Consider the following 117,141-nt stretch of genomic DNA (forward strand, 5'->3'; position numbering starts at 1 on the left):
GGCCCAACACTTGGGCAATCTTCCCCCCCCCACCTTTCCTGGGTGCATTAGTAGGGAGCCAGGAAGGAAGTGGGGCAGCCAGAACTCAACTGGTGCCCATATTGGATACTGAAGCAGCAGACAGCAACTTAACCCATTATACCACAACACCAGCCTCTCTGAGTAATCTTTCCCAGAGTGGGAATGTGTATCTTCAATAATGTCCCTGATTCACGCCTCTACCACCATCATTCAGTTCTAAATGGAATTCTTGCTGTCTGTCCATTGCTGAGTACCTAGAGGCTCCACAGCCTGGTGGGGGTTAGTCACTGTATGGTTTTATACACTCAGTGAGCAAACAGTTGGCCAGCAACTATGAGGTCTATGTGGGGAAGACAATAGGGCACTTGACCTCATTTAATGTAAATGGCCTACCCAGGTTTGCCATCACTTCCACACCATAATTTCTGATGAACTTGGCCAAGTGGTCCTCTTGGCCAGGTCTGTACTGCCCTGCTGCAGCTCAGTGCTGCCAGAGGGCTTCAGATGTCTCCTGGTTCCCAACTAGGTATTGCCTGGTGTGAACAGGCAGGCAGCTAGTTAAGCCTAAGTGAGCCGGAATGCTTGTAACTCTGCAATATTGCATTACCTCTTTACCTGTCATTCAAAAACATCCACCATCCCAGGTTGCCCTTGTGTCTCATCCCACCATGATCAGCATGAACTCCAGTGGAAGTGCCCAGATGTCTTCATGCATGCTATGGCACTACCCCCACCTCATAAAAGAGGCTGGGAATGTAAGAGAGCCCTCTTTTTGCTCCTGACCACAATGGTAGTGCTATTCAGTCTTTCCTCTCTCTCTCTCTCTCTCTTTGGGAAACCCTCTGTCCCACCTCATGATCAGCATTTATTTCTCTGTGTGGACTGGCCCACACTCAGGCATGAATGTATGTTTTGTCTCCCACTGTTAAATCCTGTTCCTACCTGTGTGTGTTATGATGTCTCTGCATAGAATTCTTGTCTCTTTGTAAGGCAAGATCCTGAGGTGAAAATTAAGGTACTCATACCCACATCATTGCGATGATGGGCAGAGAAGAGGGGAGAAAGTCCTTGAGTGGGAAAGTAAGCCATCTTCTTCCTCACTGGTCATGGCTGGCTCCAGGATGCTCTGCTAAGGAAGTTCCTCTGCACTTACATTTCTCAGACACCCCTCTGTCCAGCCACAGGTCACTTACACACTCACTTCTTCATACCAATGCTTGCCACTCTGACAAGATTAAAGCCCTCGATCTTGTATCCCTGTAATCGGCCATCAGATCTGTGGGCACATGCAAGATTCATCTTCTGTACTTCTTTGAATTGCAAAGTTAAGCAAAGGGTTCTAGTCAGATCTCCACCTGACAGTGTTCTCAACATGCAGATCCTGGCATCTGACCCAACTTGTTTGTTTTCCTCCCACAGTAGCCAGAGGCAGGTTACCAGGCCTCCTAATTTAGGGATGTTCAGCGTCCTAAAGAGGTGATGAGGGCCCACTTTCCTTTTCCTGAGATAAGGAAGAAATGGCTGACAGCCCAGGCACTGTTCCAGTTGCTTTTAGAAATAACTGTTTAGCTTAGTGAGTCACTTTGCCCTAGGCTGTAAAACCCAGTAAGGGCTATTTTCTGGGTTCCCTCACTTCAGTGCAAGTGGGACATATGCAAATATGTATGGGATTCAGGCAGTAATAAAAATGCAGCCCAGGATGTTGTGGGCTGAAGTAGTGCCCATGGCACAGTGAACTGGCTTTGCGTCTAGTGTTGTTTCTGACTTCTGGCTGCTTCTCTGCCTCAAGAAGGAGGGAGCTTTAATGCCTTTTGTTTTCAGTCACAATTCTAGATGGACAGGAAAACTGCACTGGATGTGTTGCTTTGTGTATACATTCAATCCGAAACTTATAGAGTCCTCTCTTATAAATGTTTCCGTACTTTATCATGTTAAAGAACAAATGAATGTAGTACTTTTGGGAATTTCAGAATATAATGTTGGGACTTCCTAAATATATTTAACATTCTACCCCAAATTTTATCACAGACAGAAAAATGCAGAATCATGCAGCCTCAGAAAGATGCCAATTCCCAAACACTATGGGGACAACAGCTTGTTATAAGGCATGAGATTTTTTAGATGACCTTAACTTATTCTTCACAACTAACATATGAACTAGGTAGGCTAAATGGAAGCCTTGATTTCATGGAAAAGAAAATTATTATTAAAGAGATTAACATACAATAAAGAATAATGGGCTGGGTTCTGACTCAATAGACATTGTTCAGTGAGCCAGTCACTTTACTCCCATAGTCAAGTGGAGATAGTGTATGGAGATAACTGATGTGGGCATGAGCATATTACTCTTACTCTAGGTCTTGCCTAACAGAGATAAGAATTCGAAGCAGAAGCATCATAGGAACAGTATACACCATATCATAATTATATTCCTGGCTTCATCAGACTGTTTTCGGGATTGAGGCAATAATGTACATGAAGCGCTTAGTGCACTGTCTGTTCAGTAGTGAGTGCTCAGTAATTTGATCTACTGCAGAATCAAAAGAGGCAAAAAAGAATGGCAATATTGAGGAAAAACAGTTGATTTAAATAAAAAGTTTTGGTTTCCATCGAGCCATGGTTTAAGAAAAGTAGAACTAAGCATAAAATTTTAAATGAAGATTATTTGAGTAGGTTTATCAAATGTGCACGCCCCCCAAAAATGAGACTGCAAGTTTTAAGTGATATTTATAATATTATCATTGCAAATGAAAGCTTATCTTAAAACTTAAAAAAAATGTACTAGGCAAATACTTGGAAATACAGCACCCTGACCTTTGACTAATATTCTTGAAAAGTAAAAGCTCTGTAGTACAGAGATCCCATGCACCTCTTGCCTGCACACATTCACTCCACCCTCCCATCTGCATCTTGAGCACAATGCTACATTTGTTATCATTGGGTACCAGCACATCATTACCTCTGGCAGTTCATCTATTATTTTAGGGTTCTCTCTTAGTCCATCTCAAAAGAACTGCGCATCCAGGGAATTTATGTCAATACAGCCTTATTTTTTGCAATATGAACTGAATAAAAATGTGATATCTAAAAGATTTTTTTAAGATTAGGAAACCAAAAAAAAACAAAAAAACAAAAAAACAACAAAAAAAAAAAACCACAAAAGTCAGAAGCAGCCAAATCAGGACTCTAAGGAGGATGCCCAATGAGTCTCCATCAAAATTCTCACAGAATTGCCCTTGCCTGATGAGAAGAATGAGCAGGAGAATTATGACATAGAAGACTTCTCTGTTGAGACTTTCTCAAGCATTTTACTGCTGAAGCTTTGGCTAACTCTCTCAAAAACACTGTCCTAACAAGGATATGTTCTTCTTTGGTCAGAAAGTCAACAAGCAAGATGTCTCGAGTATTCGAACAAAACTATTGGCATGACTTCTACTCTAGACCAGTCTGCTTCCACTATGAATGAATCGCTTCTAATTCTTGGTAGCCATTGCTTTGATTGTGCTTTATCTTCAGGATAATACTGAGAAAGCCGTCCATATTTTATCTTCTGAAACCATTCTTAGATGAAATGCCTCAGGGCTGGCGCCGCAGCTCAACAGGCTAATCCTACGCCTTGCGGCGCCGGCACACCAAGTTCTAGTCCCTGTCGGGGCACCGGATTCTGTCCCGGTTGCCCCTCTTCCAGGCCAGCTCTCTGCTGTGGCCAGGGAGTGCAGTGGAGGATGGCCCAAGTACTTGGGCCCTATACCCCATGGGAGACCAAGATAAGTACCTGGCTCCTGCCTTCAGATCAGCGCAGTGCGCTGGCTGCGGCGGCCATTGGAGGGTGAACCAACGGCAAAGGAAGACCTTTCTCTCTGTCTCTCTCTCTCACTGTCCACTCTGCCTGTTAAAAAAAAAAAAAAAAAAAAAAGAAGAAGAAGGAAAGAAAAAAATGCCTCAGGACCTTGATTCTTGTTGGTTTCACTGAATGCATTGCTCTTGTCTGCCCTGATCTGAGCACAGCAGTTTTGCCACCCACTGAGCAGAAGTGTGCTCCACTTCATTTTTTCAGTCAGAATTATGTAAGCTGAAACCGTTGCATTATCTAAGGTTTTGGCTGTTGTTCCTGCTATTAACCATTGGCCCTTTTCAATTAGAGCATGAACAAGATTATTTTTTCCTTATAAATTGATGTGGATGGTCTGATGCTGCAGGGTTCATCTTTAACACTGTCTTATCTCTTCTTAAAGTAACTCATCCATTTGTAAACTGCTGATTTATCTGGAATGTTTTCCCCATAAGCTTCTTGCAAAGTTTTCAGTGATTCATCAAGCCTCATCATCAATTTGCTGTTTTATTCTTTCTTCTGTTAATGGAAGAATTCATGTTGCTATGATAAGGGCTCTTAGTGCCTCAAACTAGTTGTTGCACAGACATATTATAGCAAATTAGTAAAGGTTTAATTTTGGTGCAAAAATTTTTTGCAATCCACAGATAGTTTTTTTTTTTCATTTTCCATTAACTTTTGAAATATCTCTATTTCATTTTTTAAAAATGTATTTATTTGAGAGGCAGAGTTACAGGCAGAGAGAAGGAGAGACAGAGAGAGAGGTCTTCCATCTGCTGGTTCTTTCCCCAAATGGTCACAACAGTTAGGGTTAGGTGATCTGAAGCCAGGACTCAGGAGCTTCTTCTAGGTCTCCCATGTTTGTGCAGGGGCCCAAGCACTTGAGCCATCTTCCACTGTCTTCCCAGGCCACTTGCAGAGAACTGGATTAGAAGTGGAGCAGCTGAAACTTGAACTGGCAGCCATATAGGATGCTGGTGCTGCAGGCGGAGTCTTAACTTATTATGCCACAGCGCTGGGTCTCATTATTTCATTTTTAGAGCTGCTAATATAAATGGCATTGTGTTTTTAATTTCAAGTTATACTTGTGCATTGTTAGTATATAGGAAAGTCATTAACTTTTGTGTATTGTATTCTACAATCTTGCTATAAGGGCTTATTATAGTAGTTTCTTATATAGTAGTTTCTTTTGAATTTTCCATGTAGATATTCATACCATAAGCAGATAAAACCATTTTATTTCTTTCTTCCTAATTGGTGTACCTTTTATTTCCATGTTGCATTAGCTAGGACTTCCATTATGATGGTGAAAAAAGTGATGAGAAACAATAACTTTTCCTTGTTTCTGATCTCAGAAGAAAAGCTTCTAGTTTCTCATTATTAACTATGATGTTAGTTATGTTGTTTTATTGAGTTCTTTATCATGTTGAAGAAATTTCCTTCTAGTCCTAGTTTTCTGGGAGGTTTTTTTTTTGTTGTTTTTTTTTTTGTTTGTTTGTTTTTTTCAGGCAGAGTTAGACAGTGAGAGAGAGAGAGACAGAGAGAAAGGTCTTCCTTTTCTGTTGGTTCACCCCCCAAATGGCCGCTATGGCTGGTGCACTGTGGCTGGTGCATTGCGCCGATCAGAAGCCAGGAGCCAGGTGCCTCCTCCTGGTCTCCCACGCGGGTACAGGGCCCAAGGACCTGGGCCATCCTCCCCTGCACTCCCGAGCCACAGCAGAGATCTGAACTGGAAGAGGAGCAACCGGGACAAAATCCAGTGCCCCAACTGGGACTAGAACCCGGGGTTCTGGCGCCGCAGGTGGAGGATTTGCCAAGTGAGCCGGCCTTTTGGGAGTTTTTAACTATGAATGGATGGTAGACTTTGTGAAATGCCCTTTTAATACATATTGCTACCATTATGTAGTTTTTCTCCTTTAGCCTGTTGGTGTGACGGATTACATTAATGGATTTTCAAATATTGAACCAGCTTTGCATGCCTCAGACAAATCCTACTTGGTCATAGTATATAATTCTTTTCGTACATTGTCTGACTTGATTTGTTGAGAATTTTTGACTATGTGGACATCAGAGGTAGTGTCCATCAGAAATATTGATCTATAGTTTGCATTTAATGTCTTCTGTACTTTTGGCATTAGAGGAATGCTGGCCTCATAGAATGAGTTAGGAAGTGTTACCTCTGCTTTTATCTTCTGAAATGGTAGACTATTGATGTAGTTTCTTCTGTAAAGAAATTAAATGTTTGATAGAATTAACCAGTGTACTCATCTTGGTCTGGTGCTTTCTAGTTTGGAACATTATTATTGACTTAACTTCTTTAATTAAAATTAGCCTGTTCAAATTCTTCCTTCTTATGTGATTGTCTTTTTCAAGGAACTTCACCAAACTTATTAAATTTGTATGTGTAGATTTTTCATAGTATTCTCTTATTATTTCCTTAATGTCTTGGGATCCCTAGTGATGTTCCCTCTATTATCTTCTATTAGTAACTTGTGTCTTTTCTATTTTTTTTAAGTTACCTGGACAGAGACATATTAATTTCATTCATCTTTCCAAGAAACTAATTTTTTGTTTTATTTATTTTATGTTGACTTTCTGCCTTTGATTTTGCTTTTTTTAAAAAAAGATTTATTTATTTATTTATTTTAAATTTAGAATTATAGAGAAAGGGAGAGTCATATATATAGAGAGATTTTTCCATCTGCTGGTTCACTCTCCAGATGGCTGCAACAGCCAGCTAGGCCAGGAGCTTCATTCAGATCTCCCATGTGATTGCAGGGTCCCAAATATTTGGACCATCCTCTAATGTTTTTGCAGGCACATAAGCAAGGAGATGGATTGGAAGTGGAGCAGCCTAGACACGAACCAGCCCCAATATGGGATGCCAGCATCACAGGTGGAGTCTTAAACCATTATGCAACAAGGCTGGCCCCTGATTTTTATTCTAATATAGCATCTATTATTTATTTTCCTATGCTTACTTTTGATTTGATTTGCTCTTTTTTCTAGTTTGTCATGTGGGAGCAGATTTTTTTTTTTTTTTTTTTTTTTTTTTTTTTTTTTTTTTTTTACAGGCAGAGTGGACAGTGAGAGAGAGAGACAGAGAGAAAGGTCTTCCGCTGTGGCCGGCGCACCGCGCTGATCCGAAGGCAGGAGCCAGGTGCTTCTCCTGGTCTCCCATGGGGTGCAGGGCCCAAGGACTTGGGCCATCCTCCACTGCCCTCCCGGGCCACAGCAGAGAGCTGGCCTGGAAGAGGGGCAACCGGAACAGAATCCGGCGCCCCGACAGGGACTAGAACTTGGTGTGCCGGCGCCGCAGGTGGAAGATTAGCCTATTGAGCTGCGGCGCCAGCCATAGATTATTGATTTCTACATCTTTCTTCTTTTCTAATGTATGCACTAAATGATATAAATTTCATCCAAGCACTGATTTTTTAAAGATTTATTTATTTATTTGAAAGGCAGAGTTACAGAGAGGCAGAGGCAGAGGCAGAGAGAGGTCTTCCATCTGCTGGTTCACTCCCCAGATGGCTGCAACAGCTAGAGCAGGGCCAGTCTGAAGCCAGGAACCAGGAGCTTCTTCCCAATCTCCCATGTGACTGCAGAGGCCCAAGAACTAGGGCCATCTTTTGCTGCCTTCCCAGGTGAATTAGCAGGGAGTGCTAATTGGATTGGAAGTGGAGCAGCCGGGACTTGAACCAGTGCCCATATGGGATGCCAGTGCTGCAGGCAGCAGTTCTACCCACTATGCCACAGCGCTGGCCCTCCAAGCACTGATTTTATTGCATCCTACACATTTTGATGTCATATTTTTATTTTCATTTTGTGAAAAGCATATTTAATCTTCTCTTGGAATTTTTTTAATCTCCAAATGTTTTAGGATGTTTCTTTATTCCTGTTATTTATGTCTAGCTTAATTCCATTGTGGTCTGAAAAAAGGCATCGTGTGATTTTTTTTTTCTTTTTATATTTGTTAAGATGTGTTGTATGGCTAACAATGTAATGTGATCTGTCTTGGTGAACATTCCATGTAAATGTAAGAAGAATTTGTATGGCACTATTGTTGGATGAAGTAGTAAGATGCTGCTTATATGCAGTTGATTGATGGTGTCATTGAGTTCAACTGTGTTCTTACTGATTTGCTTCCTGCAGGATCTGTCTGTTAACTTACTCTAAGGGATTGTTGATGTCTCCAACTACCATAGTGGATCCAATTTTTCTTTGCATTACTATCTATTTCACATTTTAACAGTCTGGTGTTAGCCACATATACATTAAGAATTTTTTTATATTTCTTACAGGAATTGAGCTTACCATTATGTAATGCACCTTTTTATTCCTGATAACTTTCCTTGCTCAGAAATCTCTGTCTGAAATGAGTGTAGCTACTCCTGCTTTCTTTTATTAGTTTAGCATGGTATATCTTTACCTACCTCTTAACTTTTAACTATACTATAGTATAGTTCTGGTTTATTTGTTTATTATATTTATTGTTATTTAAATTTTTAAAAATACTTGAGAGGCAAACAGAATGAGAGCAAGAAAGAGAGAGCGCTCTCATCTTTAATGTCCACATGGTTATTTTGGAGTATACTCTTTCTACTATTTAACAAAGTTTGCTATAAAACGTTCACCCACCTCCTTCCAGGCGCCTTAGCAGGAAGTTGCATCAGAAGTGAAACAACCAGGACTTGAGCCAGGCACTGCGGTTTGGGACGCTAATATCACAGGCAGCAGCTTACTGTGTTGTGCCGCTGTGTCACACTGGCCCCTCAAGAATCTTTCTTTATCGTTGATTTTCTACAGTTTGAATCTGATAGGCTTAGATGTGAATTTTTTGAGTTTTCTTTTTTTTTCATTTGTCCTGGTTGGTGTTCTCTGAGCTTCCTGGATCTGTAGTTTCGTGTCTGAGATTAATATGGAGAAATTCTCAGTCACTGTTGCTTCAAATATTTCTTTAGTTTTTTCTCTCTTACTTTTCCTCCTAGTATTCCTATTAAGCATACACTATACCATTTGTGGTTGACCCATAGTTCTTGGACATTGTGTGTGTTTTCAGTCTTTTTTTTTCTCTTTATTTTTTTGGTTTGATGTATTCTGATGATATATTCTCAAACTCAGACTTTTTTGCTCAGTTGTGTCCAGTCTATTATTGAGCCCACCAAAATCATCCTTCATTTCTGTTACAGTAGTTTTTCACCTGTAAGCAACATTAAATTGGGTTAATTACTTTTTTATTTTTATTTATTTATTTTTTGACAGGCAGAGTGGACAGTGAGAGAGAGAGACAGAGAGAAAGGTTTTCCTTTTGCCATTGGTTCACCCTCCAATGGCCGCTGCGGCTGGCGCGCTGTGGCCGGCTCATCACGCTGATCCAAAGCCAGGAGCCAGGTGCTTCTTCTGGTCTCCCATGGGGTGCAAGGCCCAAGCACTTGGGCCATCCTCCACTGCATTCTTGGGCCACAGCAGAGAGCTGGACTGGAAGAGGGGCAACTGGGACAGAATCCGGCAACCTGACCAGGACTAGAACTCTGTGTGCCAGCGCTACAGGCGGAGGATTAGCCTATTGAGCTGCGGCGCCAGCCAAATTGGGTTAATTACTTGAGATTGATATGAATTACATAGATAAAGTATAAGCAACACAGAAGACTGAAACATTACCACTATATATAAACTCATTCTATACAGATATACACTCATGTATATGTTCACACATTGTATTTAGTGTACATATACTAAAAATATACTAGTGAATGTGTATACATATGTATGTATGCATAAGGTATGCTATGTATGTGTTTGACTGACTGATGTGACTACTTCAATGATAAAATTTTCTCTAAGAAAAAGACATAATAAACCAAGTCAAAAGAAAAATGATGGTTTGGGAGAAAGTAGTAGTAATAGTTCTGATAAAATAGAGATAATATTTCTGGTATACAGAAATCCTGCAAACTGATATTTGGGAAAGACAAAAGACTCAGTTTTTTTTTTTTTTAAATGGGCAACATTGTGTGAACAGCTAAGCAACAGGAAATGAAAAAACTCACATATATATAAAAGTATGTTTATCTTCACTAGTAGTTAGGAAAGTGAAAATCAAATCAATGAAATACTAGTTTTACACCCATCAGATTGGCAAAAGTAAAGATAAATGCTGATGACAACTTGGAAACAGGAACTTAGGAACACTGCTGGTAAGTGTGTGAGTTGATACAGTGTTTGGAGAAAATAACCTTCATAAAATTATCTGATCAAAATGAAAAGTACACATAGCCTTTAACACAGGGATCCCATTTTGGAGTTGCATTACATTTTCTGATGAATCATTATCATGAACTAATTTTCATATAATTCCTAGAAATGTATTGCTTATTCAGATGCTTTTCAGCGGCTTTTGTGATTACTAAAAATAAATAAATAAAATATAAGGTGGTTGATAAATCCTAAGTAAGAAATGAATTCTGTAAGCCTGAATAATTGTGATCCAATCCAGGGTGTGAGAGGCTGGGAGGGGGTTGGGGGGAGTTCTGTGGTGGGAAGAGAATTGATGACATCAGTTGACTACATACTGTTTCTCTAAAACCAAAATAGAGTGGATTAAAAGCAGTCATCAGTGACTGTTTTGAAAGTTGAATAGAGGCTAGTAAATCAAATCTTCTATATTGGATTCCTAAAAACAGTGTTCTGTGGAAACCTATAGAGAATATTAAAACAATATATTGCATTAGAGAGAAAAAATATAGGGAAATCCATCATCCCAGCTGTTCCCTGTCAAAAGCAAATACCATCTGGAATAAAGGCAATCTCAGGACCCAGAGATAGTGCGGGATCCCTGAATCAAACCTTTAAGATAATCCATTATTATTAGTGGGATGACACCAGATCCACAAGGTTCATTCTTGCAAAACTGCACTTTACCATGCCCTAAGGTTTCAGACTGATAAGAAGGCAAGAATTCAGTTTTGAACATTCACACAATTATGACTATATGATAGAAAATATTGAGTTTCTGGGTGATTTCTGTGGATAACAATGATATGATTTGTGTGTTTATTTGGGTAAGCAAATCTAGCTCAGAGTAAAACATCTAATTAATTAAATGATGAGTAATGTAACTGAACTATGTTCCATGGGAAAGTAAGCTTTAAAAAATAATTACAATTCAATTTCTCAGTACTGGCGGATCCCATATAACCTGTATGTAAAAAGCATAAAAGAGTTAACACATAAAAGAGTTACAACACAATCACACACATACACACATGCATGTGGCTGTTTTATAATGAAGAGACAAGAAGTTTTGGCTGTAGCCTTGACAGCAGAATGTTATTTGATGACAGTAAATAGTAAAAATGGCTTTAGAGAAAAAAGAACTTCTTGGGAAGGAGAGTTCCCTAAGCATCAACCTGGAACATAGCTTTCCTTTCTAAACCCGAGTCGTCCATGAGCCTCCTCCCTCTGAAGAAGAGATGGAGAATCACAGGTGATAGAGTTGGGGAACACTTGAGAGCCACTTTGCAAAGGCTCTAGCTCAGGGGGAGACAGGTCTGCAGCATTTCCTGCTACAGAGTGTGTTGCATAACAGACATTTATAAAATCTGTGAGGAAACTCTTTAAAGTTTATAAGTTCTGAACAATTTTGAGTAGAAACCAAGAATGCTCTTTAATGAAAATAGCAGCCCTGATCGAAGCAGTACTTTGAGACCGTGTGTGTGGACCACAGAGGAGCACCAATGCTATCTTTCAGATCATTCATTTCAGTGATTCCTTCTGGGGTTCCAAAGCGGAACAACATTCCTGCCCACTGACCCAAGGCTGCTTTCATCTGAGAACAGTCAAACCCTTCCACGGAGCAATTTAAAGGCTTGGACCAGGCATTGTACTGCTAAGGAAGCAGCCCATAGGTGTGACCACACAGTTGTTCAGTTCTGACTTTTGCAGGTCTGAGCAGGCATGATTTGAAATGTTGGGATGTCCAGGAAGGGATAAGAACTGCTTTTATAAAACTAGTACTCAAACAGTACTTTATGTATCTGTGTGGGTGCAAACTGTTGAAATCTTTACATAGTATATACTAAGTTAATCTTCTGTATATAAAGATAATTGAAAATGAATCTTGATGAAGAATGGGATGGGAGAGGGAGTGGGTGATGGGATGATTGTGGATGGGAGGGAGGTTATGGGGGGAAAAGTTGCTATAATCCAAAAGTTGTACTTTGGAAATTTATATTTATTAAATAAACGTTAAAAAAAAAAAACTGCCTTCAATATGGATGCATGCTGTTCACTGCCTAACTCCAGGGGACACCATTCACGTCCATGACTGCATGACTGGTATTCGGGGATTGAAGCAAGTCTCTTTTGGAGAAAGGGACACATTTGCAAATTATGGAGGTGTTAGGAAAATGATTCCCTTCCATATAGATCAAATTAAGCAATAACTACAGAAGGTAATGCTCTAATCCCCATTTTACAGCAGAGAAAACAGAGGCACGGATAGGTACCAGGAAGAACTAGTCTCTGAATGTTTGTCTTCCCCTTCTTTGTCCCCACAGAATTCTGGTGCCATAAAGTAATATCTTATTTTTCGTATTTTATCCTTCCTTCCTAATGTTATCTGACTTACATTGCAATTCTGGCCTCTAGCTGCTTTCCAAGATTAATAAATAATTATCTGATTTTTAAAGTCTCTATATAAGTGTAAATGTGTGATAATTGGAGTTTTAAATTGATTTAACTACTTCTATTTTTTCTTCCCCCTCCAGTTTTTTCCTTTTACTTTTTCTATAAATTAATCAATGAACTTAAGAACCAGAAATTTAGGTAGGTAGGTAGGCAGATAGTTAGATAGAAAGAAACAGATAGGTATTTGTTATGGACTTAATTCTGTTCCCCAAAATTTCGTATGTTGGAGTTCTAATCCCTGCAGTGATTTGGAGATACAGCCTGTATGAGAGTGATTAAGGTTAAATGAGGTCATAAGGCTGTAGCTGTATGCCAGTAGGGCTGTATTCTTATAAAAAGAGGAAAAGACAGCACTCAGAAAGGAGACGCCATGAGAGGACACAGCAAAAGGCTGCCTTCTGCAAGCCAGGAAGACAGCCCTCACCAGAAACCAACACCGATGGCACCTTGATTCTGGACTTCTTGCCTCTGGAACTGTGAGAAAATGAATTTCTGTTGTTTAAGTCACCCAGCATGTGGCATTTTGTTATAGTGGCACCAGAAGATGGATGCAAGTGTCTAGAATATTACTATTCTAAACAGTGTGGGTAGGAGATACTAAGCTGTGAACACTGCAACAGAATTACTGGAATGAAGTTTAAAAAAAAAAATGAACACAAATACCATCAAGTTCTTGCCTTGCCTTTTCCTGTATGTGTGAACCTGTTACTTCACTGCTATGAGGCTGAGCTCCCTCATCTATAAAACACTACAGTCTTTCTAAAGGTCCTCACAGCCGGGGAATTCTGATTATAAACATACAAGCAAATGTCAGTGGGTATAAATTACTACATACCACCCATTATTATTTTTTCTTACAGAGAATTGCAGGTGTAACACATTAAAAAAAGTTGAAGCTCCACATAATAACAAGGAAATTCATGTAAATATAAGAGTTCATTCTTTCTCTGTATTCTTGGGATGTGTGTCAGTGTGCTAGAGAGTATGAGAAACCACTTTATAAATAGGGCTCTTCTCTGAGGAGTGTTAATTTTGCAAAGATTTTGGTGGAAGAAAATATGGACATGCATAAACTTAAAATCTGCATACAATTTTAAGTTAAAACATGATGTTCTCAGGAAATTCTATCTTCTAGTGGAATCCTTTCTCATTCATACAGATCCTGTCTACTACCTCTTCTATCTACTTTCTCTGCCATTAGGGGTATTTTAATGGAAAACTTTGCAAAGTACTGCAACAGATAAATCCTACTAAATGGAAAATAAACTAATTTGGATAGGACTTCAAATATATTCACAAGTAAATCTGTATGCACAAATGTATTGATAGAAAAAAATTATTCCCTAACCATACCTCTATCCCCAGACAGGCAAATGTCAAAGGCCTGAAGTTAATCCAAAGGAGGGCAGTACAGGGGCTTTGGTTAACTCAGGGAAAATGAATTTAACTCGAATCATAACTCTTTTCAGGAAGGGCAAGGCAGGGTCATCAGTGGTCTTTAAGGAACAAGTTTACATTTTCCTCTTTGGTTTTCTTTTGGTCTTGCAAGACTGTCAAACAGGACTTTCTCTCCGTTAGCCGAATGCAAAGGTCTGGAGCTGAGCCAGTTAGCTCTCTGTGACTATGGAAAGGAAGGAAGCAGACACTGAGAACAGCAGGAGGCTGTTCATTCTGCAGAGAGGGGAACCGAGGGGGAAGCCAGGAGTCTCTCCTTTATCATGTCTGTCTGCCCCGGGGTCCTGGAGCACTTCCGCTCCCTGTCCTTTAGAGCTTTTCCTTTGATTTCGTGAGCTATCCCAAATCCTTCCAAGAAGTGTTTTCATGCTTCAGGCAGGCAGGCAGTAGTTTTCATTGCTTGCTGCCAAAAGGCTATGGTACAGGCTTCTGGGGCCAGCTTCATGTATGAAAATCGTCACTTTTTATTTGAGGAAATGAACTACTGTACTTGCAGGAAGTTAGCCATATGGTGATTTTATTTTGCATTATCATTTGCTTAGGTGTCATTATAACACACAAATTAGTTTTAAAATGACAAAAAAACCCACACATCTTACTATTTTTCCTTTCTATGTATCTTCCCTACCTAACTTCTTTAAATCTTCATTGCATTCTCAAAAACAAAAACACAATCTAAAAATACACTTTAAAAAGATGGCCTAGTATATATAAACACAAAGTATATTTCTGCTTACAAGACTATGAAAAATGCTCTCTAAACAGTAAACAAAGCTCATGCTTAATCTATTTCATAATCTTCATCATCATCATCTATGTTGATTCTGATGCTGGAGGGGTCTTCAGCTTTCGATTTCTTTTTGCTCTCTTGGCTTTTCTCAGCCTGCTGTAAATGATGCTCACACTGCCTCATGATTTTCTTAGAAGACATCCAGCTCTCCCCTTGTCGTTCAGCTGGGGCCGCACACTGCCCACCCCTCACATCTGTGCCCTTGGCCTTCAGCATCTCCCTTGCTCTTAGGAGACTGCAGGTACAATTCCAGGGGTTTCCATCCAGGTACAGGTGCCTGAGGCGAGGCAGCCCCTCCAAGGCTTTGAGGTCTAAGGCAGAGATCTTATTGTTCCTCAGGTTTAGCACCTGAAGCTGCTTGAGGTCCTTGAGGCCCCGCTCAGCAATATCCCGGATGGCGTTGCCTTTTAGATCCAGCCTGGCTAAGGTCCCTGGGAGCCTGCAATGCAAGCGATGGCTCGTGAGAGGAAGCCCTGATTGTCACGCCACACCTGCCAAGCTAAAGCACTGAACAGCACTCAGCTTTCTCTATAGTTCTGTTTTTCTTGAGCTACAAAACATACTTTACTTTCCAACCCTCTGCTTTTTCTGATTCCTGTTCATAAAACTCACTTTTTTCTTTCTTATGCAATGAGATCATTCAAACAAACACTACATTTCCAATTTTTAAGTTTGCAAAGGCTGTGAATCAGGAAAGTATTATTCTTTAGGATTATAAAAGGTAATAAAAAATAAAGAGATGTTTAATGTATCAAATTCGAACAGTCTTACTGTGAGTGTGGTAAGAACTGTTGGTGAGAGTGTAAATTGTTACCATTTTGGAAATGATTTAGTAACATGGCAAATTTAAATAATGTCATGTCTTTTAATGGAGGAAATTACAGGAAAAGTTAATAGATATTTGTTTACAAATATGTCACATTGACTTGCCTGTGCACGCTCTAAGCAGTGGCCAAGAATCAGGACCAAGGACCACATGAGGGCTACCTACAGGAGCTTTACGAATTTGACAAGGAAAGGTACAGCAATGTCATGGAAGCAGAGCTCAGATGTGGCCTTACTACCCCGAGAGATGACAAAGAGGTGGTAGAAACTGCCCTAACAGGACATGAGGACAGCAATGGCTGTAGCAACTAGCAGGAGATGACTCAAGTGTTTGGGGCCCTGCCACCCACCAGGCAGACCCAGAGGAACCTCCTGGCTCCAGTTTGTCCTCGTCTTGGCCATTACAATCCTTTGAGGAATGCACCAACAGATGGAAGCTCTGTTTCCCCCTCTCTCTGTAACCCTTTCAAATAAATAAATCTTAAAAATAAAAAAGTCAATCTTAAATTACATTTATAACAAAATTTATAGGAGACTAATATCCAATAACTTGGAAATTATTAAATAATAGACTATTTTGGCTTTATAAAAATAAAAATATGGGGCCAGCACTGTGGCATAGTGGGTTAAGCATCTGCCTGCAGTGCCAGTATCCCATATGGGCTCCGGTTGGTGTACCAACTATGCCACTTCAGATCTGGCTCCCTGCTGATGGTTTGGGAAAGCAGTAATATATGGCCCACGTGCTTGAACTCCTGCACACATGTAGGAGACCAGGAAGAAGCTCCTGGATCCCAGCTTCTGATCTGCCCAGCTCTGGCCATTGTGGCCATTTAGGGAGCGTATCAGCGGATAGAAGACCTCTCTCTACGTCTCTCCCTTCCTCCCTCTCTGTAACTCTGCCTCTCAAGTAAACAAATAAATATTTTAAAAAGTAAAAATAAAATACAAATCCTAAGAAAAAGCTTTTATATGATTTAAAAATCTATAAGCTATAAAAGATTTATAATTCAACTATATTAAAAACTTTTAAAAGTTGTGTTTGGCAAGATACTTATGCAAAGTCAAAATACGAATAACAAACTGAGTGGTGAGTATCTGTGCCTTTAATCTCTCTAATACAGAAAGAACACTCAAAAATTGGTAAGAAAAGATTTTTGCAGAAAAACATGAATGGAAGTTGATAGAGAAAGAAAAATAAAGGGCCCTCCAGTCTTCAACCTTATTCAGAATAGATAAATAAAAATTAAAACCACAGAGATGCCATTATCACCTGTCCAATAGTTCAAAATCCTAAGTCAAACAAATCTAATTAATCAAATGTTTATGTTGATAACATAGCCAAGCAGAGAAAAGAAAAAGTGTTCTAGAACTTTGAGCATCCTCAGTGGATATATTTAAGCATTCGACTCTAAGGACCAAAGGATCCTGAAATTTATCTCAGTATGTTTATTGTTAGCACTAAGGTTAGTGATGAAATTTGGAAACTTTTAAATAGATAATATGATACAAAAGAAATAAGTGAGAAAAAAGTACAACTATAAAAGAAAAAAAGAAAAACCCTTTCTGTTGTTAAATATGAATCGGAAATGTCAGTGTGAATTCATAGTTTTCAAAAACATTGATATTTTAGTAGTCTTTACTAAAAGAACCTAGAAGCAATATTGTATTATTGTGTCAAAGCTACTACAAAAACAAGAGCACATCAGTGCATACATCTTAGTTTTTAAATTCCGATCTCCACTCAAAAAACCAGGGCTTCTTGGAGGAATTGCTGATTCCATGTCTGCATGAGAAAAAACTAAGCATGCTTGAGCCAGATGCAATGAAATGTTCAAAGACTAATCAAGATGAGTATTAAGAGAACAGAAAATAACAAGTATTGGCAAGAATGTGCAGTAATTGGAAGCCTGTATACTACTGGTAGAAAAGTGAAATAATACAGCTGCTGTGGAAAACAGTGTGATGCTTTCTGAAAAAAATAAAAATAGAATCCCCTGCAACCCAGCAGCTCCACTTTGGGATATATACCCAAAACGACTGAAAACAGGTTCTTGAAGACATACGTGTCCTCCCATGTTCTCAGCAGCATTCTTCACAGGAACTAATGGCTGGAACCAGCCCAAGGTCCATTGATTGACAAATACAAAAACAATGTGCTACATGCAAATGATAGAATATTATTCAGCCTCAAAAAAGGAAATTATGATACATGCTATAGCATACATGAACCTTGAGGACATTATAATGTGCTATGTGAAAGAAGCCAGTCACAAAAAGATGAATACTGTGTGATTCTACCTATGAAATATCTGAAATATTATCGAAATAGTCTACTTTATGGAAGCAGAAATGTAGAATGGTGGTTGCCCATACTGAAATCTATCTTTTAAATGGTTAAGATGGAAAAGTTTGTTATGTGTATTTTACCACAATTAAAAAACAAAACAATGGAATCTTATGACAGCAGCTAGCTTCAAGGGCTTCTACTAGCTAAATGTGGGGCAATATTAGTATCAAAGGATACAACTGGGGGCCGGTGTTACGGCAGAGTGGGTTAAGCCACTGCCTCCAATGCTGGCAACCCATACAGGCACTGGAGGATGGCCTGAGTGCTTGAGCCCCTGCTACCCAAGCATGGGAGAAGTGAGTGAGTTCCAGGCTTCTGGCTTTGGCCTGGCCCAATCCTAGGCCATTGTGCTATCTGGAAAGTGAACTGGTGGATACAAGGTTTCCATCTCTCTCTCTAACTCTGTATTTCGAATAAAATAAATTAATCTTTTTATTAAAAATATAATTGTAAATTATAATAACACAGAGAATAAATTAACACCCACGGGTCCATAGAAGTACTGGGAAAGAAACAAGAGGAAAAAGAGAAAGAAGGAAAAAACAAAATAAAAATGAAAAAACTTCTATAGTGTTAAATGGAAAAAATAAAATACAAAATTGAATGATCCCAAATAGGTAAAAACAAATTATATGCCTATGTATAGATAAGGGCTCTGGGTCAACACATATGAGTGACTTTTATTTTTTAGCATATTAAGTTTTTTAAAAAAGATTTGTTTATTTATTTGAAAGGCAGAGTTAGAGAGTCAGAGGCAGAGAGAGAAAGAAAGAGAGAGAGGTCTTCCATCTGTTGGTTCACTCCTCAAATGGCCAAAATGGCCGGAGCTGGGCCTATCTGAAGCTAGGAGTCTGGAGTTTCTTCCAGGTCTCCCAGGTAGCTGCAGGGTCGAAAGGACCTGCCAGGACTCGAACCAGCACCCATATGGGACGCTGGCAGTATAGGAGGCGGCTTTGCAGGCTACGCCACAGCACCAGCCCCCTGCATACTAACTTTTTCACTTTGAACAGTTATTGTTTTAGAATCAGGGAGAAAACAAAATTTGTTTTTAAATAACGTGGTTATCAAGTTGAAAAACAGCATGCCAGTGCCTGTTGATTAAAAGATGCAAAAGAATCACTACAATTATTATATGTTAATCCAAAATTGAAAACAAAAAAAGCAAAGCAAACTTGATATTTTCACTGGCTCTTTCCCTGCAAAAATACAAAAGAATCACAATGGGGAACTTGAAAATCTTTCCGTTACAAGCCACTTTGTAGTAAGTGCTTTTCTTTCCATGACGTATGAGAACTTGGAAAGAGGGAAAGAAGCTCCTTACACTGAAATAGCAATGAGTGCTCCTCTCACATGGTGTGAACACACAGGAATACAATCATGCATCTCAGGAGCCAGTGACACTTCCTAGAGCAGTCCCAGTAACGTGACCACTGTGTAAAATGCAGAGAGCAAGCAGCTGCAACTCTATTTCATGACAATTTATTTCTCTTGTTATAGTATCATTCTTATATGAATTTCATTTCAAAAACTTAGTGTTTAGCCGGCGCCGTGGCTCAATAGGCTAATCCTCCACCTTGCGGCGCCGGCACACCGGGTTCTAGTCCCGGTTGGGGCGCCGGATTCTGTCCCGGTTGCCCCTCTTCCAGGCCAGCTCTCTGCTATGGCCAGGGAGTGCAGTGGAGGATGGCCCAGGTGCTTGGGCCCTGCACCCCATGGGAGACCAGGAAAAGCACCTGGATCCTGGCTCCTGCCAGGATCAGCGCGGTGCGCCGGCTGCAGCGGCGGCCATTGGAGGGTGAACCAACGGCAAAGGAAGACCTTTCTCTCCCTGTCTCTCTCTCTCACTGTCCACTCTGCCTGTCAAAAAAAAAAAAAAAAAAAAAAAAAACTTAGTGTTTTATGTTATAGGAATATAGCCTATATTTTGCCCCTCTGGTTTTTTAAACTAAATCAGTCATTTTATATTTGTATTCATATCCTACACTGTATACTACCTAAATATACATAAGTATCTGTGTTTCTTGAGTATTTTAAAGCCATCATTATTTAAAGTGTCTTCTCTGTAGATTCAATAAAATTTGCCTAAAATAGCAAATTAGTTTGCTAGGGAAAATTGCTTCATATATTTTCGCAGTTCAATAGTTAAATTCAATTTTAAGTTAGCCTCCAAGAAAATGTAATTTTGCTCATAAGCCAGCTTTATATAAGGCAAATCTCTAAAAAAATACAGAAAATTTATGTGTAGTTTTGTGTCCCTGCCCCAAGGAAAGAGAATTGTGTGACAGTGAGCAAGACTGCACCCCCATTGCAGAGGGCAATGGAGCCTAATGGGGAAAGACACGAAAGAGTAATCCAGAGGGCCCAAAAGCCCCTACGTGTTAACAACTGCATTCTGACTCAGGCCATTCTATTTACAGTATGCAGCTGTAGGAAAGTTTGTTTTAAAATGTTGATTTATTGATTTTCATTTTATTTGAAAGATAGAGACAGAGAGAAAAAGATGTTCAATCCACTGGTTTATTCCCCAAATGCCTGCTCATACTAGACCAGGCTGAAGTCAGGAGCCAGAAACTCCATCTGGGTGTCCCACATGGGTAAAAAGGACCCAAGTACTTAACTAATGTGCTGCCTTCCAAAGTGCAAATTAGCAGGAAGCACTAGCTAGGACTGGAACCCTAGGACTGGAACCCAGGCATTACAAATGGGATGTCCCAGTGGCATAGAAACTGCTGAGGCAAATGCCTGTCTCAGCTTTAGGTAAGTTACTCTGGTTCTTAAAGCTTCTGATTTTCTACCCTATAGACGAAAGTCCTCACCACACAAAAGTCACATAACAATGGTTGAATAATGAAAATGGAGGCCAGTGCTGTGGCGCATTGGGTTAAAGCCCTGGCCTGAAGCGCTCGCATCCCATATGGATGCCGGTTTGAGGCCTGATGACTCCACTTCCGATCCAGCTCTCTGCTATGGCCTGGGAAAGCAGTGGAAGACAGTCCTGGTCCTTGGGCCCCTGTGCCTGTGTGGGAGACCTGGAAGAAGCTCCTGGCTTCTGACTTCACATGAGCTCACCTCTGGCCATTGTAGCCATTTGGGGAGTGAACCAGAGGATAGAAGACCTCTCTGTCTCTGTCTCTCTTTGTAACTCTGTCTTTCAAATAAATCAAAATAAATCTTTAAAAAAATGAAAAATGAGCAAGCCAAATTTTCTTAAAAGGAAAAAGATTTATTTATTTATTTGAAAGACAGAGTTCCACAGAGAAAGAGAAGCAGAGAGAAGAGAGAGTTCTTCCATTCACTGGTTCACTCCCTAGTTGGCCACAACAGCTGGAGCTGCACTGATCCAAAGCCAGGAGCCAGGAACTTCTTCCTGTTCTCCCATGTGGGTGCAGGGGCCCAAGGACTTGGGCCATCTTCTACTACTTTCCCAGGCCATAGCAGAGAACAGGATTGGAAGTGGAGCAGCTGGTACTCAAAACCGGTGCCCATATGGGATGCTGGCACTGCAGTTGGCAGCTTCACCCACTGTGCCACAGCACTGGCCCCCCATTTTTTTAAAACAAATAAAATTATTCAGTTATCTTCTGTGTATCCAAAAATTGTCCCTATACATAGGTTTACTGTTTTTTGTCTTTTAAAAAATGTTTATTTATTTTCATCTCTTTGAAAGAGAGACAGAGAAAGACAGAGAGAGAAATTTCCAACCCTTAATTCACTCTCCAAATGCTCACAAGAGCCAGGTCTGAGTTAGGCCAAATACAGAAACTAGAACTCCATTGGGGTCTCTCATGGAGTGGCAGGGGCCTAAGCACTTGAGCCATCATTTTCTGTCTTCCAGTATGTATTAGCAGGAAGCTGGATCAAAAGTGGAGTGACGGGGCTGGCACTGTGGTATAGCAGGTAAATCCCCTGCCTGTAGTGCCAGTATTCCATATGGGCACCAGTTCGAGTCCCAGTTGCACCACTTCTGATACAGCTCTCTGCTATGGCATGGGAAAGCAGGGCCCAAGTGCTTGGGCCCTTGCATTTGCATGGGAGACCTGGAAAATTCCAGGCTCCTGGCTTCAGATTAGCCCAGCTCCAGCTGTTGCCACCATTTGGGGAGTGAACCAGCAGATGGAAGACCTTTCTCTCTCTCTCCTTCTCTCTTTCTCTTTCTCTCTGTCTCTCTGTAACTCTGCCTTTCAAATAAATAAATGTTTAAAAAAAAAAAAAGTGGGGGCCGAGGCTGTGGTGCAGCAGGTTAATGCCCTGGCCTGAAGCGCCAGCATCCCATATAAGCACTGGTTCTAGTCCCGACTGCTCCTCTTCCCATCCAGCTCTTTGCTATGGCCTGGGAAAGCAGTAGAGGATGGCCCAAGTACTTAGGCCCCTGCACCCACATGGGAGACCTGGAAGAGGCTCCTGGCTCCTGGCTTCGGATCGGCAACAGCTCTGGCCGTTGTGGCCATCTAGGGAGTGATCCAACGGATGGAAGACCTCTCTCTCTGTCTCTACCTCTCACTGTAACTCTTTCAAATGGATAAAATAAATCTTTAAAAAAAAAAAAAGTGCAGTGGTTGGGACTTGAACTGGCACTCAGTTATGTCATGCAGGCATCCCAAGCTGTGGCTTAATCTGCTATGCTGCAATGCCTGCACCTTTGATAGATTTTGTTTCTATCAAAATTCTAATCAAAATGACATTATAAGAGAATACACTAATTATCCTGGTTTGTGATCTTTTGACAGTCACTCATTACTTTGATAAAATTTGTCATTACAACTTTGATTTATGTAAAAAGATAGCTCTGCTCTGAAGACAAATGTGTTTCTAGAAACGTTATCATTTGTTCTTTTCAGTGTGGTTATTGCTACTTATCACAGAAAAGGGCATAGCACATGTTGCCAGTAGATGGCACTTGCATATAAGGTAAAATGCTCAGTGACTATGTCAGGCTGTAGAGAGCTATTCTGGATTTGAATTGTCCAGCAAACGGATGAAGAAGAGATAATCTAACTTACCTCACTGAACTGAAGATGAGTGAAATATGGAGGCCTACCTGTTGGGTGTTCTACGTTCTCAGTCATATAGTTATTGTCGACCCCAGAGTAGATCTCAAAGACAGAATCATGCAGTGGCTAAATGGTCTTGTTCTCTAGCAGGGGTGGGCATCGTCTGGCCAGTGGGCTGAAATCATTGGGTCTGGCCTTGCCAAGGCAACCAAAGGCAAGACGCGAAATTCAGTAAATCTATAGCAGGCTAATTTTTAAGTTAACTATTTTGTATGGCCAGCAAATGATATTATAAATATTCAAATGGCCCTTGGCAGAAAAGAGGTTCCCCACCCCAATACAGTTAAACCACTGTGTTTCAGTCCTGACACACTTACTGACAATGTGACTTTGACCATCTTTCTTATTACTACTAAATCTTAATACCTGAATCTTTAAAGTAATAGGTAAAAGGGCTGGCGGTGTGACACAATGGATAAAACCTATGACACTGGTATCCCATATGGCAACTGTTTGTGTCCCGGCTGCTCCACTTTTTTTTTTTTTTTAAGATTTATTTTATTTATTTGAAAGAGAGAGTTACAGAGACAGGTAGAGACAGAGAGATGTCTTCCATCCGCTGGTTCACTCCTCAAGTGGCAGCAACGGCGGGAGCTGAGCTGATCAGAAGCCAGGAGCCAGGAGCTTCTTCAGGGTCTCCCACATGGGTGCAGGAGGTCAAGTACTTGAGCCATCCTCTGCTGCTTTTCCTGGTATGTTAATAGGGAGCTAGTTCTGAAGAGGAGCAGCTGGGACAGAAACTGGCACTCATATGGGATGCCAGCGCTGCAGGCTGGGGCTTTAACCTGCTGTGACACAGCGCCAGCCCCTACCCGACTTCTGATCCAGCTCCCTGCTAATGGCCTGGAAAAACAGCAGAAGATGGCCCAAGTTTTTGGGCTCCTGCCACCCCCATAGGAGACCTGGAAGAAGCTCCTGGCTCTTGGCTTTGGCCTGGCCCAGCCCCAGATGTTGCAGCTAACTGGGGAGTGAAGAACAGATGGATGATTCTCTCTCTCTCTCTCTAACTTTCAAATAAACAAATTAATTTTAAAAAATAAAATAATAGATAAAACAATGTATCTACCTTCACACGATTGTTGTTTTGAGGACTAAGGAATTATGAATATAAGTTCATTGTTGACTTTAGCAAGCAGGTAGTAAAATGTTATGTATTAGTTTTCTGTCTTGACTAGTGTATTGTGGCAAATGATGTAGGTATTTTAATATGTGTTCTGGGACCATATACCATTATCTTCTTGATAAAATGTAGTGTGGAATGGGGTAGGCAGAAGAAGGATTCCTGGAAATACTATTTGTGGTAGGAGCAGGTGGCTTTTACAGTTTATTTATAGAAAATGGAATTTTGCAAATAAAAAGAACAGATCTGTTTAAACCTCATAAATCAAAATTTAAAATTCAAATAGAAAGAACAGGTATTGTTTTAATTCTTTATGGAAGTTAAAGCACATAGGACCTTTTCTAGATCATTCTCACCTTCCAATGCAAAGAAAAGCTGCAAAGAGGGGATGGTTATGGGCGTATTTATTTATTTATTTATTTTTAAAGATTTATTTTATTTATTTGAAAGACAGAGTTACAGAGAGAGGTAGAGACAGAGAGAGAGGTCTTCCATCCACTGGTTCACTCCCCACATGGCTGCAAGGCCGGAGCTGCACCCATCCGAAGCCAGGAGCCAGGAGCTTCTTCTGGGCCTCCTATGTGGGTGTGGGGGAAGTGGAGCAGCTGGGATTCGAACCGGTGCCCATATGGGATGCCGGTGCTTCAGGCCAGGGCTTTAACCTGTTGTGCCACAGTGCTGGCCCCAGTAGGCATATTTAAAACTCACAAGAGGAGTGGGCATTTGACCTAGCAGTTTAGATGCCTGCATCCCACATTGGAGTACTTGGATTTGAGTCCTTACTCTGACTCCTGACTTTCGCTTCCTGCTGAAGCAGACCCCAGGAGGAAGAATGATAGCCTCAAGTAATTGGGCTCTCGTGTTTCAGGCTCCTGGTTTGGGCCACTGGACATCTGGGAGTGAACCAGCAGATGGGAACACTATCTGTTTTTCTCTATCTCTGTCTGTCTCTGACTCTCTGCTTCTCAAACAAATAAATTGATTTAAAAAAATTTACTGATGCTTCAGCCCAACCATGAAGCATCTGATTTTACTGGTTTGATGTGAGGCTTCAGTACTAGTACTCTTTTTCCTACTTCTCCAGATAATTCTAACATGAAGTCAGATTTGAGAACTATGGTTAGCTCATGCTTGTGATTCCATTTTATACTCCATTGGGTAAATGCATTATGTTCTCTGTGGTCACTTATAAAAGCACAGATACTCAGTAGGAGTAAATAATTAACTCATTTTCCAGTCACTAAACTTAGCAGAATTCCTTAACCAAGTGCTTCCTAAAAGATACCCAAGTACAAAAATCCACTAGGTCCACAGTTTTGCCCATGGCTGTCATCACCAGCTATCATGTCCTCATGTGACACAGACATTCCTAGCCTGTTTTATGAGTTTTTATGTATTTCATACACTATTTTTTTCCTTGGTGTAGGGATACTCAGTAATAGAAGATAAGGTCTGAAACATATGTAGTAAAGAAATTATTTAAAAATAGCAAGTAACAGAGTCCTGAAATCCTGCAGGCATGTTCTTGCCTGAGGGCCTTGTACTGGCTGTTCTCCTGTCTAGTACACTTTTCTCTCCTAATAGCTTCATGGCTAATTCCCTAACCTCCTTCAAGTCTTTACTCAAAGTTTACCTTTTGGTGAGGGTCACTATGCTTACTCCATTTGAAATTGAAACCAGTCACTCCACCCTCTATACTCCTACCTCGTTATCATGCCCATTTTGGTTATAGCACCTAACACAGCCTAAATAGTGAACACTTCAATTATATATTCAGTTTATTGTCTACTTTCTCCTGCTAGAATTTAAGCTGTATAAAATAGGAAGTTCCATCTCTTATTACATTAATGTAGCCCAAGTGCCAGTGAAGTTCCTGGCACAAGGGAAGTACTCAAAACATATTTGTTGAATTAAGTTCATGGTATGTCCATGCTTATGCACAAAAACAAATTGATTAATTTCAAATTAACTTCAATATGTATTCAAAAATTCTAATTTCAGTTGGAAAAATCACTTTTTGATGTTTTATTTTGGGTACAGTAATTATATTACATAAAACATCTATTTTTCAACTAGGAAAAAAAATTAACATACATACATATCAGCAGTAATTTTCCCTTTCTCCTTGATAAAAAAACTATACTAACAATGTAATTAGATACATAAATTGCTTTAGGATTCTCCAGAATCCAGAACTTAGTATATTAATTATGAGAAATTTGATAATGATAAAGACAGGGCAAAAAGTTTTTTTTCAATAAAGTGCTTAAAGGAAAAAGGATCCACTCATATAATAAACAACAGTGTCTTTTTAAAGAGAATAATAGTGCTGCATTCTTCTCTTCATTTAATTTATCTACTTTAAAATGTAGAACATGAAATAAAATGTAATCAATAGGATCAATTAATGTAAACATTACATTAATTTAGGTTATGAATAGTTAGGGTGAATATTTTATTTATCTACTTTAAAATGTAGAACATGAAATAAAGTATAATCAACAGGATCAATTAATATAAACATTACATTAGTTAGAGACTTAATAGGGTGAACAAGTACAGTGGATTGAGCACAGGGAGGATACATAGAAAGAGAAACTGGGGCTGGCACTGTGGTGTAGCGGGTAAAGCTAACACCTGCAGTGCCAGAATCCCATATAGGCGCCAGTTCAAGACTTGGCACTCCTCTTCTGATCCAGCTCTATGCTGTGGCCTGGGAAAGCAGCAGAGGATGGCCCAAGTCCTTGGGCTCCTGTACTGGCATGGGAGACCCGGAAGAATCTCCTGGCTCCTGGCTTCAGATAGGCACAGCTCCAGCCTTTGCATCCAATTGGGTAGTGAACCAGTAGATGGAAGACCTCTCTCTCTCTCTCTCTCTCTAACTCTTTTAAGTAAAATAAATAAATCTTTAAAAGAAAAAAGAAAGAGAAATTGTTGTTGTGAGGTGTGTGTGTGTGTGTGTGTGTGTAGGGAGTGGGGAGAGAAACTGAAGAGATAACCAAAAACAGAAGGGGAGACAGACACGGATGGACTTGCCCACTCATACAGACAGACATACAGAGAAGTAAGCAAAGCCAGCTTAAACCCTTCAAAGATGGCAGCACTGAGGCAATGTGAGGCTCCCCCAATGAATAGTAATTCAAAGTAAATATAATACTACATTACAAAATTTTATTTTTCCCCTTAACAACTAACATTTCAATGCTTTTAAAATATATATTACTATATTTCCTCCCTCTTTTTTTCTCTGGTGTCCTTGTTTTGTTAGTGGCTAGTCTGCCTGTTGGTTATCCAGGCCATATACATAGAAACTGAGACCCACTTTTTAAAATATCTTCTATTCTGTTTGTTCGTATAGATACCACCTGTTGGTGTCTTGCCTCCCATAGACAACATAAATTAAGTGAATGCAGGATTCAGTGTGAGGGCTGCAAATTCAAAATCTCTATTTAAAACTTCTTTCCCTAAACCCTTGTATAATTTTGATCAGATAATTGATGTTTGTCTGAAGTTTCTTGCCTGTATAATGTGAATTGTTCCAAACTTTAGAAAAACCTTGTAGTAGTCACAATAAATAACACTCACTCACCGTAGAGGTATGGACAACAGCAGGTTCTGCTCCAGGGCTAGGTTGGAGAGCTGAGAACATCCCTGAAGGGCTCCAGCTTCGAACAAGCTGACAATGTTGTTGTCCAGAAACAAATGTTTCAAGTCTCGCAGGTCCTGGAAGTCTTGAGCTGTGACTCTCTGAATCAGGTTATTGCTGCAGTCAAGTTTTTGTAACCTTGCTGGTAGCTTGAGGGGCAACATTTGAAGCTGGTTTTGGGACAACTCGAGAGTAGTTAAATTGGAGAGGATCTGTGCCCCATCCATGGAAGACAGTAAGTTTTCTGAGAGGTAAAGATGGGAAAGGTTCTCCAAGTGTTTCAAATCCCGAAATCTTACTACTTTGAGCTGGTTTCTTTCCATCTTTAAAGATAGCAAGGATTTGGGTAGGTTAACAGGAATTCTAGTGAGAAAGTTACCACTGAAACTGACATACTGCAAAGACTGCAGGGAAGTAAAGAAGTTGCTTGGGATGAGGTGTAGCTTATTGTTCTCCATGCTCACATGTTGCAGGTTGGGCAGTGGCAGGGGTCCAGCCACAGACTCCACATGGTTACCATCCACCGACAAGCTCTGCAAGCTGAGGAGGGAGGAGAACATGCCAGGGGAGAGGCAGGATAGCAGGTTGTTTTTAAGTTCAAGGATTCTTAATTTTTTCAGCCCTTCAAAATCTGACCCAAGTAGGATGGTTATGGAATTATCATTTAGTTTTAACACTTCAAGGGTGGCTGGGAGGGCAGTGGGGACCTTTATTAACCTATTTTTCCAGAGTTCTAAGGTCTTCAGTGTATTCAGATTTTTGAATGTACCATTTTCTACAGACTCTGTTCCACTGGCCAGCAAAATAAAGTCTTCTAGAGCCAACATCCCAGTGAAGTTCGATAGCTACAAAAGTGAGGGAAAGTGAGAGAGAAAAACAAATAGTTAAAATTGTGAAAAAATACTATATATATATTACCATTATAATACTAATGACATGTGAGATTTCCCTTCAGGTTCTGTTTAAAATTATATTTAGAGAAGGTTTGAAACTCAGGTCCTAGCTAACATCAGTATGTAAAATATATTCCAAGAACTTTCATGCACTATTGGTTGACATAATGTTAGTCAACTTCTACTGTATATTCTCTGACCTAGCAAATTCACTTTTAGGTAGAAGTGCTTATAAATTGCACAATGATTCATGTACTAGGATATTCTTCGTTGCATCATGTCTAGTAGCCAAAAATGTGAACCATTTGGAAATTTTTCACCAAACTATTAGCAGTTTCTAACTCTTGGGGGTAACATTACAAGGGATTTTCCACTATCCATCTACAATTTGCATTGTTTGAATTTTTTAATTCATGATTTTTGCTAAAGTTTTTGCATTAAAAAAAGCAAAAATTTCAAATCTTCTAGATTTGAAAGTAAAAATTTCAAATTTCCTAGATTCTGTTGCCATTAGAATGTACTTACCTGAGAAACATTTTCAACTACATTTTATGGTAAATGAGCTACCTGTTCCTGATCTCAAATTTGTTTTTCACCATAAAGAATGAAATGTATACATGTGTTTTCCCTCCACCTCTGTAGAGCAGAGTTCATTCATACATAGATTCCAGACTGGAAGCTAGCCCTCCCCCAGAGTTTAGGTAATTAAAAAATCAATTTCATGCTTTGCAAGCTTCCCTATCCCTCCACCTATCTGTCTACCTTCCAGTTTGACATCCATCTCTTTTTTTTCAACAACATAATCATTTGTATTAAAACTAGGAGTAAAGTTGTGTTTAGGCAAAAATAATTGTTCTGGGGCTGGTGCTGTGGCATAGCAGGTAAAGCTGGCACCATGGGCATATGGGTGCCGGTTTGGGTCCCGGCGCTCCACTTCAGATCCAGGTCTCTGCTATGACCTGGGAAAGCAGAAGATGGCCCAAATCCTTGGGCTCCTGCATCCACGTGGGAGACCTGGAAGAAACTCCAGGTTCCTGGCTTTAGATAGGCCCAGCTCTGGCCATTGTGGCCATTTGGGGAGTGAACCGGTGAGAGGAAGACCTCTCTCCATCTCTCTCTCTGTCTCTCTCTCTGTGCCTCTGTAACTCTGCCTTTCAAATAAAAAATAAATCTTAAAAAAAAAAAAAAGAATTGTTCCAAGCTTTCTTCAACATGATAAATGTTCACAAAATTTTCAACCTGCTTTAGAATCCCATTCTGCAGGGCAGGTGTTATGTTGTGGTACAGTGGGTTAAGCTGCTGACTGTGACATTAGCATCACATATGGGTACCAGTTGGAGTCCCAGCTGCTCCATTTCCAATCTAGCTTTCTCATAATGTGCCTGGGAAAGCAGCAGAAGATGGCCCAAGTGCCTGGGGGCCCTGCTACCCATGTGGGAGACCCAGGTTGCTTTGGTCCCTGCATGCATGTTGGAGACATGGGTAGAGTTCCAGGCTCCTGGCTTTGGCCTAACTCAGCCCTGGCCATTGAGACCATTTGCGGAGTCAACCAGCAGATGGAAGAGTTCTCTGTATATATGTCTCTCCCTCTGTCTCTGTAACTCTGCCTTTCAAATAAATACATTTTTAGGAAAGAAAAAAGAATTTCATTAAGTCAGAATTTCCAGCATATAATTTTACTACCTATAATTTCTGAATATTTAATTATACAATTGACTCCTTCTATAATAACAAATGCATGATTAGCATGTTCAAAGTGAGTTAATTTTGAATGACATTTTTGTTATAGATACTTATAATTAGGAAGACATGTGATGTGAATTATGATTTTTTTAACTTTTTTTTAGATTTTATTTATTTATTTGAGAGGTAGAGTTGCAAACAGTGAGAGGGAGAGACAGAAAGAAAGGTCTTCCTTCCGTTGGTTCACTCCCCAGATGGCTGCAACGGCCGGAGCTGCACTGATCTGAAGCCAGTAGCCAGGTGCTTCTTCCTAGTCTCCCATGCAGGTGCAGGGGCCCAAAAACTTGAGTCATCTTCTACTGCTTTCCCACGCCATAGCAGAGAGCTGGATTCAAAGAGGGGCAGCTGGGACTAGTGCCCAAATGGGATGCCAGTGCCGCAGGTAGAGGATTAACCTACTGTGCCACAGAACCGGCCACATGAAATACGAATTATGATTTTTAATTAACTGTTTCCGTATTTGAAAGGCTAAAGCAGAGATAGACAAACAGAGAAAGATCTTCCATCTCCTGGTTCACTCCCCAAATGCATGCAATAGCTGGGGCTGGGCCAGGCCAGGCCAAAGCCATGAGCCCAGAATTCAGTGTATGTCTCACATGTGAGTGGCAGGCACCAAAGTACTTGAGGTACTGTGGGGAGCAATCCGGACTGGACTAAGTTACTGGAATTAAGACTTATTCTATGCATCTGCTCTCCCACAATATGGCGCTGGGAGAGAAGTAAACAGCTTCTACACAGCTGCCTCCAGTTCAGCTAATAAACTGTAGGACTTGCTCCTGATTGGAGGAGAGCAGCGTACTCGGCGTGTGGGCAGCCGAGTTAGGATTGGCGGAGGAGGACTATAAAGGAGGAGAGAGACGGCATGCACCAGGAACATCTAGGGGGAACATCTAGCTGAAGGAACACCTGTGCAGCCCCCGAGAAGAGCCGGCCGGCGGTGTGCCGCTCCCCTGCGGAAGTGGGGAATGTGGCCAGGGGGAACTGCCCTTCCACGGAGGTGGAAGGGATAGTAGCCAACCCGGGAAGAACCAGCAGCAAACCCGGGGAGGGCCGAGCAGACGAAAGAACAGCGCAGGGTCCTGTGTCGTTCCTCCACGAAGAGGGGGAGCGACAAGGTACCACCTACTGCCTCCCAGGGTGTATGTTAGGAAAAAGTTGGACTAGGAAGCAGAGGAGCAGGAACTTGAACTCAGGTATCTCAACATGAGATATGAGTATCCCAAGCAGCATCTTAACTGCTCCATCAAAGGCCCACCCCAAATTATGGTGTATTTTAAAACATCTCCTGATATGTTATTGTATTAGAAGAATCCCCAGTAAAAAGTTTCAGAAATGGATCTTTTAAACTTAATAGTTTTGGCAGCTGCCTTTGGTTATATATTACTGCTAACATAAGATATTTTCTTAATGATTAATTAGTTGTATTGATTAGTTCTAGTCCCAATGACATCAATTTTACTCTTATATTTGTTGAGTGTTTACAAGTACCAAGTGTTTTTTATTATCTTATCATTAATTTCTTGCATGTTTGCTTTTATCAATCCAGGCTTCTAGATAAGGAAACTATGAACTAGAAGTGAAAGAACTGAAAATAGTCTATTGGACTCCAAAGCCACGTTTTTTTCTCAGGTATGCCATTTCCTATTTTTATTGCCTTCAGCATACAATTAATGCTTCTTTTTAAAATAAAGACTCAAGATCAGGACACAAATCATATAATTATAGAAAAGTGGAGATTTTAAAGTTATTTAGTTCAAATCTCCCATTTCAGAGAGAAGGAATTTCAAGCCAAAAAAAGTTAAATAACTCAAGAATCAGTGTTCTTCAACAAATACTCCATTTTTTTTTGACAGACAGAGTGGACAGTGAGAGAGACAGAGAGACAGAGAGAAAGGTCTTCCTTTGCCGTTGGTTCACCCTCCAATGGCCGCCACAGCCGGCACACTGTGGCCGGCGCATCGCGCTGATCCAAAGCCAGGAGCCAGGTGCTTATCCTGGTCTCCCATGGGGTGCAGGACCCAAGCACTTGGGTCATTCTCCACTGCACTCCCGGGCCATAGCAGAGAGTTGGCCTGGAAGAGGGGCAACCGGGACAGAATCCAGCGCCCCGACTGGGACTAGAACCCGGTGTGCTGGCACCGCTAGGTGGAGGATTAGCCTGTTGAGCCGCCGCGCCGGCCCCAAATACTCCATTTTAAAATGCCCCTTTCTAGGCTTAGCTTTCATTCATCTACAGTCAAAAATGACCCTAAAGATAGTGGCCCATGTTGTGGCCTAGCAGGTAAAACCACCTGCAAAGCCAGTATTGGGAACTGAGTTGTGTCTTGGCTGCTCTAGTTCCAGTTCAGCTCCCTGCTGATGTCCTAGGAAAAGCAGTGTAAGACGGTACAAGTACTTGAGTCCCTACCACCCATATGGGAGAGCCTAAAGAAGTTCCTGGCTCCTGGCTCCTGGCTTTGGCCTGGCCCAGCCCTGGCTGTTGTGGCCATCTGGGGAGTGAACCAGTGGATGGAAGATCTCTCTGTCTCTCCTTCTCTCTTTTGGTTAACTCTGACTTCCAAATAAATAAATAAATCTTTAAAAAGAAAAAAAAAAGGACCCTAGACATAAATATTCACTCCTTGGGCTGTCAAAGAAGAACTTGTTATTATTAATACTTCCACTTGTATTTCAGTGACCACAAACTCTACAGGATTGCTCTGTGCAGTAAGTCTCAGGGATGACATGGAAGGGATGACATGAATGGGCGATTTATTTGGGGACTAGACAAAGTGCGATGTCAAAGTATCACTGTGGGGAGTGAGGAGCAAAGGTCAAGATGGCTGAATACAAAGGATTTGCATCTCAACCAGGAAAAAGTTTCTGAACAAGGAAAGAACCACATTCCCAGAAGATTGTGGACAAACTTCAGTAGAGGAGTGATGGAAACTATAAACAACCTGGAGATTCTGAAACCCAGCAGACAGAGAAACAAGCCATGTTGACTTGATATTGTACATTGAAAACCCACCACAATCCACTAAAAAGCTGCTAGAACTGATTAACCAATTCAATAAAGTGCAAGATACAAAATCAACATATATAAAATAGTAGCATTTTATACACTAACAATAATCTCACTGAAAGAGAAATAAAAAAAAAATCCCAATCACATAGCTACAAAAAAAATCAAATATTTAGCAATAAAATTTAGCCAATGAAGTGAAACATCTCTACAAGGAAAATTGTAGATGCCAGTGCTGTGGCATAGTGGGTAAAGCTACAGCCTGCAGTACCAGCATCCCACATGTGTGCCGGTTCTAATCCTGGCTGCTCCACATCTGATCCAGCTCTCTGCTATGGCCTGGGAAAGCAGTAGAGGATGACCCAAGTCCTTGGGCCCCTGTACCTTTGTAGGAGACTTGGAAGAAACTCCAGGCTCCTGGCTTCAGATAGGCCCAGTTCCGGCTGTTACAGCCATTTGGGGGAGTGAATCAGCAGATGCAAGGTATCTCTCTCTCTCTCTCTCTAACTCTGCTTTTCAAATAATAACTCTCTGCCTTTCAAATAAATAAATAAATTTTTTAGAAGAAGAAAGAAAATCGTGGGGCCAGCGCTGTGGTGCAGTGGGTTAACACCCTGGTCTGAAGCGCCGGCATCCCATATGGGTGCCGGTTCGAGACCCAGTTGCTCCACTTCCAATCCAGCTCTCTGCTATAGCCTGGGAAAGCAGTGGAAGATGGCCCAAGTCCTTGGGCCCCTGCATCCACATGGGAGACCCAGAAGAAGCCCTGGCTCCTGGCTTCAGATCGGCACAGCTCCGGCCATTGCAGCCGACTGGGGAGTGAACCATCGGATGGAAGACCTCTCTCTCTCTACCTCTCCTCTCTCTGTGTAACTCTGACTTTCAAATAAATAAATAAATCTTTAAAAAAAAAAGAAAATTGTAAAACATTGATGAAAGAAATCATCAAGACACACAAAAGAATGGAAAAATATTGCTTACTCATGGATCAGAAGAATTAATATCATTAAAATGTCTAGATTGCCTGAAGCATATTCAGATTCAATGCAATCCAATCAAAATACCAATGACATTATTTACAGAATTAGAAAAAAAAATTCTAAAATTTATATGTAATCACGAAGACCTGTAATACTCAATGTTATCCAGACCAAAAAAACCAAAACAAAACAAAACAAAACAAAAAAACAAAAAACAAAAACCAGAACTATTACCTGACTTCAAAAAATACTACAGGAATCAGCATTGTGGCACAGTGGATTAAGCTGCCTCCCGTGATGCCAGCATCCCATATGAGCACCAGTTCAAGTCCTGGCTGCTTCACTTCCAAACCAGCTCCCCAATAATGCCCCTAGAAAGGCAGCAGAAGTTGTCCCAAGTACTTATGCCCCTACCACCCATATGGGTGACCTGGATGGAGTTCTAGGGTCCTGGCTTTGGCCTGGCCATTTAGGACATGAACCTATAGATGGCAGATCTCTCTCTCTCTCTCTCTCTCTCTCTGCCTTTCAAATAATAACAACTAAATAAATATTTTTTAAAAGTGAACCACAAAGCTATATAGTAACTGAAACACCATGGTACTGGTAAAAGAAACAGCACATAAATCAATGGAACAGAACAGAGAGCCCAGAAATTAACCCATGTACATACAGTCAACTGATTTTTGACAAAGGTGCCAGTAACATACAATGGAAAAAGGAGAGTCTTTTCCAATAAGTGGTGCTGGCAAAACTAGATGTGCTTAGGGAGAGCCATGAAATTAGATCCATACCTCACCATCTAAAAAAATCAGGGTAAATCAAAGATCTAAATATAAGACCTCAAACTAGATTGCTAGAAGAAAACAGAGGAAACACTTCAAAATACTGGTGCAAGCAAAGATTTTTTTGGTTAAGATATAGAAAACATAAGTACAAAAGCAAAACTAGACAAATGGGATTGTATCAACCTGCACAGCAAAGGAAACAATCAATAAAGTGAAGAGACATTCAACAGAAAGAGATATTTGCAAGCTACTTATCTGAAAAAAGTATTAATATTCAGAATTAATTAGCAACTCAAAAAAACTCAATAACAAACAAAACATCAGTCTATTTAAGAAATGGGCCAAGGACATATTAGTTCTCACAAGAAGAAATAGAAGACATACAAAGGGCCAACAAATATATGGAAAAATGCTCAACATTACTAGCTATCAGGGGAATACAAATCAAAACCACAATGAGATATCACCACACCTCTGTCAGAATGGCTAATATGCAGAAGACGGAAAGTAGCAGATGCTGGCCAGGATGCCAAGAAAGAGGATCTCTTATACACGGTTGGTACGAACGTAAATTAGTGCAGCCACTGTGGAAAACAGTATGGAGATTTCTTAAAAAGCTAGAAATGGAACTGCCACATGATCCAGCAATCACACTACTGGGTATATACACAAAAGATATGAACTCATTGAAACAAAGAGCTACCTGCTCCAAAATTTATAGCCACACTATTCACAATAGCCAAAATATGTAATCAATCAAGGTTTCCATGATCAGATGAATGGATAAAGAAAATGTGGTGTATATATATATGGTAGAATTTCATTCCTGGTTTACAGCTCAATAATATTCCTGTGTGTGTGTGTGTATATATATATATATATGTATGTATATATATATATATATATATATACATATGTATATCAATAGGCTAATCCTCCACCTGCAGTGCCAGCACCCCGGGTTCTAGACCCGGTCGGGGCGCCGGATTCTGTCCCAGTTGCCCCTCTTCCAGGCCAGCTCTCTGCTATGGCCTGGGAGTGCAATGGAGGATGGTCCAAGTCCTTGGGCCCTGCACACACATGGGAGACCAAGAGAAGCACCTGGCTCCTGGCTTCGGATCAGCGTGGTGCACCGGCCACAGCACGCCGGCCGCAGCGGCCATTGGGGGTGAACCAATGGAAAAGGAAGACCTTTCTCTGTCTCTCTCTCTGTCTCTCACTGTCTACTCTGCCTGTCAAAAAAAACCAAAACAAAACAAAAACAAAATACAAACACAGAATGTTGATTACAAGAACCTGGGAGGGTTGGGAGGAATATAAGGTTTTTGGATGAAAACTTTGTTTTACACCTTTGTAAAACCAGTTGTTAAGGAAGATATACTTCTGTAGTTTTAATGATCTGTGATTACTTTAAAATTTACTGTATATGGATGAAATGTCATTTTTCTATTCAATTATTGTATTTCCATTAAACTAGTGTCATTTTTGCTTTTTACTCATTAAACTTCTTATTCGGTGAAGTGTTAAGCCATTTTACTGCAATGTAAATTTAAAATGTGTTATCTCAAAAACTAATAAAGAGGGGCCGGCACCATGGCTCACTTTGTTAATCCTCTGCCATCGGCACCGGCATCCCAAATGGGCGCCAGGTTCTAGTCCCAGCTGCTCCTCTTCCAGTGCAGCTCTCTGCTGTGGCCCAGGAGGGCAGTGGAGGATGGCCCAAGTGCTTAGGCACCTGCACTCGCATGGGAGACCAGGAAAAGCACCTGGCTCCTGGCTTCAGATCAGCACAGCGTGCCAGCCGTAGCGGCCATTTGGGGGTGAACCAACGGAAGGAAGACCTTTCTCTCTTTCTCTCTCTCTGTCTAACTCTATCTGTCTAAAAAAAAAAAAAAACTAATAAAGAAAGAAAGGGAAAAGGAAGGAGGTGGGAGGAAGAAAGGGGGAGGGATGGAGGAAGGGAATATCATTGTGTTCTTAGAATTATATCTACAAAGCACATTCAATCTGTTAAAAACTAATTAAAAAATTTTTAAAAGAGGAGGAAGCTGGATGTGGTTTGTTAATTTTAACAAAAATATTAATATGAGACGTTATTAGGGGAAATGGGGTGAGGGGTATATGGGAATTCTTTATATTACTACCTCACAATTGTTGTCTTCTAAATTGAAAACTATGTGGCTGGCATTGTAGTGTAGCAGGTAAAGCTGCCACCTGTGATGACAGCACCCCATATGGCTGCCGGTTCATGTCCCACTGCTCCACTTCAGATCCAGCTCCATGCTAATGGCCTGGGAAGAGCAGCAGAAGATGAACCAGGTGTTTGGGGTCACCCACATGGGAGACCCAGATGAAGCTCCTGGTTCTTGGCTTTGGCCTGGCCTAGCCATGGCCATCATAGCCAATCTGGGGAGTGAACCAGTAGATGGAAGCTCTCTCTTTCTCTCTATCTCTGTGTAACTCTTTCAAAATAAATAAATCTTAAAAAAATACATTGGAAACTATTCTGAAATAAAATGTTTTTAAAAATTACAAAAGAGTTCAATGTATCTTCATTTCTATTTATAAAGTATACAGGCTGGCCTGAATCATAGTCTTCATATTCTTAACTGCATCCAGTAGACAGCTGTTTTCCTTTATTAAGCATAGAAAGCATTTTCTTTTTGTTGTTAGAGTGAATGCAGATAACTCTTATTATTAATTAAAATGGCTACCACTTTCTAAGTATTTACTATGTTTAATCTGTATAAAGCCCCATGCCTCAGTGTGATTATCGCCTTTGCAGAGAGAGAAACTAAGGCTCAGCAAGTGAAATCACATGTCCATGTATATCCTGCTAGCAAGTGGAAGACTTGGGCTACGAACCCAAATTTATCTTACCCTAGAACACTGCATTTTTAACCTTACTACTATAATATCCATTTAGCTGAAAAATATAGAGTTCTAGTGCCACAGTGAAGAAGACACACACTGACTGCTAACATTTTAGTTGATATTTGTGAAGCTGTCAAAAAGGAAAGAAAAATTCTGCCACACATGTGTTTCCAGTTTCATGGCCTCAGAGGGGCTCTGCTCAAGAGCTGTGGAAAGAGATGCTTTTCCCCGAAGCCAACCTTGGGACTGCTGATAGTTTTTTTTTAATGTTGTTTAAAATACAAGAGCACAGGGTCACTCTGCTGGCTGTCCCATAAAGGGTTTGATTCTGATGTCAGTTCTGGACAAGCCCTGTTCCAAGCAGCAGAGGGCCACATACCCTTCTTGTGCTCCTTATAGGTCTAACATATGGCAACACTGACACCCACAAAGTGACAGTTTCAGGCCTGTGAGAATCAAGGCAAAGAATCTGTAAGGCAATGTGATCATCAACACAACATTTGATCTGTATAAATAGTTTAAAAATTCTGGAAAATATGAGTGCGGCAAAAGTATAATAACCCATAATCCCTCCACTTGATGATAAATCCTGTTTGTTATATTTCTTACCCTGGAAGAATCTGAAGTAGAATCTGAAGAATCTGACAAGATATAAAGTATACTGCCAACATAACTACAATTCTCATTTGTCCTCTGCCTTTGAGGAAAGCCTGTCACTTCGCCTTATAGTAGTCTGACTGACAATAAGTTTTGCAGATGTGGACACGTAGAACTGAACTGAACCTACATTCCTCAAATGAAGAGTAACTTGGGTCACCGAGCACAGTGTCCCTTTGGCATCATATGTAATCAGTTGTTCATTGTGTCTTTCATTCAATACAGTGAAGCAGTTCATCATGGCTTGAAAGTAAAGTACGAGTTAGTGAACAACAATAGAAAAGGATGGAGGAACAATGAATGAAGTTGGATTCCTTTATCATATCATACCCAAAAATTAACCTGAAATGGATTGTAGATTAAATGTAAGAGCTAAGACTATAAAATTATTAGAAGAGAATATGGGCATAAATTTTCATAAACTTGGGTTAGGTAAAGCTATATACCCAAAACACAAAAGACAGCAGAAAAAAAATAGCTAAATTGTATTCAATCAAAATGAAAAACTTTTATACAACAGAGGACACATCAATAAAATGAAGAGATAGCCCACAGAATTGGAAAAACATATTGAAAATAAAATGTAGAATAAGAGACGTATAGCTGCAATATCTAAAGAATGTTACAACTCAATAACTTAAATGGGCAAAGAAGTTGCATAAATTATTTCTCTAAAGGTATACAACTGGCCAATAAACACATGAAAAGGTGCTTAACATCATTAGCTGCTGGAGAAATACAAAACAAAACTACAGTGACAAACCACCTGACACCTACTATGATAGCGATCATCAAAAAGAAAAAAAAAAAGGTAATAGGAAGTGTTGTTGAGGATGTGGATAAGTTGGAATCATCATGCACTGCTGTGGGAATACAAACATTTGGGTATTTCTCAAAATGTTAAACAGTTACCACAGGACCTAGAAATTCCACTCCCAGGTATATGCCCAAGACAAATGAAAACATACGTCCAAACAAAGACTAGTATACAAATGTTTATTGCAGCATCATTCATCATAACAAAAGGAGGAAACAATCTAGATGCCCATCAGCTTGTTAATAAACAAAATGCAGTATATACCAACAGCACACTATTATTCAGCCTTAAAAGCAAGGAGATTACACATGCTCTAAGATAGATGAGCCTTCAGGAACTTATGCTAAGGCAAAGAGGCCAGTCACAAAAGACCACAAGTTTAGGCAAAAAAGATTGAATTTGGTTCTGGGCATGTTGTTTTGAGAGCCTTCTTATATATCTGAGTGAAGAAGTCCAGTGAATTAGAGATGCAGTTCTGGAAGCCATCATATTAGACAGAATGAGGTCAGATAAGGAGAATGTGTGTAGTAAAAGAAGGAATGGCTGAGGATTGAGAAACCCAGTACGGGGAGGGGGAATAGAGGAAAAGAAATGAACAAAAGGACAAAAAAGATAAGGGAGGAACAATGAGGACATAAAAGGTGGTATCGTGGAAAGCAAGAGAGTAAAAACTCCAAGAAAATATTTTTATTTATTTATTTATTTATTTATTTTTTTGATAGGCAGAGTGGACAGTGAGAGAGAGAGACAGAGAGAGAAAGGTCTTCCTTTGCCGTTGGTTCACCCTCCAATGGCCGCCGCTGCAGCCGGCGCACCGCGCTGATCCGATGGCAGGAGCCAGGATCCAGGTGCTTTTCCTGGTCTCCCATGGGGTGCAGGGCCCAAGCACCTGGGCCATCCTCCACTGCACTCCCTGGCCACAGCAGAGAGCTGGCCTGGAAGAGGGGCAACCGGGACAGAATCCGGCGCCCCGACCGGGACTAGAACCCGGTGTGCCGGCGCCGCAAGGTGGAGGATTAGCCTATTGAGCCACGGCGCCGGCCCTCCAAGAAAATATTAAGCAACCACATATTAGAACAGTTTTTGAGCATAAGGATTAGATAGAAGCCAAACAGCAGTGAATTAAATAGGAGGGGAAGAAAGGGAGACAGTAAAAATATAGACTACTCTTATACAGTTTTAAAAATAAAGAGGGATACAATCAACAAAAGACACAGAATTAAGAGGATATTATTATTGGGGTGTGTGTTTGGTACAACTGTTGAGTTGCTATTTGGAGCAACTGCATCCAGTATCAGAGTTCTTGCACTACTGTGCTATAATTTATAACAGTCCTAGGTTCCAGTCCTCACTACTGTGCTATAAATTAGCTTCCTACTAATGTGTATCCTGGAAGCCAGCAGATGATGACTCAAGTACTTGAGTCCCTGCCACCCATGTAGGAGACCTGGATGAAGCTTGGGTGGGCGAAGAGGGTGGGGTGTCTCGATTTGGCCTGGCCTAGCCCTGGCTCTTGCAAGCATTTGGGGGAGTGAACCAGTGAATGGTACATCTCTCTCTGTCTCCCTTTCAAGTAAAAAGAAAAATATATTAAAAAAATTTTTCAGAGGAGTTGTTATTGTAAGTGGAGGAACACAGGTATAGGCTGCAGCCAGGAACTCATAAAGAAAAAGCAACTGAAGATATGGGAGTGTGGAGAATGGGAACAAAATCTGGGAGAAGTGAGAAAGGTTGAATCAAAGGTGGAGACAGTTGTGAGGAGAGGGTTTGTCTTGAATAGGAGAAACAGCTCATCCTCTGTCTGGAGGAAAGAGTTCACAGAAGTTTGTACACACTGTAGGAACAATAGAGATGAAGTGTTGTCATGATTTGTCAACTGCATGGAAGGCCAGTCGTTTCTTGAGAATGAGGAAGACAAGGATTAGGCAATGCAAGACTGTACTGTAGTTCTGGAATATGCAAAGAGAATGAAGGGAGAACCTGACCAAGAACAACTGAAAGGATAGACTGGTGACAGTGAAGACCAAGCTGAAATCAGAGATGAATTTCTGGGTCCAAACCATCTAGTTTTGTGATCCTTTCCAGCAGTACCAGCTGTCTAGGTATAGAAGAAATGAAGGAAAATCATTACCCTAATTTAAGATTGAGGCTTTGCTGGGTGGGTTTTAAGACAATTTATTGTGGGATGCAGGGAGCGAAGGCATAGAGAAAGAAAGTGGGTGAGAAATAAACTGATTATCTGGGAGGACATGGATAATTCTAGGGTTAGTTGCTTCCATGAGGTGGAAAGAAAAAAGTGTGGAGTATGGCAGTTAGAAGGAAAATAATTCAGGACTTTCTGAGTGGAGAAGTTCCAAGTGATAACGAGGATTATGACTTATGATAAAACAGAGAGATGTCACCAAGATAGCTGGAGTAAAATGGATATGAGGATAGATGTCTTTTTTATGAGTTGAAGGAAGTATGAGACTAGGTTGTTGGACCAGCCTTCCCCATGGACACTAAAGGTGCACAAGAAGATGCAGGACTCAGGATGGAGAGGAAAACTGCAAGCCAGTAAGGGAGGGACTAGACAGAACACAGAACGAACATTACAGCCCAGTAGCATGAACCTCAGAGAAGTAGGAACTTTTATAGACAAATGAATAAACTCTGTTCCTGAGGGCAGAGGCTGTGAACTTCTCGCCTTTTATCCTCAGCCTCCAGCATACCATGCACAGTCCCAAACAGAGATGGATTATATGAACAAATAATATAAACATTTTAAATTGTGGTGTATATTTATATACATATATACTAAATATCTAATTATTTTCCACTTGTATATAATATTATTACTGTTCATCTGAGGATCAATTTTAATGTTTTTTCTAATTAAACATTAGAAATTGTATGCACCAAGTGAAAAATGGCCATTTAAAACCTAAGCATCATTTCCTTAACAAAAAAAATGGTGTCTTTCATTAGTCTTCCTATTATCACCTGTCTTTGTAAGAGGCAATTCATTAGGCTAATTAAAGTCAAAGAAGTGGCAAGACTATTGCTCAATGAACGTATGCCAATGACAAGTTGATTCATTTGATAACAGAATTTGATGACAGGTATAATTTCATCTTATTGGCTACAAAGGAGCAGCCTAGGATCAATACAAGGCTTAGCTGATGCTCCATCTCACTAGGCATCTCAAGTGCTCAGAGCAAATATTTAAACATCTTACCCTTTAACCAGGTGTCTTGCTTGAATGCTTAGACCTGACAGGGTCAGGCTTGCTCCCTGGCATTAGGCGCTACAAGGGTAGAAGAGGAAAATAAACAGATGGAGACCAGATAATTGTGCTTATTAAGCCTGGATATAAATACCATGCCATATACGTCAAACTCTGTGTGTTTATGTGACACCTCTGTGAACACTTCTTAACCAAATGAAAGGGAGGTTCTCTATTTGCAGCAAGCACATTTACCTTCTGCCTCTCTGCACCTGGCTCCCAGAGAGGTATTTCCTTATATTAGGATTTGGATCGATGAAGGAGCAGCAGTGAATATTAAAGGGATAATTAGAGACCCAAAGAATTTTCCATCTAGAAAAGACTTTTGATCGCCTATCTAAAGCAGTCTTCTGACTTTATAAAGATAAAAAGTGAGGACCAATGACATTTTTAACATCTTGCCTAAGATGGTTACATCTTTAGTGAGAAAACTAGGATGAGAACACTAGTCCTGTGATATCTTTCAAAATATCAAAGATGAAAACGACAATCTCTTCATGTTAAAATATCAGACAAACCTATAACACTCCCTCTAGCACTCGCCAGATAGGTGGGCTTGATGATAAAAGTCATAATTAACAGCACAGGATGAGAACTACAGGTAACTGCAAAACAAAAACACTCATATATTTACTCTGTATAGGTTTCCAAAATGACACTGATAACTAGCTAGTATGAGGGTTTTGTATAAATTGTTCTGATAAACTGAGCTTCTCTTAATAGCAATGATGTTCCAAGTAGCATCTGCCACCTCCATGGCATGAATGAAACAATGTTTCTCCTGAAAGGACTTTTTTTTTTTTTTTGACAGGTAGAGTGGACAGTGAGAGAGAGAGACAGAGAGAAAGGTCTTCCTTTGCCGTTGGTTCACCCTCCAATGGCCGCTGCGGCCGGCACGCTGCAGCCAGCGCACCGTGCTGATCGGATGGCAGGAGCCAGGTACTTCTCCTGGTCTCCCATGGGGTGCAGGGCCCAAGCACTTGGGCCATCCTCCACTGCACTCCCTGGCCACAGCAGAGAGCTGGCCTGGAAGAGGAGCAACCGGGACAGAATCCGGCACCCCGACCGGGACTAGAACCCGGTGTGCCGGTGCCGCAAGGTGGAGGATTAGCCTAGTGAGCTGCGGCGCCGGCTAGGACTTATTCTTAATCCTGGGGATACAAAATGGCAATGTGCTCTTTTGGTTAAGAAAGAGCTCCTTCCCAGCATGGGTGCTCAGTGGAGTGGTTAAGTCTCCACTTGAGAGCCCTGCATACCTATCAGAGTGCATGGTTCAAGTCCTGGCTTCTTTCCTCCTGATCCAGCTTCCTACTAATGCACTTCATGGGAAGGCAGCAGGTGATTGTTCAAGTAGTTGGGTGCCTGCCACCCATGTGGGAAACCGGAATTGAGTTCCAGGGCCAACTTTGGCCTGGCCCAGCCTCCTTCCTCCCTCCCTCCCCTTGCCAATAAGAAGAAAATAAGTAAAAATAAGAGGAAAATAAGTAAAATAAGGAAAAATTTAAGGAAGAAAAAGATTTTCTTCACTTTTCCTTTTGCCACAACATAGCTTCAAATTTTTGAATAAAAATTGAAATAAGATATCATTTATCTTAGATTCTAATTTTTTTCCTGCTGCTTCCTGTAAAAGAAATACCAGAGGCATATACACATCTTGGTAGTATAGAGCATGCAGGTAGCTATTGCAACTACTCTAAATTGATATCTAGCATTTTCAAGTAGAATTATTAAAATCAAGTTTAACAACCTCACACCCTGCCTCACAAAATAAAATGGTCACACCATGAGTGTAGAATGGCATAGTTACCTGGAGGTGCTGAATTTTGCTGTGGCTAATAAAGAGCCTCTTGGTGCTAGGAGGAATACCTGATGGCACCTCTGTTAGTCTGTAGCACTGCACCGACTGTGCAGAATCACAGCTACATCTTCTAGGACAGTGAAGACTGGAACCATCACTAAGAGAGAACACAACAAGCAAAGCACAGAGCAGGTGCATCTTCCAAAACAGGCACTCGCAAGTAGCAGGCAGGTGTTTAGGTGATGTCTCACTCTTTATACCACCAAATCTGATAATAGAATCTTATGAATGTGTACTCTGTCAATTTAAGAAGACAGGAAAGAAAAATTCTCAGTTTGTCTGGTTAAAATGTTAGCAAGCACTACAAAGAGGAAGGGGCTTAAACATTGATAAGCTGCCTTAATATTTGTGGGTGAGCAAAACCTCATGTTATTTATGGCTTGGAAAGCTAATCTGCAAACACCTCTACTATCTGTAGTTTCCTTGTTTTGTTAAATGTGACACTAGGGAATTAGTAGGAAGAGACAAAGAGCTGATTTACAGTGGGCCATAAAACGTTTGAATTTTCTGTGACCTTATATTAAAACCATTTTTGGAGGACTGAAACTGGCAGGTGTTTTCTTCTCACATTCACAAGGAAGAGAAAATAGGGAGGTTTTCTATTTGTCATTGTTGTTTCAGTAACTTTTTTTTTTCTGATGAGACAATGGGGGTTCACTGATGATACTTACAGCATAAATAATTTGTTCATCTATCACATGATCATCCATTTATCATATTTGGAAAATACCATTGTCGTTAAAAATATTGGTGTCTCAAATGGAAACGAAGCTTTGAAATGGGTCTGCTATTTTCATTTATTTGTAATAATGGTAGAAAGGGCCGCTAGCTGCTTTAGAGGAATTTGTCAGTTGTGAAATCTGACTGACCATGGAGAGGAAAGCTTCACGTATCTAGGACGCTGCTTTGTTGTGGCTTTGTGTCTTGTTCTGTACATCCCTGCTGAGCATTTTAAGCGAAAGCCTATAGAGAAAGCTCCACCAGTGGAAGAACTATATTTCCTCATGCTGGCAGGCCTCAGCAGATTTCTCTAAAGAAACTTTTTTAATATTGAAAAGCTTCCCTGGTCTTTTCTTCATTTTTCCCTTTCTTTGCCACAATTTTTTTTTGAAGACAAAAGTTTCTTTGATCTGATAATCAATTTCTTTTATTTCCAGAGTAAGGATTTTTGTGTGCTTTTCTCCCTTTTCTATTCCTCTGTTCTCGTTGTTTTCCCTCTAGACAAGGAGTGATAGATTGATTTTCAGTCAATATTCTTTCAGCAAACGTTATTACTTCTTTCTTTCTTTTGTTTAGTAATAGAATTATGTGTTGAACTGTTGGATTTTCATATATTAAGGTAATGATCAACAAAAAGAAAATTTGGAAAAAAGGCAACAAGAGGAAAGAATTTTCTTTACTCCTGTCCTAAAGTCAAACATATTTCTAGTTTCTTTTCTATTTCCAGGCTTTGAAAAGACAAAGAGAAATACTTCTTCAACATTTTTTCCTGTGTAGCTAAAAAGGTAAATTCATATTCAGTTACTTGAAATGAATGCCTACAAAAACTTATCCTCTCATCTGCTATCAATGAGAATAAGCTTTTTGTTGTGCACCATGGTAATGAGTTGCATTTTCTATCCTTTGTTGGTGGCCCTAGGAGTCCCTTTTCTTTGATCAAGCCTTAAAAATGTACTGTGTACTCTTTAGAAATATGGTATTTCTATAACTTTACTGCGGTTCTGACATTATTTTTCACTATGAATAGCTTTATTTTCAATTTTGTAGACATATATTTAACTTTATATACTATCCTTTTCACTGTTACATTTTTCCTATATTATATAATAGTGTCCACAAATACAAACTTAATTGTCTAAGTAGTAGTCCATCAAGAGTGTTGTCCTCAATTTAGGTACTTTCTAAGTATTGGATTTTTAGATTGTTTTCAGCTTTACCATTATAAATGTAAATACCTTTGAATATTTAAAAGTTAAAGAATGTTTTAAAGGATAATAGATCTGTTCCCCAGACCACACCTATTTATTTAGGTTAAGCTGAAAGGTCAATTATTTTTCAGGTAGAAGACCAAGTCTTGTTAATACTGTGAACTACAGAGAAGGTGTAACACAAAGGTACAGCCTGGGTACTAGAGGGATATGTGTTTTGTTGTGCCTACTCTGCAGGTGATAGGCTCCTGCACATTTATTGTGCTAGAAAGCAGCCAGAGGAGCTGTCACTATTGCTCTACTTAATGTTGACTTCTGGAGTCCTCACATACTGCCCAGGGGTATAAAGTTCACGTTTTTAGCTCTTGAGCTTGTGGGTCTCTTCAAGCTAAATGTGAGGCATGCAGTTCCTTTTTCCAAAGGATTTAACACCTTATCTGATCATTGTTACTTGGCTTCTTTGGGTAAGGAGAAACTAATCAAAGGAAGACAGTGCCTTTCTCAAGTAGGAAAACTCAATGACTTACACAGAAATTCTGTTGAAAACACAGCCCAGAATATAGGTTTAGTTTTCAACACATTTGTGTTTACCGCAGGGAGTCTAAACAATGGCACTATTGACAGATAGACTGCAGAATTCTTTGTTGTGGGGGCTATCCTGTGCCTCGTAGTGTGCTTACCAGCATTCTTGGCCATTACCCAGTAGAGGACAAAAGCACTGTCCCCTCCCCCACATTTCTACAGCAATCAAAAATGTTTCCAGGAAGAATAAAGATAAAGAAGAGAAAGAAAGGAAGTCAGGGAGACCCCTGGCTTGAGAATCTGAGCAAAGAATCTAATCCAATCCAAATTCAAACTCGAAGTCTATTCCTTGAGATCATCTCTGTCAATTGGTTATTGGTTTGACTTATTAAAAGCAAAGAGCAAGAAATAATTGGCCTAAACCTTAAAGTTACCTAGTATCTTGTATATAGTATCTTGGGAACAATTACCACAGAAGGCATATTATCCAAGGATAACTAAGTATGCAGACATTTCTTTCTAATGAGTATTCCTGTTGTGGTTAAAAGGAGGATTTAATTTTGTTTTCAGCAGGGTCATGAATTTTTACTAGCTTCGTAGGATGTCAGCACTGGAAGGGATGGTATAGATAATTTAAACAGCATGCTCTTTCTTAATGTAGATAGGAAAATGAGTTCTAGAAAGGAAACTAATTTACCTAAATTCTCTCTGATCTGGGACTAGAAGCATCAGTTCATGATGCCTATCATTCCACTATAAAATCGATCAATCAAGAGGTAAATCAAGGGGCCAGCATTGTAGCGCACTAGGTTAATCCTCTGCCTGCAGTGCTAGCATCCCACATGGGTGCCGGTTCTAGTCCCGGTTGCTCCTCTTCCAGTCCAGCAGTAAAAGATGGTCCAGGTGCTTGGGCCCCTGCACCTGCATGGGAGACCAAGAAGGGCAACCAGGCTCCTGGCTTCAGATTGGCGCAGCTCCAGCCATTGTGGCTATTTGGGGAGTAAACCAACGGAAGGAAGACCTTTCTCTCTGTCTCTCTCACTGTCTGTAACTCTGTCAAATAAATAAATTAAAAAAAAAATAAAAATAAAAAAGAGGTAAATCAAATACTTTATAAAAATCAAAACCTCTCCCTCAGATAAAAGAAATTTAATGAATAAAAATTTGTGTATACTATTTTTTAAAATTTACTTGCTTCTTCTAGAGCATGTTATATAAAGATAATAAGTTTAAAGTAAATCAGAATATTAATTTTACTTACCTTCTCTAAGCCTCATTTTTTCTACTTTATAGAAATGAATAGGTAAAATAAACTCAGGCTTGTTAAGTCCATGGACAAAAAAGTAGGGTCTCAATAAATGGTAGTTTGTATCGGTTTGGGTTATTAGTTACAAGTATAGAAACAGATTTTGGCTGATTAAGTAGAAAGGAATTACTAAAAGAAAATTGTGGAAAACCTGCAGAACCAGATTTAGAAATGGACAAAGATAAGAGAAAGCTGCATAATTAGAATCACAATGAAATCACACCTCAGTGGAGTGACAGCACACTTGCTATTACCAGAGCAGAGTGTGGGTGCACTGGTATCCACCATAAACCAGACATTGGACACCGTTGCTGTCATGGTTGCTCCTGGAACTGTGTGCTGCTATCTCTATTCCTTACCAAAGAGAATTTTCCCCATATGTGACCAACCATCTCCATGTGAAAAATTTCAAGTGGATGATTCTGAATAGCTAAGCCTAGCTTTTAAATCTATCCTCTGGTTGTCACAGAGCTGGGAAGGTGATTATTTAACAGTCATATAATGCAATTCCCCAGCTATAGTGACAAATTTTCACTACAGAAGCCTTTTTACACACTCCCTCTGCTCATAATGTCCACAAAATGAATGGATGTTGAATGAATTACAGCCAACTGGGGACAAAACAACAACTGTTTAGACATGACTTTTTATGTAATTGTTTCACTATGTTTTTTTGACTTGTTAATTTAAAAGACCATGAAAATTCTAATTAGATAATTTAAAGTACTCTTGTGCTTTTTAATCCAAATGCAAAGGAAAGATAAGTAATGTTAAAGGGTGTTTGGAATGCACCTGTTTGGAGGGCCTTTATGGAACTAATCCAAAAGAAGACTATATGACAGAGCCAGCTAGGGGGAGTCTATGTTTGATCTGTAAAGTCTGACAATCTGAGAAGTAAACAGTGAGTTGACAGCAAATGAAAGAAGAAGAATTAATGATTTAGTGAAGTCTGATACCATTGTTGATAAACGGCAGTTTTAGATAATGTGGAACCAAAGCTGTGGGAAAGGGTAAGTGAAGAATGTAATCAGGTAATAGTGGGTAAAGCAGTGATAGCCTTTGACAGTGTAAAATACCAAAAACAAAGGGGTTTTTTTTTTGCTATGTTTTGTTTTCAGGTTTGGGTATTCCATATAAAATGTAGTTATATGTAAAACTTATAGGCTAAATAACATAATCCTTGAAGCCTATATTATTGTTAAATAAATCTTTCTCTTGAGGCTAGCAAAAATATTCCTTGAATTTTAAAGACTATCATGTATTATACATATAATACATGATATATATAATATATACTATATATATACATATATATATATATTACCCCTAACAAAAGTCTGCTTAGCTAAGTGACTGTTTCTAGAATTTCCTATGTAGAATGCTGGAATATTTTATTTATTGGAGTTATCCCACAAATAGCTACAGCATTCCTACCATACTCCACGTCTTGTGCTACTACTTGAAATTCTGAGATAAGCAAGACTCAGTTATTGCTGCCAAGAAGATCAATCTAAAGAGCTCCAAAAGAATATTAGCATAAGTATTACAGCACATGTTTGCAAGAAACTAGACAGGGATGGCATCCATGTTTTCACATGAAAAAAAGGAAGGCATTTTGCAGGGGAGACATCTGAGCTAATCCTAAATCACTGCACCAAAATTCTCAAGTTAGAGGAACAAGATTTTTCTGTTTGTTTATACTGAAAGAGAATGAGACTAATAAATCAATTAGGAATGCTTGTTTGTTTAATATGTCTATCTGAAAATTTTAACTTGTTAGTAAGTATGACTTATACATATAAGAAGTATAAATAATACATATGAAATCAATACTCCCAGAGTTTCTTACATTGTACAAGTAAAATAGTGGTGGATTTTCCTTGACTTCATTTGTCATGCAAACAGTTCATAGCTACCAATAACACTTACTTTTCCAGATAGAATTACTGGAAATTAAATGAAACATGTGAAGCTTGGCAGAGGACCTGGAACACAGTACTGTTCAATAATGAATGTCATCCTTTCTAATTCAAATTAGGCCTTATATGTGATTTACAGTGCTTTACAGTTAATAGTGCTCGATCAATATTTGAACTTTACATTAACCTCACAGCCAATTACCAGTGCCTACCAAAGAAATCTTTAGCAACTTCTCTATTCTCCCCATCTCCTCAATCCCCACCCTATTTATTCTTACCAATACCTTATGGCAAAATTCTGCAGGGCTAAGTTCCTAAAACAGGACTATCCCACTTAAGTTATATGAGATTGCTTTAAATCACATAAACATGATTCATTGAACAGTTATTGGAAGTTGATGCTGTCGCTCCCCCTCTTCATGGAGGAACGACACAGGACCCTGCGCTGTTCTTTCGTCTGCTCGGCCCTCCCCGGGTTTGCTGCTGGTTCTTCCCGGGTTGGCTGCCGTCCCTTCCACCTCCGTGGAAGGGCAGTTCCCCCTGGCCACATTCCCCACTTCCGCAGGGGAGCGGCACACCGCCGGCCGGCTCTCTCGGGGGCTGCACAGGTGTTCCCCTTAGATGTTCCTGGTGCATGCCGTCTCTCTCCTCCTTTATAGTCCTCTTCCACCAATCCCAACTCTGCTACCCACACGCCGAGTATGCTGCTCTCCTCCAATCAGGAGCAGGTCCCACAGTTTATTGGTTGAACTGGAGGCAGCTGTGTAGAAGCTGTTTCCCTTCTCAGCGTCATATTGTGGGAAAGCAGATGCATAGAATAAGTCTTAATTCCAGTAACTTAGTCTAGTCCGAGTTGCTCCCCACAGATCCCCCTTTCTTTTTATTTTTTGGCGTTGATATGCGCCTGTCTTCGGTGTCCCGCGGCACACACTCTGCTCTACTTGCTAGAGTTGCCACAGGTTCTTACAAGTCAAACCGAATCCGGGTCCTCTCTTCGCCATGTTGTGAGGAGGTTTTTAGGCGCTGATGCGTGCCTGTCTTCGGTGACCTGCGGCTCATACTCTGGTCGAGCCGCCTGCTGGTGCTTATCGCCCTACTAATCAGGCAGACCGAATCTAAGCCTTCTCATTGCGGTATTGTGGGGAGACTATTGATGTTAATAACGTGCCCGTCTTCGGTGACCTGCGGTGCATAAGCTGCTAGCCGCCCGCAGGTGCTCATCGCCTCACTAATCAGGCAGACCGAATCCAAGCCTCTCATTGCCGTGCTGTGGGGAGGCCTTACTTCTCTATTTCTCTATCTCCGGGCATTCCTATCTCTCCTATTTTACTTCTATCTACCAGCATTCCTATTTCTCTCATTTTACTTCTAAAACTTCTGTTTCTCCTATCCCTGCGGCTTCCCGGCGCCCGCCCCGAGGCTGCTTCTCGGCACCCGCCCCGCGGCGGCTTCCTGGCTCTGAGCCGCTTCAGCCCACGCTTCTCCGATCTGCGCGGCTTCCCAGCTTTGCGCGGCTTGGCTTCGCGCGCACACTCCGCGGTCTCGCACTAGCCCAGCGTTCCCTATCTACTTGTGCCCCACACGCTCTCTCTGCGCGCGGCAGCCTCCGCGAGTCACACAGCGTAGCTTACGTCTCCACCACCAGCATTCAATCTAAGTTCCCCGGGCTAACCTGGCGAATTCAACCCAGCTCACGTTTCCGCCCCACGATTTGGCTTCCCGTCCTTTGTTCCCCGGGCTAATCAGACGGATCCCAACCTGGCTTACGTTTCCGCTTCTGGTTTTAACTTTTTGCCCCTTATTCCCGGGCTAACTTGAGAATCCCAAAGTGGCTTTCGTCTCCGCCTCGGCCTGCCCCCCGCGGCTTCAATTTCCCTAACATTTTTCTCTACCCGGTATGTTTCCCCAAGCTTTCTTCCAACAATATTCCTCCCTCATTTCTCCTGGCTACTCCCCACAGTCCGTATCCAAGTCTGTTTGTTCTAGCTTTCACTTTCGCTTTCGACCTTAGAGATTTCTCCCAGCTTCCCCCTGTAGTCCGTATCTGAGTCTATGCCTAGGCTTTCAATAGCTTCTTCCGGCACCTTTTTCGTCCGGCTTTTCCTAGGCTGTTTGCTAGTCTCTCTCTCTGAAATTTTCCCATTTCTTCCCGTTTCTTCCCTCCTAGGTTTCCTATCCGTCCTAAGTTTCCTATCCGAGTCACGGCACCATTATGTCGCTCCCCCTCTTCGTGGAGGAACGACACAGGACCCTGCGCTGTTCTTTCGTCTGCTCGGCCCTCCCCGGGTTTGCTGCTGGTTCTTCCCGGGTTGGCTGCCGTCCCTTCCACCTCCGTGGAAGGGCGGTTCCCCCTGCCACATTCCCCACTTCCGCAGGGGAGCGGCACACCGCCGGCCGGCTCTCTCGGGGGCTGCACAGGTGTTCCCCTTAGATGTTCCTGGTGCATGCCGTCTCTCTCCTCCTTTATAGTCCTCTTCCACCAATCCCAACTCTGCTACCCACATGCCGAGTACGCTGCTCTCCTCCAATCAGGAGCAGGTCCCACAGTTTATTGGTTGAACTGGAGGCAGCTGTGTAGAAGCTGTTTCCCTTCTCAGCGCCATATTGTGGGAAAGCAGATGCATAGAATAAGTCTTAATTCCAGTAACTTAGTCTAGTCCGAGTTGCTCCCCACAGATGCTAATCCAAATGTAAATAAAAGTATCACAATTTTATTATCTGTAAAAAACAAGGGCAACAAGTATTGCGATTACATACATTTCCAAAACTCCAGAGTGGGCAAAGACAACAAATGTAGAGAGAGTACACTGACAACAGATGGCAGCACTTGAACATCAAGTCCTATTCATGTCCACGTTCTGCTGTGATTTGCTGAATTGCACAACTCCAATCAAGGTGCACAAAAGGTTATGTTTACATAGAAGGTACCACATGAGCATGGAAAACAGTCACATAGTACCAGAGAAAAGCACACAGAAATATAGCCGCTGCTACACTGTATGATAATAAAAAGGGGCAAAATAACTTGAAACTATTCTGAGACACAAAGGTTGTGACTGTTAGAGCTGCAAAGGTTCTAACAAAAATGAAGCTGGGCTTTTGCAATTCTGAAAATGGGGTCATTCATCCTCTGTTTCATTACTGGATACTTACAAACACTTAAGGTGCAGCTGAGCTGCATCCACACAATGTAACAGGAATTGAATGATCTTTTTAAATAAATAGAATTTATAATCAAATATGGTCTACAAGAACTCAAATTATAAGTAATATAAAAGTATTACAATTAGTGGCTGGCGCCGTGGCTCACTAGGCTAATCCTCCGCCTGCAGCGCCAGCACCCTGGGTTCTAGTCCCGGTTGGGGCGCCAGGTAGTAGTCCCAGTTGCGCCTCTTCCAGTCCAGCTCTCTGCTGTGGCCCAGGAGGGCAGCAGAGGATGGCCCAAGTGCTTGGGTCCCTGCACCCACATGGGAGACCGGGAAAAAGCACCCGGCTCCTGGCTTCGGATCGGCGCAGCACCAACAGAAGGAAGACCTTTCTCTCTGTCTCTCTCTCTCTAACTCTGCCTGTAAAAAAAATAAAATAAAAATAAAAAAGTATTATAATTACTTTTTTGTAATGTATGTATTTCTCTTATGTTTACAGATTTGTATATGGTTTATAACTGGGAAGAAATTTTTAAAAATCTTTTGGAACCAACTTGCCAATTTTTTACACTAGTAACTTATATGAGAAGAAATGGATTCCCTCATCCTTCTATATCCTAGGGTTAACGGGAAAGACTTTGGAGATAAAGACATCTAGGCTGAAATGCCTCAATCACTTTCTTGCTGTGTGACCTTACCAAGATACTTAAGCTCCCTGTGACTCATGTGTTACAAAGTGATTATATCTGCCTCACAATATTTTATGAGGATCAAACAAGTAAAGCAAATAGCAATATAGCCAACACATAAGTACCCAATATCTTGAAGCTATTATTCTTGTGATTCCACGTAGTCCTCTCTCATGCATCAGTTTTAAATTCTTTATGTCAAAGTCCTAAAAATGCATTGCTAACTAAATTATATGCAGAAAGGTGCCTTGATGATGATATCTATAGCAATGATGTTCCTGAAAATATTTCAGATGAAAATAAAATTAATTTTGGAAGGAAAAAAGGGAAAGAGGCACATTTTACTTTTATATTCTCATTTATTAAAACCTGTGTGAAGTTCCCAGTTTTAGCTCAAGGCAAGGATTTTATGGTTAGTTTTGCTTAGGTAAGTTTGCTGCTGACTTTATTGCTTGATGATTACCAGTCTTCTCTGCAGTACCCACAGTGCAAATTAAAGCTATGATTTCTTGCTCCTCATTGGTGTTGGGCTGGTGCAGGACACACAGTGCAGACTTTGGGTGTCCATTTATTGGAAGGTTGTGTCCCAAGGTCAGATGACAGGAGACTCCGTACTCACCCAGTAAAATATCCCTCTAGGCAATGAAGGATAACGAGTTTCTACCAGCCTACTTCTAATCCTACTAATTTCTCCTTTCCTTTCCAGAACTGGCAATTCTTGAAGAGGAAGAGGTTTGAGAGTGGGTAGACAGCAGTTGCTCAAAACTCCAAAAAGCACCACAAAATTCATAGCCAAGTTGTATCTGTGAAATTAATTACCCTCACTAGCCTATGCGGTCAACTGGAATGAGAATCACATTTTTATTTCCCTTTTAAAAAATTAATTTATTTGAAAGGCAGAGTGAGAAAGTTGAAGAGAGACAAAGAGATCTTCCATCCACTGATTCATCCCCAGCCCCCAGAGGCTAAATAACCAGGCTAAAGCCAGGAGCCTTTAACTCCATTCAGGTCTCCCACATGGGCAGCAAGGACCTAAGCATACGGACCATCCTTTGCTGCCTTACCAGGCACATCAGCAGGGAGTGGAATGGAAGTGGAGCATCTGGGACTAGAAATGGTGCTCTGATACAGGATGCCAACATCACAAGTCTTGGCATAAGGCACTATACCACAACACCAGCCTCATAATCATGTCTCTAGTCACTCTGCTACCACACCAAAATTAGGCCTGGGCTGCTGGATGTGGACAGGCAATGCCCCGGAGACAAGAGGTGATGCTGGGAGACAGTGTTTATTACAGTGGCTACCTAGAGGCTCCACCCTCCCAAATGTGCTCTTCCCCACTTTGCAAGCTAGCAGAATGACTTTTAAAGGAGAAAGAGGATTTGGGATAGGGGAGGCAGTAAGGGAAGAAATTGGGTCCTGAAATTCTTGGGCAACTAGTTTAAGTCACAAGACAAGTCACAAGAGAAGTCACGCAAGACAAGTGATAAACATCTGTTAATTAAAATCTGAAAAGAGAGGAAGGGAAGACGCCTTTCTTAAGGTTACATGTCCTCAGTGTCTCAACAGGACTGTGCGTATATTTAGGAATACATGAATCTTAGCAATTTTGTTTTTCTAAAATGTGTGTGGGGACAATGTACCAGTTTCTGAAATAATTACACCTTTCAAAATGTATGATCAGAAGTGTGGTGGAATAGTATGTGGCGAGCACTGCCGCTAAGTCATAAATTACAGAATGAATTCATCTGCTGGGACAATGTACCAGTTTTTAAAATAATTACATCTTTTAAAGCAGCTGCTTTTGATATGTATGACCAGCAGTATACTAAGTTGGATACGTGGCAAGCACTGCCAGTAAGTCAGAAATTTTAACAATTACAGCATGAATTCATATGTGTAGCAAAATAATGACAAAATCAGTGAGTAGAGGTGAAATGCCAATCAAGACGGTAAACAATTGGCTATCCAGGATGGAAACTTAGTTCAACCTTAAATGTATCTAAAGAAATCATATATCAATGTAATTTTAATCTAGAGACAATCAGCTCTTTACATTCAGGAAGCCTTTTCTACAGAGTCAGTTGTTATTAAACTTCCAAAGTTGGCTTAAGAGCAGCTTATTAGTGAGTGAAGTAAATTTTGAAAGTAGGCTTCAAGGTTAAATATTACAATTGGGATGGAACAGCTAGCATGCGACAGGGTGCAAGCTTTGAACCTTGGCCAATCTGCTAATGACAAGACAGAAAACCTTCCATTAATTCAGCAAAACCTGGTTAGCCGTTTCAACCTGCAGCTTTAGGCAGCTCCCACCTGGAATTTAGGGTTGTCCACCCACTTCACCCCAAGCGGGAACTGGAATGGAAAAGGTAAAACGTGGCTACTGCGCATGCTCACACCGCCCTTCTTCACTCCACTACTCCCCCTCCCCGTCCCTGGACGCCACTGCAGCAACTTTCCAGGACGACTTTAGAATGGTCCCCGCCCACCGTGCAGTCAGACTGGCGGAAACCATTCTTTTCTGCGACGTGGACACCCGTCTCCTCATTAGAGCTTTCCAATTTGGAAGCAGTCATCGCGCGCCTCCGCTTCTCAGGGATTCCAGCGGCGCTTGCCAGTTGTCAATATGGCCGCTGACAGGCGGGTCGTAAGCAGAGAGGCCTTTCATAGGCCAAGGTCGCTTCCCGGCCCCGCCCATTTCATCCCTCCGGGCTGCGTCCGCCCAGCTCCTCGCTACGCATGCGCAGCGGGGGCGGGCCGGGAGGTGGGACTGTCCGAGTCTTCCGTGTGCCACCGCTGCCGCCTCAGCCTCACTGGTGCTGCCACTCTGGGGCTGCAGTGCCGGCGTTATCGGCTCGAGGGGAAGGGAGGGGACCGACGGAGCGTGCGTGCGCGCGCGGGGGTCCCCGCAGTCCCAGCAGTTCCCCTCGAGTGTAGTGGGCGGCCAGGCTAAGCAGCAGTCGAGGGAGGCCCTAGACGGCGCCATGTCGGCGGGCGGCCCGTGCCCGGCAGGAGCCGGAGGGGGCCCCGGGGGCGCCTCCTGCGCCGTGGGGGTCTCCCCTGGCGGGGTGTCCATGTTCCGGTGGTTGGAGGTGCTGGAGAAGGAGTTCGACAAGGCCTTTGTGGATGTGGATCTGCTTCTGGGCGAGATCGATCCGGACCAGGCGGACATCACTTACGAGGGGCGACAGAAGATGACCAGCCTGAGTTCCTGCTTTGCGCAGCTTTGCCACAAAGCTCAGACTGTGTCCCAAATCAACCACAAGCTCGAGGTGAGCCGTGGGCGCTGGCATGGGTGGCAGTCGACCCCAGGTGGGCCAGTGGCGTCAGATCCCATCAACGCACCAGCGAAACGACCCTAGAAAACTGCCCATTGGGGCACCTGGCCTTGGAATGCGATGGGGGGAGTGCGTGGGCAGGAGCGGAGGAGGGGGAGAGCTGAGACCGGAGGAGAGAAAGGGACGTAGACCTACGTGTGGGTCTCCCGGGGTCCTGTCATTCACCTTCGAGTATCTCACTGAGGAGGGAACAGGAACTAGTGATACTGGTGTCCCTCGTACATGTTACGTTAGACCTCATTGTGTCATGAGGATACCTTAGCCCACGTTTTGACACTGGGGTTTTGCAGACTAGGTTAGTATATTTCCAGACAGTCCCGGTCCTGATTATTTTCATTTTAGATGTTACAGACTGGCATGTGTGGTTGCACACGGAGACATGCATGAACTATCTAAAGGGAATCTGATCCAAGGTCTTAGAAAAATTTAGTGGAGTGTACCCGTATACATAGTATCGTTTTGTCTGGGTTCACATTCATAGTTGGTCCTTAAATTACAAGCACATACCTCCAGAGCTTCCTGCAGTTATTCAGGTGACTTCTAACACTGAGGTTAATGGATTTCTACTTTACTGTGTTTCCCAAAGTCTGGATTTATTTTGAGTGTGTGTAAAGAATGATCATTTGCTTGAGTCTCAAATCCAAACACACAAAATAAGCTACCACAGTGTACAGAAAATTAAATTGGGGTGTTATCACAATATTTAGAAATTATGATAGATTAATGTTGCATAAAGGATTCTAACTCGGCAATTTAAACGAGAGAATGTCTTTAAATTTTAGAGTAGATAAAAATGGGATAATGAATGATATGCAGAGCTCTTTGAACATTAGCTTATCTAGGAAATCATCATTGCTACTAGCTGAAATAAATTTATGAGACCCCATTGTATCCAGATTAACAGGACTGTCACATATGCATCCTCTCCTTGCTCAGTGATCCGTATTGTTTTGCTTTTCTCTTGTTAACTATGAAAAAGGTGGTATAATTAATCTTTGATTGGTGTAGACTTCCATACCCAAGATTTTATGGCTCTTCTGCACTGAGAGGACTGCTGATTTCTTCCATCCTTTGTGAAAAAATTGCAATGAAAATGCTGATATGCAAGCACTCATGTCTTATTGTAGGTAAATTAAAATGTTTCTTGATTTCTTGATTAGTGATACTTTCTAGAAGATAGCTATTTTTTTAAGTAATGAAATTTTATTTGATGGTTTTTAGAAATAGTAACTTTAAGCAGCAAAAATCAAGAGTAGCTTTTGCCAAAGCAAAAAACAAAAAAACTTTAGTATAATTTGCAACCCCAGGCATCTATAGGGGATAAATGGCTTTGTAGAAATGAAACATTATCTAACTTATTTTTTAACGACCTAAGGAAAGTAAAATGTTTGTTAAGACAGATACAAAATCTGATTTTGGAGAAAGGATCATTCTGTAAGTAGGAGGTGGTGGTCAAATTTTTTTTTTTTCATTTTTAAATACTTTAGATGAATATTCAGGGTTGTAATAAATTATGCTTTTTTTTTTTTTAGAAATTGTAATTACATATTCTGACTCCATGTCCTGGCCAATTATTTCTCAAAATATAAAGTGCTAGCATATTGCAATGTGAGCATATTTTTTCAGCAGGTTTGAAACTCCTGATTTAAAGATCTTAGAAAATGGAGAAGGAGAGGCATACCTTGATTTTTGTTGTTTTTTTTTTCAGTTACATTAGATTTTTCTGCCTGTGGTGTTAATTTTTTCACATTTAGCAGCTTCTACAGTTTCCATGGAATCAGTTGGATGTTGCTGAAGAAAGAGGTTCCTTGTCAACAGTGCCTTTCAAAGTAGATCTGCTGGTTGTACCATCTGCAGAATTTTAGGGATTGCTGTAAATTTATGGGCTCCTGAGAACTTGAAATTTGAGAAAAGGTTTCCATACTTTCATGCCTTATCATATTTCTTAGTAGGCCAATTGAATTATATTGTTTGAAATAAATATTAAGACATAATATTTGAGTGCACATGTTGTTTGATACAATAAATACACTCCAAGTTCAGTGATTTTAGAGATTAATATTTTTAAATATTTATATATAATAAAGACTCAAATAACTCCAGTGTGGGTGATGTATAATGTATCTAAATTAGTCTTAAGTATCCTTCTAGATTGCCATTTCTATCCAGTCCTGTGTCTTTGGGTAGCACTACATTTTTTTTCTTTCTTCCTTTATTTTTATTTATTTGAAAGAGTTACAGAGAGAGGTAAAGACAGAGAGAGAGAGAGATCTCCCATCCACTAGTTCACTCCCCAGTTGGCTACAACAGCCAGAGCTGAGCTGATCTGAAGCCAGGAACCAGGAACTTCTTCCAAGTCTCCCACGTGGGTGCAGGGGCACGAGGACTTGGGCCATCTTCTACTGCTTTCCCAGGCCATAGCAGAGAGCTGGATTGGAAGAGGAGCAGCCAAGACTCAAACTGGTCCTCCTACCCGCCATGGGATGCCGGTGTCTCAGGCCAGGGCTTTAACCTGCTGAGCCACAGCACTGGCCCCTATTTATTCTTTTTAATTGAAACAGGAATTTTTAAAAACTTTTTATTTGAGGGTAGTTTTAAGTTTACAGAACGAAAACTATGAAATAGTAAAAAGAGCTCCCTTATACCCTATACCAGCTTCCCCTATTAGCATGTATTTGTCACAATCAATAAACCATATCTAGTACCATGTTTAAGGAAAACAGTTTTATTGTAAAAAAGAAATAGATGGCATTTTCAAATGAAAAACAACAGGTCCTTTGTATTTGTGGGTTCCACATCCACTGATTCAACCAACTACAGACTGAAAATATTTAAAAAAAAAAACACGTTTTTTTATAGAGCATGTACACATTTTGTTCTTGTTATTATTCCCTAAAGAATGCAGCATAACAAATATCTACATAGCATTTACATTATGTAGGTATTATTAGTAATCTCAAGGTGATTTACAATAAATAGAAGAAAGCATGGAGGATTTTGATATTCACGTGTGAGGGTTCTGGAATCCATTGGCTTCGTGTACTTAGGGACAGGTGTAAAAATGACATCTATGTGTCTGCTTCTTGCCATAAGTTGTATTTGGGAAGAGGTTTAACTACAATGGGAAAGGGCTGGCAAAGAGTATTAGAATATTTGAGAATATTTTGAGGGCCATTTCGAGTTCCTCATTTGTGACTCATTCTTCCCACTTACTTGAAAATTCCTGTTGTGATCAACTTGCAGGAGTCATAGGCACTGATTGGGGTAGCTGTAGTGGTAACAGTAGTAGGTGTATTAGAGTAGAGCAAAGGTTGTGAACCAGTACTTTAGAAAAAATTCTCCTCTGCCTTAAAGAACAATTTTCTGCTTGTTCATTCCTTTTACATAGGAACAAAGCAGTACACCTTCTATCAAATTCTGCTTCTCCTCATCAGTTACTGGGTTAGCATCTTTATAAAGGCTTTAACTTTTTACAACTGTCAGTAGGGAACTTAACTTTGGTCTAGAGCCACATTGATTTGACCCAGTGATAATGTCCTTGTGCTGCTGTAAATCGGATACTGTGTTTTAAACAGGCTGTTTTGCAACAATGTTAACATTTAGTATTGATCCAGTATAGACTTAATTGAATACTAGTTATGTGTCAGATGGTATATGGGACACATGGGATACCATGGAAGGCAAAAAGGACATGGTCATTGCTGTAATAGGAGCTTGAATTCTATTCAGCGAATTTGGCAGGGGAACAATTATGTAAATTAGAAATTACAACATCCACTAGTGCTATGAAAGATACATCAGAGTAATGAGAGCCTCCTCTGGTGTGTGAAGGAAGGCTTCCCTAAGGAAGTTACCACTGAGCTAAGATGTAAAGGGTAAGTAGGAATTAGGCTATGAGAAATAGGAATATCATTCAACCTTACATTCAAGGGACTGGGAAGCAGAGAGCACTTGGGATATGCCAGAGCATGGAGTGTTGGAAGAACTGAAGAACAGTTGATAGGTGTTTTGAGAGCAGAGAGCAAAAGTAGTGAAATTCAAGATAATTTCGAACGAGTCAGCAATGCAACTGTGTGGTTATATAGACCATGCATTAGATTTTAGGCTTTGTACAAACAATGAAAAGTGTTTTAAACCAGATGATAACGTCAAATATGAGGTTTAAATAGTACACTTTGGCTATGATAGGGAGAAAATTTGTCAGAATAACAAAGAATGCACAAGATTCTTTAGGAGGTTATTATAATCCATGTGATACAATAATAGTGTGGAATAAGATAGTGGGATAGAGGAATGTGTTCAGAACAAGAGAGTTATGAGATGTAAAAAATAGCAAAATCTAGGGATAGATTGGAATGGAAGGATGAGGAAATTCAGGATAACTGGAAGATAATCAGTCTTGTGCAGATGACTGCCAAACTATGTGATGAATATGAGATGTTATTAGCAGTGATGGTAAACTTATTGATTGATTACTGTGGACCAGGCTCTGTTTTAAGTCTTTTACATACACAGGGACTTCATAAAATTCGAGGAAATGAAATTAAAAGCCAGGAGTACAAAATAAAAGCTTTATTTAACAACATAAATGCCATCATCTTTAGGATGATACTAGCCATTTAGTCCATCTCCAAAGAACTGAGGATTTGAGAATTTAACCATGTCAATACAGCCTTTTTTTTTTTTTTGCCTTGTTAACTGAAGAAAAATGAATACTCTTTAAAGATTTTGTTTTTAAGATTTTATTTATTTTTCTGAGAAGCAGAGTTACAGATAGAAAGAGGGAGAGACAGAGAGAAAGGTCTTCTATCCTCTGGTTCACTCCCCCAATGCCTGCAACAGCCAGAACTGGGCTAACTGGAAACCAGGAGCCAGGAGCTTTCTTCAAGTCTCCCATGTAGGTGCAGTGGCCCAAGCACTGCTTTCCCAGGACCTGCTTTCCCAGGTCCTTTATTTATTTATTTATTTGACAGTAGAGTTATAGACAGTGAGAAAGAGAGACAGAGAGAAAGGTCTTCCTTCCGTTGGTGCACCCCCCAAATGGCCACTACAGCTGGTGCTGCACTGATCCAAAGCCAGGAGTCAGGTGCTTCCTCCTGATCTCCCATGCGGGTGCAGGGTCCCAAGCACTTGGACCATCCTCCACTGCCCTCCTGGGCCATAGCAGAGAGCAACCAGGACTAGAACCCGGTGCCCATATGGGATGCCGGTGCCTCAGGCAGAGGTTTAACCAAGTGAGCCATGGTGCTGGCCCCCGGTCCTTTAGCAGGGAGCTGGATCAGAAGTGAAGCAGTGGGGACTTGAATCAGCGCCCATGTGGGATGCCCACATGGCAGGCAGTGGCTTTAACTCACTATGCCACAACGCTTGCCCCCCTTTAAAGAATTTTTAAGATTAGGAAGCAAAGAGAAGTCAAACTTAAGACTGAAAAGTGGATGTCTCATGAATTCTCATCAAAACTCACAAAATAGCGATTGTTCTGATAAGAGGAATGAGCAGGAGCACTGTTGGTATTGGAAAAGACTGGTGAAACTTTTTCAGGCATTTTGCTGCTAAAACTTTGGTTAATTTTCCTAATAAGCAGATGTTACTGTTTTTGGCCTTCCAGAAAGCCAACAAACAAAACTGTGAGCATCCCAAAAAGCTATTGCCATGACCTTTGTTCTTGACCAGTCCACTTTTGTTTTGACTAGACCACAGCCACCTCTGTACTTTGATGATGCTTTATCTTCAGGATTGTACTGATTAAGTCATGTTTCATCTTCTATTACAGTTACTTAAAGAAATGCTTCAAGAACTTGATACTGCTTGTTGAATTTCCATTGAAAGCTTACTCTTTGTATGCAGCTGTTCTTGATGTGACAGCTTTGCCACCTGTTCCACTTTAATTTTTCAGTCAGAATTGTGTAAGTTGAGCCAGTTGAGATGTCTGTGGTGTTAGCTATTATTTCTGCTGTTAATCATCAGCCTTAACTTAGAACTTCAACAAGATTATTTTTTTCCTTACGATTTTCTATGAATGGCCTGTCACAGTGGGCTTCATCTTCAGCTTTGTCCCTTCTTGAAAGTAGTTCTTCATTTGAAGACTGAAGATTTCTTTGAGGCGTTGTTCTCATAAACTTTTCATAAAGTATTGAAGATTCCCAAGCTTCATTACCAGTTTGATGATTGATTGTGCTTCAGTTTTTTTTAAAGTATTTTTTATTTATTTGAAAGAGTTACAGAGAGAGGTAGAGAGGTAGAGCCATAAAGAGAGAGTTCTTCTATTCCACTGGTTCACTCCCCAAAAGACTGCAGTGGCCAGAGCTGAGCTGATCTAAAGCCAGGAGTCAGGAGCTTTTTCCAGGTCTCCCATGCTGGTGCAGGGGCCCAAGGAATTGAGTCATCTTCTACTGCTTTCCCAGGCCATAGCAGAGAGCTGGATTGGAAGAGGAGCAGCTGGGACTCGAACTGGTGCCTATATGAGATGCTGGCGCTGCAGGCTGGGGCTTTAACCCACTGCACCGGCCCCATGTACTTCAGTTTTTTAGCAGAATTTATATTGCTGTAATATGGATTCTTTTCATACTTGTGTCTTTTTTTTTTTTTTTTTTTTTTTTTTTTTTTTACAGGCAGAGTGGACAGTGAGAGAGAGAGACAGAGAGAAAGGTCTTCCTTTGCCGTTGGTTCATCCTCCAATGGCCGCCGCAGCCAGCGTGCTGCGGCCAGTGCACCGCGCTGATCTGAAGGCAGGAGCCAGGTGCTTCTCCTGGTCTCCCATGGGGTGCAGGGCCCAAGCACCTGGGCCATCCTCCACTGCACTCCCGGGCCACAGCAGAGAGCTGGCCTGGAAGAGGGGCAACCGGGACAGAATCCAGTGCCCCAACCGGGACTAGAACCCAGTGTGCCGGTGCCGCTAGGCGGAGGATTAGCCTATTGAGCCACGGCACCGGCCATCATACTTGTGTCTTATGCCTTCTTAGTGCCTCAGACTGGATCCTATTCAAACCTGTTAAAACAGATTAGCACAAGTTGAGTTTTGTGCAAAAAATTTTTGAAATCCAGACAAAGTTGTCTCATAATACACATTTTTCATGAACTTTTTGAAGACTCTTTGTGTAAATTCATCTAATTCTTTCAATAGTCCTGTGAGATAGGCTTATTAGTATGGTTATTTTCATTTTATAGCTATTAAGTAAGGTTCCCAAGGCTACAGAGCTAGAGAAATCAATCTTTGCACAAACATGTATTTACGAGGAACAGATGAGGTGAAGCAAAAAGCAGGCAGAAAGAGTGAATGTGGCTATAAAGTCAGTGAGAAGCATCTTAAGGGATAAGCTGACTATTACAGAAAAAGAGAAGTAATTGACATTAATACGATTCTGAGTAAACGTAGGATCCATAGTACAGGTAGAGAAAATGCCCTTATATTGAAAGAAAGAAAGCTGCTATACTTAGAGACAGGAGAGATGAAGATCAGATGAGGGAGATTGTGGGAGTTTTTTTGTGATGACTTTTCTTTGTTTTCTGTAAAATAGGATCCCTGGCCAACTGCTGAAACTGGGTGAGAGTAAAGACTGGAGGAGACAGGAAAGGATTTGAAGTAGTTAGAAAAGAGTGGGAGAGCCAGTTGACCAGAGAAGTAGGACTGCCATCCAATGTTGCAGACCTACTTGGCATTAAAAATTTATGGCGTAATGAGTTATAAGTTTATGGTGTAACCAGTCTGCCTTGTTGTGTGACTTTCTCCAGAAGTACTTACCATTTAGGTACTGACACAGTAATGACAATAATAATTGGGTTCATCCAGTGTTGTAACAGAAGAGTTTGCTATATAGTCAAGCATGTTATAGAAATGAAAATCACAATAGGGATGAAGAAAAGGAGATCAGTTGAACATTAAGGAAATAGTAATTGCAGGCTTTGATCATCATGTAGAAGTAGAGGGTAAGGGAGAGAAAAGGTTAAGCACAACACTTTGTTTCTGTATGGAAAATGTGTTGGTTGATACCTGTAATGGGTTAAATAGTGTTCCTCCAAAATTCATGTCTGCCTAGAGCCTCAGACTGTGAACTTATAAAATATAGGGTCTTTGCAGATATAATTAATGACAGTAGATAAGATCATAGTGGGTTAAAGTGAGGCCTAAATCCAGCGAGTGTGCCCTGACAACAGAGAAGGACACACTGAGACAGAGGAGAAGCTCTGTGAAGGTGGAAACAGATTGGAGTGACTTGTCTGAAAGTCAGGGTTGGTGAACAACCACCAAAAGCTAGGAGAGAGGCGTGGGACAGCGTTAGTTAGAAGGAATTAACACTACCAACCACACCTTGATGTCAGACTTATGGCATCTTAAACCCTAAGAGAAAAAACTTGTTTTAATTAACAAATTTGCATTAATTCCTGTTTCTGCACTAGCAAATTAATACAGTGCATTCACTGAAGAAGCCAGGAGTAGGAGCAGGCTGGTGGGAAAGATTATTAATGAGATAAGTTTGAGGTCTTGTGCATATTTAAGGCCTTACTCTTTTTTGTGTGTGTGTATATCCCTAATATAGTCTCCTAATTGTTTCTTATGTACTCCAGACCATCCTTTTGTTGCATTTCCATTGAAAATTTTAAATATCTCTTTGTATGCATTTCAAAATTTTTTCACACAAAAATATACTTATCTTTTACTTCATTTTTTCACAGACTTTGAGAAGTACCCCCTTTTTAAAAAAATATTTATTTATTCGAAAGGCGGAATTACAGAGGCAGAGAGAGAAATTCTTCCATCCCTGATTCACTCCCCAAATGGCTGCAACAGCCAGAGCTGAGTGAGCTGATCCAAAGCCAGGAGCCAGGAGCTTCTTCCAGGTCTCCGAAGCGGGGGTAGGGGCCCAAGGACTTAGGCCATCTTTCACTGCTTTCCCAGGCCATAACAGAGAGCTGGATCAGAAGTGGAGCAGCCAGGGCTCAAATTGGCACCTATGTGGGATGCTGGCTCTGTAGGTGGCGGCTTTACCTACTACGCCACAACACTGTCCCCTAGAAGTATTCTTATAAATTAGTGGTTGCCACATGTATCTCTAGAATGAAACTTTATATGGGTCAGGACTTAGATAAGTAATCTAAACAACCAAATGCTTTGTGAAACTAATTTAGAGACTAGCATTATCTCTTTGTGATTCCATTTTGGTTTCTAAGGAGTTGTTTTTTCCTCAGTGCTTCCAAACCACATTGAATATTGAGACTCATTCCTTTGACTCTGTACATATCAAGTGGCTAATATATGAATTATAGAATTGGATTCTGGCACCTTTTTAAAATTGGAAATTTGGAACTTACATATTAAATACTAACCCTTCAACTTCCTCATATCCCTATCTCAACTGCTACAAATTTTCATATCATACCTTTCCCATTACCTGCTTCATTGATTAGCAGATCTCCACTCAACATTCAGAGAACTTCTATCTGATTACCTCTCTTCACCTTGTTTTAAATTGATAAATCACACATCTTTATAACAGTGTTTATCACACTTTGCATCATAATTGGAAATGTATTTTTATCTCTTTCCAGTGAACAGTGAGCTTCTCAAGGGAAGAATCATTGTCTTATTTATCTTTTTTGTTCCCAGATTTTGGTGTGCAGTGTACACTCAATAAATGCTTATTTGAATGGACGAATTATTCTGAACTCCTATAGTATTCTGCCATGAATCTTCACAGATTACCAATAGTTACTCTGTTAGATGAGCTTCATGAGAGCAGGGATGCTGTTTTGTTGATTCTTTATTGATGGGATCTGAAACAATGCCTGCCACATTGAATGACTAAATCTGCAAGTTTATTTATTCAGTTGTTACATAATTCATAAACCTTTGATTTGTGAGCTAATATTTCATGATTTTCCATTTTAAGAAAACTAATAAAAACATTGTTATAGACGTGTAGGAATATTGAGTATAGATTTTAATGTACTTGTGACACTTCTAAAATAATGAGTAGGTTGATTCTCTTACTGTCCCACCTAACTTTATCACCTAACTGTGATCACAGAGCGGCTAAGTTCTTTGACATTAAATAGAAACATTTTCTATTGTTTGGAACTTGATTTTGAGAATTACAGCCAAGTATTTGAACCTGCAAAGACCCATCTTAGATTTACCTGTTCCTTTGTTTAAAATCCCCCAACCCTAGTTCATTCATGTTGTTTCTTGTATCATACACAACTAACTTTTATAAAAACATAAATGTAATCATGCCATTCTGCTTAAAATTCCTCAATTGCACTTTGAGTAAATTCAAACTCCTTGTTATGCATGACAATCTCCTCATCATCTGACCTCTGGACATCCCAAGAGCTTACCTTACCTCCCTTTCTTCATATTCTCTCTATGTTCTGTATGGTTCAGCCTCACAGGCCTCCTTTCAGAAACTTAAGACTCAGCAGCCCTTAAAACTTTAGCTTCTAGCATGTTTATTCTTTTTTTTTTTTTTTTTTTTTTGACAGGAAGAGTGGACAGTGAGAGAGACAGAGAGAAAGGTCTTCCTTTACCATTGGTTCACCCTCCAATGGCTGCTGTGGCTGATGCACCATGCTGACCCAAAGCCAGGAGCCAGGTGCTTCTCCTGGTCTCCCATGCGGGTGCAGGGCCCAAGCACTTGGGCCATCCTCCACTGCACTCCCAGGCCATAGCAGAGAGCTGGCCTGGAAGAAGGGCAACCGGGACAGAATCCGGCACCCCAACTGGGACTAGAATCCGGGGTGCCGGCGCCGCAGGCAGAGGATTAGCATATGGAGCTGTGGCGCTGGCCGGCATGTTTATTCTTTTTTTTTTTTTTTTTTTTGGACAGGCAGAGTGGACAGTGAGAGAGAGACAGAGAGAAAGAGAGAAAGGTCTTCCTTTTGCCATTGGTTCACCCTGCAATGGCCGCCGCGGCCGGCACGCTGTGGCCGGTGCACCGTGCTGATCCGAAGGCAGGAGCCAGGTACTTCTCCTGGTCTCCCATGGGGTGCAGGGCCCAAGTACTTGGGCCATCCTCCACTGCACTCCCTGGCCACAGCAGAGAGCTGGCCTGGAAGAGGGGCGACCAGGACAGAATCTGGTACCCCGACCGGGACTAGAACCCAGTGTGCCAGCGCCGCAAGGTGGAGGATTAACCTATTGAGCCACGGCGCTGGCCTAGCATGTTTATTCTTACAAACCTTGAGAACTACATAAAACTTTTTTATTGTGGGTTATATTCACTGGCATTTACTGGATTAGACATTAAAACTGAGAAAACTTTATTCATTTATAACTACAAAAAAAGTCCATTACATGTTAAGCAAAATATTTAAAATATATTTTCAAAAAATAGCATTGTTTCATATTTAAGTCTTTTTTTTTTTAAAGATTTATTTATTTATTTGAAAGTCAGAGTTACACAGAGAGAGAGAGAAAGAGAGAGAGAGGTCTTCCATCTGCTGGTTCACTCCCCAGATGACCTCAACGGCTGGAGCTGTGCTGATCCGAAGCCAGGAGCCTCTTCCGGGTCTCCTACGTGGGTACAGGGGCCCAAGAACTTGGGCCATCTTCTACTGCTTTCCCAGGCCACAGCAGAGAACTGGATCAGAAGTGGAGCAGCCAGGACTCGAACCAGTGCCCATATGGGATGCCAGCACTGTACGCTGCGGCTTTACCTGCTATGCTACAGCGCTGGCCCCGAGATTTAAGTCTTTTTAATATATGACTTAATGGAATGCTGCTGGGTTCACACATCTGCTTTTGTATTCAGTCTGTTGTGGTATGTTTTATTAGTTAAAATATAGGAAGATGGGGCCGGCACTGTGGCATAGCAATTAAAGCCACCGCCTGCAGTGCCAGCATCCCACATAGGCGCCAGTTTGAGTCCTGGCTGCTCCACTTCCAATCCAGCTCTGTACTATGACCTGGGAAGTAGTAGAAGATGGCCCAAGTGCTTGGGCCCCTTCACTCACATGGGAGACCCAGAAGAAGCTCCTGACTTCAGATAGGACCAGGTCCGGCCATTGCAGCCATTTGGGGAGTGATCTAGTGGATGGAAGACCAAATATTTTAATGCAGATATCCACAGTTTATCCTTTTTTCAAGTAAAAATGGTGTTCTGTTTAAAAAAATAAAGTACAGCTTGCAACTGAAGCAATTACATAAGTGCTTTTTCCTTAACACAACATAAATGCTTTATGCACACTTTCCAGTTCTAACATTGAATATTAAAATGACATGTATTTCCGGACTGAGATTTTCAAAATAGTATTTATATTTACTACTTTGTAAAGCACATTCTTAAATGATTTTTTTTAATGCAAGTGTGTAGCAATGAAGAGTAGAGTAACTAATGGTGAGTTAGGTGCTGCAGCATTGACTTAAAATAAAACAAAATGCCAGCATTTTATTCATCATTGCTTTTGCATCTTCAGTGCAAATATCATCACAATGAAAAAAACAAGGAATGATTGATTATTATGAAAATAGTTTTGACCTTGAGGATTTTCTGAGGTCTCACAGACTTCGTGAGCTACTGTTCTGGTAATAACTAGAACTCTCACCCCCAAAGGTAGCCATAGCCTCCCAGCCTAATTCTCTCTTTCTTTTTTTTTTTTTGTTTTTGTTTTGTTTCTTTCATATGGCTTATTACCATTTGTAATTATATATGAAGCTGGCTTTGTAATGACTTTCCAGAAGTTGCCTGACCTGTGCTTCAGTTTCCTTATCTGGACAAAAAGGATGTCTCAGGATTATTATGAAGCTTAAGATAATTCAATTATAACTATGTTTAAAATAATGTCTGGCACAGTATTATGCTGTTGTTATATATGTAATCCATTTTCTTTATGAGCTGCCTTAGGCTGGAATCCATATTTGTTCTCTTTACCTGCATGTGCTATGACCCTGCTCAGTGTTTGTCAGATATTTGGTGTTCAAGAAGTACTTATTGAATAAATGTATGTGTGATGGTATGGAAGACTGAAAATAAGAATGTTTTCTTGTCTAGACTGCAGAACACCTTGGGAAAAATAATGATGTGAAATTAGTCATCACTGTGGTTGGACAAAAATCCATTGAAGTGAATAGGTAGTTATCTCACAGGACTTTCATAAGCCAAACGAGCAGACTTTTAAAAGCACCGACTTGGAATAAGTAGTATTATTTCTTATCTTGAGGAATGGCAGAAGTTTATCACATGTGACCTTTGAATGTATTTTCTGTTTATGTACAGTCTTGTATTTAGAATAGGGTCCATTAGCTTCTTATGATTTTGGATAATGGGAACAATGTTAACCACATTAGAGGAAAAAGTGAAAGTAGAGGAAGATGCTTCATAAAATGAGTAAACTAAATGAAATGATGTCTTGAAGGAGAAGAAAAGGAATGGGTTGAAATATTTTCCTTATTTATGTTTTCCCTTGACAGCATCGCAGAAGAAAAGGCCCTGTGAAGAATGATTCTGCTTGTGTAGTCAGGTAGTTTAGGAGAAAAAGAGAATTATATAATCTTTAAAGATTCCCTTATTAATAGGAACATAAGTATTAAATTTAATAAACTGTAATAGTGATATTCTGTAATTCTTAGAATTTTTTCAAAGTTTTACTGATTTTAAAGTCTTTGAAAATAGAGATGGTAAATTTTAGATGTTGATTTAAATGGTATAATTCTTGAGATTTAAATTCTATTCTGTAACTTTCATTCCAAATTCCATTTTCTTTTCAGCAAAGTGATTACTTTTTTGTACACACACTTTTTTAAAAAAATTATTTTTAAGGAATATAAATTTCATAAGTACAACTTTAGGAATATAGTTATTCTTCCTACCATAACTGCCCTCCCACCCATACTCCCATCCCTCCTTCTCCTTCTCCCCTTGCCAATCCTATTATCCATTAAGATTCATTTTCAATTAACTTTGTACACAGAAGACCAACTCTATGCTATGTAAAGATTTCAACAGTTTACACATACACACACACACACACACACACACACACAGAACTAGTTTTGCAGTTAACTCTCGTAATACAACTCATTGAAAACAGAGGTCCTCCATGGGGAGTTAGTGCACAGTGACTTGTGTTAATTTAATAATTATCACACTTATGTGTGACATCAGTGACCACCCGAGGCTCTTGACTTAAGCTGCCTAGGCTATGGAAGCCTTTTGAGTCCACAAACTCCGTCAGTATTTAGACAAGGCCATAAGCAAAGTGGAAGTTTTCTCCTCCCTTCAGAGAAAAGTACATCCTTCTTTGATAGCCACTTTTTTCTGCTGAGGTCTCACTTACAGAGATCCTTCGTGTAGAACATTTTTTGCCATGGTGTCTTGGCTTTCCATGCCCGAAATGCTCTCACAGGCTTTTCAGCCAGACCAGGAAGCCTTTAGGACTGATTCTGAGGTCAGAGTGTTACTTAAAGTGATTGTCATTCTATGAGTCTGCTGTGTACACACACTTTTTAAAAAAAAGTATGGGGGCCAGCATTGTAACATAGTGGGTAAAGCTGCCATCTGCAATGCCAGCATCCCATATGGGTGCCTGTTTGTAACCCTGGTGCTCCACTTCTGATCCAACTCCTTGCTAATGGTCTGGGAAAGCAGCAGAAGATGGCCCAAGTGCTTGGCCCCTGTTACCCATGTGGGAGACCAACTCCATCTGTTTTGGCCATCTGGGGAGTGAACAGGCAGATGGAAGATCTCTCTGTCTCTCCCTCTCTGTAACTCTGCTTTTCAAATAAATAAATGTTAAAAAAAAAAAAAAAGTATAGAAGAAATGATAAGTAGATGGTAGATGTGAGGTAATGTTTATATCTTTATCAGCAGCTTTCTGTACAGTAGTAATTCATTACAGTTGCTACTTGGAGTCACCTTTTTTTTTTTAAGATTTATTTATTTATTTGAAATCAGAGTTACAGAGAAAGGGAGAGAGAGAGAGAGAGAGAGAGAGATCTTCCATCCGCTGATTCACTCCCAGATGGCTTCCAGGACTGGGTCAAGCCAAAGTTAGGAGCCAGAAACTCCATTTGGGTCTTGGGCCATCTTCTGCTGCTTTCCCAGGTACATTAGCAGGGAGCTGGATCAAAAATGGAGCAGCCGGGACAGGAACCGTCACCCATTGGGATGCATCTGCATGTGTATCTGGATGCTCATGCCTGTGTATAATGATGAGTTCCAGTTTGTGTACGTACATGTGTGTAGGATATGATGGAGGTGGGTTCAGAATCTTGCTTACAGAGCTTGGCTTAATTCTGAGATTTGAGAATGTGATCTCATTTGGAACTTGTGGACTGCTTCTCACCATTTTTCCCATTATTGCCAGAATAACAAAGGGTATCATGGTCTGAGTTATAATCCTTTGCAATTTGTAATTTGGAGCAACTTACTCTGTTTGGCTTCAGTTTCTCCACATGCAAAATACAGATGTTTTATTGGGCCTTCTTTTTTAAATCCTTGGACCTTCAAAAATTTTGTTAAAGGAGTTGTGTGACAGCTCTCTGCTGTGGCCTGGGAAGGCAGTGGAGGATGGCCCAAGTGCTTGGGCCCCTGCACCCACATGGGAGACCAGGAAGGGGCACCTGGCTGCTGGCTTTGGATCGGCATATCACAGGCCATTGCGGCCATCTGGGGAGTGAACCAATGGAAGGAAGACCATTCTCTCTGTCTCTTTCACTGTCTGTAATTCTACCTGTCAAATAAATAAATAAGATCTTAAAAAAAAAAAAAAAGACATGCACCTTGCCCTATTTTCGTTAACCACTTAGAATATAATTATTTCTGGCCAGTGCCACGGCTCACTAGGCTAATACTCCACCTGCGGCACCGGCACACCAGGTTCTAGTCCTAGTTGGGGTGCCGGATTCTGTCCCGGTTGCTCCTCTTCCAGTCCAGCTCTCTGCTGTGGCCCGGGAAGACAGTGGAGGATGGCTCAAGTCCTTGGGCTCTGCACCTGCATGGGAGACCAGGAGGAAGCACCTGGCTCCTGGCTTCGGATTGGCACAGTGTGCCTGCCGACCGCAGTGCGCAGGCCATAGTGGCCATTTGGGGGGTGAACCAACGGAAGGAAGACCTTTCTCTCTGTCTCTCTCTCTCACTGTCTAACTCTGCCTATCAAAAAAAAAAAAAAAAAGAATATAATTATTTCTGCTTTGCCCTTTGGTCTGCTAAATTAATAAATAAAATTTATGCCTCTTTATTAACTCAGGTTTTACTCATTTATTAACAGGTCATGTTATTTGTGATTTAAAAGATAAAATCTTGTTGATAAAACATATATCACAATCTTGTTGATAAAACATACATCACGCCTATGTATTTTTGCCAAAATAGCTTAAGTGAATTTAATTAAACCTTTAGACCTAGCTTCCAGTTTACAGAATATATAAGGAATAGAAGAATGTCTTAGACAACATTACAAAGAAATAAACAAATACAGAATGAAAGTCAGTGTATTGGGAAAGAGACAAAGGTGTTAAAGATTAAATGGCTGAATTTAAACTGTTTCTGGGCTGTTGTCTTTAGCATAAGCTACACATTGCTCACAGTGCAATATTTATTTTCTTTTTTACAGTTATTTTCTTTCAAAGATTATAAAATCCCATAGATGCTATTTTTTTTTCTTTTTTGAAAAACAATTCTCTAGAACAGGCTTATTTGTGCTTTAAAGGATCAGTCTTCAAATTTTACAGTGATAACTGATTTTAAGAGTTTTTATTTATTTATTATATATTTAGAGATTTACTTATTTATTTGAAAGATAGACTTATAGAAATAGGCAGAGGCAGAGAAAAGTCTTCCATCCACTGCTTCACTCCCCAAGTGGCCACAATGACCAGGTCTGAGCCAGACTGAAGCCAGGAGCCTGGAGCTTCATTTGGGTCTCCCATGTGGGTGCAGGGGCCCAAGCACTTAGGCCATTCTCTGCTGCTTTCCCAGGTGCATCAACAGGGAGCCAGATTGGCAGTGGAGTAGTCTGGACTCGAACCAGCACCCATATTGGATGCCGGCACTGCAGGCAGCAGCTTAACCCACTATACTGTTGCACTGACCCCAGGGTTTATATTTTTCTTCCTTTGGTGGGCAATTTGTGAAATGCATGAAATTTACTAAGACATTTTTATCATATTGGTAAGGCTTTTTCCTCTAAGGTTTTTCTGTTAGAAGAATTTGTAAAAGGTCTGTAAAAACCATTATTTACACACTGTTCTATAAGCCAATGGAAATGAAGTTCTACTTTATTTAATATAATAATCTTGTATATGTTTATTATATTGAAGAATAGATTCTGGGACCGGCACTGTGGCATAGCATGTAAAGCTGCCGCCTGCACTTCCAATCCTGCTTTCTGCTATGGCTTGGGAAAGCAGTAGAGGATGTCCCAAGTGCTTGGGGCCCTGCACCCATGTGGAAGACCCGAAGCTCCAGGCTCCTGGCTTCAGTCTGGCCCATCCCTGGCCATTGTGGCCATTTGGGGAGTGAAGCAGTGGATGGAAGGCTTCTCTCTGCCTTTGCCTCTTTCTGTAACTCTACCTTACAAATAAATAAATAAATCTTTTTTATTTTAAAAAAGATCAGAATCAGTTACTAGTATTGTTCCTTTTAACATTTAACTCTTAATGAAATTTATTACTACTTCGGATTCATAATAAAAAGCTAGACCTATAGTGGCCAGTACAATAGCTACTAGCCTGATGTGGCTATTGGGTACTTGAAATATAGCTGGTCCTGATTAAAATGCTCTGTAAGGAGAATAAACACAATGAATTTAGATTTGGTATAAAAAATGTAACGTCTCAGTAATTGTTATATTGATTATGTACTTAAGTGATAATATTTTGAATATGTTGTATTAAATAGAACGTATTATCACAATTTACTTCATCTGTTTTCTTTTTAAAATGTGACTACTGGAGGAATTTAAATTATATATGTAGCCAGTGTGATATTTCTGTTGCACAGTGCTGGGGCAAAGTATCAAAGCTCTCCAGTTACAGTGAAAAAATGTTAGCTGAGGACTTCTGATCTGAGCAAGAGTATAATGAAGGCAACTTTATGAACATTTAAAGAAAATCTTCTGTAAAGACAAAAACTAGAATCATGGACACAAAAGGCTAGCGAAAGGTTCTTCAGGAAAACTACATACAAAGGTATCCTGAAAAACCCGAAAAGATGTGCAGATTAGAGTAGCAGGACTGACACAGATCTCACCTGGAGGAGCACCTGTGTGGCAGCAGGAATTGAAAAGGAAACACAGGAATCTCCAACAAATCCCTAAGAGAAAGGACATTGCTTTGAGTGAGAAATTAAGCAAGTGGATCTGAGAGCAGCTTGCAGAATTTCCTCCAGGTTGTGGGTCAGTGAAAAGTAGACCATGAGGTCTCACTGCAGGAGGGTTAGAAATGACTGGAGGCACACTTTAAGATCTCAGAAATTTCCAACAAAACTGCTCTTGAGAAAGAGTCTTGTTCTAAAGAAACCCTGCTAGAAGTAGAATCCCAACTGAGCAGAGCAGAAACATGAAGTTTGAAGGAATAAGAAGGGTTATATTCTAGGTAGGATACCTAAGAGATAGAGTTAAAAACAATGATTATGGCTACCCCAAAAAGCCATGATTTTCAGTAGTTTAGGGCAGGAAGAGGGGGCCTCAATCCATCAAGCTAGGATAAAGACTCATGCTTTCTGCAGCCTCCTAAATGGAAGTCTCCTCCTACATGCACATGCAATTAAAAATCATTAACCAGGAGTAACAGAAATGGATTCATTTGCATCCCCAAAAATGTACTGTGGCCAAAAAACGAAAAAAATTAGTAGAATAATACAGTGATAAAAATAAATATATCATAAGAGTTGGACCACAGATGGGGTGGACCTTGTTATATAGCAGTTAAGCTGCTGCATAGGACACTCATCCCATATCAGAGTGTTTAAATTCTAGTCTCAGATCTACTTCCAATTCTGCAAGATAGCAAGTGATTGCCCAGATACTAGAGTTCCTGCTGTCAACATGGGAGAAATGGATGGTGTTCCTAACTTCTGAATTTGACCTGGCTCCATCTCAACTGTTATAAGGCATTTGAAGAATGACCTAGCAGATGAAATATCTCTGTCTCTGTCTTTTTAAGTAAATAAAGCTAAATTAATTTATAAAGATACATGGAGGCAGACTTTGAAGTAGGGTAGATTAAGCCACCACTTAGGATGCCCACATCCCATATTGTCATTCTCACCTCTGCTTTTGATTCAGTTTCCTGCTAATGCACACCCTGGGAGACAGCAGATGCTCACTTAAGTACATATATCTCTTCCATTACGAGAGAGACTCAGATTGATTTCCAGGCTTCTGGCCTTGGCCTGGCCCAACCCTTGTAGTGGGTATTTGTGGAATGAACTGGGGATGGAACATAGATCTCTCTTTCCCTCTCTCTCTTGCTCTGCTTTTCAAATTAATTATTTAAAAAAAAAAAATGGCCACAGAGCAGATGAAAACTGTAGGCTATTTTGTAAAATCAATGAAGTTAATAATAATATTCTCATATAGCCTTGGTCTGTTATGATTTCTAAGCATCCATTTATTATTAAGTATGTTAAACATTTTGTCATGCATTACAAATGAAATACCATGTTTTTATCTTGTATTTTACTGTGGTGTTTTATTTTTTGTTTGTACAGAATTATGTATTAAAAATAGAACCATGCTCCTTCCGTTGTGGCCAAAAAATATATTACTCAACTGTGAATAAAACTATATTAATTCACATAAGAAAACTGTAAAGAATAAAATACTTGCAACATTGTGAAAATAATTAGGAAAAATAATTTCAGAATAGAAACTAAACTAGAAAGAACATAAAAAATAAGCAATAGAGCAAGGTACAGCAAATAAAAGTAGATGTATAAGACAGAGAACTTGTGAGAAAATTATAAGATATAAAAAGGATGATTAATATTAGTATAATTGGAGCCCCTGAAGAAACATGAGAGGAAACAAATATATAAAACATTCATCAACATACTTTCATAGGTTGCTGGTGGGAATATAAAGTGCTTGTCATGGTGGAAAGCAGTTTGATGCTTCCTTAAAAAGTTAAGCATAGGACCGGTACTGTGGCGTAATAGGCTAAGCCTCCAGTCGCAGCGCTAGCATTCCATATGGGTGCCAATTTGTGTCCTGGCTGTTCCTCTTCTGATCCAGCTCTCTGCTATGTTCTGGGAAAGCAGTGGAAGATGGCCCAAGTGCTTGGGACCCTCCACCTATGTAGGAGACCTGAAGGAAGCTCTTGGTTTCTGGCTTTGATCTGGCCCATTCCTGGCCACTGTGGCCATTTGAGGAGTGAACCAGCAGATGAAAGACCTTTCTCTCTGTCTCTCCCTCTCTGTATGTAACTCTGCCTCAAATAAATGAATAAAATCTTAAAAAGAAAAGTTAAGCATAGAATTATCATGTGACCCAGTAATTCCACTCCCAAAAGAATTGAAAAGCAAATAAGTATATGTACACACATGTTCACTGTTCACAATAGTCAAAACCCATCAATGGATGCACTAAAACAGCTAAATGTCCATCAACAGATGAATGAATAAACAAGTTGTAGTATGTACCCACAATGAAATATTATTTAGCCCTAAAAGGGAATGAAGTACTAATCTATTTTATGACATGAAAACCTTGAAGATATTATCCTAAATAAAATGAGCTAGACAGAGGTCACATACTGTATATGAAGTATCTGGAGTGGGTAAATTCATAGAGACAATTGTAGGTTCCTAGTTGCCAGAAATGGGATCAGAGAGTGAGTCATAACTGTTCAACATATATAAGGCTTTCTGTTGGAATGATGAAAATGTTTTGGAAATAGAGGCAGATGATGGTTGCAAACATTGTGAATGTAATGTCACTGAGTTCACTTTAAAATGATGTTTTGAATTTCACCTTAAATAGAAAAAAATTACTAATTCACTCTTTTAAAGGAGACTGTCCTAAAGCATTCCTGAAGTAACCCAAGATTGAATCTCCATATTGAAAGGGCACATATGAACCTAGAATGATTAACACTGAGATATATTTTAGTAAAATATTAAGTTTCAAATATAAGGCAAAGAGAACTTTAAGAGCACAGACAAAAGCCTGAGTCACTTGTTGAGCTTCTCAAGAGCCACATTTCATACCTGAAGCCACAGGGACAGCATACCTCAAATACTCGAGTAGAGAAAATGGGAGCCAGAGATTTCCTATCTAGGCAAATTGATTTATAGACTATAAATAAGTAACTGTGAACCAGTCGTATCTCAGGGAATATTGTGAGGTCCTTCTTAGGAACCTGGTAGACTAGAGAATGAAGTGAATTACAGGAGCAGCTTTGGTAAAAAGTCTGGTAGTAGGCATGATATATATGTAATAGTGGAACTAAGACTATTGGAGTTAAGGATAGAAGAATAGTTTGAATGTTACATGCTTTATGCTCTGCAGTGCAGTATAAATATAGTGCAACTCCCAATGGGAGAAGAGAGTATTTTAAAAGTGTATTATTTTGGTGATTGCTCACAGTATTAGATTGTAATAGAAAGATAATACTTTATTAAATGCTATCATAGAGAAGAGTGGGGGAAGGGAGGTGTTACTGGCTAATTTCTGACTACTTATAGAAGGAAGAGTACCTTAAACAAACTAAAGAACACATTAGGAGACTATGTAGCAATCATCATTGGAACAAAGATACAGAGTTTCCAGAATACTAAAATTGATATTTATTTACTTATTAAAGGATACTTTTTTATTTATTGAAAGGCAGACAGAGAGAGAGAGCAAGCAAACTAGTTACCTTGATCCACTGGTTTACTCAGATGGCCTCAACAGCCAGGTATGGGCCAGGCTGAAGCCAGGAGCCAGGAGCCAGGGACTCCATCCTGGCTGTCCATGTGCCTGGCACTGGCCCAAACATTCCACTGCCTTCCTAGGTACATTAGCAGAAAGCTGGATCAGAAGCTGAGTAGTTGGAATATGAACCCGCTGCATCACAGTGCTGACCATAAAACACATATGTTTAAATCCAGCAAAGAGAACAGTGAAGACTTTACAAGTGTGTGCTGTATACAAACCCAACATGAAAAACACAGTGATGGGTAAAAAATAAAGAACCAAATTAAATTATCCAGATACAGGTGAAGAAAATGAAAATGGGTTGCAAACTTACTACGAGGTAAGGTAGAATTCAAGCCACAAACCATTTAATGTAGGGAATGAAATTATTGATGTACTGAAGTACATTAAAGTTACAGATGTGGTTCATCAAAAGGCATCCTTAATAAAGTGAGAAGTTTCAACAGAATGGGAGAAATACTTGTAACTCCTACCCAGTAAAGTTCAGTGTGTGTGTGTGTGTGTGTGTGTGTGTGTATAGCAAAAAACTGTTACATACCAATAAGAAAAAATATGACAAGTATATAGAAAAATAGGTGTGAGAGAGATTTATGCAAATGGTCAATACACATGTAAAAAGGGACTAACTTCATTAGCAATCAAGAAGATTTCATTAAAACCACCACAAATGCTACTACATCCTTACTAAAATGGCTGAATTTCAAAAGACTAACAACGCCAAGTGACTACAAGAATATGACGCCATCATACTCTTGTAATATGGTAAGCTTGTCACTTGCTGCAATCACTTAAACACTATGTGGCTTTTTCTGTTGAAGTTTAACATATATATGATCTGTAATGCAGAAGTCCCAATTAGATGTATGCTCAAGAGAAATGTATTCAGTATGCATCAAAAGATAGGTTCAGGGCCCAGGATGTGGTACAGCAGGATAAGCTGCAGTTTGTGACACCATATTGGAGAGCTGGTTGAGTCCTGGCTACTCTGCTTCTGATCAGCTCCCTGCTGTTGTGCCTGGGAAAGCAGTGGGTGATGGCCCAAGTACTGCCACCCACATGGGAGACTTGGATGGAGTGCCTGGCTCCTGGCTTTCACCTGACCTAGCCCTGGACATTGCAGCCATATGGGGAGTGAACAAGTGGATGGAAGGCACCCCTCTATATCTCTCTCTCCTCCTTTTTCCCTCTCTATTTGTCACTCTGCCTTTGGAATACTTAATTTTTTTTTTTTAAGAAAAAGGTTGGTTAGGAACAATATCATTTTAATAGTAAAAAAGCTCCTCAAAAGTAGAATGCAGTTGATAAAATTTGGAATATTAATTTAATGAATACCATGTAGCATTGAACATCAGTGAAGTGCAGTGCAGCTATACAAAATAACTTGGATGAATCTCATAAACATACCTTTGAAGTAAAAGCTATAATGCATACTGTTTTTTGAATATATAACTTTCAAAAAAGACAAAGCTGTGGTATTAGAAGTCATGATATTATTCTCATGGTTATCTTTGTGGATGAAGATGGAAGTACTGATTGAGAGGTGGTTACATGGAGGGTCTGATGTACACCCTAATAGGTATACACAGGGACACACTCTGTGGTACCCCCTCAGAGGAATACACAGAGATGTGTGCTCAGGTACACACTGAGGCTGCTAGTACTGCCCTATTTTTTTTTTTTTTAATATTGCCGGTAAAAGGACATACTTATTTTCTGTAGTTCATTACAGGTATAATTTTCTGATGTAAGTTTATACATGAATAAAAAAGTTATTAAAAAAGAGGATTTGCTCATAGGAAATTATCTCCAGGGAGTAAAAAAAGGCAAGATACAGCATGATATTTATATTATGCAACATTTGGGGCCGGTTTGTAGAATGCCACCTCTTTTCTTCTACCTCTTTGAATATCTACCTCTTTTGGCTATCCCAAGGCTCAGTCCTTGGCATTGTTTTCCCTATCACTTAATTTTAATATATAAATTCCCATCTGTGTGCTCCAAGTCCCGACTTTTCACTTGTTTCTTTATTTCCAGTACTCTGTAGGATAGTTTCAGTTGATTATATTATGATTCTTTATGGTTGACAGAAAAATCAGAATGTGTAATCCCTAAACCCAGTTCTTTCTTTCTCCTTCATGTTTACATAAACTACCATCCTAGTCTTAGTATTTTCATTAGTGATTTCACTATTCTCTAAACTTGAGAATCTTAAAGAGAGAGAGAAAGAGAGAGATCTTTCAACCACTGGTTCACTCCACAGATGACCACAATAGCCAGCATTGCACAAGGTCAAAGCCAGGAGCCAGGAGCTTCATCCAGGCCTCCCATGTGGGTGGCAGGGGCCCAAGTACTTGGGCCACCTTCTGCTGCTTATACCTTGGCAGGCAGCAGGTGGTGGTTCAAGTAGTTGGATTCCTGACACCCACATGGAAGACCCAGATGGGGCTGCTGGCTCCAAGATTTGGCCTGGCACAGCCATAGCTGTTTGGGGCATGTGGGGAGTAAACCAGCAAATGAAAGTTTCTTTCTCTCTATTGCTCTACCTTGCAAATAAACAAAAATGAATAAGTAAACTTTTTAAAGGACCTGGAAGCTGTTTAAAAAAAAAAAAAACTTTGGCCGGCGCCACAGCTCACTAGGCTAATCCTCCACCTGCGGCGCCGGCACTCTGGGTTCTAGTCCCAGTTGGGGTGCCGGATTCTGTCCCGGTTGCTCCTCTTCCAGTCCAGCTCTCTGCTGTGACCCAGGAATACAGTGGAGGATGGCCCAAGTGTTTGGGCCCTGCACCCGCATGGGAGACCAGAAGGAAGCACCTGGCTCCTGGCATTGGATCGGCGCAGTGCGCTGGCCATAGCGGCCATTTTGGGGGTGAACCAATGGAAGGAAGACCTTTCTCTCTCTTTCTCTCTCACTGTCTAACTCTGCCTGTCAAAAAAAAAAAAAAAAAAAAAAAAGTTTAAAACTTTGCATCAGGCCGGTGCCGCAGCTCACTAGGCTAATCCTCCGCCTTGCGGCGCCGGCACACCGGGTTCTAGTCCCGGTGCCCCTCTTCCAGGCCAGCTCTCTGCTATGGCCCGGGAGTGCAGTGGAGGATGGCCCAAGTGCTTGGGCCCTGCACCCCATGGGAGACCAGGATAAGTACCTGGCTCCTGCCATCGGATCAGCGCGGTGCGCCAGCCACGGCGGCCATTGGAGGGTGAACCAAGGGCAAAGGAAGACCTTTCTCTCTGTCTCTCTCTCTCACTGTCCACTCTGCCTGTCAAAAAAAAAAAAAAAAAAAAACTGCATCAAATGGGCAACTGATCCTAATGAGTTGTTTTTGTTGTACTATAACTGAAAACTTACAATGAACACTGATATTTTGGCTTACTGTAATCTCAGTAACTGATGTTTTAGCCCTTGAAATAACTTCACAAGATAGCAGTTAAATTGATTTGGGCTAGTAGTCCGTGAGTAGAAGACAGAATACCACTTTTGGCCCCTCCCTCAATGTATTGTTGATGTTGCTGGACCACCATAACACATTATCTGTAAGGATAATGAAGCATTCCATTATGTGGATATTTTCATCAACTTTGTAGATAAAGATTTCTTAAAGTAAGCCAAGTAAAATAGAAGTAACGGCCAGCACCGCGGCTCAATAGACTAATCCTCTGCCTGCGGCGCCGGTGCACCAGGTTCTAGCCCCGGTCAGGGCGCCGGATTCTGTCCCAGTTGCTCCTCTTCCAGTCCAGCTCTCTGCTGTGGCCCGGGAAGACAGTGGAGGGCCCAAAACCCACATGGGAGACCAGGAGAAGCACCTGCCTCCTGGCTTCGGATCAGTGCAGTGCGCTGGCTGCAGCGGCCATTAGGTGGTGAACCAACGGAAGGAAGACCTTTCTCTCTGTCTCTCTCTCTCTCTCACTGTCCACTCTGCCTGTCAAAAAAAAAAAAAAAAAAATAGAAGTAACATTCATGTTATTAGAAGATACTCTTTATAGTAGAGTTTTCTTGCTACTCAGCTGTTTCACTTGTATTGACTATCCATTTAGATGGAGGTCCTGTATCTTTGTCAGATTATAGCCCTCTGGTGTCATGCATTCATTTCAAAAATAGTCTTTTGTCATTCTTGGGTAATAATAGAGTAAAAATAAAGAAAAGTATACTTAATGTTTTTATTGTTGTTTTATAAGGCACAATTGGTGGATCTGAAATCTGAACTGACAGAGACCCAAGCGGAGAAAGTTGTATTGGAGAAAGAAGTCCATGATCAGCTTTTACAGCTGCACTCTATTCAGCTTCAGCTTCATGCTAAAACTGGTCAAAGTGTTGACTCTGGTACCATTAAGGCAAAATTGGTAAGTAATTTAAAGAGTGACATGATGTATTTATGTGTATTTTAGAGGGTGGAGAGAGGACAATTTTTAATGAGGTTTTTAACTTATAAAGTATTACCTGTGCTCATTGTGGGAAATTCAGAAAATACAGGAAAAGTTTACTCATAATCTTATCAGCAAGAGATAATCTGTGATAATATCAATAACCAGCTGCTAATCAAGATAATTTTTCCTACTTAAAATGTATATATGAGTATAAATGTATCTAAAAGGTATTTGTGATTAAAAGACAATTTTTATCCTATTATATCAGGATTAAATTCAGCTATATAGAACAGAAATCTGGAATAACATGGAGATTATTTTTGAGTGGGAATTGCCTTTCTCTCAGAGGCAGATTCTCTGAGGCAGGCAGTGCAGAGCTAATAAGGCAGCTCCATAGGTATCAGTGAGCCAGGTTCCTTCTGTCATTGTGCTGTGCCATTTTTAGCTCCTGGTTTCCATCTTCAGGCTTTGTAATGTCTGCATTCCGTACAGGAAGGGGATGAATCTAAGGAAAGGGCAAAAAGATGCTTCTCAGCTGCGTTAGCCTTCCTTAAAGGGCTTTTCATGAAATCCTCCTCAGTCATTTCTGCCAGCATCTTACTGGCTATCAAAAACTGCATGTCAGTTTTCTGAGTTGGTCATGTGGCTACCTCCAGTAAAATCACAGTTTTGTTAATGAGAAGGAAGCACAAAATAAAACTGGATGCCAACTAGTAACACATTCTTTTACTCTTTTACTCTTAGTATAAGCATTTTCTCTGCCACTGAACACTTCATGACATCTGTATTATTGTTTCATTATCTAACTTTAATACTATTAATCAGTGTAGATTGTTTAAACAGAAAAAAAATTTAGCCTCATTTCAATTCAGTCTCCTGTGTATTGAGTATGTACCGTGTGCCAGACATTCTGTTAATGCTGTGGGGACACAGCAATGAAGACACATACAGCTTGGGAGAGGCAGCGTATGAAAATGATGTTGAGGTGATAGCAGTAATATATTTTTGAATTTTACTTGTTTTCAATTCATTTCATTGATTACTTTCTAGTACTAACATGTTATCATTTATTAGAATGAACATTCTCATTTTCCTAAAGTCCTCTTGAATTTTGAACTTCTGTGAACCTATGTTTAATAGCGTTTTATTTAATTGAAATAAGAGATCATATTTGCTTCCTTGAGATATTTGATGTGAAAACTAAGAAACAATCCACATTCTCACAAGAAAATAATTTTCCTGAGGTTTTAATATTAGATTTGAAATCAGATACTAGAATAGAAAGAGCAATGAACCAATTATAAGAACTAATTTGATAAAACAAAAATTTTTAACCCAATGCTATATAATTACTGTTGTTTACATATTTGCAAACATTTTTTCTAGTGAATTTTTTCCAAATCTGTTTCAACATATTGGAATTTTCTTTGTCATGATTATACCACTAGATAAATTTGTTTGATGATTTTCTAACTATAAAACTTTTTTCTTATATCTTAAGTCTGTCCCCTCTGTGGAGGAGCTGGTAAGTATGTCATTTCTGTTTTGCTTTAATATGTCATGCTGAAGTGTTCTTAGTGTTTTATTTTTGCAAATTACATGTTGTCACTGTGTATATTGGAAAATCATGTTAATGATGAAAATTTTTTAGTGAAAAGGTCAGTGGGTAGCTGGCCCATTGCTCTTTTCTCACTGCATGTTGTTTATAATTTTTCTTTTGTTTGTGCTTTATAGCCATTATTTTCAGAATTCTTCAATTTCTCACATTCTGAGCCTTGTATTTTGTTCAGATTCGACTTGTCAAGAGTAATACTTACAGCCATTAAAGCTATAATGAACAAATCTAGTTTTTAACCCTCTTAATTTCCTATTTGAATGTATTCCCAGAAAAAGAATGTGCATGTTGGTTTCTTCATCTACTGCATGTATTTCAATTTTTCAAGTCTTGAAAATAATTGTGCAGTCATTTAAAACAACTGAACTTTGAAATGCTTTACCAGAAATTATTTTAGAAAATAGCTACTTATAAGTTCTTAATATTTTTCCCACCTCTCTGTCCTTACCAGGTTCCAATTTGTCTCAGGGTTTCAGTTGTTATGAAGATACACATTGAATACCTAAATACAAAATGAACTTCTTGGTTGTTACCTAATCACAAACAGATTAAAAAGAAACAAAAATATTGTATTTGTAAATATGGAAGTGATTAACTTCTCTTAATCCTATTCTTGCTTACATCTGTTAATTTCAAGATCAAGACTTTGTCAGATTATTTAGGGGTTTGAATCATTAAAATAAAGTTGTAACATAATCTATTTAGCAGATTTCATTACTATAAATAGCTCATTAAAGAAACTGAAAGGGAATAATCCTCAAAATCTCTTTGGCCCATAAAGCAAAGAAATGTTGGTCTTCTGGGAATGCTTTTTCTGAAATGGCACCATCCTCAGGAAACATCATTAAAAAATACTTTTTTGTTAATGTTATCCAAACTGTGGTTTCTTTAGGAGCTGATACCTCCCTTTTAGGAAGCTGATTTTGAAATTAATTAGATTTTTTAAAAAAGAATTATTTGAGAAGCAGAATTGCAGAAAGGGAGAGACACAGAGAGAGGTCTCAATATCCTCTGGTTCACTCCCCAGATGGCTGCAACAGCTGGAGCTGGGCCAATCCAAAGCCAGGAGCCAGGAGCTTCTTCTGGGTCTCCCACACAGGTGCAGAGACCCAAGGACTTGGGCCATTTTCCACTGCTTTCCCAGGCCATCAACAGGGAGTTGGATAGGAAGTGGAACACCCGGGACTCAAACTGGCACCCATATAGGATGCTGGCCCTACAGGTAGAGGCTTAAGCTACTATGTCACAGCACCAACCCCAAATTAGATTTTAATTCCAAAGTTGCTATAAGAGGAGGATTCTAGATTATTAGCTTTACATGACCTTTAAAAACAATATCTAAAAGATGGAGTTTGGATTAAAAAAAAAATAAGTGAAGGGACCAGTGTTGTGGCATAGCAGGTTAAGCCACTGCCTGCAATGATGGCATCCCATATGAGTGCCAGTTCAAATCTTGGCTGCTCCATTTCTTATGTAGTTACTTGCTAATTCCCCTGGGAGAGCATCAGAAATGGCCTCAGTGCTTGGCCACTCACATGAGAGACCTGGATGGAGATTCAGGCTCCTGCAATTGGCCTGGTCAAGCCCCAGCTGCAGCCTTTTGGGGTGTGACCCAGCAGATGGAAGATCTCTGTCTCTCTTTGTCTCTGTAACTCTGCCTTTTAAGTAAATAAATACATCTTTGAAAAAAAAAATGGGTGGGGGGCTGGTGCTGTACTGGTGTGCAGGTGGCCGCCTGCAGTACTGGCATCTCATATGGGGGCCAATCCAAGTCCCAGCTGCTCCACGGTTCCGATCCCGCTCTCTGTTATGGCCTGTGGAAGCAGTGGAAGATGGCCCAACTCCTTGGGCCCCTGCACCCACATGGGAGACCCAGAAGAAGCTCCTGGCTCCTGGCTTCAGGTCGGCATAGCTCCGGCCATTGCAGCCATCTGGGGAGTGAATCAACAGATGGAAGACCTCTCTCTCTCTCTCTCTCTCTCTCTCTCTCTCTGCCTCTGTCTCTTATTTTTGGCTTTCAATTAAATAAATAAATCTTTAAAAAAAATTGGTGGAAACTGAGTGTGGTTCACTGTTGACAAGTACACTAACATGAAATGTTAGTAATAGGTGAAGCTGGGTGTGGGATATATGGGAAATATTCATACTACTTCACAAGTTTTGCTTTATAAACTTAAAACTACTTTGGAATATATAAAAAAAAAAAGATCCTGAAAGCCCCTGAATAACAGAGAAAAGATTCCACATTTTTAAGAAAATCTAGAAATTGTGTTCTAGCCAGCGCCGCTGCTCACTAGGCTAATCCTCCGCCTAGCGGCGCCGGCACACCGGGTTCTAGTCCTGGTTGGGGTGCCGGATTCTGTCCCGGTTGCCCCTCTTCCAGGCCAGCCCTCTGCTGTGGCCAGGGAGTGCAGTGGAGGATGGCCCAGGTGCTTGGGCCCTGCACCCCATGGGAGACCAGGAAAAGCACCTGGCTCCTGGCTCCTGCCATCGGATCAGCGCGGTGCGCCAGCCGCAGCGTGCCGGCCGCGGTGGCCATTGGAGGGTGAACCAACGGCAAAGGAAGACCTTTCTCTCTGTCTCTCTCTCTCACTGTCCACTCTGCCTGTCAAAAAAAAAAAAAAAAAAAAAAAAAGAAATTGTGTTCTAATGGTTATATTTTATTTAAAAAAATACATCAAAAAACCCTGTTAATCTTCCTTGTGTTTTCAAAGATTTATGTATTTATTTGAAAGGCAGAGTTACAGAGAGGCAGAGGCAAGGAGAGAGGTCTTCCATCCGCTGGTTCACTCCCCAGATGGCTGCAACGGCCAGAGCTGTGCCTATCTGAAGCCAGGAGCTTCTTCTGGGTCTCCCATGTGGGTGCAGGGGCCCAAGGACTTGGGCCATCTTCCACTGCTTTCTCAGGCTATAGAAGAGAGCTGGATTGTTAGTGGAGCAGCCGGAATTTGAACCAGCACTCCTAGAGGATGCTGCCACCACAGGTGGCAGCTTTACCCACAGCGCCAGCCCCTATACAAATATTTTTAGTCAAAGAAGTGATAAACATATCCTGCATTTGGTAGTACACATTGGTTTTAGCTTGTGTGTTTATATATTTAAAATACATATTTATTAAGATCATGATACTAACTGTTTTGTATTTGAATGCATCATTTTTTGGTATTGATTTAATCAGTAAACTGGAGCAGACAGTTAAATTAATACCAAAATATTTCTCAAGACTAGCTAAAGATTTGCTTAAATTTGTTTCTTAGCTTCTGAATATCCAGAATAAAAAGGGAAATAATTACTTAAAATAGTAAGTGCATATGCAATAGAAAAATTACCATTTGCTGTTTCCTTCAAAGAAAGAATTTTTAGATTTTGGATATCATAAAACGGACATGGCGATGTAGTGAACATTATCCGTATTATGCATAAGTATGCCATATTTTCCTAGGATTTATTGATTCTGTAAGTCAGTCAGAAGTCAACAAATGTACTTCTACTGAGAATAACTGCAAGTTTAAAGTGTTTCGGTGATTTTCTTGGATCAAAAACAACTCTGAAGATACCTGTTAGGACTCTTATTCCACTCTCATAAGGGTTTAGCCTGGCCACACAGTCTCAGTGTGTGTTTCAGTTTGGATTTGCCTGCCTTTGGGAAGGAGTTTTGTAACTTCATTTTGCATTCAGCTTTGTGTTGTACCTGCCTGTCTGTTCTGTGTTTGTATTCTGAAAGCATTTACATTGATACCCCTTGATCTAGAGGAATAGAGAGACAGTATTTTATACTTTTACGGTAAATTAAACATTATTTCTCACATATGAACTTATAAAAATTTGATAGCCAAGATCTTGAGTTTACATTACCTATACACTTACATGTATGGATTACCCACCCTGTGAAGCATCAAATGGCATCTTCTTGTGAGAGAGTGGATGATCATCCTATTTGTCAGCAAGCAAGGCAAGCCAGTATTTCCCTCAGAAAACAGTTCCACATGTACTTGAACATACAGATAGATGACCAGATACCACAATTTAGTGATCATCTTCACTGTAGATAGGCTTACCTACAGAAATGTTTAGATGTGAAAATGTCTTAAATGCAGTTGTTACCAGAAATTCTCCATAACTATAAAGTGTTCTCCATAAAGCTAGACTGTCTCTTCTAATTTAAGCATTGTAAGTTTGTTGAGAACTACTGGATAAATTATTTATAAAATATATCTCTAAGTTTACTGAATGATTTTAACTTGCTTTTATTGGGTTGTTGCATTAAAGTTAATTATGGATTTGGGAACAACCATCAGAGAGACTATTTTTTTTTCTAGCTTTTAAAGTCAGTTTTAGAAGATAAGTAACATTTTCAACGTTCTGTAGAAATAACTTCTATTAATCTGTGATAACGTGTCTTCAAGAAAACTCCTTCAGTTAATATCTTCAGTCTGAGAATGGCCCATGGCATTTTCTTCTAAAGAAGTGATTCCAAGATATTATCGTACAAGTTAAAAGAAAGAAAAAAAGCAGATCCGAACCTCTGTGTCCATTTTATGAAAACATGAAATGAAGTGGCAGTTTTTAAAATATGCTGTCTGCATTAGACTCGTAGACTACGCTTTTGTGTATTTTTAGGAACATGAACTATTGGTAAGGAGTTTTAAATGTATTTTCACTAAGCTGTAATTTTTTGAAAACTGACAATAGGAAAGAGAGCTTGAAGCAAACAAAAAAGAAAAAGTGAAAGAAGCTCAACTTGAAGCTGAAGTTAAATTGTTGAGAAAAGAGAATGAGGCCCTTCGTAGACATATAGCTGTTCTCCAGGCTGAAGTTTATGGAGCAAGACTGGCTGCCAAGTACTTGGATAAGGAACTAGCAGGAAGGTGTGTAAAAATGGGAATTCTTGTACTCTTAGGTGATAAATTGCATATTTAATGCATTATTCTTATATCTTGTTAAAAAAAAACCTTAATCTTAACCTTTAGGAGTATTTTACAGTTGATTATAGCTTGCTATTAAATTAATAGCAACAGTATCACACAAAGGCTCTTCAAAAGTTCAAGGGAAATGCATATATTGTGAAAGAATTCAAGGATTTCAGTTTTTTTTTTTTTTTTGGCACCAAAATATACTTTCCTTTGAATTCTGTTTTTTCCATGAACTTTTTAAAGTACCTTCGTATATTGCAATTTATTTATCCTTTCTAAATAAATATGCTTTATACACACAAATACACACTCTGATAATAACTAACTATAAATTGTGATCCTCTCTGCAGAGCAGGACTTTTCAGTTATTTCCTGGATTGATACCATGACAGATGTGATGTTCATACGTGCAGCAGGACATCTGTAGGGAAATTTTTCTGTGATCACGGACACCTGATCTTCCTTGCTCCTCAAGAAAATACATTAGAATTAAGTTAATATTAGTTCTTTTAGCAGAAAAATAGAGTTCTGCTTGCATTCATTTTGCTAAGTAAATTATTTACAAACTGTTGATTTACTATTAGTACTAAATCATTTTATCAATATGCTCATTGTTTTAATTATCATTTATGCTCATGGTTTTAATGTCACTTTAAGATGTTATGTGAATTAAAATAACTGTAAAAAGAAATTGTCATTTAAAATGTGTGGAGTTAATCTCTTCTAAAAGCTAATAATTCATAGTACTGGAGTTCAGTTAAATTACTTTGCATGTAAGATGATAAAATGCATGTTCATTGGCATAATCTCATAAATTATTTTTAGATGTATTTGAATTAAGATGTATTTGAATTAAGTTGTCACTCATTCCTTTTCAAAACATGACTGGTTTTTCCTGGAAGATACCTGTCTTTTTCAGCATTTTCATATCTTTATAAACCTGAGAGAAATTTCCTGAGTCTTAGTTTTTTTGCTAATTGATATTTATGCCAGAATGATTTATGTTCATTAATTCTCTTCATTTATCTCTGGGGTAACATAATGGAAAGCTAACTATGTGATCCTTTTCCCTTTATGAAGGGTACAACAAATACAATTACTAGGACGAGATATGAAGGGACCCGCCCATGATAAACTTTGGAACCAGTTAGAAGCTGAAATACATTTGCATCGTCACAAAACTGTCATCAGAGCCTGTAGAGGACGCAATGACTTGAAACGACCCATGCAAGCACCACCAGGCCATGTATGTTTGTCTTGCTGCTCGTTTCTATTCAACACACCATTCTTTCTTTACTCACAAGTCATTTCCATTCTTTCTTTTATTCTAGTAGGCCCAGAGCATGGTATTTCTGCAGACAGCCATTTCTAGCAAATGCTAGTATGAGTATTTTGGATCACATTTCATAATTTTCTTGGGTCATACTTGGGCATTCTTGACTTTAAGCTTAGCTGAGACTGTGACTATATTGACAAAGTGGCAAATGTTTTGCAATTGTTATTGAAGGGGGATTTGGTAACAAAATCCAAATGTAGATTCTGAATTAACATTCACATCTGTTTAGTCTTGAATTAAGACAGAATTTGAGATCTGTGTCTAATTGCTTGTTTCTACTGCCACTGTTGTATAGGAGCTTTCCTTTTTCCTTGAATAAATCTGTATTAAATTTTATTACAACAGCTGCTTGATAATGCAAACCTTAATAATGAAAGCATGTCTAACTCTTTCACAGTGGCACATATATCTTAGTACCAGATTAAAGTATAGCCTTAAATGGGAAAATAATTTCTTGCCTGTGTGAAAACTATTCTAAGAATAATTGATGTGTACTTAGAGTTGTTGGAAAAGTAGGACTGCAGTGTGCATTTATGCCATTGTCTTCTCTAGGACACCAGTGGTCCTCATTAACTTGTAGATTCTATAGATTTGGGAAATGAAAACATTGAGGAGACAAAATAGTTTGTGTTAGATGTGTCTGAGTGATAAAAGCATGCTTGTGAAAGTGGCTAAATATGAGGTGGGAGTTTTAGGCATGGCCAGATACAAAGGTTATTTAAAATTAAATAAAGCAAGTTTAATGTTAACCTGATAATCAAGAGACTTCTAAATTAAATAGTGTACTTATTTTTAACAGTTATTTTTGTATTGTGAAGAGTGCATATTGGCAGAGAACCAAACTGAGTTGAGATACATTAGAAATATACTATGGTAATCCAAAGAGAAAGTAATGAAGGCAGAGGAAGAGACATTTGGGAAGAAGGACAGGCTTGAGAGAATTAGAAACAGGAGGACTTGATTGGTGACTGGCCTCTTTTGGTTAAGTAGGTGAGTGAGAAGGAAGATCGAGGTTTGTGGTTTGGGTCACTAAGTGATATCTGTTGCTTCGTGACTTAGATATCTGTCACTTAGAAAAGGAAGGTTTTGGGATAGTAGTGATGAGATCAGTTTTACATGTATAGTATTGAAGTGTCAGTAGGACATCCAAGATAAATCCAATTGGATTTATGTTTCTAGCATTCAAGAGGGAAGTCTTGAGTTGAAGAGATATTAGGGAATTCATCCATCTATTATAATTGAAACCATGGGGGAACTAGAAATGTGCCAGGGGATTTCAGCTCAGTCTTACCAAGGAGGCAGGTACCAATGCCAGCGCACTTGGTAAAGTGACAAGTATAAGTACACAACCGATCAAAAAGATAGGGTAAGTGTCGAAGAGATTTCACAAATAAGACAAGTGTAAGCAAACAATGAAGGATAGAATTAAAAGGGAAAGAATGATCCTGCAGGGGAAATAGGACACACAGCAGACTCATAGAATGGCAAATGCCCAAAATAGCACTCCTGCCTCAGAATCAACCCTTGGGACATTCGGATCTGGCTAAAAGGTCCATGAGAGTCTCACAGGCATGGGAAGCCATGACATGGTGGCAAAAAACGATCTAAATGTAAGATCCTGATGAACAACACCCCAGCAGAAGGAACAGGCCATCAAGGAGGGAGGCGCCTTTCTCTGAAGGGAGGAAGGAATCCCCACTATGATATGGCCTTGACTAAACAAGTTCAGAGTTGGTGAACTCAAGGGGCTTCCATAGCCTAGACAGCTCATACCAAGAGTCTCGGGTGATTGCTGATGTCATAAATAAGAGTGCCAATTGTTAAATCAACAACGGGAGTCACTGAGTACAGGCTCCCCACGTAGGATCTCTGTCCTTAATGTGTTTTACTATGAAACTTAAAAACAACACTGCTAGTCGAACAATGCCCTATACCTTGTGTGGTTGTGTGAGTGCAGCCTGTTGAAATCCTTGCTTAGTGTATACTAAGTTGATCTTCTGTATATGAAGGTAATTGAAAATGAAACTCGATGAAGGGCGGGATGGGAGAGGGAGTGGAAGAGGGGAGGGCCGTAGGAGGGAGGGAAGTTGTGGGGGGTAGCCACAACCATACAAAAGTTGCACTTTGTAAATTCACATTTATTAAATAAAAATAAATAAATAACAAATTAAAAAAAAAAATTGAAACCATGGAATTGATTAAGTCACCAAGGAAACTTATAAAAAAATAAAAAGCCAGCGCCGTGGCTCACTAGGCTAATCCTCCGCCTTGCGGCGCTTGCACACCGGGTTCTAGTCCCAGTCGGGGCGCCGGATTCTGTCCCGGTTGCCCCTCTTCCAGGCCAGCTCTCTGCTGTGGCCAGGGAGTGCAGTGGAGGATGGCCCAAGTGCTTGGGCCCTGAACCCCATGGGAAACCAGGATAAATACCTGGCTCCTGCCATTGGATCAGCGCGGTGCGCTGGTGAACCAACAGCAAAAGGAAGACCTTTCTCTCTGTCTCTCTCTCTCTCACTGTCCACTCTGCCTGTCAAAAAATTAAAAAAAAAAAAAAAAGAGAGAGACCAAAGGTGAAAACCTGTGAAGTGGCCAGCGCCGTGGCTTACTAGGCTAATCCTCTGCCTGTGGTGCCAGCACCCTGGGTTCTAGTCCCAGTCGGGGCGCCGGATTCTGTCCTGGTTGCTCCCTTTACAGTCCAGCTCTCTGCTGTGGCCTGGGAAGGCAGTAGAGGATGGCCCAAGTGTTTGGGCCCTGCACCTGCATGGGAGACCAGGAGGAAGCACCTGGCTCCTGGCTTTGGATTGGCGCAGCACACCAGCCGTAGCGGCCGTTTTGGGGGTGAACCAACAAAAGGAAGACCTTTCTGTCTCTCTCTCTCACTGTCAAATTCTGCCTGTCAAAAAAAAAAAAAAAAAAAAAAGAGAAAACCTGTAAGTGTCAGAAGGAGCTTGAGATGGAGTTGTCAGGTATTAACCACGTAGGAAATTAATATAATAGAAACCAAGGAAAAGAGTGGGTTTCAAGGAAGGATAGCGAGGAGTATCAACTTTTTGAAGGATTCAAGTAGTGACTAACAAATATTAATTGGATGTAGCAATACTTGTTACCAATGAACAGAGAAGAAAATTCTAGTGTTGCTAATTAAAATGATCAAAGTACTAAATGTGGGAAGGAGGAAAGTAGATATGGTGAGGATGAATTTTATATGGGTGTTAGGCAAAGGGAGAGAAAAATAGTTGCTACAGAAGAGTGAGTGATTGAAGGATTTTTTTTTTTCTGTTTGCATTGGGTCAGTATTTTAAAACTGGGAGAGATTTAATTTTTTTTAAAGATTTATTTATTTATTTATTTGAAAATCAGAGTTACACAGAGAGAGGAGAGAGAGAGAGAGGTCTTCCATCTGATGATTCACTCCCCAGTTGGCTGCAACGGCCGGAACTGCGCCGGTCCGAAGCCAGGAGCCAGGAGCTTCTTCCAGGTCTCCCATGTGGGTGCAGGGACCCAAGCACTTGGGCCATCTTCCACTGCTATCCCAGGCCATAGCAGAGAGCTGGATGGGAAGAGGAGCAGCCGGGACTAGAACCGGTGCCCATGTGGGATGCTGGTTCTTCAGGCCAGTGCGCTAACCCGCTGAGCCATAGGGCTAGCCCCAAGATTTGATTTGTTTATCTGCTGAATACAAAAGGAGTTTCATAGAGAAGAAAGAGTAGAGGTACCAGAAAAGCAGTTATTATTAAATTTTAAGATTTTATTTATTTGAGAGGCAGAGTTACTGACAAAGAGAGAAGCAGAGAGAAAGGTCTTCCATCCGCTGGCTCACTTCCCAAATTGCAGCAAGGGCTACAGCTGAGCCGATCCGAAGCCAGGAGCTTCTTCCAGGTCTCCCACGCAGGTGCAGGGGCCCAGCACTTGGGCCATCCTCTACTGCCTTCCTAGGCAATAAGCAAAGAGCTAAATTGGAAGAAGAGCAGCAGGGACATGAACTGGTGCCCATATGGGATGCCAGCAGGCGAGGCTTAGCCCACTACAACACAACGCTAGCCCCAGAAAAGGAATTATTAATGGAGGAAGGTCTTTTATTATTTAAGAGGTACATTCCAGGAATGAAACAGTAATTAATGATTCAGTTGGAAATTTGGTTTTCAGTTCCACAAATCAAGTTAAATGGGTGTATATCTTGTAGATATTTTCCAGTAAAGATATAGACATTTACCAACTTTTATTTCTTGAGGATGCTTACCATCATTTCCTGGCAGTAACTTGCTTTGTGATACCTTGCAGTTTGAAAAGGGATGTATTAATATTAAAAAATTGACAAAAGGATGAGAAAAATCATTGATAAATTTCATCATATTAACAGGATAACTTTTCATTTTTCAAATATTATGAGTTGCTTTTGTGACATTATGTTACATGTTTATACCTGCAAATCAATAAAGACTTGTAAAAGTACATTGTATAGCCTGAGTTTATTTGGTATGTTAAGTGGTACTGATTTTCTCATTTTTTTCCCTCCAATAAGGACCAAGACTCCTTAAAGAAAAGCCAAGGTGTTGGTCCAATTAGAAAAGTTCTCCTCCTGAAGGAAGACCATGAAGGCCTTGGCATTTCAATTACAGTAAGAAGTAGTGCTTCCAGATTCCTTTTCTGTAATTAACTAGTATAGTCATGCTTCGTTGTTGTACAGTGTTGGGAAGCAAAGTATTCTGGATAGATTTTCTAGATGACTAAATAGATCATGATGGGCTCAGTACTTTTGTATAAATATTTTTGTTGTGTGTATCTTTATAAGGCACAGTTTTAAATTTTCATTATGATTCAGGGTATAGTTCTAATAACATAACGTGATGCTACTAGAAGCCTTTGGAATACATATGGCTATTTTCATTTATGGTAAATGGCTCCAGATTGTATTGTTCTTTTTCCTATGTGCTGTCTTTCTCTTGTCTCATTTCTGTCAGGTTTTATTGGCTCTTGGATTCAAATACACACACACACACACACATATATAAAGATTTATTTATTTATTTGACAGAGTTATGGGGGTGGGAGTCCGGGTGGGGAGAGGGATGTTACATTCACTGATTCACTCCCTAGATGGCTGCTACAGCCAGGGCTGAACCAGGCTGAAGCCAGAAGCCATAAACTCCATCTGGGTCTCCCACTTTGGGTAGCAGGGGCCATCCCCCACTGCTTTTCCCAGGCTAGTAACAGGGAGCTGGATTGGAAGTGGAGCAGCAAGGACACAAACTGGCACCCATATGGGATGCTGGCATTGCAGGCAGCAGCTTTACTTGCTATGCCACAATACCGGTCTGAAATACATTCTTTTTTTACATTTAATGCCATTATAAATAGTTGGCTTGGCTAGCATTCCTAAGAGCAGTCTATTATAAAGTACATATATTTGGAGTCATTTTGTTATAGTCTTAGTGTTTTACTGAACAAAGTGACTTACTGTAATTTTCATTTGTTAATACATAGACATTGTGTGAGTTCACCTGTCTCCCAGCATTGCTTAATATAAAAATTATAACAGAAAGTTCATCTAATCTAAACTCATTAAATGCACACTTTTTTAATGTGCTGCCCTCAAAGAGCATGAATTTTATTAGGACAAAATAAGGCATAAACACATAAGCACACAAACCACTGTGAAACAAGCTAGAAAGTGATAGGTACCTACACTGTATTTCTTCAGTTCTACATTGCGTCTTTGTTCATACCTTAGCATCTCTGAAATTGAGGTTTGTCTTAACTGTTAGTCTTTCTTACATAAAATAATTGAACTTATCATTCATAATGATTTAGAGATGATAAAATGTAATAGTGCTGTGAATTAGCTAATATATAAATATATAAATATTTTAATTTATGTTTTACAGTTAGTCAACTGGAGAGTTGTTTTTGTTTTTACCCCTGGAATGTGTTTTACAAAAACACTATAAATCTGATGCTTGTAATAATTTATCTATCAATTCCTAAGTAATAAAATTTCACCCAGCATGTTTACACACAGTATAGGTGCTTATTGAAAGAAATGTTTAGAAAAATATTTTATTTCTAGAATAGTCTGTGACTGAACTTTATGAACAATTAACTAATTTATTGCCTTTTTATTGTTGTTAGGGTGGGAAAGAACATGGAGTTCCGATCCTCATCTCAGAGATCCATCCAGGACAGCCTGCTGATAGATGTGGAGGGCTACATGTTGGGGATGCTATTTTGGCTGTCAATGGTGTTAACCTAAGGGACACAAAGCATAAAGAAGCTGTAACCATTCTTTCCCAGCAGGTGAATTCTCTTTGCATAAAAATTGCATATATGGGTTAGTTATTTCTGACTACTAAATAAATACCTTATACTCACCTATGAAGTTTCTTTAGTTGTAAAGTATTTATAGATAGATAATTGTTTTCTTTCATTCGAGACTTTTCTAGATGACTTTTAGTCAGATTTGTTTGAAAAGGACAGTTTTGCTTACTCTTTTCCATGGCTGTGTAATGGAGCAAATTTCTTAATTGCTCTGCTTCAGTGTCCTCATGTGCAGTAGATGTTGAAAGAGAGCTGAAGGAATTAAGTATATTAATACATGTAACGTACTCAGAACAGGATTTGACACTTCAGGAGCAAGTTGAAAAATTATAACTCATTGGTTCAACCTACGTGATGCATGAATCTGCACATTACTACTTAAATAATTGCATTTAAAAAGGGGATTTGCTAATGATCAAGCAATCCATTCCATTATTGTACGGTGCTGATATTTTTAAGAAAATTGTTTAATTGAAACACAGGGTGACAAAGAAAGGCTGCTATCAGGAGCCAGGAACTCTATCCAGCTGTCTCATGTAGATGGCAATCAGTGGCCTTCCCTGGCACATTAACAGGAAGTTGGGTCAGAAGCAAGGGATCTGGGGCTGGAACCTTCACTTCAATATGGGATGCAGGCATCCTAAGTGGATGCAGGCATCCTAAGTGTAACCAGCTCCATCACAATGGCTGCCCCACAGTATGGATTTTTAGAAAGCCCTTTCTCATGTAAAGCCTGAAATCTGTGCCTCCATGATAGCTAGCCACAAATCTAATTGTGTCTTCAAGAACTTTAGAGACCTCTGCATTATCCATCTGTTTCTCACAGTGTGATTTTTAGAGCATTATGTGATGAGGGAGATCAAAGAATGCTACTTTAACCTCTTAAGGTAGTGTTTTTGCAACACAACGTGGCGGTTACCCGTTAGCACAAGAGTGGGATGGCTGGGACTGTGGGAAAGGAACTACAAAGAGGGTAATTTTAAGGAAACAGTAAGCACATATTAAAATTCTGAGATATAACCTTAAACTTCCAGGAAAGAGAAGCATCAAAGAGACTTAACTTAGTGGGTAGCAATCAGAAATGGCATGCTTTCTTTTGAGCAAAGATAGGCCATAATTTTCAGAGAGTTGCAGCCATCAGATTTGTATGTAGTAATTATAGTTTCTTTTATTTATTTATTTGAAAGTCAGTGTTACACAGAGAGAGAAGGAGAGGCAGAGAGAGAGAGATCTTGCATCCACTGGTTCACTCCCCAGATGACCACAACAGCCGAAGTTGCACCGATCTGAAGCCAGGAGCCAGGAGCTTCTTCTGGGTCTCCCACATGGGTGCAGGGGCCCAAGCTTGGGCCATCATTTTTTTTTTTTTTTTTTTTTGACAGGCAGAGTTAGACAGTGAGAGGGAAAGACAGAAAGGTCTTCCTTCTGTTGGTTCACCCCCCAAATGGCTGCTACGGCCAGCGCGTTGCACCGATCTGAAGCCAGGAGCCAGGTGCTTCCTCCTGGTCTGCCATATGGGTGCAGGGGCCTTGGGCCATCTTCTACTGCTTTCCCAGGCGATAACAGAGAGCTGGATCGGAAGTGGAGCAGCCAAGTCTCGAACTGGCGCCCATATGGGATGCCGACACTGCAGGCAGCATTACCCACTACGCCACACCGCTGGCCCCATAGTTTCTTATTAAATGACAATTGTAGTTTCAAATTTTTAAACATAAAATATAGTTGTTATTATAGAATAACAGTATAAATTTTACACATTTATTTTAGCATAATAGAGCAATTTGGAGCCAAATTCCTATTTTTCTGTATACTTGTTCATCATATGAGAAAGTAAATTCCTTGCTCTAGGACTCACTCAGGTTTCTCATTCTTGTGAAAGAAACGATAGTAGAGTTATCCTGAGGATTGAAGGCTGTATGTTTTTGTGCAGTATACATAGTAATTACTGTTTTTGCTATATAATAACCCTGATTAACAGTGTATCTTGTATTCAGTGAAAGTTAAGATTCAAGATCTATTCAGTAAGAAATAGGAAATTGTGTAAAATTTGTATAATATCTGACCATTTAGATAGCTTTACTGAATTGCTCTTTGAGCTACAAAATGGCAAAATAAGTTTGACAAACTGATCACTTTTTCCAAATTCTGTAAATTTATTTAGTAATTGACATCCTTTTTACAATTTTAGATCTATCGGCAAAAATACCATAACCAGTAGAAAGAGCTACCACAATTAAAATTACTGACTTAGAGGATTCCTGGGGATGGTCTGGACATATAGACTCTTATAGCCCTTCTGCTTCTTTTGATTCTAGAATTCCATTGTTTGTTGTCTGGAAAGGGGTTTTATCTGAGTTTTCCCATCTCTAAGTCTCCCTCCAAAGGGTTTGAAAATCTTTTTTATTTTTTTAAATCCAATTGCAGTTACCTAACTTCCTCATTTTTCCCCCTATTTTAGAGAGGAGAGATTGAATTTGAAGTAGTTTATGTGGCTCCTGAGGTGGATTCTGATGATGAAAATGTAGAATATGAAGATGAGAGTGGACATCGTTACCGTTTGTACCTTGATGAATTAGAAGGAGGTGGCAATCCTGGTGCTAGTTCCAAAGACGCAAGTGGGGAAATCAAAGTGTTACAAGGTAAAAATCACTGGATTATTATTGATGTATTCTTTATGAGTTTTTAAAATTGGAAGGCCTTAGATGTTCTTCAGTTAAAAATGTTTGAGATTGGGGAAACCAGAGGAATGAACAGCTTTCCCTTGCTTGTGCAGTGGTCATTTTGCTAAAATTCAATTTATATACATATTCTTCTAGATTCATTTGGACTATTAACTATATGACCAGTTACTGAAGTATAAATGATCCTTGAAAAATAAAATTCAAATTTTCTAGAATCTGAACAAAAACCATTTATTTATTTTTAGGGCATGTATATCTTAATGTAATGTTAAGTGTTAATGCAAATTGTCTGTAGTACAATGAATTGTAGGCTTCGTCTGAATAAATAGTATAGACTGTTGTATTAAGGTTGTTATTAGAATCAGAATGTGTGATCTTACAGAACTTTGTGTTCCTTTGCTGTCATACACATATTTGAAGGAAAATTCAAGCATTCTCTTTTACATAAAACATTGGTTCTGTGGATCTCTGAGGTCTCTGATATTTTTAGGGAAATTAGTGAGGTCAGAGCTTTTCATCATAGCTAATATTAAGACATCATTTGTCCTTTTTTACTTTGTGGATATTTACACTGAATTGCTAACTTACTTAATCTAAAACCCTGTTAATTTTGCCTTATTTTACTACTATCATTTTTAGAGGACGTCCCTTTATTTTTTTCTCAGTAAAGCAAAAATCATCTATTTATTTTGTTTTTCTTTTCCTTTCTTTCAGAATATAATAAGAAGCCAGTAACTGATACACATGAAAATGGAGACCTGGGAAGTTCAAGTGAAACTCCACTAGATGACAGTGCTTCAAAATTAGATGATCTGCACAGTCTGTATCACAAAAAATCTTATTAAATTGACTGTATCTACAGACAAGATTGTTAATCAGACTGTTTTGAATTTGGGGCATTGGGAAGATGGTGACAAAGACTGTTCAAGATCAAGGGAGGCTGTTTGTTGCTTAAATGAAAGGCAGGTACCTCAGGGCTTCATGTGAACAATTCTAAATGCGTAAAATTCCCTGTTTTCTGTGGTGTACCATAATTAGCTATTGCATGTAAAGAAACTTTGATTTTGTTGAAATTGTAAGCACCAAAGCATGTGTTTCCCAAAGGGATGTAACTAGGCTCTTAAGTACCAAATGAAGCACTATTGTTTTATTTGGTTCCTTTTTCCATTTAGTAGAAGGACATTGGTAATGGGAATTTTATAAGAAATAACTTTTAAATATAAGAGAGTACATGAATTCACCCTATATATTTGTGAATGTTAACTTGTGGTATTTCAAGGGACAGAGCTTGATTCAATGAATGGCAGAGATGTAAACTTGACTTAATTTTTTTTAACTGAAAGAATGATTTTATTTCTTTTATAAAAATTTATTGTGCATTCTGATATCTAAATCAGTTCTTAATAATCATACATTGTAGTGAGTTTGCCTTCCAACTTCATTCAATGCAGTACAAAATAGTTTTCTTTAATCTTTTATCAATCAATGCTGCACTAGAAATAGTTTCTGAAGTTATTGTACATTTTACTTTCGGTTTTTAAAGAAATGCAGATGAGTGTAACATATCTGTTCTCAATTATGTTGATCTGTGTGCATGATATTGGAGCACTACACTATTAATGTTTAGACTCAAATGCTTATTTTCTGGAATCCACAAAAGTCGGTTTTATACATTTTAAGTTGTTCATTGTTTTTCTTGTGATAGCCCTAGCACTTAAAGATAAATTTTTCTGGCAGAAAAGCTCAAATTTATTACTGTGTCATAAAATACATTGCATTCAAACAGCAGTTTTCTAAGTAACTGATTTGCCAATCATCTGAAAAAGTCAGGACCAAGGTGGGCAAGATGAGGTAAAGATATTTGGATGGGTGTTCATGACAGAACATATTTGACTAAAGCATTTTTCATATATAAACTCTGAAATTGCTAGTTCTCTTGTCCCAAGGGAGAGCATGGAGTGCCTCTTCTCTTCTTTGCCATTCTGCAGGCTCTTGTGCCCTACTGACAGAGTCAAAACATTGGATATAAAGAGGTGATAGTTTTGCTAATATTACTTTAAAGGGTATACATTTAAGGGACTATTACGTGGGAGAAAGTCTAGAAGACTTTTAGAGTATTATCAGTATCTACCTTTCTAGTATTCAGATGTTATGTGATAAAATACATTTCTTGTCTTTCCCAGATGCACTATTTGTTCAAAGTTAAATCTATAAATTGTATATACCTTATTTCATGATTTTGCTATTTATAAATTTAATGTTTTAGTTTTGCTCATTTATGGTTTGTTTTGAGTGGTTTTGTTCATCTGTGTATCACTATGTTAATTTGTAATAGAAGTGCACTTCATAGTGTGTATTGTTACTGGTATTAAAATACTTTGTAGCATAACATTGCCTGGAAGCAAAAGCTTATATTTAATAATTATACAAATGAATAAGCAAATTACATGTTATGTTTGCTCCTGACAGGCTAGGACTATTAAGAGATGAAAAAGTATTTTTTCCTCTTGTACTCTTCCTACACCAAGCACATACCCCTACACATGCCATGAGATCTGCACAATGGATTTTAGCTGGTGTATTCGTTTAGTCCAAAAAGAGAAAAGTTTGTTGTAGCAGATCTGAAAACTTTTTTCTATGACATGAAACCATGTTATTCTTAAAACACAGCCTGTGATGACTGTTCAGAAAACATTTTTTTTTCTTTGTGTTACGACTAAATCCTTAGAAAATGTGGAAATGGAAGCTGGCAACCCTTTGATTTTCAACAGCTACTTACATTTAGGACCTTAAATTGTCATTTCTCTGAGTTTACTGTAATTTGAAGGGCTGTATAAGATGGTTATGATATAAATTTCTCTCAAGGGCTGATAAACGGAATGGAAAGCTTTCTGAGCAGTTTAAAATCCCACAGGTTAATTTCCATTTTGTTTCTGCTTCACAGTGGTTTGCAAGTGTTCAGGAGAGTGCTGTTGCTCAGATGCTACTGTGAGCGTCAAGTCAGAGGTTAGACAGAGCTTAGTTAAAGTTCATTTTAGAATCTCTGGTCTTTGGGGCTGAACAAGGAATTTCAATGTCTAAAGTCTTTACATTTTCTCATTTATAGGGAAGAAACTCATGTAACATTGAAGTTTCTAGGAGAAAACCAAACAGATAAGGGAGGAATTAATGCAAAGCCATTACAATAAAAAAAAAAAAAAAAAAGAAAGAAAGAAAAGAAAAGGAAAAATACACATGCAAACAGAATAATTTAGACTTTTTCAATAGACTATGAGGGTTGTATGTGTTTATATATTTAAACTTCTAAATTCTCTTCTATAATGTCTTTTTTTTAAAAGATTTATTTTATTTATTTGAAAGGCAAAGTTACATAGAGGCAGAGAGAGAAAAAGTCTTCCGTCCACTGATTCACTCCCCAAATGGCTGCAATGGCTGGAGCTGGGCTGATCTGACCCAAAGCCAGGAGCCAGGAGCTTCCTCTGGGTCTCCTACAGGGTTGCAGGGGCCTAAGGACTTGGGCCATCTTCTATAGCTTTCCCAGGCCATAGCAGAAAGCTGGATCAGAAGTAGAGCAGCCCGGACTCAAACTGATGCCCATGTGGGATGCCGGCACTGCAGGCAGCAGCTTTACCTGCTATGCCACAGAGCCAACCCCTTCTATAATGTCTCTTATAAATGTAATAGAAAAGCAACACTGGGTTATGGGACTGTTATTTAAAAAATGAAAATTCCATGGGTCTAGGTACTTTTAACTGAACAGTTATCAAAAGTTAGCACAGCTGCCTGTGTTGCTGTTTTCTCCCCCCACCACAGTAGAATTGCTTTGCTTTCATGTTTGGAAACAGAAAGATACATTGATACATGTGTAAATTGCACATTATTTGATATCCTTATTATGTAATCTATTATTCCACCTATCCAGTCTTTCACTTAGGGTTGGCCTCAAATCTATAGGATTTATGCCAAATGTATTATATCTAGTTGAGTTTAATATTTTTTTATTAGCTTGTAAATAAAGTGGCATCTTCTACATTAAAATGGTACTGATCTCATTTTTTAAAACATGATGTATTTTCACATTAAATATTGTGGTTCATTGTATATTTTAAGTAGATTTATTATTTGTACCAACATGTCATGAAGTCCATGCAAAGCTGAACCTTTACTATGTTCCTGAACCTGTTATATTGTAGAACATTTTTTTTTTTTTTTGTAGGAATTATCTCTTTGACCTAAGAACCATTTAATCTGAGTTAGTTCAGAATGTATTGGCTGAAGGGAACAGCTGGAACAACTATGGGACCAGTTTTCTGTTGAAACTTAGCAGAGAGCTTTGGCTTCATGTTGTGTTTCAGATAGTGGCAGCCAATGTTACTTATGAAGGGAACACTGATTAAAAAAAATATAGAAAATCAATTATAATAGGTACTATTTAAGAGAATATTCTTTCAGTTTTAACACCTGAGTTACATAATTAAAAAAAATTTTTTTAAGATTTATTTATTTATTTGAAAGGCAGAGTTACAGAGACAGAGAGAGAGGTCTTCAATCCGCTGGTTCACTTCCCAGATGGCTGCAACAGCTGGAGCTGTGCCAATCCAAAACCAGGAGCCAGGAGCTTCTTCTGGGTCTCCCACATGGGTGCAGGGGTCCAAGGACTTGGGCCATCCTCCACTGCTTCCCCAGGCCATAAGAAAAAGCTGAATCTGAAATGGAGCAGCCGGGACTCGAACTGGTGCTCATATGGGATGCCAGCACTGCAGGCGGCAGCTTTACCTGCTACTCCACAGCGCCGGCCCCAGTATATACAATTTAGAAGTTCCCAAATTATGGGTGAAACAATTTTTAGAAAATCCTTTTAAATTAATTTATTTAAGGAAATGGCTTGTTATGAACATTTAGAAATACTTCTTGGCATTGGCTTTACTGTGTGTTGATGCTCTCAATTCACCAGATCATCTGGGGAGAAAAAGTCATTTCCTCAGAACTCACCACCATGGTCTGTTTAGTTTATGAAATTTAAAAAGTCACTTGCATTTTCATTGTTAATCAGGGTCCTTGTTTAGGAGGTTGTAAATGAACCTTTTATTTAAAAAAATATTACAAATTATCATATGCTGTTGGTGCTAAATAAAGTGTCTGATAATGAATCTTTTTTCAGGTGTATTTTGAAAACCATAACCACTTGGTGGCATTGGGAGGGCATGTCTCAGATCTTCAGCAGAAGGAAGTGTAGCTGACTGAGGGCTCAGCTGCCAGGCTCAGAAATCCACCCCAAGTTCTGGCTGTTTGTCCATGCAGCTGCTAGCCAATAACTGATCATGACAGGGATATTGTGACTCAACAGTGGTTGCAAAACTCCCTGATAGTCTTGCCAAACTCCTTTTATTTTTTTTTTTAAAGATTTTATTTACTTATTTGAGAGGTAGAGTTACAAACAGTGAGAGGGAGAGACAGAGAGAAGGGTCTTCCTTCTGCTGGTTCACTCCCCTGATGGCCACAACAGCCAGAGCTGCACCGATCCAAAGCCAGGAACGAGGAGCTTCTTCCTTGTCTCCCATGCGGGTGCAGGGGCCCAAGGACTTGGGCCATCTTCTACTGCTTTCCCAGGCCATAGCAGAGACCTGGATTGGAAGAGGAGCAACTGGGACTTGAACTGGCACCCATATGGGATGCTGCTGCCGTAGGCTGAGGACTAACTTGTGCCACAGCGCTGGCCCCGTGAAACTCCTTTCAAACTGCACGGATGTCTAAGTTACTTTCACAAAAGCTTCATTTTTACTCCTTTATTCTCCTAGCATCCTACCTGCATTATGCTCTGGTTGCTTCCCAGCTTCCAGCTCCTTGCCTGTTTCTCCTCACCAGCCTTGCCCTTCCTAATAAATCTGTTGTATAGAGAATGCCTCCTTTCTTGGTGTTGGCGCCTGCTTTTTGAAGGACCCAGACTTGATATGAGTGGTCCAGTAATGAGATCTGAGGCCACAGGTTAATAGGATAGGGATAGAAATTTGCTTATATTTTGGCAGGTACTTAGCACACATACATATTCAGTGGCCACTGTCAGGACTTAGTTGCTAAATGTTTTGTGATGGTCTACAGAAAATCTTTAACATAGCAAGCCTGGACCTGTTTTCCTTAGAAGGGTCTGATGTAAGATTTGCCCTTGGTTGGTGTCCAACCACTTGGATTTCAGGAGTATTCCCACCATTCCCTACCAATAAGGGTGGTTTGTTGTGCCTGAAATGTTTTTCCAAATAATGGGATTTAGGTTAACTCCCTGCTTTCCTTCTAGGAATCTGGAATTTTTGGTACAACTAGACAAAGGTTGACCACATTTCTGACCCCCTAAAATTCTGGACTCCTAAGCTCAATTAGGCAAGCTTCACTGATGGAAAATACTATACACATTATACATCAGTGCAGAAGGGATTTAAGCACATTTGTGTGACTACTGGGAGACTTCTAAAGCTTGGGCCTGATTTATTCTGGACTTTGCCATGCATCTTTTCCTGTTGCTGATTTTTGCCTTCTATTTTTCTCGATCTTATGTTTTCTTTTGGAGTTCTTCTAGCAAATCACTCAATTTGAGGACAATCTTGAAGATACCAGACACAAATGTTAACTTGGGAAAATATCCCCTGTGGAAGGGAATTCTCTGGGAGGTTCAATAATGCAGCCATTTGGAAAAAATGTGAGGAGAACGATATGTACTAGAAGAGCAGAATTGGTTGGTTATGGCCAGACTGTATACTTGACCTATAGAAGAGCACCGAGAGCTAGAAGACCCCGAATGGACTTTCAAGGAGACCTACCTCCTGCATAAGAAGAATTCAAACAGCTGAGCTTCTGGCTGAACATCCAACTGTAAAAGTTCCAGTTTTAGAGGCTTAAATGTTCAGCCAAGGACTGTTTTGTGAAGTTCAGGGCCCCGGCAGAAAAAACTTAGAAACAAAATATGCCACAATGACAAATGGACGGATGGATGGCTTTTTTTTCCATCTCCAAGCAAATTTTCCTCTTCTTCTTTTTTTTTTTAATTTTACTTGTTATACACATTTCATGTATTTCATATATAGATTTTTTTTTAAATTTTATTTGAAAGGCAGAGTTAGAGAGAGAGAGAAGGAGAGAGAGTGCTTCCATTCACTGGAACATGCCCCAAATAGCTGCAATGGCTGGGGCTGGGCTAGGCTGAAGCCAGGAGCCAGGAGCTTCTTATGGGTCTCCCACATGGGTGCAGGAGCCCAAGCACCCGGACCATCCTCCACTGCCCTCCCAAGCCACAGCAGAGAGCTGGACTGGAAAAGGAGCAACTGGGACTAGAACCTGGCACCCATATGGGATGCTGGCACCACAAGGCAGAGGATTAACGTAGTGAGCCATGGTGCCGGCCCCTAATATATAGATTTAGGAACAGTGATACTTCCCATTCTACCCTCCCATCCATGCTCTAACCTTTCTTGGTCTTCCCTCTCCCATTCCCACTCTTAATTTTTACAAAGATCTACTTTCAGTTTACTTAATGATTGTGAAGTCAACCCTACACTAAGTAAAAGAGTTCAACAAATAGTATGAACAGAGAAAACACTGTTCCCAACAGAAGACAAGGGCTGTAAACAATCATTGACTCTCGAAATGTCCATTTTATTTCAATACATTGTGTTTTGAATGTACTGTATTAGCACTCTATTAGTTACCTTGGATCAGGTAAAACATATAGTATCGTCTTTGGGACTGGCTTATTTCACTAAGTATAATGTTTTCTGGTTGCATCCATTTTGTTACAAAAGACAATTTCTTTTTCTTTCTTTTTCTTTTTTTTTTTTTTACAGCTGAGTGGTACTCCATTGTGTATATATACCATAATTTATTTGTCCAGTCAATAGTTGATGGACATCTGGGTTGATTCCTTATCTTAGCTATTGTGGATTGTGCTGCAATGAATATGGGGGTACAGACAGCTCTTTCATATGCTGATTTCTTGTGGTTTGGGTAAATTCCCCGGAGTGGGATGGCTGGATCACATGGTAGGTCTATATTCAGATTTCTGAGGTATCTCCATACTCTATTCCATAGTAGCTGGACCAGTTTATATTTCCATCAACAATGGATTAGGATACCTTTTTTCCCACATCTTTGGCATCATTTGTTAATTTCTGTTTGAGAGCCATTCTTACTGGAGTGAAGTGAAACCTCATTGTGGTTTTGATTTGCATTTCCCTGATGGCTAGTGATCCTGAGCATTCTTTCAAGTGTCTTTTGCCCACTTGAATTTCCTCTCTTGAAAAATGCCTGTTCAAGTCCTTTGCCCATTTCTTAGCTGGGTTGTTTATTTTGTAGTTGTTGAGTTTTTTTGAGCTCTTTATAGATTCTGGATATTGATGCTTTATCAGTTGCATAGTTTGCAAATATTTTCTCCTATGCCAATGTCTTGCAGAATTTCTCCAGTGTTCTCTGTGGGGAGCAGCTCGGACTAGACTAAGTTACTGGAATTAAGACTTATTCTATGCATCTGCTCTCCTCTGTGGGGAGCAGCTCGGACTAGACTAAGTTACTGGAATTAAGACTTATTCTATGCATCTGCTCTCCCACAATATGGCGCTGGGAGAGAAGTAAACAGCTTCCGCACAGCTGCCTCCAGTTCAACCAATTAACTGTAGGACTTGCTCCTGATTGGAGGAGAGCAGCGTACTCGGCGTGTGGGCAGCCGAGTTAGGATTGGCGGAGGAGGACTATAAAGGAGGAGAGAGACGGCATGCACGGGGAACATCTATGGGGAACATCTAAGGGAACCCGTGCAGCCCCCGAGAGAACCGGCCGGCGGTGTGCCGCTCCCCTGCGGAAGTGGGAAATGCGGCCAGGGGGAACTGCCCTTCCACGGAGGTGGAAGGGATAGTAGCCAACCCGGGAAGAACCAGCAGCAAACCCGGGGAGGGCCGAGCAGACAGAAAGAACAGCGCAGGGTCCTGTGTCGTTCCCCCACGAAGACGGGGAGCGACATTCTCTAGTAATTTGATGGTATTGGGTCATAGATCTAGGTCTTTGGTGCATTTTGAGTGGATTTTTGTGTAAGGTGTAAGGTAAGGATCTAGTTTCTGTATACCTCTGCGTGCAGAGTGGATGGATGCCTTTGAGAATAGACTCTGCCAACCTTACTGGACCCTTTGGTCTTAGAAAAATAGTCCACCCTTTACTCAGAAGACATGGTACCTTGTGGATGCTACAGAGACTGCTACTAAGTCCCGTAGCCCCCACCTACTCTCTGCTACCAAGCTTATAGTGTAGGTCAGATTCTAACAAAGCCTGGCTAGAGATGTGCTAGATTGGGGAAAAAAAGAAACTATATGCTCAAGATATAATAATTAGCATAATGTTGCAAAAGCATAGGGAATGCTAGAATGGAGTTTTATAAATTTTCAAAATTAATTTCATTTTATTTGAAAGGCAGAGAGAGCCCACAATAGCCAGGGCTGGCTCAGGCCAAAGCCAAGAACCAGGGACTCAATCCCAGTCTCCCACTTGGGTGGCAAGAACCCAGGTAGTTGAGCTATCATTTGCCTTCTCAGGGTGCATGTTAGCAGGAAGCTGGATCAGAAGCAGAGCCAGGACTCTAACCAGGCACTTTGATAATCAGGCATCCTAACCAGTGTCTTAGTCACTGTGCCAAATGCTTACCCTTAGAGTTGAATTTTGACTGTTTGATCAAAGATTCAGCTTTCATTAAATAATTCAGAAGGAAATGAACCCAGCAATATGTTTACAAGGAACATACCTAAAACATAAGGACACAGAAAATTTGAAAGTGAAGGAGAAAGTATATTTTCTCTGAAGAAAATGTGATATATTAGTATAAGAAAGTATAAGACAAAAATTATTAGGGATAGAGAAAGTTATATAAATTATTAACCAATTTACTACAAAGTTAGAGTAGTTTTAACCTTGTATAAACCTGTTTAGCCTCAAACAATAGAAAGCAAAAATTGATAGAACCATAAGAAAATTATGAAAATCCATCACCAGAGAGGGAAGCAAAAAAAATTAGGAAAGAAGATATGAACAGCAAAATCTCAAAGCTCAACTTACAGAGTATTTTGTTATCAAAGACGCCTAGCTTCTACAAAGGATGATAGATGGGTGGGCTGTAATAAGGGAAATTAAACAAAAGGTAAAACACTAAATACTGGATTCTGTGCTTCGCAAAGGTAAAAATTGAAATTTACTAAAATGCCAGCAGGGGGCAACATTTTCCAAAAATAGTGCTTACTTTACTGTTATTCCCGCTGCAAGACTTTTTGAAGATCATCAAGTAACTTTCATTATGAGGACGAATAAAAAGTCATATCATTTTTTTAGGATCACACAGTGTCATACACCCAAGTCCTCTTAATTCTACCTTAATAAACCACAAAGAGGGAAAGATGCAACTCAGCCTTTCAATCTTCTAATAATTATTTTTGTTCTTCCTACGTGACACAAAGTTTTTTGGAAACTAGGTTTGATACAGTTTTGATTTTTTTTAAACAAATGAGCTGAACTTGAACTTCATAAATTGTTTTTCTGTAGTTAACTGACTACAGAGTGCAAACACAAGCTACATAGTAGATTGATAGGTCCTTGAGATTGTAGCATTTCCTTCCTGTCGCCCTGGCTCCCCTGGACAAATTATTATGGAATAAAATTATCCTGTGTGGTATGCATATTGTTCCCATACTCTTGAGAAAGTATGTCTACAACACGGGTGTTTGTGACTTGGGCAGCTGTTATCTGTTATCTTGAGGCACTTTTAGTTCTGGGTAAGGCTGGAAACAAGTGGGTAGCTGGCTTCTAAGACCCAAAAAATTAGAACTAACATTAAAAATTTTTTAAAACACAAGTTTTTCAAAGTAAAAAAAGCAATATAGTAAGCCCTGGGTAAACTGGTTGTGGAAAAAATAGTAAATGAAAATACACAAAAAACAAAGACGGATGAGTCAAAAAGAAAACATTAAGAGAGTACTTTGTGGCCGGCGCTGCGGCTCACTAGGCTAATGCTCCGCCTTGCAGCGCCGGCACACCAGGTTCTAGTCCTGGTCGGAGCGCTGGATTCTGTCCCGGTTGCCCCTCTTCCAGGCCAGCTCTCTGCTGTGGCCAGGGAGTGCAGTGGAGGATGGCCCAAGTGCTTGGGCCCTGCACCCCATGGGAGACCAGGATAAGTACCTGGCTCCTGCCATTGGATCAGCGCGGTGAACCAACGGCAAAGGAAGACCTTTCTCTCTGTCTCTCTCACTGTCTACTTTGCCTGTCAAAAAAAAAAAAAAAAAAGAGTACTTTGTTCAGTTCTACAGGAATAAATTTGAAAATTTTTCTAGGAAAATATAACTTAACAATGCTACCAGGGAAGTTTTAAAACCTAAACAAACATTTCAATAGGGAGAAAAAAAGTATCTAAGTGCTCTCTTTACAATCTACCACAAGACACAGTGTCACAGAGCAATGCTATTGAGCCTTTAAGAGCAGTTGATTCCAACACGTAGCAAGAGAAAAACAAAGACAACTTCTAAATTATTTTTGTCAAGTTAATAAAATCTGATCCAAGTTACCACAAAGAAAGAAAATGGGGGCTGGTGTTGTGACGCAGTGAGTAAAGATGCCACCAGTTTATGTCCTGGATGTTCCACTTCCTATCTAGCTCCCTGCCAATGGCCTGGGAAAAACAGTGGAAGATGGCTGAAGTACCTGGGTCCTTGCCACCCACACCACCCATGTGAGAGACTGGGAAGAAGCTCCCAGCTTCAGCCTGGCCCATTCCTAGCCATTGTGGCTACCTGGGGAGTGAACTAGCAATTGGAAGCTCTCTCACTCACTTGCTGTCTCTCTCTCTCTCTCTGTCTCCCTCTCTCTAACTCTGACTTTCAGATAAAATAAATAAATCTTTAAAAAAAGAAGAAAGAAAATGAAAGGCCTATTTCACTAAGGACATTAACGCAAGAATGCTAAGTAAAATGTTATCAATGCAACTTTGACAATACATTAATGGACTCATACACCATAACCAGATGTTTACTAGTAGAACATTTAATGATATAATTGACCATCTGTGTGGATATAGGCAGGGGTCCTCTGGGGGAACTTAATTTGTTTCTGATTCTGAAACAGGCATTAGTCAAAATTCAACACATGCTCTTGGTCGGGGGTAACAAAAAAAAAGATGGATGCTTTTTATTTTTTTAAAAGATTTACTTATTTATTTGAAAGAGTTACACAGAGAAGGAGAGGCAGAGAGAGAGAGAGAGAGAGAGAGAGAGAGAGAGAGAGAGAGAGATCTTTCATACACTGGTTCACTCCCCAGTTGGCCACAATGGCCAGAGCTGTGCCAATCTGAAACCAGGAGCCAGGAGCTTCTTCTGGGTCTCCCATGTGGGTACAGGGGCCCAAGGACTTGGCCGTCTTCCACTGCTTTCCCAGGCCATAGCAGAAAGCTGGATCAGAAATGGAGTAGCCAGGACATGAACTGGCACCCATATGGGATGCTGGCACTGTAGTCCATAGTCCATGGCTTTACCTGCTATGCCACAGCACCGGCCCCTGGATGCTTTCTTAACAATGATAACACACACCTCAACATAGCAAATCCGTCTCCACTGCCCAAAAGCCAGCACCATGTTAAGTAGAAAGCTACTAGAACTATTTCATACGTTATTAGAGGCATGGCCAATGGAATTACATGTACTTGTAAATACTGCGAAAGGGATGGCACTAGCACTATTGGGAGACATTATGAACATGTTCCCCCCAAATCTAAGAGGACCACCTGATGGCCACTACAAACAACACTGATGTTTAGGAAAGGAGCAACAAACAAGTTAGTTGACACAAATCAAGTAGGAAGAAATCAAAGAGACTATTGGGCTGGCATTGTGGCACAAGAAGTTAAGCCTCTGCCTGCGATTCCAGCATCCCATATGAGTGCAGATTTGAATGTTGGCTGCTAATGCACCTGAGAAAGCAGCAGAAATTGACTCAAGTACTTGGGCTCCTGCACCCATGTGGGAGACCCAGGTGGAATTCCTGGCTCCTGTCTTCAGTTTGGACCAACCCCGGTCATTGTGACCATTTGGGCAGTGAACCAGAGGTTGGAAGATATTCTTTCTCTCTTTTCCTCTCTCTCTCTGTAACTTTGCTTTTCAAATAAACAAATACATATTAAAAAATAGTAGCTGATACCAACATGGCATGTAGCATGGAATGAGGTAATTCTATAAATTTTACATATATCAACCCCTTGTCATCTCAACCATAACCTTGTGAGGTATACATTATTATATCCACTTAAAAATAAGGAGGAACAGGCATTTGGCACAGTGGTAAAGTTGCTAATTGTGATGCCCACAACCCACGTTAGAGTGCCTGATTCAAGCCCTGGCTCCTCTGCTTCTGAAAGAGCGTCCTGTTAATGGGTATCTGGGGAGGCAACAGGTGACAGCTCAAGCATTTGGATCCCTGCCACCCACATGGAAGACTGATGGAGTTCTGGGCCCTGGCTGTTGTGAATATTTAGGGAGAGAACCAACCAACAGAAGATCTCTCTCTCTCTCTCTCTCTCTCTCTCTTTCTCTGGCCATTGCTCTCTCTGTCTTTCAGATAAAATGTAAATAAAGAAATAAATTTTTTTTAAAAAAAGAAAGAATGATATGGAGTCACAGAGAGATAAAAATGACTCTTCTTTACGCCTGGAGCAGAGTTTCAACGCAGGTGTCCTAGCCCCAGAAATCATGCTTTCTCTTACGAAGTCATTCTGGTTCTTGAAGTATGAGCAGGGTGCTGGGAACCATTTACAATGATGGCAACCGTGAAAAATACTTTCAGCATAAATTAAACAAAAAGCTATTTACAATAAACATGCTATCTGTACCTGCTGGAGAGACATGATTCCAGCAAGATTGTGTTGTGTGCTAGATAAGATGAAAGTCTGCCTGCTATAAATTCCCAGGAATGTTAGATAAAATCAGAAGTCTTTAAAAGGCCCAGTTAATCTCATAAGAAATAAAGAGAAAGGGGAAAACAGTGACAGGCACTTGAGCTGATGCTTGGCTCTCTTTGGGGAGTGTTCAGTTACTTAGATGCTGGGAACTTAATTTCCATGAAGGGATAGAAGGCAAGATTTTGTGTGGCCATGGCAAGAACTGAAAGAGTAAACAACAATAAAAATTTTCCCAATAAGAGAGAAAGACAATGAGATTATGACTGGGCCCTGCATGAAAACAGAAATTTCCCCTAAGAAATTAAACCCCTGGGCCTGTGCCTCACACATTTTGGGTCTACATTTTCAATACAAGGCATAGTCTAGAAACTACCAATCCCAAAATTAAAAACCAGTGTAGGGCTAGCAAATGATCCTGGTGTGAGTGTTGTCACATTTAGCAAATAGGAATACAGGACATGAGTAATTTATAGTATAAATATGTCTCAAATATCGCATGTGACATGTACCAAAAAAGTGTTTGTCGTTTATCTGAAATTCAAGACTAACAGGGTGTTGTTCCATATTGTATCTAGCAATTCTACTTGTGTACCTGACAGATGTAAATGCCAAACCACTGAGAAGGAACAGCATAAGTTTTCACAAGGAGGCAATAAGCTCTGTTAAGGAGGGTTCACTTCAGACATTTAAAATACACCAAGAAGAAACCATCAAGAACAAGCATCAAGAGTTAGCACTGTGGCCCAGTGGGTTAATCCTCTGCCTGTGGGCCGGCGCTGCGGCTCACTAGGCTAATCCTCCGCCTAGCGGCGCCGGCACACCGGGTTCTAGTCCCGGTCGGGGCGCCGGATTCTGTCCCGGTTGCCCCTCTTCCAGGCCAGCCCTCTGCTGTGGCCAGGGAGTGCAGTGGAGGATGGCCCAGGTGCTTGGGCCCTGCACCCCATGGGAGACCAGGAAAAGCACCTGGATCCTGGCTCCTGCCATCGGATCAGCGCGGTGCGCCGGCCTCAGCGCACAGGCCGCGGTGGCCATTGGAGGGTGAACCAACGGCAAAGGAAGACCTTTCTCTCTGTCTCTCTCTCTCACTGTCCACTCTGCCTGTCAAAAAAAAAAAAAAAAATCCTCTGCCTGTGACACCAGCATCTAGTCTCAACTGTTCCACTTCTAATCCAGCTCTCTGCTGTGTCCTGGGAAAGCAGTAGAAGATGGCCCAAGTGCTTGGGCCCCTTCACCTGCATCGCAGACCCAGAAGACACTCCAGGCTCCTGGCTTCGGATGGGCTCAGCTCTGGCTGTTTGGCCAATGGATGGGAGACCTTTTTCTTTGTCACTCCCTCTCACTGTCTGTAACTCTGTCTCTCAAATAAATAAATAAACGTTTAAAAAAAAAAAAAAGAGTAAGCGTCAATAGAACCACCCAACAGGATAGAGGCTCAAGAATGCTGGTCATTTTGTTCTTTTTTAAAGATTTTGTTTATTTGTTTGAAAAGCTATTACAAAGACAGAGAGCTATCTTCCATAAGTTGGTTCACTGCCCAAATGGCTGCAACAGCCCTGGCTGGGCTGGTCTGAAGCCAGGATCCTGAAACTCCATCCATGTTCTCACGTGGGTGCAGATGCACAAATACCGAGACATCTTCCTCTGCTTTCCCAGGCACATAGCAGGGAGCCAGATTGGAAAGCCAGGACTCACACTGGTGCTCAGAATGGGATGCTGGTGTCACAGCAGCAGTTTAACCACAACAGCGGCCCTCTGACCTTTTACTTTTTCAATAATTAATTTATCTTAAAAATTTATTTACATAAGGTGAATAAATTTCATGTATTTTATATATACAAATTTAGGGCCATAGTGATACTTCCCACTTTCCCTCCTCTTTCCTTTTTTTTTTTTTTTTTTTTTTTAAGGCAGAGATACAGAGAGAGAAGGATGGAGAGGGTGGAGATCTTCATCTGGATGTTGTGGCCACAGTTGGGTCAGGCCAAAGCCAGGAGCCAGGAGCCTCCTCTGGATCTCCCATGTGGCTGCAGGGGTCCAAGCACTTATGGCATCCTCCAGTGCTTTCCCAGGTGCACCAGCAGGAAGCTGGACCGGAAATGGCGGGGCAGGGACTTGAACCGGCATCCACTGGGGCACTGGCACTGCAAACACTCAATTCTTTATGCCACAATGTCACTGGCCCCTCCCTGGCTATCTTTTAAGCAAACTTTTAAACATTGTTCCAGGTGCTGGAAATATGTAATCAATAACACAAATCCATTACCTCATGAAATTTAGTCTTGTGAGACAGATAATAAGCATATAAATTAAAATGAGTGCTATCTTAGACAGTGATGAATGTTAAAGAGCAAAATAAAGCAGGAAGGAAGATGGAAAATGTATTAGGGGAGAAGGCTGCGGTTTTTAGACCAAAGAGGGAAGACCTCATAGAGGTTATATTTGAATGCAAACTTGAGGGAAGCAAGAAAGCAAGCAGATATGTAGGGGCAGAGTTTTCCAGGGACAGAGAATTGCAAAACACAAGGGTCCCAACATGAGTGTGTCTCTGGCATGGCCAAGTAAAAGCCAGGAGGAGGCCCAAGTGGTGGACAGAGGCTAAC

The 117,141-nt window shown here is 40.2% G+C and overlaps 2 protein-coding genes across 3 annotated transcripts; one reads left to right on the forward strand and one right to left on the reverse strand.

Annotated features, from left to right (window-relative positions):
• Positions 1–14,593: 14,593 nt before the first annotated feature.
• LOC100349668 (nephrocan-like) lies at positions 14,594–44,829 on the reverse strand. The gene is made up of 3 exons (XM_002714775.4): positions 44,607–44,829; positions 27,722–28,623; positions 14,594–15,225 (listed from the first exon to the last, which is right to left on the reverse strand). The coding sequence occupies exons 1-3, from the start codon at positions 44,793–44,795 to the stop codon at positions 14,778–14,780; spliced, it is 1,539 nt and encodes a 512-aa protein (XP_002714821.3). The 5' UTR covers positions 44,796–44,829; the 3' UTR covers positions 14,594–14,777.
• Positions 44,830–56,907: 12,078 nt separating this feature from the next.
• Positions 56,908–104,619, forward strand: GOPC (golgi associated PDZ and coiled-coil motif containing). 2 transcript variants are annotated; one of them, XM_017344849.3, is made up of 9 exons: positions 56,908–57,442; positions 83,536–83,700; positions 85,226–85,249; positions 90,032–90,207; positions 91,333–91,498; positions 96,108–96,203; positions 97,715–97,879; positions 100,359–100,539; positions 101,296–104,619. In XM_017344849.3, the coding sequence occupies exons 1-9, from the start codon at positions 57,155–57,157 to the stop codon at positions 101,424–101,426; spliced, it is 1,392 nt and encodes a 463-aa protein (XP_017200338.2). In that variant the 5' UTR covers positions 56,908–57,154; the 3' UTR covers positions 101,427–104,619. The 2 variants fall into 2 exon arrangements, with proteins under 2 accessions (XP_017200338.2, XP_051710345.1); XM_051854385.2 differs by lacking the exon at positions 85,226–85,249 and having other exon boundaries at positions 56,911–57,442.
• Positions 104,620–117,141: the final 12,522 nt, after the last annotated feature.

This window comes from Oryctolagus cuniculus, chromosome 5 (assembly GCF_964237555.1).
Source record: "Oryctolagus cuniculus chromosome 5, mOryCun1.1, whole genome shotgun sequence".
Lineage (NCBI taxonomy): Eukaryota > Metazoa > Chordata > Mammalia > Lagomorpha > Leporidae > Oryctolagus > Oryctolagus cuniculus.

What these genes read in the sequence shown, in the direction of transcription:
- LOC100349668 (XM_002714775.4), bottom strand. Translation starts at nt 44,795, where the DNA reads ATGCACCTGCTCTGTGCTTTGCTTGTTGTGTTCTCTCTTAGTGATGGT. An exon ending in GCAAAATTCAGCACCTCCAG is followed by an intron (nt 28,624 to 44,606) that starts GTAACTATGCCA and finishes TCACTTTTGTAG; the next exon opens with CTATCGAACTTCACTGGGAT. An exon ending in CTGTTGTCCATACCTCTACG is followed by an intron (nt 15,226 to 27,721) that starts GTGAGTGAGTGT and finishes CTTGCATTGCAG; the next exon opens with GCTCCCAGGGACCTTAGCCA.
- GOPC (XM_017344849.3), top strand. Translation starts at nt 57,155, where the DNA reads ATGTCGGCGGGCGGCCCGTGCCCGGCAGGAGCCGGAGGGGGCCCCGGG. An exon ending in TGCAAGCACCACCAGGCCAT is followed by an intron (nt 91,499 to 96,107) that starts GTATGTTTGTCT and finishes CCCTCCAATAAG; the next exon opens with GACCAAGACTCCTTAAAGAA. An exon ending in GGAAATCAAAGTGTTACAAG is followed by an intron (nt 100,540 to 101,295) that starts GTAAAAATCACT and finishes CCTTTCTTTCAG; the next exon opens with AATATAATAAGAAGCCAGTA.